Here is a 121,896-nt window from a genome sequence, read left to right on the forward strand (position 1 = left end):
CTAGTTGTGACGCCACGTCGGAAAGGCGGGGGGGTGCTAACGGGTGACTGTCATTGCATGCGTGATTCTAACGGGGGGGGGGGGGCTGTGCTGGAGCGTAAGTGGGTTAGCCAGTTTTCATGTATATTTGTTGTTAATTCCCCGTTTTCTATGCGGTTCCCTTTTACCCTCGTCGATTCTGTATATATTACGTGATTGTATTTCTTATCGGTCGCCGGTCATTTATTGATGTTGCTGGTTCGGAGGCACACCTTTTCGATGTTTCACAGTTGTGTTACAGCCGGGGACGGCTGTGTGTTTATACAGGGGGGGGTGATGTAGTGACAGAACGGTCACTACTGTGTTGGCCCGTACGAGGGCTGGGGGCCCAAGGGGGTGCCTGGGGGGTCACGTGCTGGAGGGATCCGGACCTTCCCAGAGGTGGGGGAAGTGAGGCGTGTCCTGGGAAGGGAGGCGTGGCCTGAAGAGAGCCACCCACGCCGGGGCGGAGCCAGCCACGCCAAACCAGATATAAGCGTGGTGTGAACGCAGAGCGAGGCTGTTGTACTGTACTCCAAAGTGAAGACATCATCGGTCGTCAAGTCCCGAGTCGTCGTCCTGGGCCAGGCAGGCCGTTGCCTGCCTGGTCCAGTCTGTGTCGTGTTCCAGAGTGTTAGTGAGTTGAGGAAGGTGGTCACCACCTTATGTACAGTGTTATATTACTTACCGTTTAATAAATAGTGTTGCCTCCAAGCTGCGTGTGTGTGCACCTAATTCGAACCTACTACACATGCTTAAGCTGTTAATGTATCCTTTGCATGGGTGGACCTTATCCTTATCAATCATCCAGACATTTGCCCCCCCTGAGAGATTTTGCAGGAGCCGCCACTGCTTGGCGGGAAAGACGGAGCCAATTGGGAGTGGCAAAGGTTACAAGAGATGGGTGTATGTGGTACAGGAGGACATGGAAATGAGGGGACTTACCAGTGGCTGATACCAGTAGTGTTAATATCTACCTAATATCTCAAAAGCTAAGCAGGTTTGAGCCTGAATAGTACTTTAATAGGTGACTGGCATGCACAAACAGGTTTTTACATTGGATCTGGGGCTACGCGGTGAACAGCAGAAGGCTTTGTAGGAAACCCCATTGTTGTACTGCACTTCTATGCTTTCTCGTCCATACTCTCTGCTTTCACCAACCCACACTGACCCACGTGGTGACATATGTCTAAATAACCCCCATGACCCACACGGCATGATGACGCCCTTATCTAACACAGTTGGCTACGTAATGTGCGAAATAAGTTAATCATACGTACGTACATACATGCATGATAAACCCCATAGGAAACAGTGCGCTCTGTTTGCTGGAGTTTGGTTGGGGCAAGTGGAAAAGTGCTGCTCCTACTTTGTGGACCAGAGGTCACTTGACGGGATCTCAGAGGTACTTCTGTGATGTCTAATTCCACGAACCGTTTTCTAACAGAACGAGTCACAGCTCTGTTAGAATTCCCAATGGATTATTCATCTCACGACATGACACTGTTTGTACAATGAGGATATCATTGGGGAAAAAGACGAAAATATAGGCAGTCCCCGGGTTACGTAAAACCCAACTTAAGGAAATTCAACTTTAAGGAAATGCTCCCATAAATTATGTAAAACATTTAATATGCGGAAATCTTTGCGTCAGTTAGATAAGTACAAATAGTGCAGCGCGGTGCGGTTGTAGTTGCGGATTAATACACGTCGCTCCACCAAAACGCCACCTTCACCGAGCCTGAGCTTCACTAGGATTAAGATAAATGGAATTTTTTGTAGTGTTACGTAATTATTTTCCTTTTGTAGCATTAAGTAATTGTTTGTTTTCTGTAGCGTATGTAGTGTGTATCTGTGTGTGTTTGTGTGTGTATGTGTGTGTGTGTGGACGAGCCTACTCCACCTTTGTGTGCGTGTATGTGTGTGTGTATGTGAAGTCTAGACCGAGCCGAATGCACAGTAAACATTCGGAAGTGACTGCTTTCTGTTAACAATTAATATTAAAATCAACAATTGGATACAGTATATGTTCCATTAGTTTAATAATGGGTAGTGGTAGGATAGATATTCGATGCAATGAAAGAATCATAGGAAGTGCAGAGTCTATGTACAGCGATAGGATACAGGGAACGGACGACAGCACGATACGGTACTGAGAGAAAATGGTAGGGGAGGCACAATTATTTCCAGCTATGGGATTTTATCTTGATTTTTGGGGAAAATTGTTCAGTTTCCGACATGAAAAATTCGGGTTACGGATATTTCTCAGGAACCTAACCCTTCCGTAACCTGGAGACTGCCTATAAATATATTTTTAATCATCACGCAAAGGGTAACGTACCATGTAATATTCATCTGCAGAAACCACACTGTGGCAGGTAGAGAATGGACCGTCATTATCCATCAGAGGGCCACAATGTGTTTTAGCGTATTCATCTGAAAGATAAGAAACACACAAGCTCAGACAGTGTAGCCTTTGAGCTGTCGGGCCACTGCCCGAAACGTTAGCTGGGCATGGTGGTCCACATGTGCAATCCATAGCTATGGAGGCAAGGGCTGGTAAAATCACATATTGAAGTTCAAACACTTGCTCAGTTGCAAGGTGGCCAGGAGATGGCAGTATAGCAAAAGCAAGGCTATGCGCTGCCCTCTAGAAATTGCTAAGTGTGTGAGGGAACCAGGTGGTTTAGGGAGAAGGCCATAACCGTCAGAGTACTGAGTCAGCACCACTGAGTTCCTGAGTTCAAATCAGGGTTTCAGTCAGCCGTCCATATGTCAGGTTCTTAAATGCAGCAGATTAATGAACTCAACCCAGTCGCCAATGACTATATTAAAAAACCATAAAAAAATATTTTTCCAATCATTTTTATGTTTACAGTTACGGAAACACTTCTATATTTGTTTAATTTGCATACATATGTGAATAAAAGGAATTGAAGTAATGTTCAAAATAATTCTGCATCCCATTCAATAAGCTGTGAGGCTCTGCAGTGGGCAGCAGAGGGCAGTACAGCAAAATACATTGTCATAATATGCTCCCACATCTATATCCCTCCAACTTCCACTAACCAGTGTGGTCAAAATATTCAAATACCTCCCACAATGATACGTACGGCGTGAGGAGGCCCTCATCCAGCAGTGAAGTGAATATGACAGCGTGGCATTGATCGGTCACACATGAGCTGTGAGCTGTGTCGGCATGAAGCGTCTCACTGTTGGTGATGTACACCGAGCACGGGTCCATGGTGACCTCTTTTCGGTCCGGGCACGTCGCCTGAGCCTTCCACATGTTACAGAAGGTCGCCGCTGTCGCGTCCACGATGCCGGAATGCGTGAAGTCGTCACCGGTTACTTCATTGAAATTTCCGCACAGCCCTGTTAAATTGTCACAAGATGTCATTTAAGAGGTGGTTTGGGTGGTTTCATAATGATCAGGTGTCGGAGCGTAGGAGCAAGAAGCCAACACTGCTATGTCTTAAGTTCAAATACGGGTATCAGCTGTGATGAAACCGTTTTCATGAACACATGGCCATACTCATCTCTGTTGTTGGCCCTGAGCCTGTGGTTGGAAATTCTACATTTCTATGACATGGGCCATTCCATCCATGACAACAGTTGCATTCCCGTGCAGTGCTGCTGTTGGTTTCATCATCCCCATATGGATAATGTTGAGCTGATTGAACCCTGACCGGGGATGTGAACTCACATTTGTCCAACGGTTAAGGTGGGTTCACACTGGATCACTCAACTCAATGTAACGGGATGAAACAGCTACTTAGGCCTCACTGTTAGTGATGTCACAGAATTGTAATGTTAGTGCACAGCTTAATTCGCTAGGTTGAACGTGTTGGAACAATGAGTGGACCGGCAAGCAATCAGAGTTGGGGTGGCACAAAGGAGGGCAGCCAAGGGCAGCACGTGGCAAGCATGTGATGAATGAGCAATCATCACAAACAATGTTGTCATCATTATTTATAGAGTGGCGCTAAAAAGCATTTTGACATTAAAACTCGACACACGTATAACATCAAAAAAATCCCCGAAATACTGATACTGATAACATGTTTTTTTTTTAACTGAAGAAAACATCAAAGCAGCATACGGAAGAACAGAGCTTGAGACATACATACCACACGTTTTGTTGTGATACGCGGTGGCCGCGGTAATGTACAGCTGCATCAGGGGCTTTAGCTGAACTCGCAGGCGCAAGCCAAAGTTGGTTTCCGCACGGAGGTAGAAGGACGACTCTTGCACGACGGTCACGGATGCTGAAAGAAATAGACATGAGACCAACAGTGCATGCCAAGCTGTCATGAAATGCACGCAAACATTCACATCATAAGCTGGACCATCTGCAAAACAAGCAGTGATGATCAGAAGTCTGAATCAGTGTTTAGTTATGAAGCTTAGGCATTTAACACATATTTAAAGACAAATTCATGCTGCCTGAGTAAATGATCTAAACAATGATTGTAGATTAACTATCATGGAATAGTTTATTTGTGTAATTGCAGACAGACTTAATATGTCATCATTTCTATACATTCACAAAGCAGCGACTTATACTTGTCAAAACACTTTTATGTAATTGTTTTTAATATCTGTAATGTGTTGAGTTCTGTGGATTGAAAATGGTTGATTTAAGAGGGCAGGTGTAAAATGGATTGCAAAAACTGTCAATCACAAGGCTTACCCGACACAAATGGAAGAGGCACCTTATTCTTATGCACGAGCACATCCCCTGATGCCTTGAACACAACCTGAAACAATAATAATCACTTGTAGTTATTGAAAATCAATATGGTTATATAAGGGTTGTCACTAACAATATAGTAATCAATCAACAGTATTTTATTACGTATTCGTTGCTTTAAAAACTGATTCAAAATATACAATGTTCAACCCAGTGATTTATTTATTACACTTTTTGGGTCTTTATTTTCTTTTGAGTTACATTGTGTCAGAAAAAAGCCATGGAAGATTACATCACATAACTACGTTTGAACACGCTTTAAAAGCCTCTTCATCCAGACTATGAGCATAATTTTTACATGCTCTGGAAAGTATTTGTTCAAATTGAAAACACAAGTTTCACATGATATTTAAGGGTGTGCAGTCATTGGTCATCAGTGAGACCATAAATTTGCTCATTATCTCAAGATATCTATGCCTTAAACTGTCTCTCTCTGCTCATGCCCTCCCTTTGGATTAAGGCGGCTTGAACTCTTATTAGAATGCATGCAAACGCACACACACTCAATCACGCGCATCTGGGTGTACATGCACACACACACTCACCGTTTTTATGTCATCGATGTAGAGGATAACACTATTGAGACACGTCTTAGAATCTCGCCCCTCGCACTTGGTTAACTCTCCCAGTACGGAGAACTTCTTGCCAGCGCAGTCCTAAAAATATTGAGGCCACAGAGCAGAAGGTTAGAGGTCATTGAATTGGAAAAGCTGTACATATATGACTCATGGGAATGTAATGAACATGTCTATGCATGTGCCAATGTGGACCATGAAGGCCTACCCAAGCTGTCGCCATTCCTAATATTGCTCCATTGCAATAATCCAACTAACTCCTACGCACGAGCAAATTTTATTGATCCATCTCTCCGCAGTTGATATCCTGTTAGGAGTGATCTCTCCTTTGTAAAAAAGTCACATTCCTGACAATGCCCGTTCTTCATAGCACCTCTCCTTTTGTTTTTATGCCACAGTGTTGAGTTTTATTTTGTTAATTGTGCTTTGCACCACTTCCAATGTATCATCACCGAATCATTTATCTCCTTTGTTCGTCTCGACCACACTGGCCATCGTTCCTTTCTAGTGACGTATCCTGCCCACTTACCTTTCTTCAGTCAAAATTATGTCTCTAACTTGCGTACGTTCTCTAACCCGTGTGGTTAATATTTCTATCTCTAAATGTAATTCCAAGAATGCACCCTCTCCATGCATCTTTGTGTAGTTTTTAGCTTTAGTTCTATTTTCTTCATCAATTATCATGTTTCTGAGCCGTGTCACAGCAGGTAATATACAATGACCTCAATGGACTATGCGATATTGGATTTGCAGATCGAGTTGTGACACTGGATCATAATGATTCATTAGATCGTGGAGAAGAGGGTGAAATTCGTTACATCCCAAGCTCACGCTGCCACATGCACCAATGCATTACAAATGCAGTTTTGGTACCGTTGTGAGGGTGTAAAAGCAGTCCCCGTGGAATCTGTACGTCTTGCTGTCGAAGGTCGAGAAATAGGAGCCGCCCAGGATCTTGCACGTCCCATAGCAGGGGCGGCTGTCGCAATTCCACTGACCCTGCTCGCAAGTGCTGAGTCGGCAAAGACGGTGGCACAATGATTAGAATGAAAAACCCACAAGTGGCAGGTGGTGAGGGATAATGGGGGCTTTGCCCCTCAAACCTATTTAGCAGCTTGCATTTAAACACAGCCTGTACAATAAAACCTCTAGAAGCCACTCCATGAAAGAGCACAAGATCACCACAAGCAAGGCATGTGGTAAACCACAGTGCGGTGCCCTATGTGCTGTTCCAACACTCTACACTTTTGCAAGTGATATCTTTATCTGGTAAAATAGCACCAGCAGCCACCTTTGTGCCACATGGTTAGAGAAAGTGTCATTTTATAATCCAGTGGTTCCAAAGCTATTTTAAGAAATGTATCATCTGATCGATCACAAATACATTTTTAATATAAGCCCCCAAAATTACTTATATTGAATGGCATTAAAAAGTTCATACCTTAAAAATGCACACGGAAACACTAAACCAATTCTTTGGTGAGATTGCGTTGCCAGTCATGCGTGGTGGTCGTAAGTGGTGGGAATCAGGTTTCAAGTAGGAATCTGTGTGGGTGGCCTTCCTGTAGACAGAATGTCCCAAGGATCCATCAAGTCTCCTCTCAAACAGCACATCCAAGAATGGTAGTTTGCCATCTTTCTCCACTTCCATGGTGAATCTGATGGATGGGTGTCTGGTATTGATGTGGTCCAGGAAATGGTTCAATGCTGGGAGGCCATGTGGCCAAATGACGAAAGTGTCATCCACATATCTCTTCCACAGGGAAGGACGCAGGGTGGACGTCTGGATGGCGTCTAATTTCCAGAGACTAGTTTTGGCTTGCATCCTACGCAGATTGAATAGCCCACCGTCAAAACGGTAGATGAAGCTAATCCCATTGTTGCGGTTCTGGAATGAGTTTTGTAACATGGCAGAAAACACCATGCTGAAGAGCGTTGGCGCTAAAACGCAGCCTTGCTTCACCCCGTTTGTGATTGGGAGCGGATCAGAGAGTTCTTGTTGGTCTCTGACGCTAGCCATCATGCCATCCTGGAGTTTGCGCACGATGCCAATGAACTTGTCTGGACACCCATACTTGACCATGATCTTCCATAGGCCCTCCCAGCTGACTGTGTCAAATGCTTTTGTCAGATCAACGAAAGCCATATATAGATCAGCATTTTGTTCTTGGCATTTCTCCTGTAACTGCCGGGCAGTAAATACCATGTCAGTGGTTCCGTGGTCTTTTCTGAAACCACACTGACTCTCAGGTAGCAGACCCTGGTCTAGATGGACAATTAGGCGGTTCAGAAGGATTCTTGCCAAGATTTTGCCAGCGATTGATAGTATGGAGATGCCTCTATGGTTGTCGCAGGCCTGCCGATTGCCTTGCCTCTTATAGAGATGGATTATAGAGGCATCCTTGAACTCCTGGGGAACGGCTTCTAATTTCCACAGAGACTGGAAGAGGTCGGTCAGTTTCTCGGCTAAGCGAGGCCTTCCAGCCTTGTAGATTTCCGCTGAAATGGCATCGGACCCTGGAGCTTTGCCTGATGAGAGGAGGCTTATGGCTTTTGCTGGTTTCCTCAATGGATGGTAGAACACCAAGGGACTGGTTTATTTAAACTTGAGGCAGTCTCGCAATTGCCTCCTCATTTATGCATGATGGCTGGTTGAGGACTGTGCTGAAGTGTTCAGCCCACCTTGCAAGTATTTTGACCTTCTCTGTGAGGAGTGTTGTTCCATCTGCATTCAGGAGAGGTGAAGTTCCAGAGTGTTGTGGACCATAGACCTGCTTAAGTGCACCATAGAGGCACTTGGTGTTGTTACTGTCAGCGTAGGACTGAATCTCCTCAGCTTTTGTGCACAGCCAGGTGTCTTGCATGACTCTGAGTCTCTGCTGGACAACCCTGCGAATGTTGAGGAAGGCAGTTTTCTTTAAGCTTGAGCTGCTGTAATTCAGTTCAGATAGACTTAATGCAGGCGATGTTTTTCATCAAGGAGTGCTTGGATTTCTGCATCGTTCTCATCAAACCAATCTTAATGTGTACGTATGGGAACACCAAGTGATTTACACTATGAGATCTCTTTTACCAGTGGCAAAATATATAAGTAGGTTTTTACCCTTTTAAACTGGTACAAAACTGACACCTTTATTCAAGGAATCATGAATAAAGGTGTCAGTTTTGTACCAGTTTAAAAGGGTAAAAACCTACTACTATATTTTGCCACTGGTAAAAGAGATCTCATAGTGTAAATGCTTACCCCGAGCTCTCAATACTCTGATATTGCACTGTGTTTGAGTTGTACGCCTTCTGGTGTCATCTGGTCCAACACCAATGGGGACTAGGCTCTAAAGAAAGCCGTCTCGGGTGTGGACCAATCAACTTCAAGGACAGTGCATATTATTATCATTATCAGAGTTGCTTCTTTTTGTTTGCTTTTTTGACTACTTGTGTTGTGGTTATTGCAAACATGATTCCTTGAATAAAGGTGTCAGTTTTGTACCAGTTTAAAAGGGTAAAAACCTACTACTACAACACCAAGTGATTCAAGGGCTGTAGAATGCAACACGGTCTTGAGAGCAGTCCAGTTTGCCTCAGCATCTGTATGCTCGAAGCTTAGAGACTCCAGGTGATGGTATAGAGCCTCAACAAAGGCCAGTCTGGTGTGTTCCTGTTGTAGGCGAGTGATGTTAAGACGCTTTAGACGTCTTTTTCCTTGTGGGCGTCTGGGAGGCTTAATCTGGATGTTAAGTTTGGAGATGATGAGACGATGGTCAGTCCAACATTCAGCACCACACATTGTCTTGGTCACCCTGACATTGTGCCGGTCGCTCCTCCTCATGATGACGTAGTCAATCAAGTGCCAGTGGTGTGGACGAGGATGCATCAATGAAGTTTTCTTGCGCTTTGGTAGTTGGAATATCGTGTTGGTGATGAGCAGGTCAAATTCAGAGCATGTTTTCAGCAGCAGAAGGCTGTTGCTGTTACATTTTACAATGCCATGTGCACCCATGACTCCATTCTATGATTGATGGTCACTTCCAACTCTGGCATTGAAGTCACCAAGTATCAGGAGTTTGTCAGAGCTGGCTGTGGCACCAATAATGACTTCCAGGTCATTATAAAACTTGGTTTTGATCTCGTCAGAGTTGGTCATGGTAGGGGCATAGGCACTGATGATGGTGGCCTCCTTTTTACCCATTAGGTGGAGCTTTAGGGTCATTAAACGGTCGTTTATGCCCTTGGGTAGGCTTGCCAGTTGATTGACCAGGTGGTTTTTAACTGCAAAACCAACACCAGCATCACGTCTCTCCTCCTGGCCTCGTCCGCTCCAGAAGAATGTGTAACCTGTACCCACTTTAGTCACCTGTCCAGTATTGGCCAGTCGGATCTCACTAAGGGCAGCAACATCCACATTATATCTGGCTAGCTGTCTGCCCACGAGGGCGGTGCGTTTCTCAGGTCTTTTTGATCCGGATGGTGTGCGCCTACGGTAGCAGCTAAAGGGCCGGCCCAGATGGAACAAGCCTGAGGCACAATTAGCTGGTCAGACTAGATATAAACTTGAATAGTCATCATACAAAATTCTGTAGATACATTGGTACATGGATACATGCATACGTATCTACGGCCAACCCGACTCCAAAAGGATGCATAATACATGGGTACAAATGATATATAGTAAACAATCTTGATTTGCAGCTTTCCTGACTGCAGTGTTCTTCCTGGTTCAGCAGTTCCACTGCTGAATTTTTTTTTCTGCCTGAGGACGACCGCTTGTGTTGCGATCGTAACGTCTTGATATATAATTTTTTCTTTTATTTTTCTACCTACGTGACTTTACGGAAAGAACCAAAGAGTATATAGTACACACTTAGACTTATTTATGCGGTGATAGAGTACACACAAGTATTATGAATATTTGGTATGTGACTTACAAACTACTATTTGCATACCACATTTTGTGAACCGATGTACTAATAGGTAGGGTTGCTGCAATATGGGAATACGATGATAAATCGTCAAATCATTAACAATGACATAAAATCATATCATGAAAAATTACATTTCAGCATCCCTGATACTAAGCTATTGCGTCTCACCAGTTTTTGCAGCCTGTGATGAGCGATTCTCCACTGGCATAGGAGTGGCCGAGTTGGTTGCACCCACAATTGCTTTGAGGGATGCAGCCCGACCCACTCACATCGTCCCACACCATCCCTGCAGTTCCCAAACACCAGAAAAAAGATGGTAAGGAGAGAAATCTAGTTTATCCATATGTAAAGGTTGGAGAGCGAGAGATAGGAGATCAATATATGAAAGTTAATTTTACTTGGACCAAGGTAGTCTTATTTGCAAGAGTGACCTTGGGCACTGGTCGACCAGTAGTACGATGATTGCTATGCGGGGATTTTTCGAATTTGGCAAATTTGGATCCTCAGAAGGGATATGAAGTGGCACTGGCCGTTATGACTTCTTTCACATGAACATGAATGCTCTCTTCAGTCATCTCAAGGAGCTGCTTCTGAATAGAGGGGGACACAATATGCGATGCATTGCTGTACTTTCGGGGGCATGTTCCCCGCAGGCCCCCCACCATAGAACCCTCAATGCTCGGTAAAGAATAGAAAATTACATCTATTGATTCACTGTTTATACCTTCAGGGCAGAAGCAGCCATCCACACAGGTGCTTGGGCAGTTGATGGAGGCGGAGGGGTTTGAGCAGGTGTCTTTGCACACCGATCCACACTCCCTGTGCACCTGACCTCTCGGGCACGTCACACCTGAGTGAGTAGGAGTCAGTTACACGCACAAAAGGTAAAGATTCTCCGCGTGGCCTTATAGACCGTAATGGCAAGAGCTGTTAGCGAGCAACTTTCTCTCCCATCTCACCAACACACCACACCACTGGTCTCTCCCGACCCGATCTCACCGCACACGCACCACCACTCTCTCCGGATCTTACTCTGTACTGCACCACTGCTCTCTGCCATCTTACCAGTACACCACAACACCATTTAACCCCACACCACAGCACCATTCTCCCCATCTCACCGCAGAATTCTGGAGAACGCCACGTGCCCGGCGATCCATTAACCTGCGTGCACCGTCGAGAGAACTCGGCGATCGTCGCACAGCCATCACAAGGGTAGAGCCCAGCAGTGCCGTTGCAGTCCAAACGGCAAATGTCCGACAGTGAAATATTAATCAGCAAGCTCTTCAGTTGATGGTCCACGATGCTGACGCAGGAAAGAAGCTCGCCTTGCAATAGGTGCTGAATGTGTTGTGTCTGGAGCAGAAGAAAGAGAGGCGTCTTATTTGCTTAAATGTTTACATTAGCAATCTTATTTCTATTATTTTAACAAATTCCAACTGAGGCTTAAAGGGTTCGTGATTTAGCTCTGTCCATCTCTCAAACTGTACCGGCGTAAAATTCACAATAACATGGCAACTAAAACCAGTGCTAAATGAATAAGCCTTGTTGGCCAAGGTGATGTCACATACTATGCACGCGCATCGCTTCCCCACGATTCATTACGTGACATCATCCTATGACATTACACATCATGTCATCTCGTTGTGTGGATTTAAATCATACTATTATCACTGATTAAAACATTCCAAGGACAAACGCAAATTGGAAAGGGTTAGAGAATCCATGAATACACATTCGTTTTCTTACTTGTTTATGGGTGGAGCGAAAGAATAGTGTATCATTTATTCCGCTATAAACTAAGCTGAATTTCATTCCCAGCCATGGCCAACATAACTGCCAAATGTTATTTGAAACGGTCCTCGGGCCTCCACCACGTTACCAGCATGTACTGATCAGCGTGGTAAAGCAATGTTAAACATGCTCCATGATAGACATGGCCTTCATCCAGCAGTAGATTGACAGAGGGCTGAAATTTTATTATTTAATATCCAAATTATTAGATGATGTGCTGTGGCAGAGCTCCCTCTCGGAATGTTACAAATTAAAGTCTGAGACCATTAAACGCACTTCGCACAACACTCGAGTTTAATCTTGGACGGGTAGCTGTGATTTGAAGGCAGGATCTCATTACTTATTGTCGCTGCGAGTCAATCGCTAGAGCCTGGGTAAACAGAGTTCAGCATATACCTTGTTCAGACAGTATTCTCTTGACAAATCTGAGTTAGTTTGCTGTGGCTCTTGGGAACACATTTCCAAGTTGTTTAGCTTATTCATCAGCGTGTAATCACTTTCTGAACGCAGATGACCTGCAGAACATCACAAACGGTAAAAGATAAAAGTTAGCACCTGACACTGGAGGCCAGGGGTAGCATTCCCCATCAGAAACACTTGTGATCACAGATTTCCTCCTCACTCCGATAAAAAACTTAACAAAGAAGAGCACGAAATAAAACAGTTTATTCTGCCTTAAACTGATAAATTAGAAACATGAACATTGACAAAGAAAATAAAAAATGAATAATGTGCAAAGAAGATGAATGCATTGTATCCTTGGAATTACACTGAAAAACAGGAAAAGGTCATTGATTTAGAGAAGTTAAAAGGTAATGCCTGTTAACAAAGGTAACTGGCTTGGACAGGACATCTCGTTAGAAATGATATCCAGTGGTAAAGAATAACAGATGTGTAGCAGCCAAGGGAGGGAAGGTGTCTAAGAGTAGGCTAGTCGCATGCCAATAAAACTAAGATGTTTAATTGTTAAAGTTGGAATGAGTCAACATAGATTGAAAAAAACAAATTCAGCCATCACAGTTCATTGTTCAATGTATACTGGGCTCACACTATCAACTCACTGCAGAACCTCGTTAAATCATGGCTGGATGAAACCTAATTTTGAACCCAGGACACTGGTGCCAGCTGCTCGGAACTGAGCTCACTTAGCAACACGGCCACATCATTACGGTTCAAAGGTAATTATCTTGTGCAAGTCTTTAACAGTGTGAATGTGTCCCAAATACAGGTCAAAGGAAGAAAATTTAACTGGGGTGGTGACATTACTTAGCGGTAAGGTGTTCACCACTTGCTGCAGAAGTACACGGTTATAATCCAGCAGCTGCCCTGATTAAAACTGCGGGTGCATTAATCATAGAAATACTATGCGACATCGGATTCACAATGGACATTAAGCATCCCGTGTCGTCATTCACAAGAATAGGCCGTTGTGTAACGGCATCATGGTTCAAATTTGCTAAGTTCAAAAATTATCCAAAAACTCCTCGATTAAATTTACTGGGAGGGAAATCTGGCAGTGGGGTTCCCCTTTCAAATTATTGACATGTGATGTGATGTACAGCATTATGACATGTCCAGAATATAGGACACTATATATAAAAACTATTCATTTTCATTCACTTGACACCGACTCTCACCATTCAAATATAAATCATCTGCAATGCCGTTAAAATCTCCACACAGCCCGGTAGTTTTGGTGTGGAATTTGGGGTCAAGTTTAACCTACAGAGAAAGAAAAACACAGTTTAATAATCGTACATTATTCATGCAAGGTACATTTTAATTACCAAGAAAATCACAATCCTAGCACTGGGTCACACCCTTTTGAAACTCTTCCGATCAACAGAGGCATCATGCCATCAAGATTCAGTCTCAACACTGCTCACCGTGATGGCATTGTTCTGGTCCCACAGCAGAGAGAAGCCCATGATGGAGGAGCACTTGATGTAGGATCCCACCATCTCAATCTGGATGCTGTGGTTTTTGTATGGCAGCTGCACCCTGGAAGAAACAAGTGACACAGCCATGTGTCTTAGATTGGCGGTCAGTGTTACAATGCAATATATACATGACGATACAATTTGGATTTATATAGCGTCGATATGCGACTGGATCTCAAAACGTTGGACAGAAACAGTGGATATATTTATTGAGTCGATGGTCTCTGAGAATCTGCAGGTCTCTTTGTGAGTCTGTGGGTCACTATAAAATATTATTTGGATTTATATAGCATCTAAATGTGACTGTATTGCAACACCAATAAAACAGTGAATGAAAGCAGGAGGGTTTGGGAAATATACTGTGATCCATCACCCTCTTCCTCTAAATCACTGGAATAGCTGTGCACTTTTGACTGCCGCAGGCAGAATCACCCTGTGGGGAAGAACTCAAAACAATGAAGAACAAAATAACTTACCTCTGGCCGCTAATGCTTTGGCCCTCTCTTGTCAGGTTCAAGGATATGCCCTCCATGGTCACTACCACATTCTCCACACTCATTCTGTCCAAAGCGCTTCTCTGGAAGCTCACGGACAATGACGGGGAACCGGTGATGGACACCAGGCTCAGAGAACATGAGGACAGCGGCAGGTCCATGGAAGCATGGTCGAATGTGAGAAGGTGGCCAGTTCCCCACACGCTGCATATAGTGTCATCTGTGGGCGAAACGGCAAAACCCAGAACTGTCGGCAACGGGGTATCACAGACATTAAGTCGGCACTGCTAAGTGCCTGGATTTGAATATGAATATCAGTCGCCCCGTATTAAATTGTAATCTCAAGTACCATAATTAAATCGGGATTATGACCTCATTCTACTTATTTCCAATCTTGAATTGAAGGAATTTAGTGCAATAAGCAACAATACTCTCTGCGGAAAAAAATATATAAAAATGTGTCACTTGTGTGAATAAATAAGCAAATTAAAGGGATATCAGTAGTTGTGTGACGTAATCGTCTGGGGCCGCTCTCTTGACACCAGATGATGTACCGCTTCCTGTTGTAAATTGAACTCTTCTTCACTTCAAGACATGATTGTCTTTTATATTTCTTGAATGTTAAGATCCCAACAAACATTAGGCCTGCGAAGGCAATGAACATCCCAAAATTGAACCTTAGACCAGGGCTTAGCCCCTTCACACCTATTTACCAGGTTTAGCATTCAAATATGGCCTGGGCAGTAATGCATCTCAAAGCTGGACTCAGTGAGAGAGGGAAAAAGGGTCAGCACTAGCAGCGCACCTGGTATGCTGATGTGATCGGTGAACCCGTGCCCTTGGACACATCAGTCCACCATATGCTAAGCATGTGGTAACATTACACACTTTCATTAAGGAAAAATGTTATAAATACATGTTTACAATGTATTTATGCTCATCTCCTGTTTACAGCACAGATCCGGTTGTGGAAATTACACATTCCTATGGCAAGGGAAAGTCCATCCATAGGATAACCACTGATGACTTCCCCACAAAGTTCTACTTCATTTTATCGATTTCAGTTGGGATGATGGGCTGAGTCAACCCACAACCTAGATCTGAATTCGCAACCTTCGCACAATTCACCTTCTTGGTTCTTTCGGTAAAGTCACGTAGAAGGGAAATAAAAAAATAATAAAATAATAAAACATAATAAAATAATTATCACGACGTTTCGGCCACAACGCAAGCAGCCGTACTCAGGTGAAGAACAGGTCTGTCGGGAAGACGCTGAGGACGGCTGCTTGCGTTGTGGCCGAAACGTCGTGAGAATTATTTTATTGTTTTATTTTTTATTATTTCCCTTCTACGTGACTTTACCGAAAGAACCAAGAAGATGAATCCCTGCAGTCACGAAAGCTTTAAATCGAAACTTCGCACAATTATTTGCATTGCAAGATTTCATGAAAGCTCTTAAAACTATTTTTAGATCCTTGTAAAGCAATGACTTGTAAGCTAGTCAAGATTTCCGAATAAGATAGTGGTATCAGCATTTCCATCGGAGCAGTTTCAAGTTAAATTTGCATTCAACATAAACATTGTGCCCATGAACAGTGGGTAAAACCCAGCAAGGAATCTTACACTGAGGGCAACCTTCGATTAGCACAGTTGACTACATACGGTTCGAAAGAAGTTCAACATACATACAACCATCACGTATATACAGTAGCTGTACATATATTTAGCCATGTATTGCTATATACGTTTATTCACTTTTCAGACAATTTTAAAGAGCATCCAGAGGAAATTTATTTTTTCAAAATGTAATTTTATGGTTTTATACCGAGATTCTGCTTTAGTTTCATTCATACGTTGTCTGCTGGGGAATTCTACCACATTTGAAAATATATTTAACTTCATTTCACCACTTGCTGTCTTCCAGTGGAATTGCACCATATCTTGCAGTGGATGCACTCACAACATGAAAAACAGGTCAACTCCATACTATGAATTGTGTCGGATAGGTTTGACCGGTATTTCAGACGTGACTGGTACCTGGATCATGGTGAATGTCTTTTATGTGCACGAGTCAGATAGGTAAGTGGGGTAAGAAAAGTTTCAGAGGATGTGTCTCAGATTACTGTAGTGCTGAGGTCTGAACTCCCTTGCCTGGTATGCAGGTCGTTGGTTCAAGCCCAACTCCTGTGTATATTGGGAGTTCACATAAGCTCCCCGTGGTTGTGTATTTTTCTCCAGGTCCTCTGGTTTTGCCCTCCACATTTAAAAACATGCGTTTAGATTATTTTGTTTAGATAAATTCCCACGTGATAAGACGCCACTTTCAATGAGCTATCTATCATGTGTGCTCGGATCACCTATGAAAACTAGCGCAAGGTCGTAGCCATGGAGTGAACATTGGGGGGGACCAAATTTTCCAGGGGGTCTGGGGGTCCCCCCCCCAGAAAAAAAAAAATCTAAATTTGAAAACGAATTTCCTGCTTAAAATAAAAAAATTTTTAACTAACACATAGGATGGACTTATTAATTTTTTTACAATGTCTAATAGTGCATTGTATTACATTGCTGTTTTTTTTACATTTTTTTTGTTTCATTGTATGTAATGGCAGAGATTAGGGATTTATAAAGTACAACCATAACCACAATCATAAACAAAAATCTATTTTATAGCAATATATTGGCGGGGACATTTTGAACATATTTTATTATAATTACGGCCTTGAACTAGCTTATAGCTCAGTGGGCTTTACCTAGTAAAATAAAAGTTTAGTTAAGGAGAACAAGATATTTCTTCTTGTGTAACTGATGGCTCACAGAGGCGGTCAGGGGAAAAGGTGCGGATTTTTTGTTGTGAAACTGTTTAAGTGGAATGTTTTCTGTACAAAGATACTAGAGTTGTATAGCAACGTAGAATCATGCATTTACCAACTGGCAGAACAAGTTCACGGGGGGGGGAGTGGATTCATGTTAAAAAAACTACTATTGTCAGTATATTGGCCAGGGGCGGTTTCTTCATTAGGGCGATTGGGCGACGCACCACCAATGTCATTCAACCACAGAGTCACGCTAGCCGTCACTGTGCCTCTGGATATAGTCCAATCAGCGTCATGTCACGTTCTGTGGAGTACCGCCTCTTTTTGGGCGATTTCACTCCGGCTGAGAATCGCCCCGAGTGGCCCCATAGACTTACATTGAAAGATGTTTTTTTTCGAACGGCGGGCGCTCCAATGCATTCTCTATGGCTTCCGGGAGGGCATGCACTAACGTGCTTACGTCATCATACGCGCTAACGTCATCATACGTAAGCACGTTTCATCCAACAATATAATTTATCGCCACCTAGTGGAATCTTTAATAAAATAAACTTGAGTGGTTTGTTTTAATAGTGAGTATATAAACAAACAAGATGTATTGTAAGAGTCACTTTATTTTTCATTAATATTAAAGAAGTGAAGTTGCCTTTACATGCTTAAGCTGTTAATTTATCCATTGCATGGGTGGACCTTATCCTTATCAATCATCCAGACATTTGCCCCCCCTGAGAGATTTTGCAGGAGCCGCCACTGATATTGGCCTAATTCAAGATGTGTCTGTTAAGATAGATAGTAGCAGACAATATAAACATTCCTATTTAAAGCAGTTTTTAAAATGTACGCCTGGAAGAACTTTCTCCATGCTATGTCAGTCATGAGGCTTCGTGAACTAGTACGTGTATAAAATACACTAAATTACTCGATTATTAACATGTTAGGATTACATTAGATGGTATTTTACCTCAGAATTCCATGCAAAATGCATGGCCACAGTATCATTACATGGCATAACCGCAGCGTTACATTATATTGCAAAGTATTTGGGTCACACTTTTCATAAAAATAAAAAAAAACATAGCGATTGTATTTGTTACAAATGATCATGTATTGCTATGAAAATACGTGTATAATCGTATGTGTATTACTGCATTTATTACATTAATATTACATTAACATTGCATTAATACATAAAATAGTATGCAGGCAATTACCTCAGCTTAACAGTAATATTAATTCCCTGAGACAAAATCGTAAAATTAACGTACAATTCATTACCTCAGCCTAATATTACTTAATCACCTCGGTTTAATGCAGTATTCAAATTAAATACCTCGAACGCAAATAATTTGCGTGGAATTATCTCAGCCTGTTAATAAAGTAGTATTAATCGAGTGCGATCGATTACCTCAGCTCAGTCACAACACCTTTGCGTGCAATTATTTACCTCAATTAACAAAAAAAGCGCGGGAAGCCGACTTGAGGGCTCATTTGCATATCGAGACGATTCCCGCGAGACGTGGGGACTGTGGCGATTTGTTCATAGAGACGACGCCGGCTCGCACGCCCTGGGGACTGTGGCGATTTGCTTAACAACCCGGGTCCTGAGATCGCCACACAGGGTGGCAGTTGCTACTGTCACGTTGAGGTGGCAGTTGCTACTCTCACGTTGAGTTGGCAGTTGCTACTGTCACGTGGAGGTGGCAGTTGCTACTGTCACGTGGAGGTGGCAGTTGCTACTGTCACGTTGAGGTGGCAGTTGCTACTCTCACGTTGAGTTGGCAGTTGCTACTGTCACGTGGAGGTGGCAGTTGCTACTGTCAAGTTCAGTTGGCAGTTGCTACTGTCAAGTTCAGTTGGCATTTGATACTTTCAGTTGTCAACTATATTCTTGGTCTTTCAGTAAAGTCACGTAGATAGGTTCAAAGAAAATGACAAAAACCTATCTACGTGACTTTACCGAAAGACCCAAGAATATTCATTCCTGCAGTCACGAAAGCTTTAAGTCAAGTTGCCAACTATTTCATTTTTTATTTTACCAGGTTAGGCCCGCTGAGCTGTGTAGTAGCTCTTTTTCAGAAGCGAACTGACCACAAATGCTCGCTCAACGAAGTGGCTTGTCGTGTGGAAATGTATAGCAGCCACATACTCTAAACGCGCGTTTCTACAACATTGGGTTAACGGTTCCAACCACATTGGGCCAACGGTTGGCATGTTTGCTGAAATGTCGCGTCCCGGATTCACCTACATTAGTGACCATCACCACACTGCCACCCTTTGTCAACTACTATCACACACTGCATTTACCTCCATGGTACGAATCGTTGTAGATTCCGGTTGAAAGTTGAATGGTCGTGTACAGGTCATCCATCACCAAAGATCCACCTGAGCAGTGGAACAAGCGGGAAGTGGGGGTGGTTAGCGATTGATTACCACTTATGTCACATATCATCAGTCACGCCAGAATGCAATCCTATGAAGGATACAAGTTTTTTATATCTATATATATAAAAGGAAAATTTGTGAATGTGTCTTTTCGAAATATTTAGCGTACTTCCCGACATGCAACAAACTTGAAATTTGCCATGTGGGTACTTTCCAGACTGTACACCATGCAAACATTATAAAAATAGACTTTTTTGGAGTGGGGGGGGGCGCAATAATGCAGATATTTTGCACGGCAAGTGAGCTGTGACGTCACATCTGTCATGTCACTCCCGCAAATGCGAAAGCGTCACGCAGTGTGCCTGCTCATGTCACGCATCCCTCCCCCCAACCCTCCACGAGTAAAATGCCATACAAATGTGTTGCAGGTCTAAGGCGTTCTTCGCGCAGCATTGCTTCATTATTTCAGTCGTTTACTGCCGTACGCACCCTGAAAATTGTGTGTCTGCAGCAAGCGCGTGTGTGTGTACCTATGGAAGCGCGACGGCCACCACCAGTGACGATTATTTGAACAGGTCCTGGGCCTCCCCTAGGTCGACTCAGCCTCAAACGAGTAACTGGTGTGGTGTGTGAACATCGCCACTGGGGGGACAAAGGCGGCCGGGCGTGGTGCTGGCCACCCATCCCGTCGTATAAACTATACACCGTTTTTTTATTTTACCAGGTAAGACCCCGCTGAGCTGTGCAGCTTTTTTTCAGAAGCGACCGGGCAATAACGAATGATAGCTCAACAAAGTGGCTTATCACGTGAAAATGTATAGCAGCCAAATACTCAAAATGCATGTTTATAATTGTGGAGGGGAAAATCGGAGGACCACGCGACCATGGAGAGAGAGACACACAAACTCCAAATATATAGCAGGCGTCAGGGTCGGGATCGAGGTAGTCAACATCTTCTAGCCACCGCGGTGCCCACCATACTTCACCGCGCTGAAAATTGCGGGTCGGGGAAAACCGTCATCATTTACTTCCGCACCCCTTCCCGTCCCCGGAGATGGACGTTTAAGAAATCGGACTCTGCTCTTGACTTTCCGAAGTGGGGAGTGGAGAAGGGTAGTTGCGAGCCTTGGGTTGTCACTGCCAGGTTAAAGCTGCGGGTTCGTGGCTTATGTGGAAATGTAGAGCAGACAAAATACTAAAAATGCACGTTTTTTAATTGTAGAGGGAAAAACCGGAGGACCAGGAAAAAAAAATCCACGCGACCATGGGGAGAGAGACACGCAAATTCAAAATATACAGGCGTCAGGGTCAGGATCGAACGCACGACTTCCTGCATACCTGGCGAGGTAATCAACATCACACCACCTTGGCGCCATAACTCGGTTTTATGCACAGCTCGAGTAGCTGAGTAGCTGTTGACAATTCAGTGCCCGGTGCTAAGTTCCATCTCCCCCCACCCCCACCGCCTCCTCTGCTACTGTGGCGTCGGCATCGCCCCACCAAACAATTTTTTTAGCCACCCGCAGGCTCCGGCTTCGCTTCGTTTTTTAAAACCAAAAAAAATCGGCGGGACTTTTGGGCGGTGCAATATTGTTTTTTTTTGGGGGGGGGGGGGGGTAGCGATTTCATACTGATTCCTGCTAATTTTGTGTAGAAATCTTCTTGGTTCTTTCGGTAAAGTCACGTAGAAGGGAAATAATTAAATAAGAAAAATAAAACATAATTCTTTTATTGTTTTAATTTTATTATTTTATTATTTCCCTTCTACGTGACTTTACCGAAAGAACCAAGAAGAGGAATCCCTGCAGTCACGAAAGCTTTAAATCGAAATTTGTGTAGAAAACACACGCGCACTAATACAATGTTACTCTCTCTCTCTGCCACGGCCAGCATCAGCGGCAAGTGATATCTGAACCAGTCCTGTGTACCATTTTCACAAACCTGCACTTACCAGCGAGGTGCAGTATGGTCAAACAACCCTGATGACTGACACAGCGTGGGGAAGGCACTCATCCATCAGTAGATTGAAGAAAAGGGTCGTAAACTATTTATTCTTTTTAGGCAAAAAATATATTATTTAGCGTAATTGTGGTTCATATTAACGACGACGTAAATGATGCCTCCTTCCCATGTTTGTCTCTACATACAAAGTAAAAGTATTTTCTTCACAACCCATCTGCTCTGCACGGCCTTATCATCAGCAGCATTAGTTCAATACAAGCCTTGACAGCCAGTGTCTCATCAACAGAGTCAGGTTCACTTTGAAAGAATATTACAATGATTATGTTTTTTGTTTATATGTTTATTTACCCAGGAGAGGCCGGCTGAGTCTTACGACTCTTTCGACTGCCAAGTGTTTCACAGTAGGGGCAATAATTACCATTCAGTGATTTGTTGTCCATATTTAAAATTTGGTAAAGGTGGACCATGACTTACAATGGTGGCACAAAATGGTCCACTCCCGTGAATGACGTCAGGGGATCTATAACTGAAGGGTTTTGGTAGTACATATTGTTTATGTCGTTTATTGTGAAAATACCGTCACAGTTGCTATGATCACTGTTTCATTGCTTTCATGGCTTTATTTTGGTGATTTTTAAAAGTTTTTTGGTTTGGCCATGTTTGTTTGTTGTAGTACGGAGTAAGACTGATGGCCTTAATCTAAGTTGTCTTGTGGTTGTTGTTGTTGTTTGACTTGCATCCCACTGGGATTGTTGCACACAGCGTTGGTGTACGGTGCTTTTTCTGCAATATTTTGCTGTCTTTTATTGGATTTTTTGTTTGCACTTAGTCACATTCACTTTAAGATGTTTTCTTGTTCATGTTTTTGTTTTTTGTTTGTTGCGGTTGCACCCAATTCAAGAGCCGAATGGCTCACAGGTCTATACAGAATAAATGAACTTGAACTTTAACGTCCACCATGAGCGAAGCGGACTGCGCGTAGTCATTTTACGGCTAACACGCTGTGAGTCGAGGCGGCCGCTCGATTCAAACCGTGAACCTCTGCAACGAGTGGCGAACGAGCTACCCTCACCGCCCTATCCTCACCGCCTTACCCTCACCGCCCTCACCACCCTACCCTCACCGCCCTATCCTTGCCGCCTTACCCTCACCGCCCTCACCACCCTACCCTCACCGCCCTACCCTCACCGCTCTATCCTCACCGCCCTATCCTCACCGCCCTACCCTCATCGCCCTACCTTCACCGCCTTATCATCAGCATCATCATCACTATCTTCACCGTCATCATCGCCCAGCTGATGGCTACCAAACGCAGTACAATGCAGGGCACATTTATTCAATCGCCTTGCTCCAATTCACCACTCAACGTGCAATTTTATCAAATGTGCTTTGTTGTGCATTACGACTGCCACGTGACGAGAGATGGGCAGTATATAACTTAAATGTAATTTAAATAACACGTAGGTTTTCGCGACCAATATCATCCATAATAGAGGTTTTTTGGGTTAGATCGCGTAAAATATCTAAATGTGTCGTTAAAACCCGCCACTACCCGACACAGCCAACTAGTAAGGGTTGTCACGTAAACAGAACGTAGCCAATTCGTCACTAGTACAGCACACCGGTGTGTTGGAGAGCCAAACCACAACATTTACAATGTGAGTACGACGTTTCACCGATCAACTGTTGTTATGCCCGATGAGGACTATGATAATAAAATAAAAGATCTACTTGATGAAGGTCCCTACCTTAAAATTAAACGAGACCCAACCAGCACCTTGGAACATAAAACAACGGCAATCATTGCCAAGTCATCAATTCCCAAGGAATAGCAATACCTGATCAAACCAAGGGCATCAAAACCACCAAGACTTCATGCGCTACCAAAAATTCACAAACCTGATGTCCAATTAAGACCCATAGTTTGTACAATAGGCTCTGCCACGTACAAATTAGCACAATACGTAACGAAACAAATACAGCCCTACATCGGCAGGACCTCTTCATTCAACAAAAACTCTGAACATCTCTTAAATATAATTAAAGATATTAAGCTTAACCCCAATGATATTCTCGTAACTTTTCATGTGACTTCTTTGTTCACGAGGGATCCAGTCAACGAGTCAATTCAATTACTTGACACTGGTAACAAACAAAGGTTTAGCCAAAGATATCCCAAGACTAGCTGAACACTATCTAAAGAACACCTTCTTCTTGTGGCAAGGTGACATCTACAAACAAAAAGAAGGAGCAGCAATTGGTTCTCCTTTGTCTCCTGTGATAGTGAATTTGTACATGGAAGATTTTGAAACAAAAGGAATAGATTCAAGCACACTAAAACCCTCTGCTTTGTTTAGATATGTGGATGACACATTGGTGGTCTGGCCACATGGAAAAGATACACTGAACGCATTTCTAAATCACCTCAACTCGCAAAACCCATCCATCCAATTCACCATGGAAGTGGAAGCTGACAGAACTCTACCATTTCTGGATATTTTGCTCAGACGGGGTCGAAATGGTAAAATAACACAGTGTTTACCCAAAAAAAACGCATATTGACGCCTATCTGAATGCAGTCACACCATCACCCCACACAGAAATTTGCTCTTATCAAGACGCTCATTCATCGAGATAAAAAAAGTCTCAGATGGTGACAGTCTGAGAAGTGAAATTCAACATGTTAAAGAAGTGCTTCAAATGAACGGCTACAATGATGCACAAATCAGCAGGGCATTGAATTCCAAAACCAAATAAAATAACACGAGCATTGGATAATCAACGTTTTTGGGTTAGATCGCGTTATTTATAAATGTGTCGTAACCCTCCACCACCCGACACGGCCAATCAGCAAAAAAGTGTCACGTTGACAAAAGACAAATAGTTCACTACTTTAGCCCACCGGTGTGTTGAAGCGTGAAATCACAACATTTACAATTTTTTGATTTCGACGTTTCGCTGGTAATTGCATCCAACATCATCGGGCAACTCGCCAGACACTTGTTTGCTGATTGGCCGTGTCGGGTGGTGGAGGGTTACGACACATTTATAAATAACGCGATCTAACCCACAAACGTTGATTATGAATAATATTGGTCGCGAAAGCCTACGTGTTAAACGAGCATTGGAACTGCCCAAGTAATTAAAAGATAAAAAAAATACCGTACATTGCGGGAGTAACTGGTAAGCTAGCCAGATGTTTGGAAAAAGAAAACATCCGAGTCAGATTTGGCATGGTACATAAAATACAGAAATTAATATCTGGTACAAAAGATGTATTACCGAAGATATCAACAGAAGGTGTGTACAGGATTAACTGCACGTGTGGAAAATGTTATGTTGAGCAAACAGGACGAATGGTAAGCACGAGACTAAAAGAACATCAGTGAAATAGTAAACACTCCCGAATACAACTGTCAGCAGTAGCAGAACACGTGTGGCAACAAGGACACTCAACTGATCTTGATCATGTTGAAGTTCTGTGCAAAACTAGCTACTACTGGCGAAGACTCGAACAATACATTATTTAAATGCATGCATATAAAGGAGCATACTTCAATAGGGATTACCGTTGGTACGGCTATTTTAATACACAATACAGGAAGGATAAGATCAAAGGGCTAGCATAATGCACATGCATAATGTACGTTGCCTCAGTAATCTCCCCCCCCCCCCCCACTTTTCGCAAGAGCGCAGAAGCGTGGTCCGCACATCTACGCCTCTGTATAAGGAACGAAACAGACTTCTCCACAACTCTGGCTATCGCCTGATGAAGCTAGTCGTAATTACTGGCGAAACCTCACAGTACTCAGATCGTAAATGTTGTGGCTTGGCTCTCCAACACACCGGTTAGTGCTGTACTAGTATACTACACTATACACTACACTACTATACACTACACTATACACTACACTACTATACACTACACTTACACACTACACTACTATACACTACACTATACACTCCACTACTATACACTACACTTATACACTGCACTATACACTACACTATACACTACACTATACACTAGTGCTGTACTAGTGACGAATTGGCCACGTTTTGTTAACGTGACAACCCTTACTAGTTGGCTGTGTCGAGTGGTGGCGGGTTTTAACGACACATTTATATATTTACGGGATCTAACCCAAAAACACTCTTATGTAATTAAAATACGCACTTTTATTCCATTGTTGAATTGTCGCTGGGTATCTACATTTTGCAGCTCAAACTCTTTGCATCATTTTTTAATCGAAAATTACACGGGACAAGGTTAATTGATCGCATTATATCGAATTTGTATTTCATCCCATTTCTGCAAGTGATATAGATATGGAAACACGTATGGTACAGGTTCATATAGAACACATAGACAATGCCATCCAAGTTAATTTGAGAACTTTAAAGTGAGGACGCTATCCCCTGAATGAATATTCTTCCAAGACCCCTTACCTACTCGACACGTTCCCGTGACTTCTGATCCCCACCAAACTTCAAATGTTTCCCCCCACACGTGCATGCACACATGCATGTACAAAGACAAAGATCCCCCTGGAAGCCTGTACAGACTGTTGGGGCAAGTGCTGTTAGCGAGCACCTACGAAAGCCAGCATGGCACACGAGGGGGTGGGTGGCCAGCACCACGCCCGGCCGCCTTTGTCTCCCAAGTGGCGATGTTTACGCACTGCAATGGATACTGTACAAATTTGAGGCTGAGCCGACCTAGGGGAGGCCCAGAACCGGATCAGATAATCGTCACTGGTAATTGCCATGAGCGCGAATTGCCGTGTTCGTAGCGTGCTAACCGCTGAGTCACCGCTCCCCCACATGTGTACACATGTGTGCACACACATGTGTGCACACACATGTGTGTGCACACACACATGTGTGTACACACACATGCATACACACACATGTGCACACACACACACGTGCACACACACATGCATACACACACATGTGCACACACACACATGTGCACACACACACGTGCACACAAACACATGTGCACACACACACATGTGCACGCACACACACACATGCATACACACACATGTACACACACATGTGCGCACACACACACACATGTGCACACACACACACATCCATACACATACATACACACACATGCATACACATGCACACACAAGCATACACATGCACACACATGCATACACATACACACACATGCATGTGCACACTTACCAACCAACGCGAACACGTAAAACTGGCTAAGCCCCAGAAGGGCCAGCATCGAGTGACGTGCCATGCTTCGCCAGCGATGTTGAACACCGAAGAGGCGAATAGATCCTGTGCCAGGCGTGCCCTATTTATACCCACGCACCTTCGTTCAAACGCAGTCTTGGCGCAGCAGGTAAAAAGGTGCGCTGGTTTGGGTAAGGAGAGGGGGTGGGTGGGGTGGGTGGAGATGGTTGTAAGAGGGTGGCAATGATCGCGTGGGAGGTGGTGGATGCTTGGGTGGATGGGGGGTTGGAAATGTGACATTTTTTTCTCAATACACGATCCTCGCGGAATGCACAATCGCGATAATTGAGAAAGGGGGAAGCGAATTTGGACGTCGCTGGTTGGAGTGAGGACAGCGACCCGTCAACTAAGCACAGAACAAACGCGCTCGTTACGTCAGTCATGAGCACACCGACAGCAAAGTCAACGTTGTTGTTGTTGTTTTTGTTGCGGTAACTTTTTGGTTGTTGGTGTTCTTTTGTTTGGGGGTCATTTCTTAATTTGTTTATTCGGTTTTTTTATTTTGCTTGGTAGCGGCAGGGGTTTCATTTGCTTGGCAGTGGCTGTAAATGTGTGCGTACCTTGAACTTCGGTCGCACCGTACGTAACCAACCGCGCGGGGGAAGTCCACGAAACTAAACCCGACAAAAATCAGTTCTAAAAAAATTAGTTTTCAATCTCGATTTAAAATTGCATGGTTCCAGTGACTTTCTAATATCGGAAGTATTTGCTCCTCATATATAGTCAACGTTACAGCGTATGGGATGCTATTAACATGAATGACGCCATATAAAATGAAAATATTATTATAACTGGCTGATGTTTTCTAGAAATGGCTCAAATGAGCCGAAGGGCCATTATCCAACACGTTACCCTTTTAATATTTCTGTGATGAGACAGTGCTGATATCGACATTATTTTGTATTCTTGGATTGTTCGGTAAAGTCACGTAGAAGGGAAATAATAAAATAATAAAAATAAAACATAATAAAATGATCACGACGTTTCGGCCACAACGCAAGCAGCCGTCCTCAGGTGAAGAGCAGGTCTGTCGGAAAGACAGCGTCCTAATGGCAACTGTGCTCTTCACCTGAGGACGGCTGGGCTGCTTGTGTTGTGGTCGAAATGTCGTGAGAATTTTATTATGTTTTATTTTTATTGTTTCCCTTCTACGTGACTTTCCCGATAGATCCAAGAATATGATAATTTTATTATGTTTTATTTTTATTATTTTATTATTTCCCTTCTATGTGACTTTACCGAAAGATTCAAGAATATGAATCCCTGCAGTCACGATATTATTTGTGTTTGTCCGCCACTAGGTTCTCAGGGGCAAGTGAGTTTGATGACCTCAGCCCTGTCACCAATGATCACGCACACGCCATGAAAAAAAAGATATACTCTTTGGCTCTTTCGGTAAAGTCACGTAGGTATAAAATAAAATAAAAAAAATCACGACGTTTCGGGCACAACATAAGCGTCCGTCATCAGGTGGGAAAGCCAGCTTTTCCGAAAGAAACAAAGAGCATGGTTTCCTGCAGTCACGAAAGCTTCAAATCAAGAAATATATATATATTCACGTAATTAATTCCGTTAACAAATAGGCTTTGGCGACCAGTATCGCGATTAAAAATTTATTATTTAGTTTGATCAGATTACTTAAATAAAATGTCGTGTGTCGTACACCCTCCTCCACCCCACACAGCCAATTAATACATTTGTCAGGCGATGAACAAACGTGCATCATTTATTACTGCTTCAGCACACCAGCAAAGTTGTACGATGTATACTTGATTTGATGTATACTTGTAGAGCAAATCCACAACATTTGCGCCCAATTGTTAAATGGGGAGCGGTAGTGTAGTGGTTAGCGCGCTCCCTTATGCATCTGGCGACCCGAGTTCGATTCCCGCTCACGGCCAACACCAATGACGATTATCTGAACCGGTCCTGGGCCTCCCCTAGGTCGACTCAGCCTTAAATGAGTACCCGGTGCAGTGTGTAGTTAACATCGCCACTGGGGAGACAAAGGCGGCCGGGCGTGGTGCTGGCTACCCATCCCCCTCTCGTGTGCCATTCTGGCCTTCATAGGTGCTCACTAACAGCACTTGCTCCAACAGTCTGTTAAGGCTATACGGGGGATCCATACTCTTTGGTTCTTTCGGTAAAGTCACGTAGGTATCAAATAAAATAAATTAAATCACGACGTTTCGATTGCAACACAAGGAATCGTCATCAGGTGGGAAAACCACAGCAAGAACATTTTTTGCTGAAGTGGGAGAGAGAGTTGCCGTGGTAAGAGATAGCTTCTTATCGGCAACTCTCTCTCCCACTTGCTGTGGTTTTCCCACCTGATGACGATTGCTTGTGTTGCAATCGAAACGTCGCGATTTAATTTAATTTATTTTATACCTACGTGATTTTACCGAAAGAACCAAAGAGTATAGATCTCTGCAGTCACGAAAACTTCACATCTAGATTATACGGGGGATATTTGTCTTTTGGAGTGTGTGCTCTTTCTCTCTCTCCCCCGTGTTCTGCAGAGTGTGAGTGAGTGATTATGTATGTTGAACTTCTTTCACGCCGTACATAGCCAACCGTGCTAATCGGAGGTGCGGGGGAAGGACAACAAACTGAACACTGCTGACTTCGTAATGTAAATGTGGAGTGGCCCTTTCAGCTTGTGAGTGGTGTCTGAGATGCAGTTTGCATGAATGAGACTTCATAAAACGAAACATTGGTGGGTGAGTGAGTGAGTGGTTGGATGAGTGTGTTGTTGAGACCTTGCAGTATGGTAACGAATTGGTGTGTGGATGAGACGAAGCAGTCTGTCTGGGAGACCGATACCTCAAGACGGGTGAGTGAATCATCGTACTCCGAGTGAATCAATGTACTTCAAGTGAATCAGTGTACTGTGAGTGAATCATTGCAAGGCCGTAGCCATGGAGTCCACATTGGGGGTCACCAAATCTTCCAGGGTGTCTGAGGGTCCCAACCCAGAAAAAATATCTAAATTTGAAAACTAATTTCCTGCCTAAAATATTAAAAAATTCACTAACACATGGGATGGGCTTTTTATTAATTTTTTACACTAATTTCTAATAGTGTATTGTATTACATTGCTCTGTTTTTACTTTTTTACCATTTCTTGTTTCATTGTATGTAATGGCAGAGATTAAGGATTAATAAAGTACAACCATAACCACAATCATATGAACAGAAATCTATGCATTGTTATATGAAGACAAGTCCAGATAGTGTGGCCAAGGTTTAGAAAATTGTTGTTTTTATTTACATAGCATAGCAATTTTTTCATAGCAATATATTGGGGGGGGGACATTTTGAGCATATTTGAATATTGGAAGGGATGTGTCCCACCAAATATATATTATAATTACGGCCTTGAATCAATGTACTTCGAGTGAAGCAGTGTACTTTGAATCAGTGTTGCGTACTTAGACGCCCTGGAACGTCAAACAATTCAAGCTCTGCACTGCCCACATTTAGAAGAAGGAAACGGGAAGTGTTTACAAAGCACCTCGGACACATGATGGACGTCACCATTGTAAGCCCGTATTGTGACATCCATTCAGTTGAAAGGAATTACACCATAATATAATATATTGTGAAGCTGCCACTCAGGTCAGGTGCGTGTGAATGAGGATCGCGATGGTGGATGTTTCTCGGAAGTCAATAATAGTCTTCATGAATTCGGAAGACCGAGGGAGGCTGTACGTTATTGGAAGTCATTTGCATGCGTTGGTGATGGATGACACAACTCAGGGTTAGGCACCCGTGGTATAAACAAGCGGTCAACTGAGGTAGTACCCGTCTCGTAAACACAATCATGGGGTGCTACGGTGGCTAGGAGATGTTTACTACCTCGCCTGGTATACAGGAGGGCGTGGGTTCCATCCCGACACTGACGCTTCCTGTATATTTGGAGTTTGCGTGCCTCTCTCCCCGTGATTGTTTGGATTTTTCTCTGGAAATTTAAAATCGACATCACACATTTGGATTCTTTGGCTGCTATACATTTCCACGCGATAAGTCACTTCGTTGAGAGGGAGAGAGACACGCACACTCCAAATATACAGCAGCAGGCATCAGGGTTGGGATTGAACCCACGACCTCCTCTATACCAGGCGAGGTAGTTAACATATCCTAGCCACCGCGGTGATGATGATGAGAGAGAGAGAGAGACGAAAACTCCCAAGTATACAAAAGGCGCCAGCGTTGGGGATCGAACCCACGTACTCCTGCATACCAGGCGAGGTAGTTAACATCTCCTAGCCACCGCGGTGATGGTGGCTCTCAGACGTAATCCACTGCCGCGTAAAAGCATGGGAGACCTGCAGATTTAACAGAACGCAAAGGGGCCATCCATAAATGACGTCACGCGATTTTGGACGATTTTGACCCCCCCCCTTAGTCATAAGGCGTCACAAAAAGTCAGACCCCCCCTCAAATATGACGTCACAAAGCTCTGCCCCCCCCCCCCAAAAATAAAACATGCTTCAAATCGCTTTAAACTATTGTCATTGTAGTGCGTATTTACTGTGGCGCTGCACTCTGATGTTGTAGGAGAAAACATTTATTTAAAAAAATCTATTTAATTAAGTAGAACGTGTTGTCTATGTTTATTTAAAGTTGCGCATTTTGATGTGACGTCACATTTCTCAAACCCCCCCCCCCCCCTTCGTCACACATCGTCACAAATGTCTGACCCCCCCCCCACCCCCAGGTGCGTGACGTCATTTATGGACGACCCCAAAGGCAGCCGCTCGCAAACGTCTAACTTTCAACAGGCATCGCCTCCGGGTCAACTTCAATAACCGAGCACCACTTTGAGGGGGCCTCAGCAGCAGCGAGGAGAGGGGGCTGGGTGGGGGAGTCCATTGTCCCTACACCGCCACACGTGACACAATTCATTTGCCTTGTCCGAGTTAGGGATATTGGTTAGGGGCCGTCCATAAATGACGTCACGCACCAAGGGGGGGGGGGGAGTCAGACATCTGTGACGATGTGTGACGAGGGGGGGGGGGTTGAGAAATGTGACGTCACATCAAAATGCGCAACTTTAAATAAATATAAACAACTCTTTCTACTTAATTAAATAGACTTTTTAATAAATGTTTTCTCCTATAACATCAGAGTGCAGCGCCACATTAACAATAGTTTAAAGCGATTTAAAGCATGTTTTATTTTGGGGGGGGGCAGAGCTTTGTGACGTCATATTTGAGGGGGGGGGGTCTGACTTTTTGTGACGCCGTGTGACGAGTAGGGGGGGGGGTCAAAAATCGTCCAAAATTGCGTGACGTCATTTATGGACGGCCCCTTAGCACACTGTGTTGTGAACCCGGTAACGTGATGTTAGATTCCGGGCTACGGCAGACATCATTGGCACTCGTCTCGAACCTCCCCTAGGTGGACTCAGCTTTTTGTTTAAATCTGTCCCGGATACGGTGTGCATATCATCGCGAGTGCACGCATGCAATCCAGAGGTTTCCGAGGCAAGGGTTGGTGGTTCATTAAGAGATGGGGTTTGGTTGCGGTCGGCGGATCATCAGCCGCAGCAGTGGCATCAGCATCACTTAGGTTTTTTCGGTAAAGTCACGTAGGTAAAAAAAAAATTAATAAAAGTAAAATAAAAATAAAATAAAAATCACGACGTTTCGGAGGCAACAGAAGCTTCCGAAACGTCGTGATTTTTATTTTATTTTTATTTTACTTTTATTTTAATTTTTTACCTACATGGTGACTTTACCGAAAAAACCTAAGAATATGAATCCTTGCAGTCACGAAAACTTCAAATCTAGAATCAGCATCACTGTTGTCATCACCATTGTATTGCATCATCACTGTAACCGCCTCATAATCATCAGTCGTGTCATCTTCATCATCGCGATCATCGTTATGTCGACGCCACAAGATGATACAAGCTGGCACACTGATGATGATGATGATTCATCTCTAGATCATTTCGGTTCGCACTTCATGGGGGGGGCGGGTGGATTTCCCAGTGCATAAAATGCGCACGAATATTGCCTCTATTTATATTTTCAAAAAAATCCCTGCGCGTAAAACAAATAAACTCGCAGCATTTTTGCTGCTTTACGTTTTGCCTGTCGACGATGTTTGCGTGCCTATCAGCGCGCGCACATTCCAACGCAAAGCCGTTGTGCTTGGCTTTTTACATCTCTCAGCTTGACCACGAGTTCAGCCAGAGCCGAGGGTTTTATCGCTCCAGGGTAATCAAGTAGGTAAAAAAAAATGAATAAAAGTAAAATAAAAATAAAAATCACGACGTTTCGGAGGCAACACAAGCTTCCGTCTTCAGGTGGAACAGTCACAGCACGATAGCTGTATTAATTAATTTTAATTTTTTTACCTACGTGACTTTACCGAAAAAACCCAAGAATATAATCAAGTTCAAGTTCATTTATTAGGTATAGCCCCGTGAGCCATTCGGCTCTTGAATCCGGTGCGAGTCGCACAAACCGCGATGCATGGCGAGCGCACAAACCGCTCGCACGCACGAACGCACGGACGCACGCGTTGTGCCCGTGCTCCACAGCCACCGACACGTGCTCGTGCAAAGCGTGCCCCGATCATGCCACTTCGCGGTATGACGATCATACGTATACATATGTGCTTATAGAACTCTTCACGGGAAACGCTCGGTTTGCCTACCTCTTGGGAAGTCACTGGGAGCTCTGCACTTTTAAATCATCAAGATTGAAAACTCACTTCTTTAGAACTGCTTTGTATGTTTCATTTGTTGTCACCCCCCCCCCCCCCCCGCGTACGGCTGGGCTACGCACGGTGCGAAAGAAGTTCAACGTACATACATGCACCCTGGGCCGCACAGACGTTTGTTGTGATTGGCTTTCGTGAAAATACGCCTCTCCGTTCCTACTGAGCTCGAGGTTTTCCTTGCGGTGCTGCTGATGCTGCTGCTGCTGCGCGCCTCCTCCGACGTTGTCCCACGCGTTTGCTCCACGTCGCTGGGAAGGAGCTCCTGCAGGAACTGAAGTCTGCTGCTCCAAAAAGACGGTCATTAAGCTCCCGGCACGTGGGGCGAAACGTCAGACGCCACGCGGAAGAACACACGGCACAAGCCAAGGGGGGAAAAAAAAACATTACACGGCTATGCCTCCGATGTTGCCTGATCTACATTTCACAGATAAATTGTAACCATCGGCTGTCACACTCACTCACACACACTCACTCACACTCACTCACACACTCACTCACTCACACACCCACTCACTCACACTCACTCACACACTCACTCACACACTCACTCACTAACTCACACACTCACTCACACACTCACTCACACACTCACTCACACAGTCACTCACACTCATTCACTCACACACTCACTCACACACTCACTCATACACTCACTCACACACACACACTCCTCACACACTCACTCACACACTCACACTCTCACACACTCACACACTCACTCACTCACACACTCACTCACACACACACTCCTCACACACACACTCACTCACACACACACTCCTCACACACTCAAACTGCCGAGGGCGTTTGAATCCCTTCACTCGTTCGATGGTTTGACCGTCGAATTTGATGTCGCAGTGGTGCTCTTTCGTTGATTAGCCGCGGCCGTGGTTTTTGACGGGGGGAGATGTTCCGGCACAATGTGAACGTGAGCGCCTGGAGAAACAAATACTCATTTAGATTTGAAGCTTTCGTGACTGCAAGGATTCATATTCTTAGTTTTTTTCGGTAAAGTCACGTAGGTAAAAAATGTAAATTAAATTAATAAAAGCAAAATAAAAATAAAATAAAAAATCACGACGTTTCGGAGGCAACACAAGCTTCCGTCTTCAGGCAGAACCGTCACAGCACGACTGTGACGGTTCGTGCTGTGACGGTTCCACCTAAAGACGGAAGCTTGTGTTGCCTCCGAAACGTCGTGATTTTTATTTGATTTTTATTTTACTTTTATTATTATTTTTACCTACGTGACTTTACCGGAAAAAACCTAAGAATATAAAACAAATACTCAGTTCAATCTTGATTTGAAGTGTCCGTGACTGCAGGAATCTATACTCTTTGGTTCTTTCGGTAAAGTCACGTATTTAGAAATAAAATAAAATAAACTCAGTTGCTGCCTGGGTTCGCTGCTGTACCGTGGAGGCTGATGACTGGGATGGAAGCTTAACAACAGACGGAAGAAAAGCGTCAGTTTAATATTTTTCTCAGCCTCGATTGCAACTAAATATTCTCATAATTTATGCAGGTGTGATCTTGTGCGTTTGCGTGACTTCGGTGACCTTGGAGGCAGCCACCCTCCCAATAGCGGCGGCGGGCAGAGGAGCGACGTTCACAACAACGAGCGGAACGCCAGGCGGCTAAAGCTCAGCAAGCTGGCACAGTGGGGGGCACAGGTGGTGCATCAGCCAGTCATCTCAGTCATCTCAGTCAGTCGACCCGTGGCACCTGGGTCTGCCCCGTGACCTCCTGCCAGTGGGCGTTCGACACTTCACGTGGCCTCAAGGTGCACATAGCCTGGCACAAGCGTCGTGGTGACATCACCGCCACTTTGTGGCGAATGGCGGTTGTTGTTATTGTTGTTATTAAATGATTGTTGTTATTGTCGTTGCCGACTCGTGTAAATGGTGCAGAGGGGAGCGGTGTGAGATGGAACTTGGACGGAGGTTCAGCAAGGTTCTCGAAGATTCGGGAGGATAAGAAAACATCATCCAAAGATATATTTTTATATATATATTAACACGGATAAAAAAAAATCAAACTTTACCCAAAAATAATTTGCACTCATTGAGCGCCGTTCGCAATGTCTCGAGGCGACAGAAGACATCTTTACGAATCGGATGGATAGAAATTGTTATTCATTAAATTAATCGGACAAGATCACAAATAGTGAGATCCACATCTTACATTTAGTATTTGAAAATCGGAAGGGATGTATGTACTCGTGCAATTTGTACTTTATTTGTATGTATCTGTAGTTAGTGACTTTGTTACCTGTTGCTTTACTTCGCACTCCTATCGGTGTTGTGCTGTTTGTTATTGTAACTTGCTGACCCTCCCCACCTTTCTGGACATCTGTGAAAAAGAGCTTCATAGCTCATCGGATTTATCCAGGATAAGAAAATATTTTGGATTCCTAAGGCAGGGAGAGCATTGACGTGGCATCATAGTAGTACCGTACAACGATTGTTCTCTGTCCCCGCCGTCCTCACGCCGCTCAACACTCGCAGCCTATCTCGCAATAAAACATTGTTTTTTGTCCATGCAGGGTGAGTAGAGATTGTGATTCTCATCGCGTTTACAAGAAAGTCACTCGGAAGAATGCGCGCGCACAATCATGAATGAAGCCGGAGAAAAGCGACGAGCCCACAAAAATAATGAGCCGTGACTAGAAATGGAAATTTGTGTGAATACGGATTTTAAAAAAGAACAAAGGCCTAACGAGGACGAGACCACTGATAATAAATAAATTAAACACAGTGCCATGACGCGGTTCACGGGCCGGTGGGGAAGATAACATTCGTGGCGAGTGATATCTGAACCGGTTCTGGGTCGTCCCACTCAAACAACCAACTCACACAGAGACCCATAGACTCACACAGAGACCCATAGACTCACACAGAGTCCCATAGACTCACACAGAGACCCATAGACTCACACAGAGACCCACAGACTCACACAGAGACCCATAGACTCACACAGAAACCCACAGACTCACACAGAGACCCATAGACTCACACAGAGACCCATAGACTCACACAGAAACCCATAGACTCACACAGAGACCCATAGACTCACACAGAGACCCATAGACTCACACAGAGACCCATAGACTCACACAGAGACCCACAGACTCACACAGAGACCCATAGACTCACACAGAGACCCATAAACTCACACAGAGACACACAGACTCACACAGAGACCCACAGACTCACACAGAGATCCATAGACTCACACAGAGACCCACAGACTCACACAGAGACCCATAGACTCACACAGAAACCCACCGACTCATACAGAGACCCATAGACTCGCACAGAGACCCATAATTTCGCACAGAGACCCATAGTTTGTTGTCTTTCCCCCGCACCTCCGATTAGCATGGTTAGGCTATGTAGGGTGTGAACGAAGTTCAGCACACAGTACATACTTGCAGCCCCCACTGCCCACTGTTGTGATGCAGCATGGTCAAGAAAAACTAACCATGACCGACGCGGCCTGCCTTCTTCATCCGGGAAATGTGATGAGCTTTGAAGTTGCGCTGAACTACAATGACGGGAATAGGTTGCACCCTTAACCCGGGTTCGACTCTTCGCCACCAGTGACCTATTTATAATAATCGATTCAACCAGCGAAAACCGATTCTGACGTTAGCAATACAGGCGATGATAAATTGCGGCCCATTTTGTCAATCCACTGCTCAATGGAGGCCTCCCCCGTGCCGTGTCAGTGGCAGGTAGTTGTTTGACCATACTTCACCACGCTGGTCAGTGTGCGGGGGGTGGGCATGTCTGGGACCCGTTCATGTGTGACCGCACCAGCCGTTGCCGGGAATCGAGCACAGAAAACACAGCGAATGCGGTGCTGTTGTGACACTTTGACTGGACACCCGTGATCACCGCTTACGTGACAATAATCTACATAACCTGCGATACTCTTATACTCTTAGGTTTTTTCAGTAAAGTCGCGTAGGTAAAAAATTAAATAAAAATTAATAAAAGTAATAATAGAAATAAAATAATAAATCACGACGTTTCGGAGGCAACACAAGCTTCCGTCTTCAGGTGGAACAGTCACAGCACGACTGCTGCGATGACAAATCGATTCGTAGGCACAGGCGGTGACAAAAGAAAAATGCGAGCAGCAGTTTTAACGCGGACAAAGGAGCGTGGCGCGACGTGTGATTGATTGGAGTGACACCGAGAAACTGGAAGCAAACGAAGGGCTTTGAGACTCTGCATTGGTCCACGGAGAAAAGCGCGTGAGCTTCGGCAGAACTCGTCTCGGCTGAACGGAGATGGTGTTCAAAACTTTAAGTGACAGCTGAAGGACGAAATGCATCGGATAACCACATCGAATGATGAGACGGAGCGGTGGAATCGGCTTGCTAGGTGGAGTTATTCAATGATTTCAACTCTAATATTGATTTGAAGCTTTCGTGACTGCAGGAATCCATATTCTTTGGTTCTTTCGGTAAAGTCACGTAGGTAGAAAATAAAATAAAAAATCACGACGTTTCGGGCGCAACACAAGCGTCCGTCATCAGGTGGGAAAGCATTTATGATTTATTTTATTTTATACCTACGTGACTTTACCGAAAGAACCAAAGAGTATTTAAAATATTTTTATATTACCAGGTAAGGCCCACTCAAGCTGTAAAGCCCATTTTCACAAGCGACCTGCCTGCAAATGATAGTCCGACGAAGTGGCTTATCATCTTGATTTGAAGCTTTCGTCACTGCAGGAATCCATACTTTTTGGTTTTCCCACCTGATGACGGACGCTTGTGTTGTGCCTGAAACGTCGTGGTTTATTTTATTTTATACCTACGTGACTTTACCGAAAGATCCAAAGAACATGGCTTATCATCATCATCACGTGGAAATTCATCGCAGCCAAATACTCGAAACGCGTGACATTGATTCTAAAAGTGAATGGGAAAAACCAGAGGCCCCGGAGAAAGGTCCACAGCCTACCGCGCCGAAAACTTGCAGGGAGTAAGGTGATGAGGTGATTGAAAAGTGTGACATGTTCTACGTGAGAGTCACTGGTGAATAATATGATCATGCATGAATCTGAAAATATAAAATAACTACGACAACATTTTAATCCATAGGGCAACCTATATGGATTTAAATGTTGTCCGTTGATTTGCTTTTTATTCGCTTGCAGTTACGAGCTTAGGATTACCTCACAAAATTGACAACTGGTTAAAATGTTGATGTTTAATTAATACATTTACGTCTCAGAACCACGTAGGGGTCAGGCGAGGTGGGGCGGCGGGCGGAGGGTTACTCGTTTGAAACAAAATTCAACAAGGGGGGGGGGGGGCGTCAGAGTCACCTACTTTTTTTGAGATCCACTGCTCGAGATTACAGGGGACAGCAGAGTGGAAAACCCCCAGCTCCACTCTACCCACCTCCCCAGCGAAAGCGCCTCGACAGGTTAGCCCTGAATCTACCCACTGCTGCTGTACGAAAGCCTTCCCCCACGTGGTACCACCATTATCCACGATCCTGCGATGGCAGAATCACAGTCCTGGTCACGTGCTGATCTCATGGGGGCCCGGGTAGCGAGATGTTAACTCCCTCGCCTGGTATACTGGAGGTCGTGGGCTCGATCCTGACCTGACGTCTGCTATGTATTTGGAGTTTGCGTGTCTCTCATCATCACCACGGTGGCTATGATTTGTTAATTTCCCTCGCCTAGTCTACAGGAGGTCGTGCGTTCGATCCCGACCCTGACGCCTGCTGCTGTATATTTGGAGTTTGCGGTGTCTTTCTTTCTCATCATCACCACGGTGGCTAGGAGATGTTAACTACCTCGTCTGGTATGAAGGAGGTCGTGGGCTCGATTCGGACCCTGACGCCTGCTGCTGTTGCTGTATATTTGGAGTTTGCATGTTTTCCCCGTGGACACGAGGATTTTTCTTCGTACCCTCCTTCGTACCCTCCGGGTTCTCCCTCCACATTTAGAATCATGCATTTGAAGTATTTGGGAAATGCAGGTATGTGATATGGGAAATGCAGGTAGTGAAGTGTTATTTATGCCCGTGCATTATGCAGGATTAGCAGCATCAAAGGGAGGGGATAGGGGTAGCATTAATGAAGGGAAGGAGTGTTAATAGTATGTAGCTGCAGTAACTAAAACCACCACGTAAACAACTAAAGTATAAACTACATATCATCATCAGTATACTAAATATACTCTACAATAAGCTGAGTTACTAACAGTAAGTAATACATATCACATACCTGCATTTCCCTTATCCCCCTCCCTTTGATGCTGCTAATCCTGCATAACGCACGGGCATATGCAGTACTAATCACATACCTGCATTTCCCATAAATATGCTAAATTCCTCTTGATATGCATATTCTTTTTTCAAGGCTCCCCCTTTCTTCCCCCCTTCCAACCCAGCTTATATACATGCTCCAAGTGCGTGTGCTGTTTTATTCAGACGCTGTCGCCTCGACAGACCTGGTTTTCACCTGAGGACGGCTACTTGCGTTGTGGCCGAAACGTCGTGAGAATAATTTTATTATGTTTTATTTTTATTATTTTATTACTTCCCTTCTACGTGACTTTACCGAAAGAACCAAGAAGATGAATCCTTGCTAAAGGTTTATTTTTTGGTGTTTGAACATCTGAACAAATCTGTTGCATTGCCAGCAAAGGTAAAACCTATTCTTATACTTCCCATCTGTTTGAGGTGGTGATTAGGTCCAGGAACCGATTGGCAGTGTCTTGTTCTCACAGGAACAAATCATCCCACAATGCAACGTCTTATAATCTTAACTTTAATATAATATATTTTATTTTAGAAGTAATACGTTTTTATTATTATAACTGAAGTGTTAAACTCCTACTCAATAGCTACTATTAGGTATCTATTCATATGCCTATTTAAAAACTGGTTATCAGAACAAAGTATTAAAAGTAAATTATCAATCGGCCCCATGGTGTTAAGTGTCGTCTCCATCCCATATCTGTCCAGCCTCTCCTTGTGGATTTTGAGGATTATTTATGGCCCGAGAATGTTACCGATTATACCATTTATTTCTAGATTTGAAGCTTTCGTGACTGCAAGGATTCATACTCTTAGGTTTTTTTTTGTAAAGTCACGTAGGTAAAAAATAAAAATAATAATAGAAATAAAAAAAATTAATCAATTAAATCACGACGTTTCGGAGACAACACAAGTCTCCGTCTTCAGGTGGGGCCGTCACAGCTAAATTTACTGTATCAAGTGAGGACAAATCCAAGAGACAAGCTCTTAAATACAAGTTAAGGGGGAGGGGCTTATCTAAATGTGGTAGCCAGGGAATGGAACGGTGGGGGGGGGGGGCTAAAAGGGAACCATTGGTGCACTTCAGCCCGGGGTTAAGGCCGATGTTGGCTGACAAAACCAAAATACAAAATAGCAGTACTGTTAAACGCTGGGGATGTCAACACTCGGTAAAGTAGACTAGTACCTGTCAAATAAGATGGTACTTTTTACATTGTTAATAACATATTTCCAATGATTGCCCCATCATCACGGTTGAAGTTATGTCTGTGTTTGTATATCTGGATGGCCTTGTGTACAAACCTTTGATGGTAGCCAGAAGGTTTGCAGAGCACCTTGGTCTCGGAAAAGACAATACTAATATTTTTTTTGCTGAAGTGTGCTGATTTATTTTTAATTTATACCTACGTGACTTTACCGAAAGAACCAAAGAGTATGGATTCCTGCAGTCACGAAAGCCTCAAATCAAGATTGAATGTGTTGAGGTTTAAAAAAAAATACTTTATTAGAGGCCACTTTGACAAATGACTATTTAGTGTGATCGTGATGTATAAGGCAGAATGGGTGCCCTCAAAGCCTGTTGTGTAATGTCAGGTGATAGATCGTGTACTGTAGGTAGTTTAAGGTTAACCCACGGGCACGTAAGATGGAATTCGTGGTCCTAAAATGTGTGCATGGCTGCGCCACGCTTGATTGATCACGCACACACTATTTATGTAAAGTTCCTGGCATGGTATGTGGTAACTACAAAGCGATTACGTAAGTCTTTGCATGATATCAATTTACTGAAAATTGTTATCTTCATTCTTGAGGGCAGCCAAGCAAGATGAGAGGTTTGCTTCTTCATGCACTGCTTGTTTCCCCCCACACGATACAAATACTTGACGCTCGTCGTTACATCTCTCATCTTGGCCTTGCCCCACCTGATCTCACCTCTCTCATCTCCTTACATGATCCTTCCTCTTCGTCCCCAATCTTCTCTCTCTCTCTCTCTGTGCGCCTCCTCCTCCCTATGCTCAATCCACTTTCCAGTCCTTTTCCCTCCTTGCACCCTTTCACTGGAATCAACTTCCCCTTACATTGAGCAGCACTGCTACCCATAGACTCAACGCTGTCCATAGACGCAAAGCTGCCCAGACTCAAAGCTACCCATAGGGGCCGTCCATAAATGGCGTCACGCACCTGGGGGGAGTCAGACATTTGTGACAATGTGTGACGAGGGGGGGGGGTTTGAGAAATGTGACGTCACATGAAAATGCGCAACTTTAAATAAATATAGACAACACGCTCTACTTAATTAAATAGACTTTATTTTTCTAAATGCTTTCTCCTACAACATCAGAGTGCAGCGCCACATTAAATACGCACTACAATGACAATAGTTTCAAGCGATTTGAAGAATGTTTTATTTGGGGGGGCAGAGCTCTGTGACGTCATATTTGAGGGGGGGGTCTGATTTGTTTGTGACGCCGTGTGACGATGGGGGGGGGGGGGGGGGTCAAAAATCGTCCAAAATCGCGTGACGTCATTTATGGACGGCCCCATAGACTCAACACTGCCCCTGTACATGAATCAGTCCACCTTCTTAAGCTCCTTCCGTTCCTCTCTTAAAGCCTCACCACCTCTTTTCCATCGCCCACTCCCTTCCCCTTTTTCCTCCCCTCGCCCCCCCACTCCTTCTCGTCCCTCCCCTATAGCCCTTTCGTGATCCCAAAGTTCTCCTCTATTGTTGCTGTTACTCATCTCATTAATTCTTATTCTTTTTATTGTTTGTTCTATCTACGTGGCTTTATCGAAAGACCCGGAGAATATGAATTCTTACTTTGTCACCGTTTTCTTTTTTAAACTACGTCAAGCGACTTGAGTGAAGGCGTTCTATAAATATAAAGTGAGATTAGATATTCACCCCACATGACCACTAGAGACAGGGAAAACTCCAAGCATGGCCCAAAATCCCCTGTGACAGACGGGATTGGGAGAGGCCTTCAACCAATGATAGATTCAGAACAGATGCATATTTATTTTTTACTCAACACATTCGTCAATAACACCGCAGCCTCAAATGAACAAATGTATGTAATAGGTTACGTTTTGGGTATTGGCCCTTCTGCTTAGGACATAAGTATAGAGGCCAGAGAGATGGAGTGGCTGATAAGAGTTTGAAGACTGCAATTTCCACCATGGGGTCTGATGAGATTTTTTTTGTTTAAAATGTTTGCCAAATTTAAAACGCTTATTTAAAATACGCAGGTTAATTCCACCATTGTAACTGAAGAGAAGTGAGTGGGGTTAGGGCAGGACACGTCACGGCGAGAAGGGGCGATGACCGACGGTCAAGAATAGGAACAGAGTGGCAGCCTAGAGAGTTTGTCCGCCGCGGAGATGGAGCGAGGACAATGAGCTCTTGTGTGGGTGCTCGGTGGATTCTTAACATCGCAGGAGTGTGAGAGATGGTGGTGGCACGGGAAGTGCTTCATCTAACAGTGGATAGATCATGACTGATGATGACAATTTAAAACAATAATGGAGCGCTGAGATGGTGGAACCATCAACTGAATCAGAGCATCACCAGGCTGAAATGGAAAATTAAAGGCAAACCACGGTAGAGTGTGATTGTGGCCATGCAAAAGCAAAGCTGTGGATCGTACAGTAAACCACGGTCGTGTTGCACTCTTTCAACAGAGGATAGCAAAACTACACGAACTCTGACTCCTAAAGCCCTCTTGTCACAGCTCGCAAAACACAACATTGGCATCTAGCGCCTGAACAGATTGCCATCATCCTTAAGATTAGAACCACTCAGATCCTCGGTTGAAACCTGGGTTATAGCTGCCAATAAATAATCTGGCAAGCGAGGTTGATGACTTGAATGATTGAATAGAAAATACCTTCATGAAAATTATTTTTTGTAATTCAAAGCACATTCCAGGATTGAGAATTAAAAAAAAATCTGTTTATTTGAACATGGAACGCGCACACTTCGCAAAGTATATGATAGGGTGCACCATCTAGCATAGCTGGAGGTCAATTGAAGTGACTTCAGAACTGCATCTGTGACGTCTGCTTCTGGGGCTGCTCTCCGACACAATTAGTCCATGGGCCAGAGCAGAAATTGGTACCACGAGTGATAATCACACACTTCACTGTGATTGAACTGCTTGTTGTGTTTAGTTTGTTGTACTTACCCAGCACCTCTGATTAGCACGGTTGGGATATGTACGGTTCGAAAGAATTTCGATTTAAAGCTTTCGTGACTGCAGGGATTCATATTCTTGGTTCTTTCGGTAAAGTCACGTAGAAGGGAAATAATAAAATTATAAATATTAAACAATAAAATTCTCACGACGTTTCGAACTTTTTTCAACATTTCTTGCTGTGGTTTTCACACCTGATGATGATTGCTTGTGTTGCAATCGAAACGTCGTGAGGATTTAATTTTTTATTTGTATTATTTTATTATTTCCCTTCTACGTGACTTTACCGAAAGAACCAAGAATATGGTTCGAAAGAAGTTAAACATACACAGTCTGTTCTCCTATAACGCGTGTTTTCATAACGCGAATTTTACTGTAATGCTATGATGTATTAGGGAACACTTTATTTTTAGAACGCAGAGGCGAATTGGATATAATGCGATTGGGTGAACAGAACGAGGTGACGCTATTAGAAATAAGCGGTTGTGCGGCTGCCTCGGCGTAGCATCATGCAAGCTGGGATGCTGCTGGATGCTTCTGGATGCTACCCACGCACCTCAGTCTTTGTTCAACTTGCGCATGTATATCACGTGTTATCGTGGACTGTGCTTGACCCCATATTATATATTATACTGGTGGGAACCTCCTGGTTACACCAGCCCACAGGGGATTATTGTGTCCGTCCGTCGTGCAGGGAAGGGCTGGGTGGGGAGGGGAGGGGCTGGGTGGGGAGGGTGGGGCTGGGTGGGGAGGGGCTGGGTGGGGAGGAGCTGGGTGGGGCGTGGGAGGGGTGGGGCTGGGTGGGGAGGGGCTGGTCACCCCGTGGTGCCCTTATAAAACTCAACGTTTAACCTACTCACGCCGGCTTGTGCCCGTCGGGCATATAACTTATTCATTTCAGTGTATTGACTAGAGTTTTAGCTTTGTGTGTAACATATTTGTAAAACATCCCATGTTTGTTGAACCATAACTTAGCATCTGTGTAAAATAATGGTAATAAATCCAAAGTTCGTTATACCGAAACATCGTTTAACAAATACTGAATATACATATCGAGGTATTACTGTGCTTGTGCGGCGTGCATTCTCCTCACCAACACGTGGGAACAGGTGTAATGTGAGCGTGAATGGGGTCACTGCTGGACTGGCCCAATCACACGACCCGGGGTATTGGGGGCGGAGCCCGGTATGGGGGGCGTGTCAGAGGGGCCGCCGTTCACCCCCGGCTCCAATGGGAAGCGAGGTGAATGGAGATGGAGCCAGCAGGGCAGTATGGGAAGGCCGGATCTGACGATCCGGAAGGGAGGAGTCAGGGTCACGTGGGAGAGAGGATATAGAGGGGAGCTCGGGGACGAACGGCGGGAAGCCGCCATTTTGTCGCCTCCACCGCAGGAGCCGCCATTTTATCGCCTCCACCGCAGGAGCCGCCATTTTGTCGCCTCCACCGCGGGAAGCCGCCATCTTGTCGCCTCCACCGCAGGAAGCCGCCATCTTGTCGCCTCCACCGCGGGAAGCCGCCATCTTGTCGCCCCCACCGCGGGAAGCCGCCATCTTGTCGCCTCCACCGCGGGAAGCCGCCATCTTGTCGCCTCCACCGCGGGAAGCCGCCATCTTGTCGCCTCCACCGCGGGAAGCCGCCATCTTGTCGCCTCCACAGCGGGAAGCCGCCATCTTGATCATCCCGGCGAGGAGGCGGCCTGCGCTGCCATCTCGGAGGCGCCACGTGGTGTGCATCCTGCTGCTGAGCAGCTGTTTTGCTGCAAGGTGCGGCAGGGTAAACAGTGTGTTGTCTGCCTGCAGATCTGCTTGCGATTGTGCATAATGTACGCTTGTAATCGCGATATGCTGACTGCATGTACTGTATAGACTGGTTTTCTGTACGAATACGGAGTGCGGTGCATTGTTTGACCATTGTGTTCGGGATTGTTATTAGTTGTGCGTACCTGTTCGGAAATTGGTCAATTCGTGGGGGACCCAAACATTTTGGTTGTATGGGTGTTCATGCACACGAGATTGCGTGTGTTCAAAGCAAATTGCGAGTGTTGTGAGATGGGGCCATAAATTGCCGCCAAGTGGCGTCGCTCTTTCTGTTGATTGCATGCGGCCAGGGGTTGCATTGCGAGTTGGTGTGTGTGAGCAATGTGTCTTGGTCAACTATGGGTAAAAATTCCCCCGATACGACTGCTGTGCGCAGCGAGCTGCGGCTATGCGTCCTATCGTTGGGGGTTGTTAAAACGTGACGGGGGATGTGTGTTGTGACCCCCAGCAAGGGGCAGCTGGGGTGCACGCACGGGGAAAACTGCCGACGTGGTCGCACGTTGGGCCGCCATTTTGTGCACGCGCGGGAAATCGCGGGGGTGCGCTTGGCGCAGGGGGCCACCATTTTGAGCGCGCGGGGGGGGGGAACCTCGGTGGGGCGCGTCGCGCGTGCCGCCACCATTTTGATTATACACGTCGAGCCGCGGGGATGTGGTTATGGATATCATCCCTTGACTCTCGTGTTGCGCTCTAACTTGTGTGCGTGCATTGCGTGTTGTGCGCAATGCTGGCGTGTTGGCGCCCATCGGGGTAACAGGAGCATAGTGGCCCATGTCTGACTAAGGGGGGGGCGTGTCATTACACCAGCATTTTGGGACAGAGATGCTGGCTGGGTTCTATTCTGGGGCAAATATTTCACCAGTATACGCCTGCCATTGTTGGGTGGGTGATGCTCGAGTTGTGGTCACATCGGCCTATGGCCGATGGCTGACCTGACAGCCTGGAGGCGAGACATTCCATGGTTTGTCTCAAACTAATGGGCCGTGTGCTCATATGGCTCGGGGAGTCGTGGTTCAGTTGTGCAGTGGCAAACTGAACCTGGTGTGCCGGGGGCTCACGGGATTCAGAAGTAGAGGTTCCGTTACGTGGCAGCGAACGGGGTGACCTGGCTAGCATGGGGCGGGGATTCCCCTTGCGGGTCCTCCAGCGGGAAGGGCCGCGGACTTGTTCCGCTCTGGGTTATGACGTTATCGAATCTATAAGGGAACATTGCCCCGTGGGGGGGTCGATGGGGACTGGCCTTGCCAAGGGATGAACCTTCCCTTGTCTGTAAAGCGTCAGACTATAACATGCTGGGGTGTGTCCATTGCTAATGGGATAGTACGGGATGGATCGTGGCTGAGTTGTTGCGATGTGCCATTGTCTCGTCCCCGAAATTGCACTGGCCGAGTGTATGGCCAGTGGACGTTGCTGTGGTTGGACGACCACGGTGAGGGCGAAGGCGAGTTAAATGTTGCCGCTGGGGAACGTGGCTCTCTCCACGCGAGGGTGTGCGGCTGGGGGCTGTGTTGAGTGTGACAGTGGGTAGATGCTGTGTACGTGAGATGTCTGTGCTGGTCTTCAAGGGAGGACTGCTGATGGGCAAGAGCAGGAGAATTTTTGTTGTCACGTGTAAATAATACTTTTTTTAGTTAAAATGTAAATACTGGGGCATTTGGGTAATTATTGGGGTTCTCCTTATGCGGGGCGGATTTTGATCATCTCCACTACCCTGGGGCCGGGTGGCTGTCGTGTACGACATGCGGATGTGCGTTTCATTGTGCTGTGCCTCAGGGGATTGGGTTCTCCTTCTCGTCACAGATCTTCGGCGCCTGCCACACTGGGTGCTACCGGTTGTGCTAACCGGATGTGGACTTGAAGGGGGAGTGAAGCACCTGTTCGTTACTCCTGCTCTACCAGTTGTTCTCGGAAGTTGGACTTGAGCCAGGCGGATGGACCAGAAACACGGACACGCTCTAAGACACCGCATTCCTAGGTTATGCGAGTCGGCCGTTCTTGCGTGTCGGTTACCGTTGTTGTGCATTGTTTCCATTCTTAATTCTTGTTGCTTGTTGCGTGGAGGACGGGCCGGTGTTCTGTACCGGATCCTGATCCCTCCCCTTTCGTTACTTGTGTTGTTGTTATAATCTCCGTTGCGTCTGGGGTGATTCCTGATGGTCATGTTGTCGCTCGCATTATTTTGTCCTGTTGCAGCCGAGGACGGCTGGCTTTTCTTTAGGGGGGGGGTCATGTAATGCGAGCGTGAATGGGGTCGCTGCTGGACTCTGGCCCAATCACACGACCCGGGGTATTGGGGGCGGAGCCCGGTATGGGGGGCGTGTGAGGGGCCGCCGTTCACCCCCGGCTCCAATGGGAAGCGAGGGGAATGGAGGTGGAGCCAGCAGGGCAGTATGGGAAGGCCGGATCTGACGATCCGGGAGGAGTTAGGGTCACGTGGCAGAGAGGTTATAGAGGGGAGCCCGGAAGAGATCGGGGCCAGTCGATGGAGTGAAGGGGCGGGACCACGTTGGGTGGCCGCCGCGCCATCAGCCACGTGGCTGATGGGGCTTGGCACACCATCGGCCAGGGTGTGCGGAGCGAGAGCAGAGTGTGTGGGGCACACGTAGCTAGTGAGTGACTAGCAGAGTGTGCGGGGCACACGGGGCTAGCGGAGTGGCTAGCAGAGTGTGCGTGGCACGCGAGAGGAGCGTGCGTGGCACGAGGAGACGCTGGTCCGTGGAGGAGACCGGGGGGGGGTGCGGAGAAGAACCCAAATAAAGGACGAACGGAGACCAACATCACCTGACAGAGTCCTTTATTACACAGGTAAGGCTTCCAGTCATTTTATTCTTTCTCTACAAAGCTCCCTCCTTCACCAACAGCTCTGCACTTCAGTCACAGCTCTCTCCCCATCTCCCATCACTCCTGCTGACGTCCACTCTTATCCCCACGGCCTCTTCTTCATTCCATTCCCCCCCTCCCCACATCCCTTGTCTCAATCCCAGCCACCAAAAACCCCTTTATTGAATACCTTGGACCATGTCACCTCATCTCCAGACACCAATCCCCTTTGTTCATACCTCGGGGTTAATCCCGGTCAACTAGGCGCAGAGATTCACATCAGCGTGTAGGGGATAGGGAATACCGATGTTGTGGCCACTGGTATGGGGGACTGTTACACTTGAATAACCTGATGTCCGCACTAGCTGCATGGACAATAGAGGCCTCATGCAGACCTGCTCGATGTGAACATATTGTTGCATTGTACAGATATTCAAAATGAATGTCTTGCCATCGATCTGCAGCCCCTCATATCTTCATTTCGAACGTGCAACAAAGAGTTATTGGGGGCATACGATTGCATTGCCGGCCAATCGGGGTGAGCTTGCATCTGCAACCCGGAACGTTGGTCCAACAGCTTCAATCATTTGCCGACCTTGTGTTTCACACTTTTTTTCAAAGTAGTATTCTTTGAATAAAAACGAATAAATGCAGATGCCGAGATTGCAGTTATTTATTTTTGGTGAGATACAGAACACGCGCAAGTCGGTAGGTGTTCACATAATGAACAGAAGAACCCTCTTACATGCACTACCATTTTGCAACGTATTTATTTTTATGAGTTTCAATCACAGTGTGTCGAATACAAAGAAAAGCGAATCAATCATAAGAAGAAACATTAAATCCAGGAAATGTTTCACATTTACAAAAGTCATGTTATACCAGAAAACATATCTGCTGTTAAGTTCATACCTCTCATACCTGCGCGCTCTATGCAATCCAATAGATCACTTTGGATTTGACATAGAGCACTTATACAACACACGTGTAACCCACCAACCCGTCTGGCATCTCAGGCATTGAACGATGCACCCCCAGAGTTTCAAAATTGTCAAGGATTCTGGGTGGAGTTATGATTTGATAATTTATACTTTGTCCCGTCCATTCTAGTCTTGTTTGGTGTCGTCTTTGTCCAAGTTTGTCTGCTCCAACAGTTTACATGCAAAATTAAGATACTAATTGCATATCATTTTCATAAGTTACAAGGATGCTCACATAGCATTCATTTCAAGTATCATAAGGGTAAGAAAAGATGAAAGGCTGCATCGTTAAATGCTTACTAGTAGGAGAACAAAGAATCCCAAAATCCCACGTGTATGCGTAAATCTTTTTGAAGTCAATCTTGTGCTTGAAAAATTATGGCTTAGCTCAAAAGAGTGTTCGTGCAGTTGTATAATTACTTCACAGCAGGTGGCAATTCTGGCCTTACCTGGTAAAATAAAAATGTAGTTTAGTTTAAACATTTGCAAAGCCCAAAGGTTTCTTCCCAATCCCCTCCAATAAAGAAGCCTCTCAATTATCTGCCATTCAGTCAATCCCCCTTATGCAGCAGTTATTTGGTCATTATAAGCACAATAAACTTTTCCCTGCCTGGCATATGACTCTTGCTCTGTCCCGTGCCCAATCTTATCTAATAATGTTTCACACTAGGTTTGCCTGATCTACCTAAACGGTTACATCTAACGTGAGAGGACATCCCTGGTTATAGCTGCCCCAGGATAATATTCAACCGTGAAACTTCAATGGCATCAATGTGTCCTGCCCTTTGAAGATGGTAAAGCAAATTACGTGTTGGTGATGTGCCCTGCGAACACGTGGAGATGGTGGCGATGGTGAGGGTGTTCAGAGGTTGCGTTTTTAGTCAATTCACAGTTTTAAACAATTGTTAAATCCCTTTTTAACTTCAAAGTTTCTTAACCGTTGTAGTGTTATTTTTTGGTTGTTTTGATTGCAAAGCACCTTGGGTTGGTTTGTTGTGACAGGTGCTATATGAGTTTGTTAATTCTGCCTTTGACAAAATCACCCAGAATGCCCGCGATCCAGTCGGATCTCGGAAGCTAAGCAATGTTGAACCTGGATAGCGCTTCATGATCACCATGCACAGCAGGTTGTTGTACTGCACTTCTACATCCCCACGTCTACACTCCCCACCTTCAAATATAGTAACTGCCAACAACCGCACACAATTGGAAGGCCATCATCCAGCAGTGGATTGACAAAAGGGCTGTTCATGTACACACATTAGGATTGGTAGTGCTTGGGTGATGATATGGTCAGGATGGTCTCAAAAAAAAAAAAACCTTCATTAAACAGGATGCTGCTAGTTCATTTTAAGTAACATTTGATAATTCCTCACTTGTGTTTATCTGAACATAGGCTTCCCCACCAGTTTATCGCGGTTAATTGAGAATCCCCCGGTCACTACTGCACCCGCGCTCACGACCGCCCTCACGTCTCCCTAGCCTCGACTCACGGATTCGCCTGCGCCCTCAGCGCTCTCTTGCGCACCAGGTGGTTCCTGTGAGGGTAATCGAGGCCCAAGTCGTCAGCGATGCTGCGCACGCTGCGATCGCAGGCGAACTCCTTACAGCCGCACTCCTCGATGAAGGTGTACGTGGCATCGAACCGCGTTCCGTTGGAGCAGAGGAAGCTTGTGCTCCGTGGGCGAGTCTTCATGTCTCTGCAGCACTTGCATGTATGGTTGACGCTGTTTCCTTGCTCCGAGTACCTGGACACACCAGGGTCACCAAGCTCACCGTTATTTCACGGTTCGCTACGTATCGCTTTTTACTTTAAAGATACCGGACGGGGGCTTGTGTTGCCTCCGAAACGTCGTGATTTAATTTATTTTAATTTTTTACCTACGTGACTTTACTGAAAAAACCAAAGAGTATGAATCATTGCAGTCACGAAAACTGAAAATCTAGAATATCGGACTCCGTTAAGCTGTGTTCTAACTACGGATGGGAGGTGCAGCTGCCTCCTCCTCGAGTGGTTAATAAGCATAACTGTGACTGCAGTAAGGTGCGGTCCATGACTAACTTTAATTTGTAAAGAATAGGTCTCTATAGTAGTCTATGGGCCTCTTATGGGAGTCTATAGGTCTCTGTGGGTCTATGGGTCTCTATGGGATTGTAACTGTAGCGTAGTGCGATCCATCATTCAAATCACCAATTTTTTCTCCCACACACGCTTTTGTAGGAGATACAAATGTAATCCATCTGGCGATCCTAGATGCCATCAAAAGGCTTTCTAAACTCAACACGCACAGTTTTCAACTCGGTCCATTGCATTTCAAATCCCTTTACAAAATAAATATTCAACAGAATTTGCTCAGAGACTCCGAACGTACATGGAGTAGGTGGGGCAGGAGCCTTCGCAAGACACCACCTCCACGGGTTCCACACTGCTGCATGCGTCGTAGAAGATGTACTTAGACGAGTTGAACAGTCGGCAATTGCCTGGTGGCGGATAACCTGAGGACAGAAAAAATATTAACACAAATCAAACTATTGAAATAAGGCACAATAAAATATCATATGGACATCACTGTGATTTTTGTTGATAATACAGTGAAACATTAGCAATTTGCATTGTTTGCTATGTGTGGGTCAAAGCCCTTTTACATTCCTGAGGCAAGAGCCAGGTCCTTAACAGGACAGTCACTGTTGAGGTGCAGGAGAATATGAGGTGTGGAGTTGAGGCTCTGACACTGGCAGAGAATTACTACGTGGCAGGGTCTCCGAGGTTGCTTCACAACTCACAGCCTCCGTGAGTAATAGCTCAACTCAGGGGTGGCAACTAATCACGTTGCACTGCCCGCAACATAGCCTTGCCGTGCATCTATAACGCCTGTTATGCACGCTGGTCACTTATCCAAGTACTACCAAGGCTCAACCCTGCTTAGCTTCCGAAATCTGATGAGACCGGGTGCTTTCTCGGTGATTTGATCAGGGATAACGCATGTGCGTATGTTGAACTTCTTTCGCACCGTACGTAGCCAACCGTGATAAACGGAGGTATTACAATTACCTCAAACGGAATTCTGATATGACAAATGCACTATGTTGTGTGTTTAAGAATTGATTTCCAATTCATCCAAATGATATACTCATAAAAACATGTAAATTGAAATGACTCACAATAATGACAATTTTTGTATAAACTTCGTAGGGGGGTGAGATCGTGAAATGCCCATTCAATTGGCTCAATGAGGAGCAAAAGTAAAAATGATTTCCTGCTCAAAAGAGAATGGGGGTGGTGCTCATCTCGTGTGTACAGCCCGGAGGCAGTGGTGGAGATTCCACATTCCTGTTACAGGGGCAAGTATCCATAGAGCGATCGGACAGTCATTGTTGATTAGAACTCGCAACCATCGCAATTGTGAGCCACTTGCTCTACTGTTGGGTTCATTAAGAACACGCATTATAAAATCATCTCTCGTTGATTTTTAAAAGACGCATTTACTTCTGATCACTTACAGGTTTTACAGCATTTTGCTTCATCCAGCTTGATCGTTCCCTAAACAAGAAAAAAATCACATTGCATATATTGTCAGCACACTTTATTAACAGCACTTGACAGTCGTACATATGTATTCTATTGATGCGTTATAATAGGCATAAACCAAATGCACAAATATCCCACCAGACACCATTAGCAACATCGCCCCCTACTGACCAACTAATGTCCATTTGCAGGCCAGTGCTGCGTCTTCTGGAGATTGGAATCATTGTGATGTAAAGTACTTTGATATGTTGGTGCATTTAAGCGCCATACATATATACAAATCTTTATCCTCGTTTACAGACCCCATCAGATTCTGGTGTGTCAGTCTATTAATGTTTAAGGAACCCATTCGGGACAAGTATCAGGAGGAACCCTAAGGCTTAGTTTCCATATTCTGCTTATCCTGGCCTACATGTGGAGGGAACGTGATTTAATTAAACTACACAGATACATTGTGGGACTAAGTATGCACTCTGATCTCTAAGTGTTTGAGAATGGCCCACAATAGTGGATATCACAGAGCAAACTCGGAGATCACTTAACAGTGACCTCGGTTTCACACAGCAGGAGGCAGCACTTTCCCGGCCACCTTGCTGTTATGTTCGTCACATGCCAGCCCAAGCTACAGTTTTCATTCTCAGAGCTGGATTTTGCTGAACGTTAACGCGTTGCTATTTTTGCGTGGTGATCGACGACTGGGCTGAGCCCATCAATTCACTGCACTTGAGATGCCGGTTTAATCACAAAGTCAGGTTCTCGGCAGTGCCAGCTCATCGCTCTGACGTCTTGAGCCACTAGGTCACCTCCCCACAACACGGTTCTTAACACGGTGTCCTTAACGTGCTGCTGTGTGCTGTTACCGGTAGGCAGTTGTCAGGGTTGAAATTCGGGGAGCACTGAATGGTTTGTGTCTTCTCAATTGGCTCTCCAGTGGTAGGTTTACAATGATGAGTCGTGCAGTTGTTTTGAGGGTCTTGCACAGTCTCTCCAGGCTACATCAACACAAAACATGTCATGATTAATAACAGTAACTACGCCCATGTTTGCTCATTTAGAAAACTACAAGACTTGTGTACAAATATGATCTAGAAATGCAGACGGGTAGAATTTGCAGTTAAAAAGGAAACAGGTGAACAGATGACTCCTGGCAGGTGTTTAAAACTGAATTTCATGAACACTAAATCGATTAAATTTCGATTTAAAGCTTTCATGACTGCAGGGATTCATCTTCTTGGTTCTTTCGGTAAAGTCACGTAGAAGGGAAGTAATAAAATAATGAAAATAAAACATAATAAAATAAAATAATTCTCACGACGTTTCGGCTACAACGCAAGCAGCCGTCTTCAGCTGAAGAGACCTCACGTGGAAACCCAAGCCCAAAAATGGTTTAGTCACAGTTGGAAATGAGCTGAATTGAAGCGGAACACAGATATTATCTTGTCGTCTTATCAGCAATTTCTAGAGCACCTTAACCGCGGCGCTGTACAGTGAACTGTGGTACAAGATGGTTGGCGAGATGAAACGAGATGAGTGGATGGAATACATGTGTAAAATAAGGTGGTGGTGACGACGCGTGGAATACACGGAGATGGATATGAGATTAGCGGATTGATGACGGGTGATCATGGTTAGTTGGGGACAGGGGATGTAATGTGACGTGTTTTCAAATCGTTGTTCCTGAACTTGTTGACACCATCTACTTGCTACACTTTGGAAACCTGGTTTAAACGAGGGGGGTTGAAATCCGGACAATACCAGGCTCAGTGTGTCTGATGCTCAACACATTTGTGTTAGTTCACCGAGCCACTCAGCCAACTCTACTACGCGTGTAAATATTTTTCATATAGACACTGGTAATTACAGTTTAAATGCCAAGTTTGCCCGAATGCTGTATACACACATTACCTTCAGTACGGTGACTATTCCAGACATGTTAAAGACACACCTTGTCTTCACACATTCTCCACAGCACTCCCCCTCTCTGTGAATGTACTCATAACCCTGCAGGTTTTGGAATACAGAAACAAGTGTCAGGGCTTGGAGATCACTCGTAGTTGTGAATTTTGTATCAACTGAATGGTTACATTATATGATAACGAGTTATGCAATCTGCTATGACTATATTGATCAGAAACATGGATATTGACAAACAATATCCAATCTTAAATGAGGTGCATTGCCAAATTAAATACGACATTTTTTTTGCAGTCACTGGCAACTGGGCTCTGACCATCAACTCGGTTTAATGACAGGCACCTGAAACACGGATTTGGAACCAAGGTTTCCAGCAGTGCCAGAGCTCATCAGTCTGACCTCTGAGTCACCCAGCCACCTCCCCACAACACAGTTTTTAACACGGTGTCCTTAAAGCGCTGCTGTGTGTTGTTACCAGTTGGCAATCTTCAGGATTGTTGTACTGGCACTGAACGGTTTGTGTCCTCTCAATTGGCTCTCCAGTAGTAGATTCACAACGTAGAGTGGTACAGTTATTTTGAGGGTCTTGCACAATCTCTCCCGGCTATATCAACACAAAAACATGTCACGATTAATAACAGTAACTACGCCCATGTTTTCTCACTTGAAAAATAACGAGACTTATGTATAAAATAACATGTTCTAGAAATTATGACCTTGGCATTTTAAATCAAAGTGACTGGTGATCAGGGTGAACAAAAGACTCCCATAAAGTGTTTAGTGCCATGTTTCATAAATAGCTAAGTGATTATTTGCCACGGAGAGTAATGTTCGTCGCATCACAGTCAAACAGATATTTTTACATCTCAAGAGCTGCAATTAATTAAAATGAAGTGAAAACCGAACTTAATGTCGTGCTCTTTTTGTGCAGCCGTTGGTTACTGGGCTGAAAACTTCAACTCGATTACTCAGAACCTGGTTTAATCACAGGCGGCTGCATGGATTCATATCCAGGCTTTCAGACAGTGGTGGCTCAGTGTCTCGTACACTCACCGTTATATTTACCCAATGAGCCACACAGCCATCTCTACTTTGTGCATATATGTACTTCATATAGACACTGGGAATTAAAGTTTAAATATCAAATCTGTCCCAAGTGCCTAGAAGACACATTACCTCCAGCATGGTGACTGCTCCAGACATGTTAAAGACACACTTTGTCTTCTCACACACTCCACAGCACACCCCCTCTCTGTGGATGAACTCATAACCCTGCAGGATTTGGGAGAGAGAAACAAGTGTCAAGGCATGGATATCACTAGTAGTGATTATTTTTGTATAAATGGAATGGTTACATTATAATATGAGAACGAATTGTGCAACCTGCTATGATATATTGATCAGAGACATAGATATTGACAAACAAAATACTACAAAAGCTTAAATGAGGTGCATTGTCAAATTCAATGCGATGGTTTTATTTTGCAGTCACTGGGCGACTGGGCTCAGACCATCAACTCGGTTTAATGACAGGCATCTGAAACACGGATTTGGAACCCAGGTTTCACCAGTGCCAGAGCTCATCACTCTGACCTCTGAGTCACCCAGCCACCTCCCCACAACACAGTTTTTAACACGGTGTCCTTGAAGTGCTGCTGTGTGTTGTTACCAGTTGGCAATCTTCAGGATTCTTGTACTGGCACCGATCACTTTGTGTCCTCTCAATTGGCCCTCTAATGCTAGCGTCACAATATAGAGTCGTGCAGTTGTTTCGAGGGTCTTGCACAGTCTTTCCAGGCTGCATAAACACAACACATGTGAAGATCAATAACAGTAACTACGCCCATGTTTTCTCACTTGAAAAATAACAAGACTTGTGTAAAAAACATGTTCAAGAAATTATTTTAAGTTATTTATTCTTGGCATTTTCAATTAGGGCAGCCGGTGAACAGGGGGAACAAAAGACTCCCATAAAGTGTTTAGTGCCACGTTTCATGAATATCTAAGTGGTTATTTACCACTGAGTGTAATGTTCATCGCATGACAGTCAAACAGATATTTGTACATCTCAGAGCCGTGATTAATCCAAATAAAGTGAAAACCCGAATTTAATGTCGTGGTCTTTTTGTGCAGCTGTTGGTTACTGGGCTGAAAACATTAAGTCTATAATTCTGGTTTAATCAAAGGTGGCTACCTGAATTCAAATCCAGCCTTTCAGTTGGTGGTGGCTCAGTGTCTCGTACACTCACACAGTTATATTTACCCAATGAGCCACACAGCCATCTCTACTTTGTGCATATACAATAGACTCGGTTATCTGCGTGCGGTTTATCCGATTGGCGGATTGGCTGCGCACCTGAAATTGTGAAGTGAATTAATAACTCGTGGATTTTCCCTTCAGCCGAAATAATTATCTAAAAATAGTTATACACATTATTCTTGGAAATGTGTATTACAAGTAACGTGTTTAAATCGAACAAATATGTGCTCTGGTTAATCAGAAATCCATGTGATCACCTCTCCAGTACAGTAGTTGCATATCTTTACAACAGTGGCAGAGTTTGATTGATTTTGATTGGTGTGGCTCTGGGACCCACTTAGTGGGCGGAGTCTTTTGCGCGGGAGCAGGAATGTTTTTCATTGAGCACGTGCAGAGATCGGTCGATCGTATATTCATTTTTTTGGCATGGAAATCCGCGGGAAAGTTTTATTTTTGGATTATCCTTGATTTTTTATTATCCTAGGCTGTCATCCCCGTCATTAGCGTGCATAATCGTCAGTCTATTGTATATATACCTCATATATACACTGGGAATAACAGTATAAATACCAAGTCTGCACCAAGTGTTGTGAAAACACATTACCTCCAGTACGGTGACTGTTCCAGACATGTTAAAGACACACCTTCTCTTCTCACATACTCCACAGCACTCCCCCTCTCTGTGGATAAACTCATAACCCTGCAGGATTTGGAACACAGAAACAAGTGTCAGGGCTTGGAGATCACTCGTAGTTATGAATTTTGTATCAACTGAATGGTAATATTATATGATAACGAGTTATGTAACCTGCTATGATATATTGCTCAGAAACATGGATATTGACAAAGAAAATACAACAAACGCTTAATTGAGGTGCATTGCCAAATTAAATACGACATTTTTTTTGCAGTCACTGGCGACTGGGCTCTGACCATCAACTCGGTTTAATGACAGGCACCTGAAACACGGATTTGGAACCCAGGTTTCACCAGTGCCAGAGCTCATCGCTCTGACCTCTGAGTCACCCAGCCACCTCCCCACAACACAGTTTTTAACACGGTGTCCTTAAAGCGCTGCTGTGTGTTGTTACCGGTTGGCAATCTTCAGGATTGTTGTACTGGCACTGAACACTTTGCGTCCTCTCAATTGGCTCTCCAGTAGTAGTTTCACAATGTAGAGTGGTGCAGTTATTTTGAGGGTCTTGCACAACTTTTCCGGGCTATATCAACACAAAAACATGTCACGATTAACAACAGTAACTACGCCCATGTTTTCTCATTTGAAAACTAACAAGACGTATAAAAAAAATATGTTCTAGAAATGATCGTGGAATTTTCAATGAATGCAAGCAGTGAACAGGGTGAACTAAAGACTCCCAGTGTTACGTGCCACGTTTCATGAATACCTAAATCAGGGGTCCTCAAACTACGGCCCGCGGGCCACATGCGGCCCGCCGAGGACATTTATCCGGCCCGCCAGGTGTTTTTGCCGCCGCTGCCTGTCTGTTACTTTTTTCTACATGAGAAGGACGGTCATTGGTGGAAGAGGGAGAGGGGGCGGCCGCCGCCGATTGGCTGGCCGGCTGAAGCGCTGGATCATGGGAATTGTAGTCCGGCCGCAATCAAGCTTCAGGCGATAGGAGGAACTGAACTGCGCAGCCGGACTACTACTCCCACCTCCCAGGACTCAGAGGAAGCCAGGGCATGTGGGAGGGGCCGGCTGCGCTGTGAACAAAACTGCAGGTGTAATTAACTTTTTAATGGCACCCGCACCAGTGTGAGCCTGGGGTAAAAGCGGAGTTCCTCAAATCAGACTGCATTGATGGGCAGTGCAGTCTGTATGTCTCTGTGTGGGCAAAGTTATTGCTGGTATATTGTTTTTATAGCGCTGTATATATATTGGTATTTTACTAATAGCAATTTTGACTCCCTAGGAAACAATGATGTCAAGAAAGAGAAAAATTGACTCGGAGTGTAGGATATTCAAAGAACAGTGGACTTATGATTACCTTTTCATGCAGTACAAGGAAAGAGCTGTGTGTCTGATATGCCAGAATATAGTGTCTGTGTTCAAAGAATACAATTTACGTCCACACTATGAAACTCAACATTAAGATAAATATGATTGTTTGGTCGGAGAAGTGAGAAAAGATAAACTAATAAAACTGAAAAATACATTAACAACTCCGCAAAATACTTTTGTGAAGCAGAAGCAGCTTAATATTTCATCACTGCGAGCAAGTTTTCAAGTTGCCAAGCTAATAACGTGCACTGGCAGACCATTCGTGGAGGGAGAATTTGTTAAAGAATGCCTTCTTTCTGTTGCCAAAGAGATGTGTCCAGAGAAGGCCGATTTATTTAGTACAGTGAGTCTTTCAGGACCTACAATTACACGGAGAATTGAAGAAATGGGAGACAATTTGCATCAGCATTTGCAAAACTCCACAAAAATGTTTTCCTATTTTTCCTTGGCACTCGACGAAATCAATGATGTTCGTGATTCTGCACAACTTCTAATTTTTATTCGTGGGACGAATGACTATTTCAAAGTCACAGAAGAGCTTGCTGCACTGCAAAGCATCAAAAGAACAACTACAGGAGAGGATATCTATGAAAAGATTTGCCAAACTGTGAATGGTTTGGAGCTGAACTGGGCTAAACTAGCCAGTGTGACAACTGATGGTGCTCCTAGCATGGTGGGGTCTAAGAAAGGAGTAATTGCTCGCATTAACCAAGAGATGGACAAACATAACCATTCTCATCCAATAGCCATACACTGCCTCATCCACCAACAAGCGCTGTGTAGTAAATCACTGGAGTAGGACTCTGTTATGAAAATTGTGGTATCTTGTGTTAACTTCATTAGAGCTACGTAGAAGGGAAGTAGTCCTGCATAATGCACGGGCATATGTAGTACTAATCACATTCCTGCATTTCCCATAAATATGCTAAATTCCTCTTGATATGCAAATTATTTTGTCAAGGCGCCCTTTCCCCCCCTTCCAACCCAGCTTATATATATGCTCCAAGCTCGTGTGCTGTTTCATTCAGACGCTGTCGTCTCGACAGACCTGGTTTTCACCTGAGGACGGCTGCTTGCGTTGTGGCCGAAACGTCGTGAGAATTATTTTATTATGTTTTATTTTTATTATTTTATTACTTCCCTTCTACGTGACTTTACCGAAAGAACCAAGAAGATGAATCCCTGCAGTCACGAAAGCTTTAAATCGAAATTCATTAGAGCTCATGGACTAAACCAGACAATTTCAGGAATTTCTGTCTGAGCTAAATGTTGACTATGAAGATGTTCTGTACCACACAGAAGTCCGTTGGCTGAGTCGAGGGAGAGTTTTGAAACGTTTCTATGACTTACTTCCACAGATTACAGCTTTTCTGCTTTCAAAAAACAAAGAAGTACCAGAGCTCAATGATGCAGAATGGAAATGGCACTTTGCCTTTCTGACAGATGTAACAGAGCTACTCAACAGTTTCATTGTGCAACTTCAAGGAAAGGGAAAGCTCATCTGTGATATGCAATCACATGTCAAAGCATTTGAAGTAAAATTAGGCCTCCTCATCAAACAAGTGAAGGAGGAAAACTTCTGCCATCTCCCCACAACTCAAAATCTGTTAGCGGAAAAACCATTGGTTGCATTCCCAAACAAAACATGTGTGGATTCACTGTAAAAAATGCGAAAGGAGTTCCAATTTAGATTTAAAGAGCTTCATCTCCATGAACAGGACATACAGCTTTTCTGTAACCCATTTTCTATTGACATTGAAAATGTGGATACAATTTACCATATGGAACTGGCTGAACTGCAGAATTGTGACTCTCTGAAAGACGCATTCAAGTCAAGCAGCCTTCATAATTTCTATGCATCTCTCCCCTCTGAGACATATCCTCATCTCAGGAACCATGCACTCAAAATGGCAACCATCTTTGGCAGCACTTATGTCTGTGAACAGACTTTTTCCAGAATGAAACATTTGAAATCTCCAACCAGATCTAGACAAACGGATGCACACTTGCATCACTTGTTACGACTAGCAGTAACAAATATGGAACCGGACATTGACCATCTCATTAGCCAAAAGCAGGCTCATAGTTCCCATTGAAATACTGGCAAGTTTGTTGATTTAACTTTACTTGTTCTTCATTTTAAATATTGTATTTGTTTCCGTTTTGTTTCTTCACTTCAAAATAAGATATATGCAGTGTGCATAGGAATTTGTTCAAAGTTCTTTTTAACTATAGTCCGGCCCTCCAATGGTCTGCGGGACAGTGAACTGGCCCCCTGTTTAAAAAGTTTGAGGACCCCTGACCTAAATGATCATTTGCCACTGAGAGAAATTTCGATTTAAAGCTTTCGTGACTGCAGGAATTCATATTCTTGGATCTTTCGGTAAAGTCACGTAGAAGGGAAATAATAATAAAATAATAAAAATAAAACATCATTAAATTCTCACGACGTTTCGGCCACAACACAAACCGTCCTCAACTGAGAGTAATGTTTATCGCAATACAGTTAAACAGATATTTTTACACCTCAAGAGCTGCAATTAATTCAAATTAAGTGAAAACCGAATTTAACGTCGTGCTCTTTTTGTGCAGCCGTTCGTTACTGGGCTGAAAACATCAACTCGAAAACGCAGAACTTGGTTTACCCAATGAGCCACACAGCCACCTCTACTATGTGCATATAAATACTGCATATAGACACTGGAAATAACAGTTTAAATACCAAGTCCGCACCAAGTGCTGTGTACACACAATACCTCCAGTACGTCGACTGTTCCAGACATGTTAAAGACACACTTTGTCTTTACACAATCTCCACAGCACTCCCCCTCTCTGTGGATGAACTCATAAGCCTGCAGGATTTGAGACAGAGAATCAAGTGTCAGGGCTTGGAGGTGACTTTTTTTTATCAAATGAATGGTTACATTCTGATATGATAACCAATTATGAAACCTGATATGATATATTGATCAGAAACATGGATATTGACAAACAAAATACAACAAAAGCTTAAATGAGGTGCATTGCTAAATTCTACGTGATGTTTTTTTTTAGCAGTCACTGGTGACTTGGCTCAGACCATCAACTCGGTTGAATGACAGGCACCTGAAACCTGGATTTGAACCCGTGTTTCACCAGTGCCAGAGCTCATCACTCTGACCTCTGAGTCACCCAGTCACCTCCCCACAACACACTTCCTAACACGGTGTCCTTGAAGTGCTGCTGTGTGTTGTTACCGGTTGGCAATCTTCAGGATTGTTGTACTGGCACTGAACGGTTTGTGTCCTCTCAATTGGCTCTCTAATGGTAGATTCACAATGCAAAGTCGTGCAGTTGTTTTGAGGGTCTTGCACAGTCTTTCCAGGCTGCATAAACACAAAACATATGAAGATCAATAACAGTAACTACGCCCATGTTTTCTCACTTAAAAAATAACAAGACTTATGTAAAAAAAGACATGTTCGAGAAATTATGATCTTACCATTTTAAATCAAAGCGACTGGTGAACAGGGTGAACAAAAGACTCCCATAAAGTGTTTAGTGCCATGTTTCATAAATACCTAAGTGATTATTTGCCACGGAGAGTAAATGTTCGTCGCATCACAGTCAGATATTTTTACATCTCAAGAGCTGCAATTAACTAAAATGAAGTGAAAACCGAATATAATGTTGTGCTCTTTTTGTGCAGCCGTTGGTTACTGGGCTGAAAACTTCAACTCGATTACTCAGAACCTGGTTTAATCACAGGCGGCTGCATGGATTCATATCCAGGCTTTCAGACGGTGGTGGCTCAGTGTCTCGTACACTCACCGTTATATTTACCCAATGAGCCACACAGCCATCTCTACTTTGTGCATATATACTTCATATAGACACTGGGAATTAAAGTTTAATTATCAAATCTGTCCCAAGTGCTTTGAAGACACATTACCTCCAGCATGGTGACGTCTCCAGACATGTTAAAGACACACTTTGTCTTCTCACACACTCCACAGCACTCCCCCTCTCTGCGGATGAACTCATAACCCTGCAGAATTTGGGAGAGAGAAACAAGTGTCAAGGCATGGATATCACTAGTAGTGATTATTTTTGCATAAACGGAATGGTTACATTCTAATATGAGAACGAATTGTGCAACCTGCTATGATATATTGATCAGAAACATAGATATTGACAAACAAAATACTACAAAAGCTTAAATGAGGTGCATTGTCAAATTCAATGCGATGGTTTTATATTGCAGTCACTGGGCGACTGGGCTCAGACCATCAACTCGGTTTAATGACAGGCACCTGAAACACGGATTTGGAACCCGGGTTTCACCAGTGCCAGAGCTCATCACTCTGACCTCTGAGACACCTGGCCACCTCCCCACAACACACTTCCTAACACGGTGTCCTTGAAGTGCTGCTGTGTGTTGTTACCGGTTGGCAATCTTCAGGATTGTTGTACTGGCACTGAACGGTTTGTGTCCTCTCAATTGGCCCTCCAATGGTAGATTCACAATGCAAAGTCATGCAGTTGTTTCGAGGGTCTTGCACAGTCTTTCCAGGCTGCATAAACACAAAACATGTGAAGATCAATAACAGTAACTACGCCCATGTTTTCTCACTTGAAAAATAATAAGACTTATGTAAAAAAAGACATCTTCTAGAAATTATGATCTTGGCATTTTCAATTAGGGCAACCGGTGAACAGGGTGAACAAAAGACTCCCATAAAGTGTTTAGTGCCTTATTTGCCACGGAGAGTAATGCTCGTCGCATCAGTCAGATATTTTTACCTCTCAAGAGCTGCAATTAATTAAAATGAAGTGAAAACCGAATATAATGTTGTGCTCTTTTTGTGCAGCCGTTGGTTACTGGGCTGAACTTCAACTCGATTACTCAGAACCTGGTTTAATCACAGGCGGCTTCATGGATTCATATCCAGGCTTTCAGATGGTGGTGGCTCAGTGTCTCGTACACTCACCGTTATATTTACCCAATGAGCCACACAGCCATCTCTACTTTGTGCATATATATACTTCATATAGACACTGGGAATTAACGTTAGATATCAAATCTGTTCCAAGTGCTTTGAAGACACATTACCTGCAGCATGGTGACTGCTCCAGACATGTTAAAGACACACTTTGTCTTATCACACACTCCACAGCACTCCCCCTCTCTGTGGATGAACTCATAACCCTGCAGGATTTGGGAGAGAGAAACAAGTGTCAAGGCATGGATATCACTCGTAGTGATTATTTTTGTATAAATGGAATGGTTACATTATGATATGAGAACGAATTGTGCAACCTGCTATGATATATTGATCACAAACATAGATATTGACAAACAAAATACTACAAAAGCTTAAATGAGGTGCATTGCCAAATTCAATGCGATCGTTTAATTTTGCAGTCACTGGGCGACTGGGCTCAGACCATCAACTCGGTTTAATGACAGGCACCTGAAACCCGGATTTGAACCCAGGTTTACAGCAGTGCCCGGTCATTTGCTCTGACCTCTGAGTTACCCAGCCACCTCCCCACAACACACTTCTTAACACGGTGTCCTTAAAATGCTGCTGTGTGTTGTTACCGGTGGGCAATCTTCAGGATTCTTGTACTGGCACCAACCGGTTTGTATCCTCTCAATTGGCCCTCCAATGCTAGAGTCACAATGCAGAGTCGTGCAGTTGTTTTGAGGGTCTTGCACAGTCTCTCCAGGCTACATCAACACAAATCACGTCATGATTAACAACTTTAACTATGACCATGCTTGCTCACTTGGAAAATAACAAACCAAGTAAAACAATATTGTAGAACTGCAGATTGTGGCATTTTCCACCATCTTTATGAACAGAATACTTCAACTCGGTATGTAGCACTCCGTTACATACACACATACATGATATAACGTGGGTTACCGATCAGTAATTAGTAAACGTGTTGACTTCATTACTCTTCATAATTTGGTTTAATCAAAGATAGTCGAAATCTGAATTCCATCCCAGCTGAAAATTGTGCAAAGAAGCATACAGAAATGCGTGCTTGGAATGATCCTGACAGACAGAAAGGGTCAGAGAACCCACGGTTATATTACGTCACTCAGCCACCTCTAACGAGCGTGTGTGTGTATACATGGCATTTAGGCACTGCTATTACACGGTCAGTATCGAGTCTGCACTAAGTGTCGTATGGACACTTTACCTGTAGCAAGATTACTCTTCCAGACATGTTAAAGGTACAGTTTGTCTTCCTGCACTCGCAGCACGCCCCCTGTTGGTCCACGTACTCATATCCCTGCATGATTTGAGACAGAAACAATGAAAGGCATAAAGATTACTCCTCGTGGCGAATTCTGTTTAATTGGGGTTGTTACCTTCTATAACATGTTTCTTACAAACATGGATATTGAAAAATAAAATTAACTTTCGATTTAAAGCTTTTGTGACTGCAGGGATTCATCTTCTTGGTTCTTTCGGTAAAGTCACAAAGAAGGGAAATAATACAATAATAAAAATAAAACATAATAAAATCCAATTCTCACGACGTTTCGGCCACAACACAAGCAGCCGTCCTCAGGTGAAGAACAGCGCTGTCGGAAAGACAGCGTCCCAATGAACACGGTCAAGCTTGGCAGCGTATATTTAAGCTGGGTTAGAGGAGGAGAGCGCCTTGACAAAGGAGTTTACATATCAACAGAGAATTTAGCATATTAATGGGAAATGCAGATATGGGATTAGTCACTACTTGTGGAATGTGTAGGTGGTGGGGGGGTCTCAAAGTCATATTATGCTAGTGTATTATGTAGGATTAACAGTAATAAAGGGAGGAAGTAGGATTAGCAGTAATAAAGGGAGGGAAATTTTTATAGTAAGGAGCTGCAGCAGCCAAACCACCACGTAAAAAACTAAAATATAACCTACATCAATATCATCAATATACTCAATATACTCTCCAATAAGCTGAGCTACTAACAGTAAGTCAGGCTACAACAGGGTTGGTCCTTCATTAGGATATTTGGCTAAATCTTTACTCTATTTTATTCCAGTGTGGAGAAAATCCAGGAGGGTGCATGCAGACAGAGTGAAACAGGTGTGCGGTCGACCTCACCGTTTGACAAGTCTGATTACAGATTATCTTCTCGCACGTGATCTTGTTAAACTTTGTTGCATCATCGATCTCATTCGTGCACTCACAAGTGGAGCAATCCATCGAAGGCACTTGGGCGCTGACCTATGGAGAAACCGCAGACAATATTTGTAAGGTAGCCAGAAACCGCCACCAACAATTTCCCAAACTTTGTGGTCTGCCCATGGAGGGGGGGAGGTACTTGATATGTTTAACCCCCGTTGTGTAATTTGTGGATCATTTTTCAACTTTGGCAAATTTGGACCACGATGTTGACACACAATAGCCTACTCTTGCAAAATATATCATGGCATCTACAGCCATTGACAGCGCACTTTTTTTTTCGTTGAAACACAGGTATTAATCAGACTATTTTTCTGTACAAATATCTCCCATATAGCCTGTTAGGGCAAGTGCTGTTGGCAAGGATATATTAAGGTCAGGCACGGCCAAAGACAAAGACACACACTGTCACACACAGGCAGATCGTCAATGAAGGCAGTGACAACTCTTACCGGGTATCTTATTCCATTGTAAAGGCACACCCGCACTGAAACAAGCAAATAAAACACACATTTCAACAATGAGATGCAGATTTCCTTAAGGAAGTTAAAACAAATCACACACTTGCATAGGCAGGATCAATATTGCTCCCCACTTGGCATACTGGCAGGGTTAGAGAAGACTTCAGCCCCCCACGGAAAACCCACCCTGTTATCTATGGCATCTCTCCACTGAATTTATTTCATGCTTATGTGAACAGAAGTATCTGCAGCACATTGTACAAAGATAAGTACACACAAAATACAAGCATGCACGCACAAGTACGCAAGCTTGTGTGTGTGCACGCATATATGTATCGTCATTTAATATTTATCCTGTGCCTTCATGCGGTACATCTCAAGGCGCCTTGCGGCAGGGGACCCCCAATGGCAGTTGTCCCTGCTTGGCACAAGGTGAATGCAGAACTGGCCTGCAAGTGTGTGTTGGTCTGCCATTAAGTGGCAATGTTGCTATTTGTCTTCCCAATGAAATAATTTCCAATTACAGTAATTTATCACATTTGGACCAAGACATTGGCACACATGGCCTAATATTTTTCGAATAGTCATGAGATCTTTAATGTCCACTGTAACGCAAACAGTTTGTATTTTTTATGAATACACCCGCAGTATTAATCAGAACAGCCGCGGGGCTCGAACCACAAAGCTCTGCAACAAGCAGTAAACGCGCTTCCGCTCGGCCACGTCACCACACACAAGCACGCATGCACTTACTGCACTCGGGGCAGCAGGCGTCGCTGGGGTTTCTGATCGCCCAGCCGGGCTCAGTGCAATTATTGTACCCCAAGGCCGTGCACGCACGTGGTTTGCAAACCACAGAGCGCGTCCCGGCATTACACTCGCAAACGTTGCAGTCGCTGTCCCACACTTCGTTTAGCTGTGGGAGGAGAGAGGTGGAAGGGGCAGCGTGAGTTGCGCCTGTCCCAACCAATTTAACAGTCGTCTTTGTGAGAGGAGGATTGCCCCTTTTTCATGGCAATATGGAATTTCCACTACAGGCTGAGGGCCACCAATAGAGTCTAATGTCACCACAACACTGAACTGACCACGGTGGTGTAGCTTCAACTTTTATTTGTCAATTACATTTTATGTCAAGTGATCTTTATATAACAGCTCGTGAGAACCCATTGAGACCAAAAGTCTCTTTTTCAAGGGAGATCTTTGCTAATAGAGAACAGCGGAGCATAAAAGTGCAACGCAGGACCAAAGCAACATAAACTAAATCATAAGGGAGATTAAATACAATTTAACATTTAAACACAGTTATACATAAGTGAGGTATCGCTCAAATACACTATTGTCAGAGTAGTGAATACAATGTTAGATTTCACAGACGCTTTGTCAATCCACTGATGAATTAAGGCCTCTCCAATTGGTATGAGTCATGGGGGTTCTTTACCCATCATCACACTGGTCAGTGCAGGTGGTTAAAATATCATGCCCTGAACCAGTTCTGATATCATTCGCCACTGATGTTAGCCGTGGGTTCGTAGCACGGTACATAGATGACTGTGCCACTGCTCCCAGTGAATCTAACAGATCTTTACAAACTGAAAAGAAAGGTTTTTCAATTTTAAATCAGCTGCAGTGTTGTTCCACGTGTAAGCAGTGTCACGACTGACGGAAGCTTTCCAAATTTGCTGTTTCTTTTTGGAACATGACACGATAATTTTGAAGTAGTCTTAATTCATGGGGGTTTGTTGGAGAGAATCAAAATAAGATAGTTCAGAGGCCACTCCTGGACAGGAACAAACAAGGAAAGCAAGGAAGAGAAGAATATGGGGGAGGCCTTTGCCTAGATATTATTGGTGGTGATTTGTAAAAGCCTTAAACACAAACTTAGGCCACTGCATGCTTCTCCTTATTGACAGCAGTAAGCAACCCATCAGAGAGATCACTGTGAAGGGCAGAGTAGATATCAGCAGAATAAAAGAATAAAAGAAACAAGATCTGGTTTAGATAGGACCTGGTGACCTAGCATTGCATTTTTTTTGCGTGTTACCGATTTCAAAATTAGATTGTATTCAGCACTCTTAAAAACCTCCAGATGAAATCAAGCATAGCCTAGGGTAAAAATTACATTAAAAAATGTTGCCCTGTTTCAATAGGAAATTTTGGAATGTTTTTGTTTTCAGCAAAGAGAAAGATTTCGCCTTTTTAGCCCCTTTTGAAAAGGTCAAATTTGACACCACTCACTCCCTCACTCAATTACTCTCGACTGGCAACTGTGTATACAAATATTCGATTCAGTGACACGTGTAGCATCGAGTGACCCAAGTTTTACCTTTTTACGTTCACCATTGGATCCAGCACAGCCTGAAACACAAATTCAGCAGTTGATTAAACATGTTTAAACAATTATCATGGCACTGCCATTTGCATCACCCTTATCACCATAATAATCATAATAACACACCAATTCCTCACATATATTAAGCATTAAAAACTGGAAATTCAGCGGCCTGCGTATGTCACGTTGAGGTAGAGGCACTGTCTACGTACCACAGTCTGATACGCATGAAGACTCCTTCATTGAGGGGTCTGTAGAGGTGAAGAGAAACTCTCCTTCTGGGCAGAAGCATCCCTCATATGTTCTGTTGCTGATGTTGATGTCTGGGATGTCTCTGCGAATAGTTCATTGAAAAATACAGTAGTTAGGAAACTACCCTATCTTCTATATGATACTACAAGTAGTAGTTCATACAGTATTGTCTGCATCATGGTCATGATGATAAGAGCAGAACACGTGGTCGCATTTGGTGAACTGGTGTCCTTGCGTGTCAGTCTTCTAGTGCTCTGTTAATAATCTAAAAGACATTTTTACTTGAAACGTGCACAGTTGTTGCTCACTCCACAAAGAGAGAGACAACAACTCGGAGGGACGAACCACAGACAAGTGGGAAGGCAGCCAAGCGGTGGGGCCGGCACCAACAATTTCCCAAGCTCTGCAGTCGCCTAAATATGAAGATTTTATTGAGTAATTATGTGATTCTTTACATGTCGGAGGAAACTGTAGCGCTCACAGAAAACACACGGTAGCGAGGGGGCCGACGCTCTATCCTATACAAATGGAACAGATGGGAGTTCCACATTATGCTGTCGCCTTCTCCGGGTGAGCCAGGCTATAAGCGCCTCAACGCCCACGGGAAGGATTACAGGCCACTTATATAGCCACAGCCCCGGGTTGCCCAGCTGACAAAATTGTGCTCTCTTGTTTTTTAACAGAAACTTTGAAAACACATTTAATTCATTAAAACATTTCATGAAAAATATATTTCAGCCCCCCCACCCCATAAGGAATATTTTCACCTGCCGTGATTAGGTAGGGGGCAGTTGCGTGGCTGAGCCCACAAACACGAGTGGCTCACAGAGTGATAGGAACCAGAGGCAGGGCCCTGACTCAGTTCCTTAAGTTTTTCTTGGGCCCAAGAAAACCGGTTGGTAGTAGCCATGAAAACAGCACACCATTTATGTAGAGACCCCATGAGACTGATGTGTCGATCTCCCTGTTTTCTTTTGACTTCATAGACAGACAAGAATACGGTACTTAAATCCCGATATCAATAAAATTCACACATTACAATTTTAATACATCTTACTTCAAATTGCAGCTTTTATCAAAGGTTGTACTGCACTGATGGTAAACTCTTCCTTCTGGACAAGTGATATCTGTAAACAAAAACATACAGAATATTACAGTACACTGTAACAACACACAATCGTGACGTACTAAAGATATGTAGATATTTATAGCTGATATAGCTTCACCACACCCATTATACTTCACCACACGAGTGAGTGCGAGTTGGTGAACTGTATTTACCACCCAGTATATGTTCTTCCTTCGGTGTGCAGAGGTAGCAAAGGATACTGCATTATTAACACGGCGAGCCGAGTTTGATTCCCAGCCATGGCGAGTGATGTCAGAACCAGTCCTACCCTCTCTTCACCAACCCTGACAAACTAGGGTGGTGAAGTACAGTCACATAATCCTTATGCATGACATCCATTTGTTGGATGGAGAATGGCTGGATCTTTTTACTTTTAAATGTACGGAAAAAAACACTTCACTGCAAGGGTACTTACTGCATATTCCATTTGTGTTTTCCCTCCATGGAATGCAGAAGCCAAATTTTTCACATTCCTTGGAGTAGGCCTTGATACTGGCACATGCAGCATTGCTCGTCTTTTGTGCGCACTTGTCAAAGACGCAAGAATCATAATAGATGTCCGGGGACAATATTTTGTTGCATTGGGCGAACAAACTGCACACGCAAAGGCATAAATCCATAAGTTTATCCTCGGGTAGGCTGCTGGGGTAAGTGTTGTGGTGAGTGCTGTCAGCAAGCACCTATTAAGGCACTTGAAATAAGAGTGAAGCAAGAACTATGTAGAACTATGGGCAGCATGGTCAGACTAATTATGGTGATGACTGTGACCCCTATGAAAGGTGAAACTGGTACACAGGTGCCGATGTACTATTTATGTATATTGTCAAAAACACTGAATAAACTAAATCAAGTGTACAGGCTGGCAACAAGAGTCAGAATATTTAATATACACAAAATATATATTTTACATTTTTGAGATGGAGATCTAAAACAAAACTGGAGGGATTGTGCACCTAGTATGTTGATGTCACGTGACATTCCAGGCATGATGGGAGGACCTATATTTTGGTCACACTCGTGCTTCTTGCTGTCTAGAAAGCACGCGTTGCATGTATCATTACTAAACCTGTTTTAGTAAAACTAAAAACTTGATCCTCATTTGGTGGAAAATACTCTCTTACATCCATAATACAGGTTTTTGGGTTAGATCGTGTAAATATATAAATGTGTCGTTAAACCCGTAATTACAACTTGCTGGCGAAACGTCGTACTCATAGTGTAAATGTTGTGGCTTTGCTCTCCAACACACCAGTGTGCTGTACTAGTAACGAGTTGGAATGTTGTTTACGAGATAAAACTTACTAATTGGCTGTGTCGGGTAGTGGCGGCTTTAACGACACATTTATATATTTACGCGATCTAACCCAAAAAAAACTGTATTATGGATGACATTAGTCGCGAAAGCCTACGTGTTAAAATGACTCTCTTACATTTAAAGCAATCAGGTTTCAGATGAAGACACTGTACCAAAACAGCTATTAGGAGAGTCTAAAACAATAACTATCCTTTTATCGATAAGAATAAAATATGTTCACGTGTTTCAAAATGCTGAATCATTGGACCATCATACTTTTCCCCCATATTGAAAGACTGTGACATCAGCAATTAAGCAGCAGGCTGGTTCGCAAATAAAGCTCAAACAAAGAACCCATTGCGTAAAATTGGAAAATGTGTCAGTCTTCTCCCTAATTTACAAAGGCGTTATCGAAGGCTCAGTACTTGTTTCATTTTTGTTTTCATTACGCAAAAAATTTTGCCACAGTTAATACATGAAAATTGTTTATGCCAATATGGCCTTATATATGCAAGGAGTTGACCTATATTATCATCATTATCACATTAATAATCATAATCTAATTTATCATCGTAGCAAATTGCCCCACCATTCATACGTAACTGGTAAAAACAGAGGGCTTGTGCCCCACCCACTCTGGATTATGTAACCGATCTCAATGGGTTCTGACCTGTTGTAGAGCACCCTCACAATGCATTATATATTACTGAAATCATAATCGTGTGTGCTTTGACTCAACAATTAAGACTATATATATGTACACACACCTGCTCTTGAGGATGTCGCAGGGCTGGGATGGGCAAGGTGTTGTTGTGATTGGTGTTTTTGTTGGTGGTGCGGGGTTTCGACACGTGGTCGTATTCCAGGCACCTGCCATGGCTGCACAGGAAACTGGGACACCGCTTGGCAAGCGACAATCGTTCGACGGGACGTTGCTGCACTTCCCTGAAACGTCAAACAACCCATTCGTGTCAGGAATCTTCAATTCACGTACAATTTAAAGTATTTAACAAACGGTTAACCCAAATGGTCTATTACCCCAAATTATAACAGATGTTGACATTTTTTTAAATCATATAATTGTAATATACGTAATATACTTCCTATTTAATGCCCTGAATCCAGCAGGCAATGAACGTTTATAAACTAAAAATATACTATTTTTTTTTTACCAGGAAAGGCCCACTGAGGTATAAGCTCTTTTCTCAGAAACAACCTGGCCGCAAATGACAGCTCAACGAAGTGGCTTATCATGTGAAAATGTATAGCAGTCAAATACTCTGCATATCTATATCCCTGCAATGAAGCCTTCTTCCTGAAGTGTCTTCCAAGAAATGGACATCGCTGCGTTGACCTCTTTAGCCGATGCAAAAATCTAGATTGAAATCTCATTTCTTTAGAACTGCTTTTTGTGTCTAGTTTGTTGTCCTTCCCCGCACCTCGGATAAACACAATTGAATATGAACGGTGCGAAAGAAGTTCAACATACATACAAGTGTCGGAGCATACGCAAATGAACTCCCTTCCCAGGGGTCCTACCTGGCAAAGCCCCCAAGCGAGCTCCCTTCATATCCCCAAGTCTCAACATTAACGGTCCATTTAATGCAGCTATGAAGCCTGTGGCCAACCACTCGGCCTCCTCCTCCATTCACAACTAGGTTCCTTCGATAACAAAATCTAGGGGAAGAAGCTTTAGGGCTCCTCCATTCACAAGGGGAACCCTGGTTGGCAGGGTCAACCAATGGAAAAGTGAGACGCATGCCCTAAAGCATCTTTCCCTAGATTTTGTTATGGAGGCCCCCCAATTAAGTTGATTAGTCCCCGTGCCCCGCTGCCCACATACGTTACCAAACACAACTAAGGTTACTCAGGCTACAATACAGACCAATCACACGTACACGCCAATGCAGTGTTATAAAGGCATTTGTTTCATGCTGTGTACACGTATTTTTTGTGCTACTCAGGAATTAGTTTTATGTTGTGTATCAGTGTTTTGTGTTCGTAAGGCACTTGTTTTCTGTTGTGTAGGAGTGTGTTTTGTTGCCGCAGTGTGCGCCGACAGTCCCCACACACATCCAAAAAATGGTCCTGCACGGTATCCTTTGCACAGCCTGCGCCCTCCCCCAGGGCCACGTGACCCCACCAGTTTGGAACCAACTACTTAAGCTCATGCTTCATTTTGGGAAGTGAATGGAGTTGCCTTACGCCTAGGACTTTTGAACAGTTAATGGCTATTGCGTTTCACTTTTTGGTCTGGTGAGTGTGAGTGTTTGGTCAATCTCTAAATCCAAGATGTATAATGTGCTACATTCAGCAAAAACCTGAAGTGCGGATGGCACTGAGAAAATGGTAACTAAATTAAACTAAACAGAAGAGAGAAAAAAATGTATTTAGTCTGGTTGTTGGAAAGGGGTGAGTGGAATCAGTGTTCATCAAAATGTGACTGAAATTGTTGAAAGGCAGGGCCAACAGGTGAAGGGTGGGTTTTATATATATAACTCTAATCCACCAAAGAATCAAATTGCACGATGAATCTGCTATGTATGAACTATGCACATTATGTGATGGTGGAAAAAACTTAGACAAAACATATATCACGAAGATAATATGAACGAGACAGTATAAATAAATATGAATACATCAAAATGGGACCCCAAACTATGAAAATGACTGCCTCCCTATCCTTATTATGCCAACTGATTTCTGTACAGCGTCCAGAGATGTGGTAGCATTTAAATGCTATATAAATTAACGAGGGTGTGGTTGACAGCACCACGCCCGCCCGCCTTTGTCTCCCCAGTGGCGATGTTCACACACCACACCAGTTACTCTTTTGAGGCTGAGTCGACCTAGGGGAGACCCAGGACTGGTTAAAATAATCGTCACCGGTGGTGGCCGTGAGTGGGTATCGAACTCGGGTCGCCGGGTTCGTAGCGCAGCGCGTTAACCACTACACTACAATGTTTTATGCTTCCACATGCGCGGGTCACATGACAAATTTGACGTCACAGCTCACTTGCCGTGCAAAAAATATATGCATTATTGAGCTCCCCCCCCCCCCAAAAAAGTGTATTTTTACAATTTTTGCATGGTGTACAGTCTGGAAGGTACCCACAAGGCAATTTTCCAGTTTGTTGCATGTCGGGAAGTACGCTAAACATTTTGAACAGACACACATATTCACAACTTTGCCTTTTATATATATAAAGATTGCATTGTATGCTAAGTGGAATGTGTTGTAGAAAGCACTCTTCGCGTTTGCAGCAACGTGAAATGGACACTCACCACATTGCCCCTCCGTCTTGTTCCCAAAGATTGCGTGTGACAGCACAATGACGAACAATTGGCCATCAAAGGTTATCCTAGAGTTAATCTTCTCGAAGTACACAGTCAAGGTGATTTGAGTGTAATCGATGGAGAAATCACCTTCACAAATGGTACAGGTTCGTCACGAAACAATCTGCATACATTTTTGTCTCAAATGCATTTTGCTGTCTATGGAAGAATACATTGTTGTAACATATATTAATGGTACTAATTATAATTAATTAGACTTCTTAGAGCAAGCCTGCTTGTTTAGGAAGGTTATCAGCAAGCGCAGTATTGGGTATACAATATTGGAAAATGCAGAACATTACTTTTCTTTCCAATCCACCTTGAAAGTCGATATAAGCATTCCAGATAAGATTTGGGTCATCGAGTAATTTCCCCTATAATTACGGTACTCCGTGAGTAAAACATTTTCAGTAGATACAGTGCACAATATTAGCCTATAACCAAATCACCTGGAATGAGCCCGACCCTATCAGACCTCAGAACCTATGAAGGATTGAGCCTGGATAGTGCTTGGATGGGCGACCACCATGCACCGGATCACTGCGATCTTGGGTCGGAGTACAGAAAATGCTCCAACTATCCAGCAGGCTGCGATTCAATTAATGGATTAATGAAAGTCTCATTTAGCCAGTTACCCAGATAGTTTGCAAAGAAGATCCGTTCTGTATCAGCACAGCGATTGTAATTGACTCCAAGATGATTTAGGTTGAAAAGTAACTTTAAAAAAATATGCGGTTCCGAGTGAAATTGCAAGCCTAAGGACGCGGCAGCGGTTGTTGAGGATTATATCATTACTCCCAATGGACCCAGCCAATCAGCTGACAGTGTGATTGCAGCTTGCACCGTGGGAATTGAGGAGCCATGGAGGCTGCTGCTGTAATATTGAACTCGAACAGTGTTGCCATCCCTAAATGATGTCCCAAATTTACGAGGTGTATTTGTCCAAACCTATCTTATTGAATCACAGTTATTTCAAGTCACAACTTATCAAACTAAGTCGTTCGGTATTCAGGCCTAAATACTTCCCCCAGCAGTCGTTCATATTCAAGGACAAGTTTATTTGTTTAATCAGATGGTAACTCGCATTTGCAAGAGTGACTTGGGTCACCATTCTAACAAAAAGAAAACACGTAAAATAAAGTACAGCATTGAATCAAATATAAATCAGAGCAACTCACCTGGAATTATGTAGGGAGTTTGTGTAATTATCCCATTCAATAATACCTGGAAAACAAAGCAATCCCAAACCATCATTTCCTGGAGGTCTAACTCACATATTTATTGTATAAATTGTCAATTTAAGTTTACCCCATACCTTTACGTTGGTTGTGTTGTTTGTCCGCTCCAGTCGAATTTCGTACTGCTCGTAGGAAATGATCAAGTTCTGGGGACACGAAACTCCATCTTTGGCCCCACAATCATACGTGTCGATAAGCACTTTGAAGTGAAAATTCCAGTCTATCCCAGAACCATTGATCTGCTGCACCAGAACATACTGGCACACCCCCTGGAAGTCATATTTATTGCCGCCAAACGTCAAAAAGTGAGGATCTCCCCATCCTTTACAAAAACCTGCATTAAGAGTGGGGGTAGGGTGGGAGGGAGGTGAAAGTGGACACACACACAGAAAATAGAGCATTATAATCAAGCAGCCCTACCTACATCCTGCTATACACAAAGATGCATTATTTATGTATTAACCCTCAGCATCCCACTACACGAAAAAGGACCCCCACACCCCCACCACTGTCTTCCACTCTTCACACTCTCTTACCACCTCCATCCTGCGTGCTCAAAATTGTCCGATCTCATCCCACCATGACATTTTTTGCCTTCCTCTGTTTCTTTTTCCCTCAATTGGCCATTTGTTTCATATCAGTCATTTGATAATCCAGTTCAGTGTCCTGCCCAGCTCAGTTTCAATGTTTTCACTTCATAAATTACAACTGTTATCCGATGGTTTAATGATCAAACCTTATATCTTCAATTGAGTCTAACCTGTTGGCAAACTTGTAACCTTGTTGTAGTTTAACTAGAGTCCAGGTGTATGTCCTGTAGATCTCAACTGGTAAAATAAAAGAACCCATTAGCTTAAAAAAACACTTGTCATTTTCCTTTCATAAAGCTTCTCAATGACCAACATTTGTGTCAAAATGAGGGGGCTACTAAAATGCCATTATTGGTGCCTAATGTGCTGGCTCTGATTGGCTGTTTGTGCACATGGCAGCCGAATAAAAGCAAGCCTACTCGAGGGTGATACATAATATGGTGGCTAGGAGCGCAGAGCATGCTGGGAACTGACACAAGTTGCCTTATACTGTTAATCGGATGCCAAAAGCCTTAGACTTTTGTGAACACTTCACAGAAGTAGTAGTGGGTTTTACACTAACTTTAATATCATACGTATGAAACTACCTGGAACACTGAACGGTCAAATATATGCCATATTTGGCTTTAGTCCTCTAAAACCTCTACTTTAATTGTCTCAAGAGTCGTAACGCTTATTTTTAGAAGCGTTCTGCATTTACATGTTTTAGTGGGAGGAACCTGGAGTACCCAGAGAAAATCCCCACGCATACAAGGGGATAACACTGAAAGCTCCGCACAGATGGATTCAATCCACAGACACTATCCAGAGAGTGGACAAAATCTATAGGTAGACTGCAACTAGTGCTGTGTTGTCATTTCCTGGCAGGTTGACTGCTCTCACAGCCATCATGCACACCTACAATAGAACAAGAGCATGTAGTAAAACAATAATTGGCAAAGCTCAGTGGGGTGTTGAAAAACCCAGCTTAAAATGTGAAGGCCATCTGAATGTGCTCTACAAACTCACATGGGCACTCGTATTCTTCACAGCATCCTTTCTTGACAAGTTGTGGTAGAGCCTTGTTTTCACATACTGGCTTGACTGGGGTTTTGCACTGTTAGAAAATACAAGATGACATGCCAAAGTAAGAACAATATGTACATACAATTACATGCATTTACGTTTACAAAACATCGAAATGCAACCGCATCTTAATGGTATAATGGACAGCGCAATACACTATAAACATGTGGAATTTGCCACGGCTAACACTAGTGGCAAATCATATCTGAAATGGTTTTGTAAACGGTTATGCGAGTGAAATGAAAATACGATATTTAAAAAACATGCTACTTGGTAGTGGCTGGGTAGCTCAAGGGTTATAACCAATGAGATGGCACCCCTGAAATTCTGGGCCAGAATCCTGTTTTCAGCCATAAGTGATTTAACTGAATTCTAAAGTAAAAGCGGGTTGACAGTCTCAGCCCAGTCACCAAATTGCTGCTCAAAAAACCATCACATTACATGTTTTTTTATTCAGTTAATTTGCCCTTAACTCTCCCCCAGTCGGTGAATTAACAAACAACACCTTGGGTTTACTTCCATATGGCAGCGCACACATGGAATGCAGAGCCCCTTGTTTGGATAAGAGTTCACTTGAAGGGATCTCATTCAATTGCAGAATATTTTTTTTAATGGGACTGAAAACTTTATTTCATATTTATATATCTGGAAACACACGAGATAGAGTGACATATACATTTAATGGAGTCTGTGGATGAAGGAAGACTATAATCAGGGGCACGACCTATTTCAATGACGGGGCTATGCAAGATACGAATACGGATGTTTTTAACCCATATACAATAATATGTAGGCTATAACTATATATAAATTCAGTTGCACCGTGAATTATGTTTAGAAGAAGGCAGTTTCACAGTATCGCTAAATAAATAAAAGATGTAAGGGTACAATAAAATAAGTTATTATGCGTCTTGCTTTCATGCTGGCCCATCGGTCTAGGATTTCCTTAAAGGGGGTGGGTCGCACAACTTTATCATCGATTAATCATAGCCAGATGAGTTAAGTGGGCTTGGTCCATGGTAGAGTGCAGGTAACTTTTAATGCATTAAAAACATATTCTTAACATTTTTTCTTATCTATTGATTCGAGACTCCCTTGTGGTCAACTGGGACCCTATGCATCGCATACGCTGCATACCCCCCATAGTTGCGCCCCTATCATATAACCATGAGACAAAATTTGCTTACCCATGGGATCTAAGAATGAAATGCGCCTTAGAAACGTAAATTATGGATTGATTACATTAACAACTGTTAATACATTTCTAAAAACAATTTAGAATACCTCTTATCTGAATAGCCAAAAACGTTTAACTGTTAAAATAGCGGTGATAGTATCTGTTCAGAATAAAAACATGATTTGGTTCAGTACTTACTGGAGGGCAGGTGGGAGTTTGTGGAGACGTGTTGATTGTAGATTTCGATGGCGTTGTGCTTGACGATTTTGTTGGCGTTTTTGTTGAAACGGATGTTACTGTTGTGGTTGGCAGTGTCACGGTTGTTGTCACAGTTGTTGGTTTGTAAGTTATTGAAGTGGTTGCTGAAGATTTGCTTGAAGGCTGGAATGTTACAGTTGTTGATGGAGATTCAGTCGATTGTATGGTTGTTGATGACACTGTGAGGGGCGTAGTGGTTATCGGATTACAGCATACTCGAATGTGGTAGTCTTTGCACAATGGGGCATTATCCTTATTGAGGCAGAGAAGTCCAGTGGAGACATCACAAGTGACATTTTGCACAAAATTTGGGAAGGTTAAATCTGGAGAACCCACCACTTGGCACGCGATATCCACAGGATAGCTCATAGGGCATATGTCGGTACCACTCTCCCTGATGTGTGCAAATGTCTCATCATCACCTTCATTTTTTAAGTTGGGGATATCAGAATTGAACCATTCGGACCACACACATGGTATAGGTGACTCGGTGGTTATTGAAGCGGTTGATGGAGGTGCTGTTGTGGGTGGGGGTGTAGTTGTTGATTCGGTGGTAATTGAGGTGGTAGATGGAGGTCTTGTTGTGGGTGGGGGTGTAGTTGTTGATTCGGTGGTTATTGAGGTGGTAGATGGAGGTGCTGTTGTGGGTGGGGGTGTAGTTGTTGATTCGGTTATTGAGGTGGTTGATGGAGGTGCTGTTGTGGGTGGGGGTGTAGTTGTTAATTCGTTTATTGAGGTGGTTGATGGAGGTGTTGTTGTGGGTGGGGGTGTAGTTGTTGATTCGATTATTGAGTTGGTAGATGGAGGTGTTGTTGTGGGTGGGAGTGTAGTTGTTGATTCGGTTATTGAGGTGGTTGATGGAGGTGCTGTTGTGGGTGGGGGTGTAGTTGTTGATTCGGTTATTGAGGTGGTTGATAGAGGTGTTGTTGTGGGTGGGGGTGTAGTTGTTGATTCGGTTATTGAGGTGGTTGATGGAGGTGCTGTTGTGGGTGGGGGTGTAGTTGTTGATTCGGTTATTGAGGTGGTTGATGGAGGTGCTGTTGATGGAGGTGCTGTTGTGGGTGGGGGTGTAGTTGATTCGATTATTGAGTTGGTAGATGGAGGTGTTGTTGTGGGTGGAGGCGTAGTTGTTGATTCGGTGGTTATTGAGGTGGTAGATGGAGGTCCTGTTGTGGGTGGAGGTGTAGTTGTTGATTCGGTTATTGAGGTGGTAGATGGAGGTGCTGTTGTGCGTGGGGGTGTAGTTCTTGATTCGGTGGTTATTGAGGTGTTAGATGGAGGTGTTGTTGTGGGTGGTGGTGTAGTTGTTGATTCGGTTATTGAGGTGGTAGATGGAGGTGCTGTTGTGGGTGGGGGTGTAGTTGTTGATTTGGTGGTTATTGAGGTGGTTGATGGAGGTGCTGTTGTGGGTGGGGGTGTAGTTGTTGATTCGGTGGTTATTGAGGTGGTAGATGGAGGTGCTGTTGTGGGTGGGGGTGTAGTTGTTGATTTGGTTATTGAGGTGGTAGATGGAGGTGCTGTTGTGGGTGGGGGTGTAGTTGTTGATTCGGTTATTGAGGTGGTTGATGGAGGTGCTGTTGTGGGTGGGGGTGTAGTTGATTCGGTTATTGAGGTGGTTGATGGAGGTGCTGTTGTGGGTGGGGGTATAGTTGTTGATTCGGTTATTGTGGTTGATGGAGGTGTTGTTGTGGGTGGGGGTGTAGTTGTTGATTCGATTATTGAGTTGGTAGATGGAGGTGTTGTTGTGGGTGGGGGTGCAGTTGTTGATTCGGTGGTTGAGGTGGTTGATGAAGGTGCTGTTGTGGGTGAGGGTGTAGTTGGTCGACAGCACACTCGGATTTCATAGTTTTTACATCCTCCACTGTACGGATCCTGCAATTCTTCCAAGCACAGGAGCCCTTCGTTGACATCACACGTGATGCCAGTCCCCGTGTCTGACAAATTCGCTTCTTCATAACCTATGGCCCGACAATCTATTAACATGGGAACACCGGTCCCACAGATGGCATGTCCTGTCTTCTCCTGGTAGTGAGCATACGTCTCATTGTCATTCGATGGAGTATTATCATTGGGGTAGTCAATACTGCCCCATGATGCCCACATGCATCCAATTGTTGTTGATTCGGTGGTAATTGAGGTGCTAGATGGAGGTGCTGTTGTGGTTGGGGGTGTAGTTGTTGATTCTGTGGTTATTGAGGTGGTAGACGGAGGTGCTGTTGTGGGTGGGGGTGTAGTTGTTGATTCGGTGATTATTGAGGTGGTAGATGGAGGTGTTGTTGTGGGTGGTGGCGTAGTTGTTGATTCGGTGATTATTGAGGTGGTTGATGGAGGTGCTGTTGTGGGTGGGGGTGTAGTTGTTGATTCGGTTATTGAGGTGATTGATGGAGGTGTTGTTGTGGGTTGGGGTGTAGTTGTTGATTCGGTGATTATTGAGGTGGTTGATGGAGGTGCTGTTGTGGGTGGGGGTGTAGTTGTTGATTCGGTTATTGAGGTCGTTGATGGAGGTGCTGTTGTGGGTGGGGGTGTAGTTGTTGATTCGGTTATTGAGGTGGTTGATGGAGGTGCTGTTGTGGGTGGTGGTGTAGTTGTTGATTCGGTTATTGAGGTGGTAGATGGAGGTGCTGTTGTGGGTGGGGGTGTAGTTATTGATTCGGTGGTTATTGAGGTGGTTGATGGAGGTGTTGTTGTGGGTGGTGTCGTAGTTGGTAGACAGCACACTCGGATCTCATAGTTTTTACATCCTCCACTGTACGGATCCTGCAATTCATCTAAGCACAGGAGCCCTTCGTTGACATCACACGTGATACCAGTCCCCGTGTCTGACAAATTCGCTTCTTCATAACCTATTGCCCGACAATCTATGCGGGTGGGAACACCAATCTCACAGATGGCATGTCCTGTCTTCTCCTGGTAGTGAGCATACGTCTCATTGTCATTGGATGGAGTATTATCATTGGGGTAGTCAATGCTGTGCCATGATGCCCACATGCATTCAATTGTTGTTGATTCGGTGGTAATTGAGGTGCTAGATGGAGGTGCTGTTGTGGTTGGGGGTGTAGTTGTTGATTCTGTGGTTATTGAGGTGGTAAATGGAGGTGTTGTTGTGGGTGGGGGTGTTGATTCGGTGATTACTGAGGTGGTAGACAGAGGTGCTGTTGTGGGTGGGGGTGTAGTTGTTGATTCGGTGATCATTGAGGTGGTAGATGGAGGTGATGTTGTGGGTGGTGGCGTAGTTGTTGATTCGATTAATGAAGCGGTTGATGGAGGTGCTGTTGTGGGTGGTGGCGTAGTTGTTGATTCGGTTATTATTGAGGTGGTTGATGGAGGTGTTGTTGTGGGTGGTGGTGTAGTTGTTGATTCGGTGATTATCGAGGTGGTTGATGGAGGTGTTGTTGTGGGTGAGGGTGTAGTTGTTGATTCGGTTATTGAGGTGGTAGATGGAGGTGCTGTTGTGGGTGGGGGTGTAGTTGTTGATTCGGTTATTGAGGTGGTTGATGGAGGTGCTGTTGTGGGTGGGGGTGTAGTTGTTGATTCTGTTATTGAGGTGGTTGATGGAGGTGTTGTTGTGGGTGGTGGCGTAGTTGTTGATTCGCTGGTAGTTGAGATAGTTGTTGGAGGAACTGTTGAGGATGAGGTTGTAGTTGTTGATTCTGTGGTTGTTGCAGTAATAGTAGACGTGGTTTGTGGACACCCTATATAACAAAAGTAAAACAACTCCATTATTAGATTAAACACTTTTCTTCAACACTGCATTGAAACTCATGCTGCTAACCATATGGGCAACATTTCACGTCATTTACAAGCAACCCCTTTCCTAATGTGTTTGCGAGAGAACACAACTCTCAACTGCTCATACTTGAAGCTCAAGAGTTTATCTTGCCCAATGATGTTGTACTGCTGCACCCTAATCCCAGAATGGCTCTTACATTGTCTGACCACCTGGTTTCAGAAATTATTATTGTTACAGAGTGGACATGACCTTCAAGGACCACTCTAATAGTCTCACGATCACCATCATGTGGCTTTAGCTCTTCCCCTTGGTCGCCAACCTATGGGTATCACTCCTACACTCGTTTAGGTAACCTGCCCAGTTCCACCCTGCAAGTGTTCTCCCTGTCACAGACTTTTCTTGATTACATCTGAAATACTCTACCATGATTTTATTCGAACCAAATTGCTTCACTTATCATGCAAAAAAAAACTCTGAGCACTTAAATGATACCCCTCAGCAACATCATCCGCAAGCATGGCGTCGACTTTCACACGTAGGTTCATGACACTAAACTTCACCATTATGCCTCCAGCATTGATTTCAGAGCTATAGAAGTGCTGTTCGACTGTTTATAAAATTTATATTATTTCATGAGCTCGAAATTTCTTTAGTTAAATGTCAGAAAAACAGGAGCTATAATTTTTGATTCTCGTCAGCATTTGATGGATCCTCATCCCCATTGTCTGCAAACTTGGCATCCTTCTGGTACCTGTGCTGAGCTTCCTTCCCCACAACTCCTCAGTTACTAAGACTACATTTTTCCACCTCCACAAGATTGCCTGTCCATACCTCACCCCTGCTGCTGCTGAAACCCTGATCCATGCTTTCGTCACATCAAGGCTAGATTTCTTGCAGCATTTCTCAATAAACTACAGATAAATTTTGCTTTAAAGCTTTCGTGACTGCAGGGATTCATATTCTTGGTTCTTTCGGTAAAGTAACGTAGAAGGGAAATAATAAAATAAGAATTTATTGTTTTATATTGTTATTATTTTATTATTTCCCTTCTACGTGACTTTACCACAGACCGGGTGCTTTACCCAACCAATATTCACCGGCTTTCTATTAACAATCGTGTGGACAACAAGATCCTTGCCCTCACATTTAAATCCATCAATGGCCTTGCCCCTCCCTAAGTCTGGAACCTTCACTTTGACCTTTATGGACCTAAAATAAACTTTGATAAGCCTAATAAAATCAGAATCCACAACAGTCTGGCTGGCTGCGCAAATTCAACAACTGAGCTAAACTTCCGTGCTACAATTCGTTTAAAAAACAATAATGAATAGGGCTTCCAGCTGACTTTCGAACTTAACACATGGATTAACACATGGTGTCATATGAATTCCATCTCTACATCTCAACAAATGTCTAACAAGAAAGTTGAGACGTTTGAAATCTCAAACAGGGTACTGTAAAAACCAGACAAATAAAAAGCAAGCAAAAATTAAATAGGTGATATGTTATAAAGAAAACAGGCAAGTAGTTTACGGGCAGAGAACACGAGCCAACCAAATGCTAGCCCTACATCTAACCCCAAACAACTATCCCACCAGGCACTAGTACAGTACTAACCATCCTACTAACCCTAACAAGAAAACCAACGACCAAGCCGAACCATAACCAACTATTCAAACATTCCACGAGAAAAAGCCTTCCTAATGATCCTGACCCTAACCATAAACCTACCTCCAGCACTTCACCAGGGTGAATTTCATGTTTTTGTTTGTTTTTCAATTTGCACAATTATAGTGCACATATGTGCCTTTAATAAAACAGGAAATACTCTGATTTGCTGGAAAAAAATTGCTAAATAAAAAAATGTATTCGGGATTTTGTTATAGAGGAAAGCAAGGGATGAAATGCACTGGATGGAATCAGCTCTGGATCTTGATCTTGCTGCTACATCTATGCTCCCCACCTTCACTAACCTGTGCTGACCAGTGTGATAAAGTATGGTCACACAATAACCACAATCTGCATGCTGTGGGGAGTGGCTTGAAAAATTTACATGTATATTTACCACCATGGGGATCATTCTATGGTGGAATGTACGGTTGTGCTTACCTGGGATAATTGTGCAGGAAATGCCGTCGATTGTACAGGAACTGATGGGAAAACACAGACCCATGTTAATAGCGTACAAGCGACAAACGGGACTGAGAGCAAATGCAAGCACAACTCTGCCACCTCGCTCAGGCTCATTTTGAGGGGTATAAATGTGTTATCAAGTCAAATTCTCTGTGACATGCTGCTTGATTGATCACATATTGATTGATCACAGGAGGTCATGGGTTAGATCCCGACCCTGACGCCTGTTTCTTTGGAGTTTTCATATTCCCCTCATGATCGCGTGGATTTTCTCTGGGTCCTCCAGTTTTTCTCTCCATATTCAGAAACGTGCGTTTAGAGTATTTGGCTGCTAAAATTTTCCAAATAATGAAAGCCACTCAGTTGAGCTATATGTGGCCAGGACGCTCCTGGAAAAGAGCTATGTAGCTCAGTGGGCCTTACCTGGTAAAATAAAAAAAAAGTTATAGTAGTACATCATAATCATCTAAGCTGTATTCGTTGTGAGTGTGGAAAGGGGCCTTGCCTATAAAATCGGGCAGTAAACTCTTATTGGTTCAAGCAAGGCTGACTGCCGATGAGACAATGAATATCAAAACCAGACCAGTTTGTTTGCATTGAACCAATGCTGCTGATAAGATGCACTACCAGAAGGCCGTGCGGCTGATTGGATGTGCAAAAATTACATACTTTTTTTTACGTGGGAAGGCCTTATTTATTTTGTATGTTTTAGGGATGAATTTCAGATAAAAAAAATTCAATGTCGGATTTTTTGCCGCAATTTCAGATTTTATCTTTACGACACTTTTTACTGGAAAAGTACGAAAGCAATGATATGGAAGTGCTTTATTCTCCTTTGATGTCACGTTTTTAGGTCAATCCAAAAGAAAATATTTGCATCATGAGATATTTCATATCTAGGCCTAATTTTCAGTTATATCAGATTCATAAAAAATTGTTAAAAGATCTGTCGTATGAATGTATCTTTGAAATAATTATCTGATTTCCTCCCAGAAGCAAAAATGTTCACAATCTATAAAAATTAAAGTCAAAAATTGTCTGTTTGTGGGTTTGTTTGTGGGTTTGTGTCTGTTCGCGCGCTTGCGAACGATTCGCCTCTCCAACGGTGGGGTTTACGGAAAAAAGAAAATAGCCAGGTACCAAGCCGTAAGCCCCGCGGTGAGCAAGCACTATTCCTTTTTCACATCCGTCAACTTTAAAAATGTATAATTATCGATTTAGTGCGTTTTTTCGCGCTTATTTATTTATTTATGACGCGCGCACGACCATACCAACTCACGCACCTTTGGTGGGGGGGGACGGCCCATGCCAAGTCGCACGCCTTCAGTGGGAGTGAGGGGGACATTTTCTTTCGCGTTAAAAATGCTATAAAGATACACTAAACGCTGACGTTAATTCTTCACTGTGTGATGTCCCCCGCCACCCCGATGCGTGCAGTTATTACTACTATACAGTCGCTAGATGCTACCGCTATATGCCGTAGATATTACTGCAGAGCGGCCGGGGAGATCGTGTCTGGGGGGGGGCGTCAGGGGGTAGCAGCCCAGCCCCAGCCTGCCAAGGTGCCACCTCAGCCGGCTGGACAATCTAGGCGAGGCTGGAGGCTCTGCACGGGACTATGCCTCACCACGCCACTCTGTCAGGTGAGTACTTTGTGCTATAGAGTCAATAAATACTGCTAAAGAGTCAGCATGTACTACTGTAGTGATAGCAGGTACCACCACAGTCGGTATGCACTGCTGTAATCATAGCAGGTACCACCACAGTCAGTATGCACTGCTGAAATCATAGCAGGTACCACCACAGTCAGTATGCACTGCTTTTAGATTTTTAAGAGTAGTTTTGAAATATTTTTGAAAACCCGGCAATGCCGGGTACTTCCCGCTAGTTTGTACATATCTGTATGTATGCATTTTCCATGTATGTATGTATGTCAAGATAATGCCTCCTTTTATCAATGAATGCAATTCCTTTTGAAAGTTTATGATATGCAGTTCATGTGAATGAGTTCCAAATTATGAAAATAAATTCCTTTGACCAGTTAATTGGCTTATCGGCCCCGGCACTGCTCATCTGCTCTACCATTTACAACAGTTGAACCCAATAGCTGTATCGCCATCTCTTGGCAACCTCACAGACCAGTGGGTTTGGAATTTCACAAATCTCTCTGTGATCCACTAAGTTTTGTCTCCGAAGCGTTGGATCACACAGGCGTACGCCACCACACTGAACAAGGCCGGCTGCAAGCGCTGTGCGTGAACTGCGGGCTCACCAGATTTCGCACGAGTTATTGCTTGGAATCCTGTCGTTAGCCTTGTAGGTGGTTCCGTTAGAGACGCAGTCGCACTGCTCCACGCAGGTCATGCTACTCTCGTTCAGGAACGGCCGATCACTCGGGCAGGTCGGGTAGCAGCCTGCAGAGGTGGGGAGGTCACGGTGCACATTAGAATCGGTTATTAAGATCGCTCACGATACATTGAATCGCGTGAATGAGTTTCAATCGTTCGAACACTTTATGGATTTCTCATGAAAAATAAATGCTGCTGTGGGGTTACGGTTAGCACACTAAATGAAACAGACGACACAAATCAGATGATAAAAATTACAGGAACCAGAATGCACTTTTAAATCAAATATTTACACATATGGTGTCATCACAGGGTCACATGGGAGCCAACATGCTGCATGATTAGAACCCGATTCAAAATTCTATTTACTGTGTGGTTGACGATGGAGACATTGGCTCAATTTGATCAAGAACCAGACCAGAGAGAAGATTCTCTGATATCGAGTCAATGGTGAAAACACAGTTTAAATGGCTGAATTTCTGGAGTAGTGCCTGGTCTGAGGGTTGGTTGAAAATTGATTTCCACCGATTTTTGGATTTTATATTCTTTAAATAGTAGATTTACTATATTTCTGACATATAAAAAAACGCCTTTCTGCCCCACATATTAATTATGCTCACAATGTCAGAGGAACGCGAATATGCATTTCCATGGGACAGCCAACTCAATGATTTTTTTATTTTATTTCTGTGCAGGCTACAATATGAAAGATAACTAAAGTTTCACTTTAAAAAAAAAAATTTCCATGACTTTCCAAGTTACTTGAGTTACCACGTGAGCTGAGCAGGTCTTTCCTAGACATGTTTCTGAGTAAGACTTTCCCAGATATAATTGCGAGTCAGAGGTCAAGACCACGTTGATGACAAATAAATTATTAAATTGAAAACAAAATTCTATGTTTCTGCTAATGTAACATACTTGGTTATGTATTTCTTCTCTATCTGAATTCTAACATAGGGAATGCAAGCTAGCCTGTGAAGCAAGACCCACCCGGAATATTTGGGTGGCAGCCCTAATTGGAGGCAAATTTGAATTGACCAAAAAAAATCCAGAAACGCGCCACCGGGACAGCAACTCGAATTCACGCTTGAGCTATGTGGCTCGTGGAGACGCGGAAGTACTGAAGGGTTTTATCTAAAATCATGGCACATGCCAAACCGTCCACATGAAGAGAGGCATCTGCGATCAATAAATGTGGTTTCACGGGAACCCAAGAAGTGGCTTCACCTTCCAGCGGGGGCAGGTTAGCGGTACAGATGGCATTCCTGTTGGTGCAGGAGCGCTGGCAGCCCCGGCCACACTCCCGGTAATGCCACTCGCACTGATCCTCATCCTTGTTGTACAAGTCACAGCCAAGCGCTGTGGAAGATAAATTGCACACGTACAAACACACAAGTGATTAAACACATACACATAAATGGAGAAACACCAAGAAATGAGAACACAAATACGTAAGTGAATGAACACACCTACATATGAACACAAACGTACGTCAATGAACACACATAAACGTGAAGACATATACGTATAAAGACAAAAAAATACCCATATACCTATTCAAGCCAACATGGTACTCAAGGGTGGTGTGATAAGGACTACGCCAGATCGCCTGTGCCTCCCCAATGCCAATGTTACACACCTTACCATGTAATCATTTCAGACCGAGTCGATTTAAAGGAGGCTCATGACCAGTTCAGATAATCATCACTGATATTGGCCATGAGTCGGAATTTAACTTGGGTTTCCAATTATCGTAATGCAGTGCATTGACCACTGCAGTACCACTCGCTGCACACAGACACATATGTATGACAATGCATTCACATACACCTTCATACACATGTAGGTAAATACGTGCAAGTACACTCATACATGTACATGAATAAACACCAGACAGCACACGGGTGTATATAAACACACACCAATGTAGAAACATGGACTCACATATGTAAACATAGCAATACGTTTGTAGTTGCAGATACATACAGATGCACAAAAATACAAGGAACCCCTATTTAACCATATAGACTGAAGGAGAAAGTGCCAGGAGCGAGCAACTGGGAAAGCCCAATTTATGCCCTATAGTTGCAGTCAGGCACGCCTTATAATGCATCCCCGTGCATTTAATGTATTCAACATTTCACAATAAATTTTCTTGAAAGCTTTGCTTTAAATGGGCAGCATAGTTGTACTGACTAAGCCAATCGTATACATATATTTTGTAGGAAAGACACTCCAGTGCCTTCCCCCATTTGTCCGTTTTTCCCATCATGGTCCATTTACAAGAAAAGGTTAAAACCCCCTGCATTAGAATCTTATAATGACGTGCCTAACAGTGATTTTGAAGGTTGTTTCTCAATCCTTAACATAAGCTACGACTATCCAATGCTGGAAGAAGGCCTCCCCTCGCCGTTGCCATCTGTCACGGTCTTCAAATCAATCTAGTTCTTGCACACGAGCTGATTGTATCGCTCCATCTCCGCAGTAGATGTGCTCTCAGTCACATTCCTTCCTTTGGCTGCCACTGCATCATTATTCTCAACTACTGGTCATCATCCCTTCAGCAACATGTTCTGCCCAAGCCCACTTACATTTCTTGGCAGACAATATTGTCCCTAACTTGCGTTTGGTTCTCCAATCCATGTGTTCTTCTTTCTGTCTCAGTTTAATTCCAAGCATGCACCTCTCCATACGTGCCAACAATGTATTGATGAAATTCTGATAATGCTCCTCCCCGGTGGCTTAAGACTTTTTATGACTGAATGTAACATCAACATACCTCATTTCGCTCAAAACTGCTTTGAGCTTTATCAGGTAGTGAACTCGTAATTAAGTAATGAATTTTTAAAAAAATGTACGTGATGGTTGTTTTTGCATAGTTCTAAGTGAACATCCTGATACCACCAACTGGGTACACGTGGGAATCTGATTCAACTACAGTTGGTCGGCTGAAACCTGGCGTTGGATTGGTACTCTGAACTCTGACTTTCTATCAGCTCCGCAGAGCCACCCGGACACCTCTATTTGTACTATTCTGTGTCATAGCCGCTGGGTGTGTTGGCTACTCACGGCACAGGTCCGGTGTCCTCCAGCGTAGGCACACGCCCGCCGAGCCGCACGCTTGTGCGTACGACGCTAGCGACGTGCACAGGCAGTGGCAGTCTCCGCCAGTGTCACAACCGCAAGAGTCGCGCACGCACGCAGTGTAGTAGGGCAGGTACTCGACCTGAAAATAAACACACACAATAACACATTAATACGAATGTGAGCATGCACAAAGGCAAACACACACACACCAACGTGTGACCACACACACAAATGCACACGCGCACGCAGAAGTAAATGAACATGCACACACAAATGCATCACACGCGCAACAAATGCGATTGTGCACACAAACGCATGTGCACAAATGTGTGCGCACACGCAGACACACACACGTACCATGTTGTGACACTGCTTGAACACCCCATCCTTGAGTACGGAGCACTGCTTGTGTGCCCAGCTCTCACGATGGTGGTTTATGGTGCACGGGTCGGACACTCGCGAAAGGTCAGGGCACCCAGAGCCGGACTCCTTCCAGCCAGCGGCGAACTCGGGAGCACTCGCTGCCACCGAGCCCGTGCGCGTCACAAAATCGTTGGCCACCTTGCCATCGTAGTCTCCGCAAAGGCCACACACGCGACCCTGTGGGGAAATTCACAGGGGTCACGCTCGCACAGTGCTCACCTCCAATCCTCCCGATCCCTCCACTGGCTCCAAATCCCAGATCTTTAATATCCTCCATGGACTAAACCCTGCCTGTCTCTTGGCTCTCGTCTCACTTTACTGCCCTCCATGCACTCTCCTACCAAGCTCTACTCATTTTACTTTACTTCCCTCCATGCACTATGCTGCTCCAGCAACCTAGTCTTTCTGTCGAAACTCCCAGCCAACTTTCGTTCAGTGGGAAGTCACTCATTCTTCTATGCTGCCCTAGCGGTTAGAACTCCCTTTCTTCAGCCATCCGTGCTGTCAACTCCCTGATCCTGTTCAAGTCCAGCTTAAAACCTCCGTGATATTTGCTTAGTGTGTCTGACTTTAAGTAAGAGACACTCAGAACCCAGGATCTTAGTGGTACCGGCCCAACTTCTGGGATGTGGAGTTAGCTCCCTGAGTGACACACGGTCGTCTCTGTGGCCAGTGACTCCCCAACTACCGGCTAAAGCCATTCCAAGTGACTGATCTCTCCTGTACCTTGAGCTGTGGGTCCACGTGGACGGACACGGCCGTGTGACCATCCCAGATGACCGTGACCCCGAGCGACGTCTCCACCACAGTGTAGATGCCCATGCGGCGCACGTGGAACGGCGACCCCGGCAAATCCAGCGAACTCCCCATTACGGTTCCGTCCGTCAACACCAGCTCGTCAGCCTTTGAGGACACAGCATGAGCAGTGCGGTTGAGTTTCTGAGGTTATACGGCCAGTTAGGCCATTGCGGCTTTGTGCCATGAGATTAATAATTAATTTGGAACTTTGAAGACCAGTCGGACCCACCATGTTAAAGAACAGCCGTAGGAAGAATATAGCAGAGTTACCTCTGAGAGCCATTCAGGTGAGCTCTATTCCACATGGCAGGGGGCAGAAATTCCCACCTGCTCTGTCACTGGGAGTAATGTTTGTTGCATGGCAATCAAACTGATATTTTTTAAATTCTCAGATCTGTAATGTAGGCAATTGAAGTGCAACATCTAATTTTATGTGATGAGGTTATTTTGTGCAGTTATATCTTGAATGGGCAGAAAAAATCAACTCGTGAATCTTCAAAACCCAGTTTTATCAGAGGCGACTGCCCATTTTCAAAAGCAGGATTTCAGCAGTGCCAGCACAGTGCTCTGACCTTTAAGCAACCAGACCCCATCAGTTTTGTTGGGCATACAAATTTATATATTAAGCTCCCGGGCAGTTCCAATATTTTTTACGTAAATTGATGATACTTTAAAGATGTGGGTAATAATTGGCATAATAAATGCAATTTTATTTGAGCATAGCATGTCCACCAATTAGCACATGCTATTCGGATATAGATAATTTGTCTGCTTTTTTTGGCAAGGGAAGAATTCTCAAAAAAAGACCACATGTATCACTCTACCTTAGAGGTCTGCCCATGCTACGGATCAACTCACATGACCCTCACCCCTTCACAAAGGCTTATGAATTAGGGCTGCAAACTTGTTTCATGCATTGCGATATTGTAAATAGTAAGTCAGATATGCATTACTGGCGCAGATAAATAAAATGATCGGATCAAAAGTAAAGCTGTTTGTGTAAGTTTGACCTCATTCACGTAAACCACGTGAGCTTTCAAAGGACAGCTCCTTCACTCAAGTTGGTGGAACAATCTAGATCCCCAAACATACATACACGCAGATTAACCACTTAGTTGTTGTTACCTTGAGGTTAATGGAATGAATGCTATAGAACAAACGTGACTTTGTTACATTCCTGAAGATGACACCTTTAAGATGCACCAAAATGGAATAAAATTTTGAATCATATTGCGACCCCAAATCATGACAATATATTGAATACAGAATTTTTTTTTCTTTAAATTCTACCCTTACCCCGACGAAAAAGTGAACTTTCTTGGAGCAGGTGGTGCCTGTGGTTCCACACGGCTCATTCTCAGTGGTGATTCGGAATGAGCCACTGCTGTTTCCACAGGAATCCTGCAAGAAAAACAACAAAGTGGTTGCAGAGCGTAGGGTTAAGCAACAAATATACCATTGATGAAAAAAGGAAGCCACGCAGATATACGCACGAAATACACACACAGGTGGTATATTAATAAGAGGCCGTGATGAGCCTCTATGTGAGTGTTTCTCAACTCCAGTCCTCACGACCCACCACGGAAAACTTCCCAACCATAAGATGCACGCAGGGTGCAGTGGATTAATTTGCATATGACTAAAACATATTGACAGCGCACCTGGCTCAGGATGTACTGGCAGGACCCGTCGAAGACATACTGCTTCCCGTCGAAGGTCGTGTGGTGGCCCTCTCCGTACACGAAACACAGGCCCTGGCAGACTTTGGACGTACAGCTCCATCGTGCGTTCATGCACGTGCTGCACGAGACAACCCACACGCGATCGTAGCATGGTGAGAGGTCACTACCACCTTTTGTGTTAGGCCAAGATGATTGCGGCCATAGATGAGGAGCAAGGAAAGCAGTCTAAAGCACTACTGTCTCTAACCATAATGGTCTCTAGCAATAACCTCTAAACCCTAAACCCAAATCCTAAAACCCTAACCAATAACAATATAACATACCCCTCACCCCTAAATCATCAATCCTAACCCCGGGCCTGTTGCTAATTTTGCTGTGCCCTCATACTATGGACCTTTGTACCTCAACTGTCCGTGCTGTCGGCTCCACACCCCTGTACAAATGCAGGCTCAAGACCAATTATGTTCCTCTGAGTTACTGCCGCTCTCTATAATATATATTCCCGGTTTCACTACTCCATAATTGAGATGTGACACTAATGACCTACACCGACGCCGACCACTGCTGTGTGACAGTGCGGTCCTGGCGTCGGTCGAGTGGGTGGTCAAGGTCGGCATCGTTTGAACGTCGAGGTCGTGCAAGGTAACATCGACCTTGACCAATGTTTTCCCCCTTTCTACTGCCCACACAACTACCAGTCCAAGATATTGCTGCTGTGGGGGTGGGGGGGGAGCACAAAGATGCACATTGGAGAAGGGCGACTGCGGACCGCTCACCATTTGTTGCACAGCTGGGTAATGGTGTCTCCGGGGTTGTAGTGCCGCCCATTGTGCTCGCAGGTGCATTGCTCCTCACTCACGCAGTTGCCGTTGTGATCCACAAGCAACCCGCCGGGGCACACGCAGCCCGACACGCAGCCCGGGCTATACTGCACGCACGGGAGGGTGCCACACAGGTGTCGGTCGAGCCTTCTCCAGCACAACGCACTGTTGTCATCGTGATCATTGTTATCATCATGATGATCATCCGTTTCAATGAAGACGCAACCCAAAAACAGCTATTATATTTACACTCGCTTTTCCCGACTAGTTTTGGTAGCGGGGTTTGACTCATACTTCCTTTATCATGAGACAATGCCCTTCTCTGGGACAATGCCCTTCTCTGTCCCACTGCTCTTGATAGATATGGTGATCAAGGACTACGAACCAAGAGTATCATGATGGCCTAAACCATCGTAAGACAAAGTTCTGCTGTATTTAGCCTGAGGTCAGTAGTTCTGCTTCAATAATTATTCATATATTGTCGCTATACACCCAGGCCATGTTCTGGGTAAACTAGCACCAGCTTAAAGCTTAATTTGTGCGGTACTATGTTTCACCACAGCATTGTTACGTATTTCCTTCCAGATGTATTGTTACTACTGATGGCTATAAGAGGCCTTTATTTGACTGTCGGGTTGGTTGCACTTTCAACAGACACTTACGCATATTGAATGTGGATTAGCACAGGTTCTTTGACAGGCAGCACTGCCTTCACTCGATCCGTCACTGCAGTTGTGGTAAGTCATCGGGTCTTCACATGTGTTCCCTGAACGCACACGCACAAACGCACAACACAGGTTCTTTAAATATCCAGATTTGCAGATAATAAGGTCGTGACATATTATGAAGTTAACTCAAAACATAGCTTTGTGTAGTCAATACAATGATCCATATTTGTTTTTGGGTACAGCCACAATCTTGTCATAAATCAACTGCTTGGCCAAACCCAAGAACAAATATTGATTGAAATATTGATTATTGTGAAATTAACTACCATTGGCAGGACAGATCCAAATGTGGCAAGTGCCCAAAATGTCAGCGTACTATACATTTTCTATATATTGTATATTTGTTATAATGCTGTGCTCATGAATGTCATCAAAAGTGCTGCTTCCTACCCCTCTTCAAGTCCAGGCTCAAGATCTTACTTTTAACTTTTGCCTACAGTTGACTGCCTCTCTCTATAAAATAAATGTTGTTTCTGCAGTGTCTTACGAAGGACAATAATAGCAACAAGAGTAGCTCACCAGATATGGGGGAAAGTCCAAAGCAGTGAAGTTCCCCACCCGTGCACAGACTAGGGGGCAAACAATGAAGCAAAGATGCATGGCGTGAGTAGACATCCTTGGTCTTATCAAATATAACATTAATCATCATTATCAACATTATCACTATATAAATACACGACAGCTTTTGTGCAAATAACCTGACATTTCTCCTGAATTCTTAATAAAAATCCAGCAATGACTAACTCCTTCTGCTGGGGGGTGTGAATTGGTGCTGGCGGACAAAAGAGACCAAATGGCGTGGATACAGGCGTCGTGTATATAGCACGACCATGAAAGACATGTCTGAAGTCGTGTTCAAATAAACCATTTTATTTAGTAACGTGCCCATGACACTTGACTTGGCTAAAAAGTCAAATTATTCCTTTGCAACTAATAAAGTGCGTGTGTGTGGAGTAGCGAACGTTTCACCCGTGAGGCACTTAATACGCCAAATAAATTAACCAGACCCAGACCGCTGCTCTGGGATAAGAGTGGTCGAGATCGCGCAAGACAACGTTGATGTCAAAAACGACCGCGGCCAATGTCGCCCAGCACGAGTGTGGAATGCACACGCTGGCACAACGCTGGTTCATACCACTGCGTGTCGTGCAGATCAACGGTCACCCCTGCCCGAATCACGTCCCCGCTCATCTCCGAGTAGCAGGGGCAATCGCTCTTGAGCACACACACGCCATGCTCGTCGTCGTACAACCCCGCGCCGCACACGCAGCCCTCCACGGGGGAAGGGGATGGCAGCTCGAACGGCGGGGGGCGCACCCCCCGACACACTTCGCGGGATGCGCGGCACGACGCAGAGCCGCACTCGGGCGCCGCGTAGCTGAACTCGTGGCTGATTGGGCAGTTCTCGGCGTCGAGGCCTGTGGTCGGTTCACGGTGATGACAGAGAGACAGGTGAGGCGAGAGTGAGTAGCAAAGGAGGTTTGTGAATTGAAGGGTGCGTGAATTGAGGTAGGTGTGTATATTGAGTTGGGTGACGGTATGGAAGATAGAGCCCTCCTAATAGTACTTATGGTGTCGATACATACATTGGTTACGTGTTCTGGGTCGTCCGACACAAGTTTTCATTTATGAGAAAAAAGGACTTTAAAGTTACAGAATCAGACATGGAAACATAGCACTCTAGTGACATCACTGTGATTCCATCACTAATATCACTAACTCACTTTGGTGGCACACTTGACGATATCTGGCATGCAATTTCGATACGATGATTGCTTGGTAATCGGAAAAATACATTCAAATTACAAATTACTCGAGGAAATATAATTTAGATATAAATTACCAATAACTGGTTCTTGTATAACTTACATATAAATTGACAAACGTTATGAGCTGTGTAATTTAGGTACCCAATGACAAACTAAAAATGTAATTACATTACATATTTAAATTAAATGTCATTTACATTTCGCCCATCTCTGAACTCACTGCCCTGGCGTCACCCGTGCGGCTGTGCTTACTGCAGATGTCGCTCCTCCAGCCGACGAGGACGACGCCATTAGCGGCGCACGCGTACGCGTATGCCGAGAGTGCAGCGCACAGGCACGGCTCCGGATACGAGCAGCTGCACGTATCGTACTTGCAGCGCTGCACAGGTGGTGGGGGGTGGTGTGCAGGCAGACAGACAGATGGACAAACGGGTGTTGAGATAGAGAGATGGATGGATGGACAGACGGAATTATAAATGGACGAATGGGCAAAGAGAGAAGGAGGGACAGAAGGATAGATGATTGAATAGTCAGATCAAGACAGATGAAGAAATGGACAGATACACAAATGGATACACAGACGGTGAGACAAACAAAAACAGATAAATGGACAGTCAATTAGATAGATAGACAAATGGACGTACAAAAATATGGATATTTGATCTCATCATAAGTACCATTTTAATCTAATGAGAGGGTGTCAAGTATGTGGCCATCACGAGCAGTAGCCCATCATTCTTCTCCAGACAATAAACCCACATTGTGGAAAGTAAGAGATCCGCTTTTGACTTGGCTGGAAAGAAGGAGCCAATTGGGTGTATGTGGTACAGGAGGACATGGAAATGAGGGGACTTACCAGTGGCTGATACCAGTAGTGTCAATATCTACCTAATATCTAAAAAGCTAAGCAGGTTTGAGCCTGAATAGTACTTTAATAGGTGACTGGCATGCACAAACAGGTTTTCACATTGGATCTGGGGCTACGCGGTGAACAGCAGAAGGCTTTGCATGAAAACCCATTGTACTGTACTTCTATGCTTTCCTGTCCATACTCTCTGCTTTCACCAACCCACACTGACCCATGTGGTGACATATGTCTAAATAACCCCCATGACCCATACGGCATGGTGAGGCCCTGATCTAGCACAGTTGGCTACGTAATGTGCGAAATAAGTTCATCATACGTACGTACATACATGCATGATGAACCCCATAGGAAACAGTGCGCTCTGTTTGCTGGAGTTTGGTTGGGGCAAGTGGAAAAGTGATGCTCCTACTTTGTGGACCAGAGGTCACTTGAAGGGATCTCAGAGGTACTTCTGTGATGTCTAATTCCACGAACCGTTTTCTAACACTGAACGAGTCACAGCTCTGTGAGAATTCCAAATGGATTATTCATCTTACGACAAGACACTGCTCATACAATCAGGATATCATTGAGTAAAAAGACGAAAATACAGGCAGTCCCCGGGTGACTTACGGAAATTAAACTTTACGGAAATGCTCCCAAAAAGCGTGTAAAAAAAATAGAGTATGTACTGTGTATCTGTGTGTGTTTGTGTGTGTATGTGTGCGTGTGTAGAGAGCCTACTCCACCTTTGCGTGCGTGTATGTGTGTGTGTATGTGAAGTCCAGACCTAGCCGAATGCACGGTAAACATTCGGAAGTGTTGCTTTCTGTTAACAATTAATATTAAAATCAACAATTGGATACAGTATATGTTCCATTAGTTTAATAATGGGTAGTGGTAGGGTAGATATTCGATGCAATGAAAGAATCATAGGAAGTGCAGAGTGTATGTACAGCGATAGGATACAGGGAGCGATAGAAAACGGACGACAGCGAGATATGGTACTGAGAGAAAATGGTAGGGGAGGCACAATTATTTCCAGCTATGGGATTTTATCTTGATTTTTGGGGAAAATTGTTCAGTTTCCGACATATGAAAAATTCCGGTTACGGATATTTCTCAGGAACCTAACCCTTCCGTAACCTGGGGACTGCCTGTAAATATATTGTTAATCATCACGCAAAGGGTAACGTACCATGTAATATTCATCTGCAGAAACCACACTGTGGCAGGTAGAGAATGGACCGTCATTATCCATCAGAAGGCCACAATGTGTTTTGGCGTATTCATCTGAAAGATAAGAAATACACAGATAAGACACACACAAGCCTTTGAGCTGTCGGGCCACTGCCCGAAACGTTAGCTGGGCATGGTGGTCCACATGTGCAATCCATAGCTATGGAGGCAAGGGCTGGTAAAATCACATATTGAAGTTCAAACACTTGCTCAGTTGCAAGGTGGTCAGGAGATGGCAAGTGCAAGGATATGCGCTGCCCTCTAAAAATTGCTAAGTGTGTGAGGGAACCAGGTGGTTTAGGGAGAGGGCCATTACCGTCAGAGTACTGAATCAGCGCCACTGAGTTCCTGAGTTCAAATCAAGGTTTCAGTCAGCCGTCCATATGCCAGGTTCTTAAATGCAGCAGGTTAATGAACTCAACTATATGGAAAAACCATAAAAAAAATTCCAATAATTTTCATGTTTACAGTTATGGGAACACTTCTACATTTGTTTAATTTGCATGCATATGTGAATAAAAGGAATTGAAGTAATGTTCGAAATAATTCTGCGTCACATTCAATACGCTTTTTTCTTTGATGGGTGATGGACTCCTTTCTATGAGAGCTCCATGTTGAAATCCATTCTTATTTTGCGAACAGCCAATGATCAAATCACCAAGAATGCACTTGATTTCGACAGATCTCGAAAGTTGATCAGAGTTTAGTCTGGGTAGTGCTTGGATAGACAACCACGATGCATAAAACGTGCAATAAGCTGTGGGGCTATGCAGTGGGCAGCAGAGGGCAGTACAACAAAATACATTGTCATAATATCTATCTATATCCCTCCAACTTCCACTAACCAGTGTGGTCAAAAAGAGTCAAATACCTCCCACAATGATATAAACAGCGTGAGGAGGCCCTCATCCAGCAATAAAGTGAATATGACAGCGTGGCATTGGTTGGTCACACATGTGCTGTGAGCTGTGTCGCCATGAAGCGTCTCACTGTTGGTGATGTACACCGAGCACGGGTCCATGGTGACCTCTTCGCGGTCCGGGCACGTCGCCTGAGCCTTCCACACGTTACAGAAGGTCGCCGCTGTCGCGTCCACGATGCCGGAATGCGTGAAGTCGTCACCGGTTACTTCGTTGAAATTTCCGCACAGCCCTGTTAAATTGTCACAAGATGTAATATAAGAGGTGGTTTGGGTGGTTTCATAATGATCGTGTATCGGAGCAAGAAGCCAACACTGCAAAATCTTAAGCTCAAATGCGGGTACCAACTGTGATGGAACCGTTTTCATGAACACAGGGCCATGCTCATCTCTGTTGTTGGCCCTGACCCTGTGGTTAATAATTCCACATTTCTATGACATGGGCCATTCCATTCATATGACAACAGTTGCATTCCCGTGCAGTGCTGCTGTTAGTTTCATCATCCCCATATGGATAATGTTGAGCTGATTAAACCCTGACCCGGGATGTGAACTTACATTTGTCCAACGGTTAAGGTGGGTTCACACTGGATCACTCAACTCAAAGTAACGGGATGAAACAGCTACTTAGGCCTCACTTTAGTGATGTCACGGAATTGTAATGTTAGTGCACAGCTTAATTCGCTAGGTTGAACGTGTTGGAACAATAAGTGAACCGACAACCAATCAGAGTTGGGGTGGCACAAAGGAGGGCAGCCAAGGGCAGCACGTGGCCATCATGTGATGAATGAGCAATCATCACAAACAATGTTGTCATCATTATTTATAGAGTGGCGCTAAAAAGTATTTTGACATTAAAACTCGACACACGTATAATATCAAAAAAATCCCCGAAATACTGATAACATGTTTTTTTTTACTGAAGAAAACATCAATGCAGCATACGGAAGAACAGAGCTTGAGACATACATACCACACGTTTTGTTGTGATACGCGGTGGCCGCGGTAATGTACAGCTGCATCAGGGGCTTTAGCTGAACTCGCAGGCGCAAGCCAAAGTTGGTTTCTGCACGGAGGTAGAAGGACGACTCTTGCACGACGGTCACGGATGCTGAAAGAAATAGACATGAGACCAACAGTGCATGCCAAGCTGTCATCAAATGCACAAAAACTTTCACATCATAAGCTGGACCATCTGCAAAACAAGCAGTGAAGATCAGAAGTCTGAATCAGTGTTTAGTTATGAAGCTTAGGCATTTAACACATATTTAAAGACAAATTCATGCTGCCTGAGTAAATGATCTAAACAATGATTGTAGATTAACCATCATGGAATAGTTTATTTGTGTAATTGCAGACAGACTTAATATGTCATCATTTCTATACATTCACAAAGCAGCGACTTATATTTGTCCAAACACTTTTATATAATTGTTTTTAATATCTGTAATGTGTTGAGTTCTGTGGCTTGAAATGGTTGATTTAAGAGGGCAGGTGTAAAATGGATTGCAAAAACTGTCAATCACAAGGCTTACCCGACACAAATGGAAGAGGCACCTTATTCTCATGCACGAGCACATCCCCTGATGCCTTGAACACAACCTGAAACAATAATAATCACTTGTAGTTATTGAAAAGCAATATGGTTATATCAGGGTTGTCACTAACAATATAGTAATCAATCAACAGTATTTTATTACGTATTCGTTGCTTTTAAAACTGATTAGAAATATACTAAGTTCAACCCAGTGATTTCTTTATTTCACTTTTTGGGTCTTTATTTTTCTTTTGAGTTATATTGTTTGTGTCAGAGAACAGCCATGGAAGATTACAACTACGTTTGAACACCCTTTAAAAGCCTCTTCATCCAGACTATGAGCATCATTTTTACATGCTCTGAAAAGTGTTTGTTCAAATTGAAAACACAAGTTTCACTTGATATTTATGTGTGTGCAGTCATTGTTCTTCAGTGAGACCAGAGATTTGCTCATTAGCTCAATATATCTATGCCTCAAACTGTCTCTCTGTGCTCATGCCCTCCCCTTGGATTAAGGCAGCTTGTACTCTTAGAATGCATGCAAACGCACACACACTCAATCACGCGCATCTGGGTGTACATGCCCACACACACTCACCGTTCTTATGCCATCGATGTAGAGGATAACACTATTGAGACACGTCTTAGAATCTCGCCCCTCGCACTTGGTTAACTCTCCCAGTACGGAGAACTTGTTGCCAGTGCAGTCCTAAAAATATTGAGGTCACAGAGCAGAAGGTTAGAGGTCACTGAATTGGAAAAAGCTGTACATATATAACGAATGTCCATTATGTTATGCCTCCTATTTTCTTTCTCAATAACTATCTTTAGAAAAAAATACATTACAATTATACAACATTGCATTTACTCATGGGAATGTAATGAACATGTCTATGCATATGCACCAATGTGGAACCATGAATACCTACCCAAGCTGTCGCCATCCCTAATATTGCTACATTGCAATAATCCATCTAACTGCTGAACACGAGCAGATTGTATTGATCCATCTCTCCGCAGTTGATATCCTGTTGGGAGTGCTCTCTCCTTTGTAGAAAAAGTCACATTCCTGGCAATGCCCGTTCTTCATAGCACCTCTCCTTTTGTTTTTATGCCACAGTGTTGAGTTTTATTTTGTTAATTGTGCTTTTGCACCACTTCCAATGCATCATCACCAAATAATTGATGCCCTTTGTTTGTCTTGACCACACTAGCCATCGTTCCATTCTAGTGACGTATCCTGCCCACTTACCTTTCTTCAGTCAACATTATGTCTCTAACTTGTGTACGTTCTCTAACCCTCGTGGTTAATATTTCTATCTCTAAATGTAATTCCATAAATGCACCCTCTCCATGCATCTTTGTGTAGTTTTTAGCTTTAGTCTATTTTCTTCATCAATTATCATGTTTCTGAGCCATGTCACAGCAGGTAATATACAATGACCTCAATGGAATATGGGATATTGGATTTGCATATAGAGTTGTGACACTGGCTCAAAATGATTCATAAGATCGTGGAGGGTGAAATTCGTTACATCTCAAGCTCACGCTGCCACATGCGCCAATGCATTACAAATGCAGTTTCGGTACCGTTGTGAGGGTGTAGAAGCAGTCCCCGTGGAATCTGTACGTCTTGCTGTCGAAGGTCGAGAAATAGGAGCCGCCCAGGATCTTGCACGTCCCATAGCAGGGGCGGCTGTCGCAGTTCCACTGACCCTGCTCGCAAGTGCTGAGTCGGCAAAGACGGTGGCACAATGATTAGAATGATAAACCCACAAGTGGCAGGTGGTGAGAGATAATGGGGGCTTCGCCCCTCAAACCTATTTAGCAGCTTGCATTTAAACACAGCCTGTACAATAAAACCTCGAGAAGCCACTCCATGAAAGAGCACAAGATCACCACAAGCAATGCATGTCGTAAACCACAGTGCGGTGCCCTATGTGCTGTTTCAACACTCTACACTTTTGCAAGTGATATCTTTATCTGGTAAAATAGCACCAGCAGCCACCTTTGTGCCACATGGTTAGAGAAAGTGTAATTTTATAATCCAGTGGTTCCAAAGCTATTTTAAGAAATGTATCATCTGATCGATCACAAATACATTTTTAATATAAGCCCCCAAAATTACTTATGTTGAATGGCATTAAAAAGTTCATACGTTAAAAATGCACACGGAAACACGAAACTAATTCTTTGGTGAGATTGCGTTGCCAGTCATGCGTGGTGGTCATAAGTGGTGGGAATCAGGTTTCAAGTAGGAATCTGTGTGGGTGGCCTTCCTGTAGACAGAATGTCCCAAGGATCCATCAGGTCTCCTCTCAAACAGCACATCCAAGAATGGTAGTTTGCCATCTTTCTCCACTTCCATGGTGAATCTGATGGATGGGTGTCTGGTATTGATGTGGTCCAGGAAATGGTTCAATGCTGGGAGGCCATGTGGCCAAATGACGAAAGTGTCATCCACATATCTCTTCCACAGGGAAGGACGCAGGGTGGACGTCTGGATGGCGTCTAATTTCCAGAGACTAGTTTTGGCTTGCATCCTACGCAGATTGAATAGCCCACCGTCAAAACGGTAGATGAAGCTAATCCCAGTGTTGTGGTTCTGGAATGAGTCTTGTAACATGGCAGAAAACACCATGCTGAAAAAGGCGCTAAAACGCAGCCTTGCTTCACCCCGTTTGTGATTGGGAACGGATCAGAGAGTTCTTGTTGGTCTCTGACGCTAGCCATCATGCCATCCTGGAGTTTGCGCACGATGCCAATGAACTTGTCTGGACACCCATACTTGGCCATGATCTTCCATAGGCCCTCCCGGCTGACTGTGTCGAATGCTTTTGTTAGATCAACGAAAGCCATATCTAGATCAACATTTTGTTCTTGGCATTTCTCCTGTAACTGCCGGGCAGTAAATACCATGTCAGTGGTTCCGCGGTCTTTTCTGAAACCACACTGACTCTCAGGTAGCAGACCGTGGTCTAGGTGGACAATTAGGCGGTTCAGAAGGATTCTCGCCAAGATTTTGCCAGTGATTGATAGTATGGAGATGCCTCTATGGTTGTCGCAGGCCTGCCGATTGCCTTTCATCTTATAGAGATGGATTATAGAGGCATCCTTGAACTCCTGGGGAACGACTTCTAATTTCCACTAGAAGAGGTCGGTCAGTTTCTCGACTAAGCGATGCCCTCCAGCCTTGTAGATTTCCACTGGAATGGCATCGGACCCTGGAGCTTTGCCTGATGAGAGGAGGCTTATGGCTTTGCTGGTTTCCTCAATGGATGGTAGAACAGCAAGGGACTGGTTTATTTCAACTTAGGGCAGTCTCGCAATTGCCTCCTCATTTATACATGATGGCTAGTTGAGGACTGCGCTGAAGTGTTCAGCTCACTTTGCAAGTATTTTGTCCTTCTGTGTGAGGAGTGTTGTTCTATCTGCATTCAGGAGAGGTGAAGTTCCTGAGTGTTGTAGACGACCATAGACCTGCTTGAGGGCACTATAGATGCACTTGGTGTTGTTACTGTCAGCGTAGGACTAAATCTCCTCAGCTTTTGTGCACAGCCAGGTGTCTTGCATGACTCTGAGTCTCCGTTGGACAACCCTGCGAATGTTGAGGAAGGCAGTTTTCTTTAAGCTTGAGCTGCTGTCATTCAGATAGGCTTAATGCAGGCGATGTTTTTCGTCAAGGAGTGCTTGGACTTCTGCATCGTTCTCATCAAACCAATCTTGATGTGTACGTATGGGCACACCAAGTGATTTAAGGGCTGTAGAATGCAACACGGTCTTGAGAGCAGTCCAGTCTGCCTCAGCGTCTGTATGCTCGAAGCTTAGAGACTCCAGGTGATGGTATAGAGCCTCAACAAAGGCCAGTCTGGTGTGTTCCTGTTGAAGGCGAGTGATGTTAAGACGCTTTACACGTCTTTTTCCTTGTGGGCGTCTGGGAGGCTTAATCCGGATGTTAAGTTTGGAGATGATGAGACAATGGTCAGTCCAACATTCAGCACCACACATTGCTTGGTCACCCTGACATCGTGCCGGTCGCTCCTCCTCATGATGACATAGTCAATCAAGTGCCAGTGGTGTGAACGAGGATGCATCCATGAAGTTTTCTTGCGCTTTAGTAGTTGGAATATCGTGTTGGTGATGACGTCAAATTCAGAGCATGTTTTCAGCAGCAGAAGGCCGTTGCTGTTACATTTTCCAATGCCATGTGCACCTATAACTCCATTCCATGATTGATGGTCACTTCCAACTCTGGCATTGAAGTCACCAAGTATCAGGAGTTTGTTAGAGCTGGCTGTGGCAGCAATAATGACTTCCAGGTAATTATAAAACTTGGTTTTGATCTCGTCAGAGTTGGTCATGTTAGGGGCATAGGCACTGATGATGGTGGCCTCCTTTTTACCCATTAGGTGGAGCTTTAGGGTCATTAAACGGTCGTTTATACCCTTGGGTAGGCTTGCCAGTTGGTTGACCAGGTGTTTTTTTACTGCAAAACCAGCACCAGCATCACGTCTCTCCTGGCCTCGTCCGCTCCAGAATAATGTGTAACCTGCACCCACTTCAGTCAACTATCCAGTATTGGCCAGTCGGGTCTCACTCAGGGCAGCAACATCCACATTATATCTGGCTAGCTCTCTGCCCACGAGGGCGGTGCGTCTCTCAGGTCTTTTTGATCCGGATGTGTCCATCAAAGTGCGCACATTCCAGGCGCCAACAGCGAATGGTATCACTTTGATCTTTTTCACATTTTTCGAGCGCAGGTATGGGATCCCGCCAGCTTCGGTAGGCTGGCCAGGATGTTTTGAAGCAGGCAATGTTTAGGGTACCTTTGCTAACCCTTTCCTCACTATGGAGGTGAGCAGTGTGATCCTGAATAGGGCTGCTCAGTGACTCAGGGTGCTGCCAGACTTCACTGCTGCTTCGGTCCAGTGAGGGAACGACCAATATCCTGAGCCGCCTGCGTGCAGGTTTGCGGCTACAGCTTCCAGCATATCTGTGCCTGCTGCTTCGTCGCTCGCCCATCGCCACAGGACTTGGATAATAACGATGGTAAAAAAGTGCCATGACTTGCGCATAGAACTTGGATTTAAGTTACGGTGATTTGCGCAGCGTCAACCTCACTCTCGACCAACCCCATCTGTACCCAGTGGCAAGACGTAGTCAAGATGACTGGAAATAGTCCTGGTTGCAGTGAAAGGTCCAAAGACCCTTTTGGTGGAATTTCCTCCACCGGGGGTTCCACATGCCCAGGCTCAGACAAGCTGAGTTTTCCGGGTTAGTTAACCGCCGCCCGGGGTTCGGCGTTGGCAGCTGCTGACTGTACCGACTCACCAGGGATGTTGAGCCTGGTGTGTTGTCAGCTGCTGACTGTACCGACTCACCAGGGATGTTGAGCCTGGTGTGTTGTCAGCTGCTGACTGTACCGACTCACCAGGGATGTTGAGCCTGGTGTGTTGTCAGCTGCTGACTGTACCGACTCACCAGGGATGTTGAGCCTGGTGTGTTGTCAGCTGCTGACTGTATCGACTCACCAGGGATGTTGAGCCTGGTGTGCGCCTACGGTAGCAGCTAGAGGGTTGGCCCAGATGGAACAAGCCTGAGGCACAACTAGCTGGTCAGATATAAACTTGAATAGTCATCATACAAAATTCTGTAGATACATTGGTACATGGATACATGCACATACGCATCTACGGCCAGCCCGACTCCAAAGGGATGCATAATACCTGGGTACAAACAATGATATATAGTAAATAATCTTGATTTGAAGCTTTCCTGACTGCAGTGTTCTTCCTGGTTCAGCAGTTCCACTGCTGTATTATTTTTTCTGCCTGAGGACGACCGCTTGTGTTGCGATCTAAACGTCGTGATATATAATTTTTTATTATATTTTATTTTTCTACCTACGTGACTTTACTGAAAGAACCAAAGAGTATATAGTACACACTAAGACTTATGTATGTGGTGATAGAGTACACACAAGTATTATGAATATTTGGTATGTGACTTGCAAACTACTATTTGCGTACCACATTTTGTGAACTGCTGTACCAATAGGTAGGGTTGCTGCAATATGGGAATATGATGATAAATCGTCAAATCATTAACAATGACATAAAATCATATCATGAAAAATAACATTTCAGCATCCCTAATAATAAGCTATTGCGTCTCACCAGTTTTTGCAGCCTGTGATGAGCGATTCTCCACTGGCATAGGAGTGGCCGAGTTGGTTGCACCCACAATTGCTTTGAGGGATGCAGCCCGACCCACTCACATCGTCCCACACCATACCTGCAGTTCCCAAACACCACAAGAGAGATGGTAAGGAGAGAAATCTAGTTTATCCATATGTAAAGGTTGGATAGCGAGAGATAGATCAATATATTAAAGTGAATTTTACTTGGACCAAGGTAGTCTTATTTGCAAGAGTGACCTGGGGCACTAGTCTACCAGTAGTACGATGATTGCTTTGTATAAACTCAATTGAGTTATATGCGGGGATTTTTCAATTTTGGATCCTCAGAAGAGATATGAAGTGGCACTGGTCGTTATGACTTCTTTGACATGAACGTGAATGCTCTCTTCAGTCATCTCAAGCAGCTGCTTCTGAATAGAGGGGGACACAATATAGGATGCATTGCTGTACCCTCGGGGGCATGTTTCCCGCAGGCCCCCCACCATAGAACCCTTAATGCTCGGTAAAAATAGAAAATGACATCTATTTACCACTGGAACCTCATTTGCCAGTAAAAAATATGATAATTGTTTTTTTTTGTAAAAAAAAGTGTCAGTTTTGTTGCCAGATAGAAGGGTAAAAAACCTATTATGACATCTATTGATTCACTGTTTATACCTTCAGGGCAGAAGCAGCCATCCACACAGGTGCTTGGGCAGTTGACGGAGGCGGAGGGGTTTGAGCAGGTGTCTTTGCACACCGATCCACACTCCCTGTGCACCTGACCTCTCGGGCACGTCACACCTGAGTAAGAAGGAGTCAGTTACACGCACAAAAGGTAAAGATTCTCCGGGTGGCCCTGTAGACCATAATGGCAAGAGCTGTTAGCGAGCACCTTTCTCTCCCATCTCACCAACACATTCCACACCACCGGTCTCTCCCGACCCGATCTCACCGCACACTGCACCATTGCTCTCTCCTGATCTTACTCTGTACTGCACCACTGCTCTCTGCCATCTTACTGGTACACCACAACACCATTTAACCCCACAGCACCATTCTCCCCATCTCACCGCAGAATTCTGGAGAACGCCACATGCCCGGCGATCCATTAGCCTGCGTGCACCGTCGAGAGAACTCGGCGATCGTCGCACAACCATCACAAGGGTAGAGCCCAGCAGTGCCGTTGCAGTCCAAACGGCAAATGTCCGACAACAAAATATTAATCAGCAAGAACTTCAGTTGATGGTCCATGACGCTCAAGCAGGAAAGAAGCTCGTCTTGCAACAGGTGCTCAATGTGTTGTGTCTGGAACAGGAGAAAGAGAGGCATCTCATTTGCTTAAATGTTTACATTAGCAATCTTATTTCTATTATTAACAATTTCCAACTGAGGCTTAAAGGGTTCGTGATTTAGCTCTGTCCATCTCTCAATCTGGAAAATTCACAATAACATGGCAACTAAAACCAGTGCTAAATAGATAAGCCTTGTCGGCCAAGGTGATGTCACACACTATGCACGCGTATCGCTTCCCCACGACTCATTACGTGACATCATCTTATGACATTACACATCATGTTATCTCGTTGTGTGGATTTAAATTATACTATGATCACTGATTAAAACATTCCAAGGACAAACGCAACTTGGAAAGGGTTAGAGAATCCATGACTGCACATTCGTTTTCTTACTTGTTTATGGGTGGAGCGATAGAACAGTGTATCATCTATTCCGCTATAAACTAAGCTGAGTTTGATTTCCAGGCATGGCCAACATAACTGCCAAATGTTATTTTAAACGGTCCTCGGGCCCTCACCACGTTACCAGCATGTACTGATCAGCGTGGTAAAGCAATGTTAAACATGCTCCATGATAGACATGGCCTTCTTCCAGTAGTAGACTGACAGAGGGCTGTAAATTAATTACTTAATATCCAAATTATTAGATGATGTGCTGTGGCAGAGCTCCCTCTCGGAATGTTACAAATTAAAGTCTGATACCATAAAACGCACTTCGCACAAAACTCTAGATTAATCTTGGATTTGAAGGCAAGATCTCATTACTTATTTCGCTGCGAGTCAATCGCTAGAGCCTGGGTAAAGAGAGTTCATCATATACCTTGTTCAGACAGTATTCTCTTGACAAATATGAGTTAGTTTGCTGTGGCTCTTGGGAACACAATTCCAAGCTGTTTAGCTTATTCATCAGCGTGTAATCACTCTCTGAACGCAGATCACCTGCAGCACATCACAAACAGTAAAAGATCAAAGTTAGCACCTGACACTGGAGGCCAGGGGTAGAATTCCCCATCAGAAACACTTGCGATCACAGATTTCCTCCTCACTCCGATAAAAGACTTAACAAAGAAGAGCACGAAATAAAAAAGTTTATTCTGCCTTAAACTGATGAATTACAAACATGAACATTGACAAAGAAAATTAAAAAATGAAGACTGTGCAAAGAAGATTTATGCATTGTATCCTTGGAATTACACTGAAACACAGGAAAAGGTCATGGATTTGATAAGTTACAAGGTAATGTCTGTTAACAAATGTAACTGCCGTGGACAGGACATCTCGTTAGAAATTATGTCCAGTGGTGAAGAATAACAGATGTGTAGCAGCCAAGGGAGGGAAGGTGTCTAAGAGTAGGCTAGTCGCATGTCAATAGAACTCAGATGTTTAATTGTTAAAGTTGGAATGATCCAACATAGATTGAAAAAAACGAATTCAACCATTACAATTTATTGTTCAATGTATACTGGGCTCACACTATCAACTCACTGCAGAACCTCGTTTAATCATGGCTGGATGAAACCTAATTTTGAACCCAGGATGACACTGGTGCCAGCTTCTCGGAACTCTGAGCTCACTTAGCAACACGACGACATCATTACGGTTCAAATGTAATTATCTTGTGAAATTCTTTACCAGTGTGAATGTGTCCCAAATACAGATCAAAGAAAGCAAATACAACTGGGGTGGTGACATTACTAACGCGGTAAGGTGTTCACCACTTTATGCAGATGTACACGGTTATAATCCAGCAGCTGCCCTGATTAAGACTGCGGGTGCATTAATCATAGACATACAATGCGACATCGGATTCACAATGGACGTTAAGCATCCCGTGTCGTCATTCACAAGAATAGGCCGTTGTGTAACGGCATCATGGTTCAAATTTGCTAAGTTCAAGAATTACCCAAAAATTGAACCATTTGAATTTACTGGGAGGCAAATCTGGCAGTGGGGTTCCCCTTTCAAATTATTGACATGAGATGTGATGTACAGCATTATGACATGTCCAGAATATAGGACACTATATATAAAAATTATAAATTTTCATTTACTTGACACCGGTTCTCACCATTAAAATAGAAATCATCTGCAATGCCGTTAAAATCTCCACACAGCCCGGTAGTTTTGGTGTGGAATTTGGGGTCAAGTTTAACCTACAGAGAAAGAAAAACACAGTTTAATACAGTAATCGTACATTATTCATGCAAGGTACATTTTAATTACCAAGAAAATCACAATCCTAGCACTGGCGTCACACCCTTTTGAAACTCTTCCGATCAACAGAGGCATCATGCCATCAAATCAAAGACGGATACCCTGGATACCCTCGCCCCCACACGATTCAGTCTCAACACTGCTCACCGTGATGGCATTGTTCTGGTCCCACAGCAGAGAGAAGCCCATGATGGAGGAGCACTTGATGTAGGATCCCACCATCTCAATCTGGATGCTGTGGTCTTTGTACGGCAGCTGCACCCTGGAAGAAACAAGTGATACGGCCATGTGTCTTAGATTGGCGGTCAGTGTTACAATGCAATATATACATGACGATACAATTTGGATTTATATAGCGTCGATATGCGACTGGATCTCAAAACGTTGGACAGAAACAGTGGGCATATTTATTGAGTCGATGGTCTCTGAGAATCTGCGGGTCTCTTTGTGAGTCTGTGGGTCACTATAAAATATCATTTGGATTTATATAGCATCTAAATGTGACTGTATTGCAACACCAATAAAACAGTGAATGAAAGCAGGAGGGTTTGGGAAATATACTGTGATCCATCACCCTCTTCCTCTAAATCACTGGAATAGCTGTGCACTTTTTACTGCGGCAGGCAGAATCACCGTGGGGAAGAACTCAAAACAATGAAGAACAAAATAACTTACCTCTGGCCGCTAATGCTTTGGCCCTCTCTTGTCAGGGACAAGGATATGCCCTCCATGGTCACGACCACATTCTCCACACTCATTCTGTCCAAAGCACGTCTCTGGAAGCTCACGGACAATGACGGGGAACCGGTGATGGACACCAGGCTCAGAGAACATGAGGACAGCGGCAGGTCCATGGAAGCATGGTCGAATGTGAGAAGGTGGCCGGTTCCCCACACGCTGCATATAGTGTCATCTGTGGGCGAAACGGCCAAACCCAGAACTGTCGGCAACGGGGTATCACAGACATTAAGTCGGCACTGCTAAGTGCCGGGATTTGAATATGGGTATCAGTCGCACCGTATTAAAGTGGAATCTCAAGTACCATAATTAAATTGGGATTTTGACCTCATTCTACTTATTTCTGATCCTGAATGTCAGGAATTTGGTGCAATAAGCAAAAATACTCTCTGCGGAAAAATATATAAAAATACATCTAGAAGCTGGACTCAGTGAGAGGGCAAAAGGGTCAGCACTAGCAGCGCACCTGGTATACTGATGTGATCGGTGAACCCGTGCCCTTGGACGCATCAGTCCACCATATGCTAAGCATGTGGTAACATTACACTCTCTCATTAAGGAAAAATATTATAAATACATGTTTACAATGTATTTATGCTCATCTCCTGTTTACAGCACAGATCCGGTTGTGGAAATAACACATTCCTATGGCAAGGGAAAGTCCATCCATAGGATAACCACTGATGACTTCCCCACAAAGAAGTACTTCATTTTATTTATCGATTTGAGTTTGGATGATGGGCTGAATCAACCCACAACCTTCCGATTGCAAGTCACTCTACTCTACCGCTGAGCCACCAATAAAGTCAATTATTTCACTGTTGCTCAGCAATAATTTTAAACATGTATCCTGCAGTTTTACACAATTATTTGCATTGCGAAATTTCATGAAAGCTCTGAAAACTATTATGTCTTTGTAAAGCAATGACTTGTAAGCTAGTCAAGATTTCCGAATAAGATAGTGGTATCGGCATTTCCATCGGAGCCGTTTCAAGTTAAATTTGCATTCAACATAAACATTTTGTGCCCATGAAGAGTGGGTAAAACCCAGCAAGGAATCTTACACTGAGGGCAACCTTCGATTAGCAATGTTGGCTACGTATGGTTCGAAAGAAGTTCAACATACATACAACCATCACGTTAAATTTCGATTTAAAGCTTTCGTGACTGCAGGGATTCATCTTTACCGAAAGAACCAAGAACCATCACGTTATATAGCTGTACATATATTTAGCCATATATTTGCTATATACGTTTTTTACATTTTCAGACAATTTTAAAGAGTATCCAGCGTATAGCTCAGTAGGCTTTACCTAGTAAAATAAAAGTTTAGTTTAGGAAAGCAAGATATTTCTGGTCGAAATGCTTGCGTAACTCATGGCTCACAGAGGCGGTCAGGGGAAAAGGTGTGTATTTTTTGTTGTGAAACTGTTGAAGTGGAATGCTCTCCGCATCACAAGAGGGCAATCATGCATGCCCGCTTGTACTCCCTATAGCTCATCGCCAACTCAAGCGTGTGTGCAGCCTTGAGGAAGTGTTTTCTGTGCAAAGATACGAGAGTTGTATAGTAACGTAGAATCATACATTTACCAACTGGCAGAACAAGTTATCGTGGGGGGGGGGGGGTGAAGAGTGAAAACGCTTATTGTATTTTCATGGTATCTACTTTAAATAGTTTCCGTGTTATTTTTAAGTGGATTAATGTTAAGAAAAATACTCGTATTGTCAGTATATTTGCCTAATTCAAGCGGTGTCTGTTTAGATGGAAAGTAGTAGACAGTAATATAAACATTACAATGTAAAGCCCTTTTTAAACTGTACTCCTGGATGAACTTTATTCATGCTATGTCAGTCATTAATGTTATTAGATCATACTTCACCACTCTGGTCAATGGTGAAGAGTGGGTGGTCAGGATCAGTTCAGATTTCACACAATATTCGTCATAGCTATGAATGTCACTCAGGAAGTTGCACTAAACCACTACACCTATATATATGTATTCATAATGCATTTTGTATAACTATTTACTATTGTTTAGCTGCGCATCATAGACTGTTCTGTTACAGTCTATTACCGCATCCGGATCACATTTAATAATCTAACCGTTAATTATTTTACTTTAGCATTACATCAGATTGTACTCTATTAAAATGGGATCACAACACATTTTAAATGATTACATTAAATGACAATAGTGTTGTAGAATATTATCCTTCATGAGAATTTACCTCAGCGTTACATGGCATTATACAGTACTGTAGTGGTGTTACATTTTACATTAAATGACATAGGTACAGAATTGTATTCTTACACGAAATAGTATTTATATAAATGAAGACCTTCATCTGTATGTCTCAAAAACCTCCAGGGTACTTAACAATCTTAAATATATAATATTGCGTTTTTTTCGTTGGATAGAGCGTTAAACAGCAAATACAATTAAAGCGAGAAGCATTCTTCTATATTGTTTTTGAGATATTTCGGATTCAAGCGTGTTTTAACGAAAAAATACGTATTTTATGGTGTTCAAATATTAATAATTCATAAACAGTAAAAGATAAGGGGAACTTCCCCTCACAGTGTTAACTTCATACATTTTTGTTCTTTATAATAATAAAAAACGGAATACTTAAATTGAGCGGTTTCCGATGGGTACTTATTTAAATGTAAGAAGTAGAATCAAGTAAATTTGTGTTTTTTGCGAATACAAATTTTGTAGTTAGTGTCTGATCGTAGATACAAATTGTTAAAAAATCAGGTTAATTATATTTATTGAATACTTTTGCCTGGGGAAGACAGGTTTCATGAACTAGTACGTATATAAAATACACTAAATTACACAACATACTGATATTACAATAGATGGTATTTTACCTCAGCATTACATGCAAAATGCATGGCATTGCCACAGTATTAATACATGGCATAACCGCATCGTTACATTATATTGCATAGTATTTTGGTCACACTTTACATAAACATGCTAAAAACATAGCTGCTGTATTCGTTACAAATGATATATGTATAATCGTATGTGCATTGCATATATTACATTATTATAACATTGCATTAATACAAAAAGTACGCAGGCAATTACCTCAGCCAACTGCAATATTAATTCCCTGAGGCAAACAAAAGCGCGGGAAGCCGACTTGAGGGCTCATTTGCATATCGAGACGATTCCCGCGAGACGTGGGGACTGTGGCGATCTGTTGATAGAGACGACGCGGGCTCGCACGCCCTAGGGACTGTGGCGATTTTCTTAACAACCCGGGTCCTGAGATCGCCACACAGGGTGGCAGTTGCTACTGTCACGTTGAGGTGGCAGTTGCTACTGTCACGTTGAGGTGGCAGTTGCTACTGTCACGTTGAGGTGGCAGTTGCTACTGTCAAGTTGAGGTGGCAGTTGCTACTGTCAAGTTCAGTTGGCAGTTGCGACTGTCAAGCTGAGTTGGCAGTTGCTGCTGTTAAGTTGAGTTGGCATTTGTGACTTAAGTTGAGTTGGCAGTTGTGACTGTTAAGTTGAGTTGACTGTGGCTACTTTCAGTTGTCAATTATAAAAAATTTAATTTTACCAGGTTAGGCCCGCTGAGCTATGTAGTAGCTCTTTTTTATTACACGCTTTCTATTAACTCACTCTGTTGTTGTCGTTGTATCCTCAAATCTTGTAACTCAATTTTAACCCACTTCCCAATGTGGTATCGACTGCAAACTTGGTATACTTATGTCATACTGATGACAATACTATATTCTATCAAAATAAATTATATATTTTTAAACAATCTTATTTATATGTTATGTTTCGGCTTGGTATCTAATTGTCCAAGGTCAACTGATGTTGGCTGTAATTGGCCATTGTCCCTTACGTTATGGCAAGCTTCGGGGCCACTTCCTGGAGTCGTGGAGTTTTTACATTACTAGTACATTTCATAATAGCGTGTTTAAAAAAAAAGTTTTTTTCTTAATATTACTTATTCAGAAGCGAACTGACCACAAATGCTAGCTCAACGAAATGGCTTGTCGTGTGGAAATGTATAGCAGCCACATACTCTAAACGCGCGTTTCTACAACATTGGGTCAGTGGTTACAACCACATTGGGCCAACGGTTGGCATATTTACTGAAATGTCGCGTTCCGGATTCACCTACATTAGTGACCATCACCACACTGCCACCCTTTATCAACTACTATCACACACTGCATTTACCTCCATGGTCGAAATCGTCGTAGATTCCGGTTGAAGGTTGAATGGTCGTGTACAGGTCATCCATCACAATAGATCCACCTGGAACAAGCGGTGAGTGGGGGTGGTTAGCGATTGATGACCACTTATGTCACATATCATCAGTCACGCAAGAATGCAATCCTATGAAAGATACAACTTTTTTTAAATATATATATAAACTATAAACCAGGTTAAAGCTGGAGGTTCGTGGCTTATGTGGACATTTATAACAGCCAAATACTCAAAACGCATTTTCTAATTGTGGAAGGATAAACCGGAGGACCCAGAGAAAAAATCCACGCGACCATGGCAGCGATTTCACACCGATTTATGCAAATGTTGTGGAGAAAACACACGCACACGCATATAATGTTACTTTCTCTGCCACGGCCAGCATCAGCGGCGAGTGATATCTGAACCAGTCCTGTGTACCTTTTTCACAAACCTGCACTTACCAGCGAGGTGAAGTATGGTCAAACAACCCTGATGACTGACACAGCGTGGGGAAGGCCCTCGTCCATCAGTAAATTGAAAAGGGTTGTAAGTTATTTATTCTTTTTAGGCAAAAAAATATTATTGAGCCTAATTGTGGTTAATATTAACGACAATGTAAATGATGCCTCCTTCCCATGTTTGTCTCCCCGCATACAAAGTAAAAGTATTTTCTTCACAACCCATCTGCTCTGCACGGCCTTATCATCAACAGCATTAGTTCAATACAAACCTTGACAGCCAGTGTCTCATCAACAGAGTCAGTCAGGTTCACTTGAAAGAATATTACTATGATTGTAGTAATAGTCTTACGACTCTTTCGACTGCCAAGTGTTTCACAGTAAGGGCAATAATTACAATTCAGTGATTTGTTGGTCATATTTAAAATTTGGTGAAGGTGGACCATGACTTACACCGGTGGCACAAAATGGTCCACTCTCGTGAATGACGTCAGGGAATCTTTAACGTCCACCATGAGCGAAGCGGACTGCGCGTAGTCATTTTACAGCTAATACGCTGTGAGTCGAGGCGGCCGCTGAATTCGAATCATGAACCTCTGCAACTAGTGGCGAACGAGCTACCCTCACCGCCCTATCCTCACCGCCTTACCCTCACCGCCCTCACCGCCCTCACCGCCCTATATCCTTGCCGCCTTACCCTCACCGCCCTACCCTCACCATCCTACCTTCACCGCCTTATCATCATCATCATCACTATCTTCACCGTCATCATTGCTCAGCTGATGGCTACCAAACGCAGTACAATGCAGGCCCCGTGTATTCAATGGCCAATGTCTTAAATTCACCCCAGGTATGACCTTGCTCGAATTCACCACTCAACGCGGAATTTGATCAAATGTGCTTTGTTGTGCATAACGTCTGCCACATGACGAGAGATGGGCAGTATATAACTTGAATGTAGATTTTGAAGTTTTCGTGACTACAGGGATCCATACTCTTTGGTTCTTTCGGTAAAGTCACGTAGGTATAGAATAAAATAAATAATTCACGACGTTTCGGGCGCAACACAAGTACTCTTAGTTTTTTTCGGTAAAGTTAATAAAAGTAATAATGGAAATAAAATAAAATAATAAATCACGACGTTTCGGAGGCAACACAAGTGTCCGTCATCAGGTGGGACAACCACAGCAAGAAATTTCAGCAATTGTTTCTTGCTGTGGTTGTCCCACCTGATGACGGACGCTTGTGTTGCGCCCGAAACGTTGTGATTTATTTATTTTATACCTACTTGACTTTACCGAAATAACCAAAGAGTGACTTTAATTTAATTTAAATACGCACTTTAATTCGATTGATAAATTGTCGCTGGGTATCTACATTTTGCAGTTCAAATTCATTTGCATAATTTGTATCGAAAATTACACGGGACAAGGTTAATTGATCGCAATATATCGAATTTGTATTTCATCCCATTTCTGCAAGTGATATAGATATGCACACACGTATGGTACAGGTTCATATAGAACACATAGACAATGTCATCCAAGTTAATTTGAGAACTTTAAAGTGAGGACGCTATCCCCTGAATGAATATTCTTCCAAGACCCCTTACCTACTCGACACGTTCCCGTGACTTCTGATCCCCACCAAACTTCAAATGTTTTCCCCCCACACGTGCATGCACACATGCATGTACAAAGACAAAGATTCCCCTGGGAAGCCTGAACAGACCGTTGGGGCAAGTGCTGTTAGCGAGCACCTACGAAGGCCGGCATGGCACACGAGGGGGTGGGTGGCCAGCACCACGCCCGGCCGCCTTTGTCTCCCAAGTGGCGATGTTTACGCACTGCAATGGATATTGTACAAATTTGAGGCTGAGCCGACCTACGGGAGGCCCAGAACCGGATCAGATAATTCTCACTGGTGTTGACTGTGAGCGAGAATTGCCGGGTTCGTAGCACGCTAACCGCTGCGTCACCGCTCCCCCACATACGTGTACACATGTGCACACACACACATGCATACACACACATGCGCACACACACATGTGCACACACACACATGCACACACACACATGCATGTGCACACTTACCAACCAACGCGAACACGTAAAACTGGCTGAGCCCCAGAAGGGCCAGCATCGAGTGACGTGCCATGCTTCGCCAGCGATGTTGAACACCGAAGAGGCGCATAGATCCTGTGCCAGGCGTGCCCTATTTATACCCACGCAACCTTCGTTCAAACGCAGTCTTGGCGCAGCAGGTAAAAAGGTGCGCTGGTTTGGGTAAGGAGGAAGGAGTGGGTGGAGATGGTGGTGAGGGGGTGGCAAAGCTCGCGGTGGGAGGTGGTGGGGGCCGTGGGGTGGGGGTGTGCACGGCCAAGGTGAGAAATGTGAGATTTTTTTGGGACCCCTTGATCCTTCCTGAATGCGGAGTGCGTGAACAAACCTGGTGAGCAAGGACATTCCGTAGATTGCGATCGGCCCGGCTCGTTGAATCATTATTGCAGAGTCATGAATATTGAGCGCACCAGAATTTGCATTCGCCATGACTCGGTTTCATTCGGGCAGTCACCTCTCGCAAAGCACGAGGGTTTTGCCGCAGTTCTAGAAATACACTACGATATCATCAACATCAGCAGCAGTGGCACTGGCTGAAGGCTTCCCCAAGCCGCCGCTACCTCTGATCCTGCGATGTGACTATCGACCCATGTACACCTGCACATGAAATGATCTCAGTGCTCCGTCTTCTCAGTGTGCGTGCTCCTGGATGCGTCCCATTCCTTGTCTGCCACTGCCGTTGTTGCCCGACCGAAACTGGGGAAACCAGGTCATGACCCTGGAATGCCGCCGGCCGACATCACTTCTGTGTACGGCCTTCAAACTGCCGGAGTGCCAGACCCTCCAGCGAATAGGGGGCGCCACGGTGGCTAGGAGATGTTAACTCCCTCGCCTGGTATACAGGAGGTCGTGGGTTCGATCCTGACCCTGTCACCTGCTGCTGTATATTTGGAGTTTACGTGTCTCTCTCATCATCATCATCATCACGGTGGCTAGGAGATGTTAACTACCTCGCCTGGTATTGAAGGAGGTCGTGGGTTCGATCTCGACCCTGACGCCTGCTGCTGTCTATATTTGTAGTTTGCGTGTGTCTCTCACCGTGGTCGAGTGGATTTTTTTCCGGGTCCTCCGGGTTTTCCCTCCAACATTTAGAATCCACATCACGCGTTTAGAGTATTTGGTTTATGTAAATTTACACGTGATAATCCACTTCATTATGCTATCATTTGTGGCCAGGTCGCTTCAGAAAAAGAGATATATAGCTCAGTGGGCCTTACCTGGCAAAATGAAAGTTGTTTAGTTGTGTAGTTTACAGTGCCCAAAGCCACAAGACAACACAGCACCCGTTGCGATCAAGTATTGGCCATCACAGTAAAACAAAAACAACAAAAAACATCACCGCTGGGATTCCAGAGAAGGTTGTTAAAGCCCGGTGCTGTATTTACCAACGTGTCATCTGCGATTACAAGCCCTGATTCTGAAGCTGGCGAGGATCCTGAGCCTCCACGACGGGCGATGCTCAACAAGCACGGGACGTGGGGTACAAACTATGCGGCCAAGTCTGTTCGTCCCACCACCCCCACCCCGAGTCCTAAACGATGAGCTCAACCGCAGGGCCCCGTGCTCTCTCCGCCGCTTCTCAACGTCTGCAACAGCGACGTTGGCCTCCTCCTGCTGCTTCAGCTCCCAGGAGATGTGATTTCCTAGAGCTCGCGCCCTCACCGAAGTGGAAGACAACCCTCAACAACCTCTGACCCGAACTTCGTGGCGGGAGATTTCTAAAAAGGGGTGGACGCAGGAACGAGTGGCCCAAATAAATCCGCAAAAAATGTCTCCTTCATATACGGTATATACTAACTACTGGACATCTGTGAAAATAATTGCTTTATTGCTCATCGGATTCCTCCGGTTTAAATACATATTCTGATTCTGATATGTCTCTCCACAAACATTTAGAAAAACATCTTTAACACTTCCACCAATTTTACACAACCACCAATTTTGTTACTTGATTCTTTTGCGTTATGTATCACAGTATTTTTGCATCGAACTTGGATCCCCTCCCCCATATTTTAAAGAGAGGACCTTTAACCTCTGCCATTGTGGTCCTCTTAGGTCACCACCAAAATTAAATTGAGCACACGTGACCGACTGAAGGGCAGCAGTGACGCGCAGATAGACAACTATGGACCAGTTTAATCCTTATCAGGACTCATTGGCAGAGTATTGTCACCGATGCCCACTGCTGGAAAGGTGGCCTCCGGAAACCATATATGTGGAGTCTCCACTTCCGCACAATGCAGCCCATTAGCTTGTCGAAGTGCAAACAATAATCGCATCTTTCTTTTGTGTTTTTCCTGCTTTTGTGTGCATCCGAAGGTTAAAGGCGCTCTTCATTGAGCGACTGATGCAAAGTGCACTCTTGGTATTCGGATGTGGAAGGGGTCATGCGTGATGTACGGCCACAGCTGATAAGACAACTGTTGACAGATGAGACATGACTGTAAGCATGCCTCAAAACATTATTCACCCAAATCTGGTGTAATGGTTTTTCGTTTCTGGGTATAACATTTAAATTCAGTTCGGATCTTCAGTGTACGGTTCGAACACTTTAACAAATGGTTAATTTCTGATTATCGGTTATGGTTTTCAGTTTGGTTCAACTCCCTTGTTGTTACCGATGAGACAGCTGGACGACTGCTTTACATATTCGCCCTTTCTCAGTAAATATGGCAATGTTGGCAGGTGGTTGGAACTGTTGGACCAACGTTGGCCCATCGGATCCATGTTTACTGAGTTAGGCCTGTTGAGCAACTACAATAAACACATATAAAAGTTTGCTGATAAGCAAAGTCAAACCCTTTGCAGACCTTGGTTAATTGC

General features: G+C 44.0%; 2 protein-coding genes across 7 annotated transcripts in view; both read right to left on the reverse strand.

The window, feature by feature from the left end:
* Window positions 1–26,958, reverse strand: part of LOC144737070 (uncharacterized) — a 73,317-nt gene extending 46,359 nt beyond the window's left edge. The window contains exons 1-15 of the mRNA XM_078619722.1: window positions 26,853–26,958; window positions 19,611–19,688; window positions 14,476–14,713; window positions 13,946–14,060; window positions 13,697–13,781; window positions 12,456–12,574; window positions 11,387–11,621; window positions 10,990–11,115; window positions 10,434–10,551; window positions 6,220–6,358; window positions 5,317–5,427; window positions 4,712–4,778; window positions 4,149–4,286; window positions 3,232–3,393; window positions 2,360–2,454 (exon numbers count right to left, since the gene is read on the reverse strand). Of these exons, the coding sequence (XP_078475848.1) occupies window positions 2,360–2,454; window positions 3,232–3,393; window positions 4,149–4,286; window positions 4,712–4,778; window positions 5,317–5,427; window positions 6,220–6,358; window positions 10,434–10,551; window positions 10,990–11,115; window positions 11,387–11,621; window positions 12,456–12,574; window positions 13,697–13,781; window positions 13,946–14,060; window positions 14,476–14,713; window positions 19,611–19,688; window positions 26,853–26,916 (1,890 nt within the window). The 5' untranslated portion in view covers window positions 26,917–26,958. The remainder of the gene's footprint in view (window positions 1–2,359; window positions 2,455–3,231; window positions 3,394–4,148; window positions 4,287–4,711; window positions 4,779–5,316; window positions 5,428–6,219; window positions 6,359–10,433; window positions 10,552–10,989; window positions 11,116–11,386; window positions 11,622–12,455; window positions 12,575–13,696; window positions 13,782–13,945; window positions 14,061–14,475; window positions 14,714–19,610; window positions 19,689–26,852) is intronic.
* Window positions 26,959–49,426: 22,468 nt separating this feature from the next.
* LOC144737071 (uncharacterized) lies at window positions 49,427–119,162 on the reverse strand. 6 transcript variants are annotated; one of them, XM_078619725.1, is made up of 59 exons: window positions 119,047–119,160; window positions 116,484–116,561; window positions 112,213–112,450; window positions 111,685–111,799; window positions 111,392–111,476; window positions 110,144–110,262; window positions 109,099–109,333; window positions 108,704–108,829; window positions 108,024–108,141; window positions 103,438–103,576; window positions 102,446–102,556; window positions 101,846–101,912; window positions 101,284–101,421; window positions 100,382–100,543; window positions 99,351–99,445; window positions 97,558–97,684; window positions 96,672–96,954; window positions 96,056–96,105; window positions 95,471–95,574; window positions 94,764–94,915; window positions 93,967–94,105; window positions 93,596–93,706; window positions 92,234–92,410; window positions 91,442–91,684; window positions 91,067–91,223; window positions 89,225–89,356; window positions 87,922–88,063; window positions 85,626–85,666; window positions 82,452–83,478; window positions 79,727–82,391; window positions 78,295–78,382; window positions 76,774–77,030; window positions 76,637–76,682; window positions 75,408–75,548; window positions 72,890–73,067; window positions 71,244–71,422; window positions 70,757–70,826; window positions 69,660–69,781; window positions 69,442–69,473; window positions 67,872–68,034; window positions 67,110–67,144; window positions 66,577–66,699; window positions 65,671–65,763; window positions 65,060–65,188; window positions 64,568–64,663; window positions 63,900–64,028; window positions 63,407–63,502; window positions 62,712–62,840; window positions 62,232–62,327; window positions 58,544–58,672; window positions 58,057–58,152; window positions 56,862–56,990; window positions 56,369–56,464; window positions 55,668–55,796; window positions 55,184–55,279; window positions 54,139–54,270; window positions 53,251–53,290; window positions 52,122–52,245; window positions 49,427–51,497 (listed from the first exon to the last, which is right to left on the reverse strand). In XM_078619725.1, exons 1-59 carry the CDS (start codon window positions 119,144–119,146, stop codon window positions 51,239–51,241), a joined length of 10,908 nt encoding a protein of 3,635 aa, XP_078475851.1. In that variant the 5' UTR covers window positions 119,147–119,160; the 3' UTR covers window positions 49,427–51,238. The 6 variants fall into 6 exon arrangements, with proteins under 6 accessions (XP_078475851.1, XP_078475850.1, XP_078475849.1 ...); XM_078619724.1 differs by having other exon boundaries at window positions 79,727–83,478; window positions 93,602–93,706; XM_078619723.1 differs by having other exon boundaries at window positions 79,727–83,478.
* Window positions 119,163–121,896: the final 2,734 nt, after the last annotated feature.

This window comes from Lampetra planeri, chromosome 64, assembly GCF_965212315.1.
Source record: "Lampetra planeri chromosome 64, kcLamPlan1.2.h2, whole genome shotgun sequence".
NCBI classification, from domain to species: domain Eukaryota; kingdom Metazoa; phylum Chordata; class Hyperoartia; order Petromyzontiformes; family Petromyzontidae; genus Lampetra; species Lampetra planeri.

What these genes read in the sequence shown, in the direction of transcription:
- LOC144737071 (XM_078619723.1), bottom strand. Translation starts at nt 119,146, where the DNA reads ATGCGCCTCTTCGGTGTTCAACATCGCTGGCGAAGCATGGCACGTCAC. An exon ending in GAACAGTCACCGTACTGGAG is followed by an intron (nt 56,991 to 58,056) that starts GTAATGTGTTTT and finishes GTGTTTATGCAG; the next exon opens with CCTGGAAAGACTGTGCAAGA. An exon ending in ATCCTGAAGATTGCCAACTG is followed by an intron (nt 56,465 to 56,861) that starts GTAACAACACAC and finishes CAAATCCTGCAG; the next exon opens with GGTTATGAGTTCATCCACAG.